The 144,179-nt window shown below is 32.9% G+C and overlaps 3 protein-coding genes and 1 non-coding gene across 6 annotated transcripts; 2 read left to right on the plus strand and 2 right to left on the minus strand.

Moving 5' to 3' along the window:
* Window positions 1–5,357: 5,357 nt before the first annotated feature.
* LOC126773592 (membrane-bound alkaline phosphatase-like) lies at window positions 5,358–42,795 on the minus strand. Of its 2 annotated transcripts, none has more exons than XM_050494563.1 (8): window positions 42,709–42,795; window positions 28,850–29,151; window positions 20,662–20,854; window positions 17,396–17,565; window positions 8,988–9,158; window positions 8,402–8,567; window positions 6,463–6,783; window positions 5,358–5,879 (listed from the first exon to the last, which is right to left on the minus strand). In XM_050494563.1, exons 1-8 carry the CDS (start codon window positions 42,764–42,766, stop codon window positions 5,578–5,580), a joined length of 1,683 nt encoding a protein of 560 aa, XP_050350520.1. In that variant the 5' UTR covers window positions 42,767–42,795; the 3' UTR covers window positions 5,358–5,577. The 2 variants fall into 2 exon arrangements, with proteins under 2 accessions (XP_050350520.1, XP_050350521.1); XM_050494564.1 differs by lacking the exon at window positions 42,709–42,795 and adding an exon at window positions 35,260–35,392.
* An 11,473-nt stretch (window positions 42,796–54,268) lies between these two features.
* On the minus strand, window positions 54,269–115,588 carry LOC126773606 (calmodulin-A-like). 2 transcript variants are annotated; one of them, XM_050494586.1, is made up of 9 exons: window positions 115,468–115,588; window positions 107,863–107,904; window positions 79,934–80,018; window positions 78,081–78,253; window positions 69,882–69,915; window positions 68,433–68,534; window positions 60,121–60,256; window positions 57,379–57,527; window positions 54,269–56,715 (listed from the first exon to the last, which is right to left on the minus strand). In XM_050494586.1, exons 1-9 carry the CDS (start codon window positions 115,555–115,557, stop codon window positions 56,684–56,686), a joined length of 843 nt encoding a protein of 280 aa, XP_050350543.1. In that variant the 5' UTR covers window positions 115,558–115,588; the 3' UTR covers window positions 54,269–56,683. The 2 variants fall into 2 exon arrangements, with proteins under 2 accessions (XP_050350543.1, XP_050350542.1); XM_050494585.1 differs by lacking the exons at window positions 78,081–78,253; window positions 79,934–80,018; window positions 107,863–107,904; window positions 115,468–115,588 and adding an exon at window positions 70,464–70,845 and having other exon boundaries at window positions 54,280–56,715.
* Trnat-agu (transfer RNA threonine (anticodon AGU)) lies at window positions 66,849–66,922 on the plus strand. The gene has a single exon. It is a non-coding gene; the product is annotated as a tRNA-Thr (tRNA).
* On the plus strand, window positions 87,079–105,643 carry LOC126773607 (troponin C-like). Its single transcript, XM_050494587.1, has 6 exons — window positions 87,079–87,146; window positions 87,286–87,316; window positions 90,299–90,442; window positions 96,760–96,876; window positions 100,376–100,507; window positions 105,158–105,643. The coding sequence occupies exons 1-6, from the start codon at window positions 87,144–87,146 to the stop codon at window positions 105,184–105,186; spliced, it is 456 nt and encodes a 151-aa protein (XP_050350544.1). The 5' UTR covers window positions 87,079–87,143; the 3' UTR covers window positions 105,187–105,643.
* Window positions 115,589–144,179: the final 28,591 nt, after the last annotated feature.

Here is a 144,179-nt window from a genome sequence, read left to right on the forward strand (position 1 = left end):
GTCTAGTGATGGCTACTACCGCGTGAGGTATGCTTATGTGGAGCCTTAAGCATCTGGTCTGGACGGTGATGACTTCACCGTGTGTCTGTCCCTGTGACTCGTATATGACGCGTGACCCTTCACTTTTGCCATATCCCTGGTCCATCAGGAATTTCTTTCCTGTGTATGGACTAGGTATAGGGATTTAGTATAATCAACAATCTCTTCGTTGGTGAAGCAGGCGAGGACACCCCGCACACAGACGAGGGGGCTCTGTTTGCTAGTTCCCTAATGTTGAGGTGTTTGTTTTCTTGGACCCGGCTCTTAATGAGGTTCAAATCCTCCTTCGAGGTGCACCTCAGGACCACCTTTAGTTTCCTGGCCTTTGGAGCCTTTGCACTCTCGCTCCGGTGGTTTTTAAGTCCAGGGCACTCCTGATCTTACTGATGACATTATCACTTTTCAGAGACAACAATTCCTGGATATTTAGAAGAGTTGATCAAGGCGTGGTTACGGGGCCGGGGAGATTTTGGTTTCGCCGCTGCTTGTGTAAATGTGAGTGGACCCATTGAGGGCCTCTCACTCTAACTCAGCTCCGTTACGCCCTTTTTTATCGTTTTTAGGGTCTCTTTCACCTCCTGGTCCACCAGTTCTGTCTCTAAGGACGGTCTTGGGGTGAGGTGGCCATAGGCTTCTTATCTCTCAGCGGACTGCGAACGCACTTCAGAGGACGTGATGTCAAGTTTTTGGGACATTGTCTGTATGAATGAAGACGGGTCTTTTAGCTTCGGCTGCGTTTGTGTCCTGAGTTTTTCGTTTTTATTTAGATCAGATAGACTAGACTCTATCCTGGCCAGCACCTCCTTAAAGTCGTCGACGCATACAGGGCATCAGGGGGTCAGTGTCTTGGGAGAGATGTGGTATTTCAGTGACAAGGGTCTTGGTCTTTTCGACCTCTTTTCGCAGGATGTAGCTGGTTGCCTAGGCTGCTTTTGTTTGCCTGCAGCCCTGTTATCCCGCCTTCCAGCCTCTCCCATTTTTGACTGTCCGCTTCTAGATCGGATGTGTTATGAGTTCCGGACTTCCAGCCTATTCTGAACTCTCGAACTTCGTATATGGCTCTGAACGGTTCCCCGGTCTCGTAGCCGAGCCAGCTGCGGACCGCCTGAGCCACTTTCAGGGTCCCGCTGATGTCGTTGCGGGCCAAGTTTATTTGTTCGACCACCGTTTTCCTGGTCTCTTGGAGGTATGTGATGTGGACCCTCTCGACACGCACCAATTCTTGTGCGTGACGGGAGCGCTCTTTCTCCAGGGTAACCCAGTGCCTGTTTCGTGAGTCCGAGAGGGAAAGGACGGTTTCGTATAGCCCCTGCAGGCATTCATGATCTGGTCTGACGCGTGATGTTCAGGTCTTCCCTCAGGATGGTCGTGCGTGATGTTGATAACTGCCACGTTTGGCGGTGGTATGCATGGTGGTAGTTCCACGGTAATTTCTGGTGGTGGGGGTGCGATTGTGTATTGCGCTGTTTTTTTAAGGCATTAGTTTTTTCAATACGCGTTGCCTCAAATATTTAGATTTCGATTCAGCTTCCGGCAACCCGTGCGAAGTTGATTATTTACCGCATGTGGATGACATTGTGGTTTTTGTTTTTGCTTAAATAATTTAAACTTAGGAAATAGCCTAAACTATAATAGGTTTGTGTATATAGATACAATAATGTTTTTTTTTTATTTGGTCAGTACGGGCTCACCTGTCGCTGATGATTTGTTGTGAAGTCCCGCTGCTGAGTACGCCAAAATGTGTTGCGCGAAGACACAGTGCGGCACCACCAGAATTTTGCTGAGGCCAGATGATTCGGCTTCTCGTCCCGGTTCAAATGAACCCAAGCTCGGGGTATCTGTGATGGATCCCCCCTGGGTATCTGTGATAATTCCCCTGGCCAGGAGACTGTGGCTTTTTCTGCACACAGTAGGGGTGGGTTTCTGGGGTAGGGGATGATATGGAGTGGTTTTTGATAGTGGGTTTTTTGGTAGGGTCTTCTTGTGCTGGTTGCAATAAGCCGTCGCAAGGGGATTGGTTGAGGTAAAGGGTGGGTTCTAAGGATCCTCAACTGCCAGCCAACTCTGATTAATGTATCTGCTCTTCCGATGGGGGGGGGTGGAGTCTTCAAGTAGTCTCTGTTTGTGGCGGCGCCCTATGCAGTTTTTAGACAAAAACATGTGTACCGCGTATCTTAGGTTACCGCGTGCAGACCGCGTGGTTTTAAAGTTATTTCTTTATACTTTGTAACCCTAATATCTGCGCCAGTTCTTGTCCAATCTTTTCGAGGAGGGTGTCTACGAATAGGTTTTCTTCCGCTATTTTCAGATATTAATAAATCAGTGAAATTAGACACGCCTCCTGGGAGCAGTTAATCCTGGAGTTTCTCCCTCGGGAACATTTTGTCCTGGAGCGTTACAAACAATAACCCCGGTGAATCACACATTTATATCTCACGCAAACTTGTTTTCGCAAAAATCGGCCTTTAATTCGATTATTAATAATTTTTTTACGGTTAGGTCTTAAGATAAACATTCAACTGACTTCTTTTATTTTAGTATATTTCTTTAGGATAAAGCTTAAAATATAGGTAGTTTATTTAAGTGGGCTTTCACAGGATAAAGGCAAGCACTCTTTATATTTGTCTTGTAAAAGCTTACTTAAATAAACTATGTCTATTTTGATTTTGTGTTTACGCCTTTTTCATTTTCCTTATAAATAAACAATGCTTTTATAAATAAAGTTTATTTAAACAATTAGCTAAATTGGGCATTAAAAATTATTTTTATGTAATATCGGTCGCCACTTACAAGAAATTAGCGCTTTATTAATTCCTTACATTGTCAATGCGTCACTAACCTTGGAAATAAGATTTTATGTTCCTTGTGCCTGTAGTAACTAACATTTTTCACCATTGGCCTACCTACTTAATATTAACTATTATGATTTTATAACTAGAAAAATACATGTAATTCAATAGTTACGTGTTTTATAGATGGAATTTTGTCTTTGTTTAATATGCTATGTAAATATAAGAGATGTTTACATAAGTTTCGACCTTGAATTTTAAATTTCATACCGCTCAAAGAAGTATTCCTTTTAAAAAGGAAACATCGACAAACATCAACAAACATCTTTATTACTCATGTCGACTGCATTCGTTTCTCTGCGATCGAATCACATTATAAGCAGTTGACACAACGCCCGGTAGTGTCCCGTATTATTCCGGGTTAAGCCGATTAGTAACGCTTAAATAACACGTAAGGAACCAAAAACCAAAGTAAGAATCCCTAAATCCTGGTGATAAGAATTTGTCAAACCCGTGTGGTACCACTCACTTATCGATTATTGTATTGGATATAGCAGTAACTATTGGGTTAACTATCACGTTCATTATTATTTGTGTATTTTTATATGGACTTTTTGCTATTTGATTTTTAGCAAGCGGTAGGTACTAACCACGTATTTAACTCCAATGAGTAATACTTGTTGTTTCAATTTGAAAGCTGAGTGAGCCACGTGTAGTTATACTGGCATGACTTACAGGGACATACCATAATATTAGTTGCCAAGGTTGATAGCTCATTGGCGATTTAAGGGATATTTAATATTTCTTAGTGTCAATGTCTATGGGTGATAGAGGACACTTACCAAATAATCCATTCAGCTTGTCAAGGTATTTTAAATTAATAAATACGTATTCTATATGTATGCTATATATATATACTTCACAGCTATGTGTGTTCCGAATCAGAGGGCGAGTAAGCCAGTGTATGTGTGTCCTGCTGCCTGAATTTTAAAGCAATACAACACAAAAAAGATCAAGCGATATACCTTGCAGTTTCAGATTTGAGCTACTTTGATTTGGGCACACTTGCAAAATGAAGTCTGTTTTTTAGTACATCGTCATCATCATCACCCTTTTCGCGTCCACTGCTGGCTCCAGTCCAGACTTTTTAATACATTGAAGATTATTTATTACTTATTAAAATGTATAGATAAACATTAGGCCACATTACTTATATACCTATGATCCTATCCAGGCTCAAACTACCTCTATTCAAATTTCATTAGGATGAATTTAGTTGTTTAGTCGTAAAGTACTAACAAACATAACAAAAATTCACATTTATAATATAAAATTTTGATCCATTAATATTTACATAAATATTCTAATATGCAAAACAATAATGTAATTTTGCGGCTACCATACAAAAAAAAAAAAACATTTGTTCATTTTGGTCTGTGAACTGAGTATTATCAGCATTTCACGAATTGTTTTAAATTTTATCTAACAGCGCCATCTATTTACATATAGTTGAACTATAACCTAAAATATGGATATGTAATTAATTACGTAACTTGATAACAGATAGCGCTATTCAATAGTTTAATAACAATGTATAATGGTAGTGATAAAATGAGAAAGAAAATCCCAAATCGATTTAATATATTTAATATTAAAATTGTATAACAATAATACTATTAACAAAATGGATCACAAAACATCAACCTTGAAGTTACAATTACAAAATTATTAGATATGGCCATTTGAATAAGGACAGTACATTCAGTTCTTATTTACATTAAAGTTCTTTAGGCATTATCGGAATTTTTTAAAAAAGTTGAAAGTCATCAATGATATATACATAAAATTAAATAATAAATACGTAATAATACATAAATAATTAAAATTATTTTATAAACTGTTTATTAAAAGCCTCTAAATCTTTATTTTTTTTTTAAATTATTTAATCAACTACTTAAAATCAACTTTAATAATTATGTAGGTTTATTATTTCTTAAATAAATACAAATTTTGTATAGACTTGAGCTGAACAATGAAATTTCATGTCAGTAGCACAAAAAGCAAAAATTTTGCATTAATTAAAAATTGAATATTTTAACAAGAGATAAAAGGAAAATATATTTTTTATAGGAACGTGTTATTGTGTGAAAGAGATACATACTATGTACATATCTAAGTAGACTACTTATTTTATAATATTATTATATATAATTATAAATAATAAATAAAATATAATAAAGATAAGTATATAGGTCCTAAGTCCAAATATTAAAAAAAAATTACAAATAAATGGAAAAATTGCTATTTATCATAATGAATATGTCACATATTTTTAAAACTCGTGGATAAATCGTATTATGTGAAATATTATTATTTATTTAGTTATTCTTTAAAATGCATTACCTGTTGCACAAAAAATATTATGAAAATAGAAAAAAATAACCAAATTAAAACAGTTTGACTCGGTTTCTATATATCTACTTAAAATTCGTTTCTTCGAACTGTCAACGCACAGTAAAAACTTCTGAGTCTAGAAAGATAAAATTTGGTTCATTGTTTTTTTTTTTATAATATATACATCCGCTTAGCTATATATCTGCTAAAATTTTCACAATTGTGTGAAATGAGTAGAGTGTTTTCACACTTAGTGTAAATTACTCGGGATGGACAGCTGGTAGGTATATAGATTGGTATATAACAGTTCTCTTATTATAATATAAATTAAGTATCATGCCTAAAAACAAAATAACTACAAACATATTTCGCTTACTAATAATATCACAGCACATAAACTTAGTAAATAATACTTATTTGGTTTCATATTGAAGCCGTTGTTGGACCAGAAGGTTCTATGTTGTTTCGGCCTGCAATTTTCGTGTGGATTGTCACTCAGGCACATAGCATATGCCATCATGTGTGGTATGACGGATTGTTCGTAGCTAGACGTGAACAAATGCTGCCACGGTCCGCTCGCGTACACAGCGACGTCCTCACCTCCGTGGGTTTCAGAGTCCAGAGGAACTAAACTTGGATATGAATAATCCAATTCACCTGAAATTAAAATATTTAATTTAAATAATAATAATAGAAAAGGTTAGCCAAATGCGCGTATTATAGTGCTCAATAATCAATCATCAGTTATCAGAAGGCAATCTGATACGACCGGAAAGAGTTTGGGTAGAAGACCAACGGATTTACGTGATTTCCGAGGAATGTACAAGCTTCTAATCTAGATTCCGAACTGCTACTGAGATTCTTCGACAGAAAAACTAAATAACTTTTTATTGGCCCAAACTGGGAATTGAATCCAGGACCAGGGTCTGCAGTCTTATATCTATGCCAATCAGGCAATATATATATATATATATTTTGTGTAAGAATGCAATTATTGCCTCTTTTATATGATGTATTCATTGTTCAATAGAAAGTACGTTGAAGCACGGTTGATTGTAATAGGGTAGTTTTTAAATTAACTGTTACATGTAAACGTGAAAAATGAAATAGGTTCTAAAATATATACGTTGGCGACCAATACCAACCCTCTTAAAAAATCCTTCTGATAATATCATTGGCGTTTGACGTTGGCTTAAAATATTGCGCAATTAAATTGGACTGTTGGTACGAGAATACTTACGATTTGAAAATTCACTATGCAAAGTCACATCAATTCTTCCTGCTTCATTAAACGACGTAGCCTTTCCATTAGCATAACTTATAGTAGTGTATGGTTTCCCATCAGCTCCTTTAGCCGTATCAACTACCCCAAGGATATCGTTACCCCTTGATGGATAACCAGCTACTGTCATTGTGTGCGCGTGATCTGAAGATACGACAATAAGAGTGTCCTCTTCATTTGTTAGTTCTTTAGCTTTCTTAACGGCTTTAGCATATTCAACAGTTTCGTCCAGTGCTAAATGAGCGTAGCTATCGTGATGGGCATGGTCTATTCGGCCGCCTGGAATATAAAAAATATTTTGAAATTTAATTAATTATACAAACTCTTTGGTTGCTTTACATTTACCGGACGAAAACTATAGACGAAAAAGATTACTTTTTGAATAAAGAACAGCTTATAAATAAAATTTGTAAGCTGTTAAGCAAAATCTTTTTGTGAATGGTTTTATAAAGAAGATAATTGATAAAGAATGAAATAGAAGGTCTAATTTAAATAAATTGTAATATAACTATCATACACAATACGAATTATAGTTAAAATTTAATTGAGAATAACTTTACTTGAAAATAATACAAGAATATGATTAATATTAAAAAAAAAAACTTTAAATAAAAAAGATTATCGCTTTGATGCGTGGATTGTTCAAAATGTATTGCTGTATATATTTATTTTGGAACATTAAAAAGTAGTTTGTTAAAATTTATTTTCGATTTTTTAAGACGCTATTGATCTACAACTATTATCTACATAAGTATGTATTTACAAAAGAAAAATAGTATATGTAGTATATAAGTTGTCTGGTTTCCATAGTACAAGCTCTGTACAAGCTTAATTTGGGATCAGATGCCTGTGTGTGAAAAATGTTCCAGGATATTATTATTCTTATTACCAATTTTATTTTTGGAATTCACATAATTTAATACACTTATTATAGAATATATTATATATTATATTCGTATAGAACAGTACTTTTTAAATATTTACCGATATTTATAAAATATGTGATATGACGTATTTAAGCTAAACGCGTTATTGATGATATAAATAAATACGTTAAAATAAATATATTACCGTTTACGATTACAAAAATAATGACTTTTTTCATATAAAAAAGTAACTGATATCAAGGCTGAACAAATTAAACCGTCAGCTTTACCAGTCGACGAACTTAATTAATATCTTAATTATGTACATAGCGTGACAATGATTCAGCTATATACACGCGAACTGCATTTAAAAGGTGGAACACTGGCTTAGGAATAATTTTACCTTCCCAATATTATATTCTCGTTTGACGCCCTTAAAGATATGATTCATTTACAGTCAATGCTGTCTCTTCTTCTTTCGAATATCAAATTAATGATGACAGAAAGAGAGAAAATAGTTTGTTAACTGAACATCCGCTAGACAACGTTTATTAATTAACCATACCATATATTGTAACTGCTTAGCAGTTATTTTAGTTTTATTCAATTTATATTTTCCCATTTATTACCGATCACTTTATCCAAGTAATAAAAATCGTAATGGCAATGGTGGCAAGCTGTCTATGGACTTATATCTAAATTCGAACCTGACTATAGCTTCTAATTTAAAAGTAAATTACATTATTTGCATGAACGCGACAGCGGAATTTGGCCGCTATTTACAATTTAGATCCCAGTACCCTACCCTCTAAAGGTTGGAGCAATTAAATTTCTGCCCGTAATTTTTACAATTTGCCCCTTATGATAGGCCTTTGATATTAACGTCGCTAGGAGGAAAGCTACATCAAAGGAAATTAGCTGTCAAGATGAACTGATGTGTGGAAATAGTCAGATTCATTTCAATACAATTTAGTTTTAAAAAAATACGAGTATCGAGCGTATACATATTTCATGTAGAATGCATATTTTACCTTCCACAAATAGGAAGTAGCCTCTTTCGTTCCTGCTCAGCATTTTTATAGCTACTTCTACCATTTCTTCTAGGGATGGCTGGTTATTGGCCTTCAAATGATAATCCATGTGGTCATTTTGGAACAGCCCTAGAAGATATTCAGGCAAGTCATCTGAATTAAAAACCTGAAAATTATGTTAATATATTAATGTAAGAATTACTAATAACTGTAATAAGTGATATAATTGATTGAATGAATTTAAGAATCGTTTTAAGACACCAAACATTTTACTACATATCCTAGAAGTTCAAAAGAAATTCAATGGTAGATTTTAGGAATTGAAGAAATTTAATTGTAAATTGGTAGTTAAAGAACATTTGTGTCCCAAAAGTTACTAAAAAAGATCCTGGGGTGTTTATTGAATATATTATATAATTGTAAATAAAAAAACCGTGAATTTTATTAGCATCCTCTTTCAAGATCTAATGAATTTATATACGAAGCAATGGTAGAATTTTAACGAATGTTTAATAATTATCAAATTTTGATATAAAAATTAAGAATTTCAACTTTGGCTATGCTGATAAGCTGTTACCAAACCTACCTTCATCAGCTCACTTCTGTCTGTAACGTACTGGTGTGTGGCATTTAAATCGACTTTGTCTTCATGCCAGAGGTCGATCAAATCAATGCCATCGAGACGTTTGCCAGTACTGTTAGTTAAAGGGTTGGTAACATTTGGTGTAAATTCGCGACGCCCACCTCCCATTATTACCTGAAATGGTAAAAAAAATATTGATATTATATGATTTTTATTATTATCGATATAATAGTAAAATCAATTAATCATAAAAAATAAATAATCAAAGCACTAAAACGAATATTATTTAATAAAATAGATTGTATTGTCAAAAGTACAATGATCATAGAGTAACAGTCTGTATATGTCTGTATGTTTCGAGAAGGTTTTGGAGCTTATCACGCTTCCACTACTCTGCTCCAACGCGGGAAACATGTGACGAAATTGCATTCAAGTTTTCAAAATTTCAGTTAAATCGCTTATGTGAAATTGGATTTAAAATTCTAAATAAATATATAAAATAATTGCCGTGGAGTACCGGCTTAGAATAGTACTCCCCCAATCTCATCCCGTGGGTGTCGTAAGAGGCGACTGAGGGACGGGGAAAAGGGGGGATGGGCAGTAGCGTCCGCCCTCCCATAAACATCTTACCCCCCTACTGCGCTCGCCAACACGCCTGCCCAGCGCGGTGAGTATGGGCAAACCTCTCCCTTAATGGCAGATGCGCCCAAAAAAAAGGCCCCCAGTTACCGGCAAGCCCGCTAGGCCCGACCAAGGTAGCGGTCGCGGTATCGGCAGGGCATGGGGTGCTAAGAATCACCGGTTCACGGCAGGCTACCGTATAAAACGACTGCACATGGCAACATATAATGGACGCTCGATGAGGCTGGACCATCACCTCGCCGAATTAGAAGTAGAGTTAAGTCATATAAACTGGCATATACTGGGGTTATCTGAAGTCCGAAGACAGGGGGAGGACACGATAACTCTAGAGTCCGGTAACTTACTCTACTTCCGCGAAGGTGATAACCTCTCCCAGGGTGGTGTCGGTTTTCTAGTCAAAAAGGATCTCATTAGCAGCATTGTGGAAATCAGTAGTGTGTCGAACCGGGTAGCGTACCTTGTCCTAAAACTTTCCGACAGGTACTCCCTGAAGGTCGTACAGTTATATGCGCAAACTTCGACATACTCTGATGATGTGGTCGAAGCGATGTACGAGGACATCGCAAAAGCCCTCAACGACACCTCGAAGGCCCACTACAATGTTGTTATGGGAGACTTTAATGCTAAAGTGGGAGTATAAGATAGCGGTGAATCGAAAGTCGGACCTTACGGCTTGGGCTGCAGAAATCACAGGGGGCAAATGCTGGTAAACTTTCTCGAAGCGCAGGGGCTTTTTTTGATGAATTCTTTCTTTCAAAAGAAGCCCCAGAGGAGGTGGACCTGGCGAAGCCCCGATAACGTGACAAGGAACGAGATAGACTTTATCATTTCGAATAAAAGGCACATATTTAGAGATGTTTCAGTGATCAACAGGTTTAATACCGGAAGTGATCACCGCTTGGTTCGAGGCACTCTAAATATCAATTTAAAAGCCGAAAGATCGAGAATGATGAGGTCTACTCTCCGACCTACCATGCTCCAAGCTGCTCAAGGCTCCGAAAAGTTCCAAATGGAACTTCAAAATCAATTCACCGCGTTGGAAACCATAAGCAGAATTGATGAGAGAACCGACACGCTGGTCAAAATACTGCAAAACACATCCCGCAAGAGTTTTCCGCCACAGAGAAGAGACAACGCACCAAAACTCTCTGCTGAGACACTCGAGCTCATGAGAAAACGACGAGAACTACCATCGTTTTTGTCAGATAAGGCCTTAAATCGAATAATAAAAACGCTGTCGCGACGCGATCTCCGACGCTCCAATACCCGTACCATCAAGGCTGCGATTGAGCAAAATCGGGGATCGAAAGTGTTCGCTTGCAAGTTTGGGAGGCCGCGTCTGACAAAACTTAAAACTGAAAATGGTGGGGTCGTTACCTCTAGGCCTGAGATTGTCGGAGAAGTAGAGAGGTTTTATGGGCAGTTGTTCTCTTCAAGATCGGATAAACCCGTGGGAATCAGTATTGATGACCAGCGCGCCCCTCTTATGCGCCATTACTCCGAGGAGGTCCCGGTCGTTGACCAAGGCGAGATTAGGGCGGCTCTAGAACAGCTTAAAAACAACAAAGCTCCAGGAGATGACGGAATCACAACAGAGTTGCTTAAGGCAGGCGGGACTCCGGTCCTGAAAGAGCTAGCAAGCCTCTTTAATTCCGTCATCTAACATGGCAAGAACCCGGAAACGTGGAGCGGGAGTGAGGTGGTACTGTTTTTCAAGGAAGGTGATAAAACCCTCTTGAAAACTACAGACCAATCTCCCTCCTGAGTCACGTGTATAAGCTGTTCTCAAGAGTCGTCACGTGTATAAGCTGTTCTCAAGAGTCGTCACGAACCGTCTCGCCAGACGACTTGACGAGTTCCAGCCCCCAGAGCAAGCCGGCTTTCGATCAGGCTACAGCACCGTGGACCACATCCATACTGTTCGGCAGATTGTGCAGAAGACCGAAGAGTACAATCAGCCGCTGTGTATGGCATTTGTGGACTACGAGAAAGCCTTCGACTCCATCGAAACCTGGGCAGTGCTCGACTCATTGCAGAGATGTCATATCGATTGGAGATATATCGAGGTACTGAGATGTCTGTACAACGCCGCTACAATGACTGTCCACATCCAGGACTGTAAGACGAAGGCGATCCAACTGCGCAGAGGGGTGAGACAGGGGGATGTAATATCCCCAAAACTGTTCACCAACGCGTTGAAAGACGTTTTCAAAACGCTGGATTGGACATCTCACACCTTCTATTTGCCGACGATATCGTCATCATAGCAGAGTCGCTGGAACAACTCACCGAGATGCTGCGTAGCCTAGGCGAGTCTTCCCGGTGTGTCGGTCTCGGTATAAACTTGGACAAGACCAAGGTCATGTTCAATAGGCATGTCGTGCCGGGACCGATATACGTCGAGGGGAAACCTCTCGAAGTTGTTAGTGAATATACCTACCTAGGACAGCTAATACAAGTCGGTAGGAACAACTTCGAGAAGGAAGCCGATCGAAGAATTCGCTTGGGATGGGCAACATTTGGCAACCTTCGTCAAGTCCTCAAGTCGTCTATACCGCAATGTTTGAAGACGAAAGTCTTCAACCAATGCGTCTTACCTGCCATGACATACGGTGCCGAAACGTGGACACTAACTGCGGGACTAGTCCACAAATTCAAAGTCGCTCAGCGTGCTATGGAGCGAGCTATGCTCGGAGTATCGTTGAAGGATAAGATCAGAAATGAGATTATCCGGAAAAGAACCGGAGTCACCGACATAGCTTGCAAAATTAGCAGGGTGAAGTGGCAGTGGGCTGGTCACGTATGTCGTAGGACCGATGGCCGTTGGAGCAGACGAGTCCTAGAGTGGAGACCGCGAATCGGCAAGCGCAGCGTAGGGCGCCCTCCAGCCAGGTAGATCGACGACCTTAAGAAGGTGGCGGGCACCAACTGGATGCGGAAGGCGGAGGACAGGGAACTTTGGCGCACCTTGGGAGAGGCCTATGTTCAGCAGTGGACAACGATTGGCTGTTGATTGATTGATTGATTGATATAAAATAAAATAATTGTTTAGCGAGTGATTAGTTAAACAATGCTGTGTCTTCTTTCGAATATCAAATCCATAATGAGGGAAAGAGCAAAATCAGTGTTTAACTAAACAACGTAGGTAACGTTAACTAGGACCGTATATTATGTCTCAATAAATGCGCAAGTGTGCTTGTCACATTTTGATATATTTGCATATTCAATGCAAGCAATTAACAGGACTGGTATTTTTTTAAATAACACCCCTTGAAATAATGTTTGTCTTATCATAATGATTAATGCTATGTTATTTTGTATAGTAAATGTTACATATATGTTAATGAATAATTTTAAACGTATATAATAGAGGTACTATTTTCTTTATATAAAAAAACAAACTATGATAAACTGCTTTATATTCGTAAATACAAGAGCTCATCAGGATTACAAAGTCACGCAGCTAATTAATGTATATATTTATTTAGATTCCTACTTTTCATTTGAATGGAAAAAGAAAACATTTCAATTACATTGAAAATAATATGGAAAAGACAGTCTCCGGTCTCATGGTAGTTCAGCTCTGACCTGACATTATATATTGGCACTTCTTTATTTGTCATTGAAAATATAATAATTAGATGTCCGCGAGAATACTGTCACATGATGTCATAAATTGATATACGAAATTGATCTTAATAAGTATTATGGATACACGCATCAAATTAGCGTAGAACCATTATTTCGTTTTCAACATTTAAAGAATAGGTACGATGTGATATTTTATTAGAAAAGCACTGCTGGCTAATTATTAATAATTAAAACTATATTTCTTTCCGAGAGTTTATGTATTTATTTATTTGAAAAACATACATACGTTATAGTGATCATCTCAATGAGTACGTCTTAAGGTTTTCAAGTGGAATATTATCTTTTGACCGCGAGCACTATTTGCTTATTGAGTTATCAGTGATAACAACTTAAATTTTTACTTTTATTATGTATTAGGGAATTAGTTACTTTAATTATCTTAATTCTTGTGTTAATTTAATTTTACAAGTTTGTAAAATCCCATACTATAAGCAAAATAAAACTTATTTATATTCTAATAAGGTCTTATTTTGCCAATATTTGATAAGTGATAGAAAGTGTCGTGAAACAAAAATATGATTTTATGTAATTTTCAGTTTTGTGTTTTTAAGTTGATTACTTATTAGGGTTATTAATAGTACTTAGTACTTACAGTGTATATTATTACATAGAACACTCATCCATTACTTTTATAGTTGTTAAAGTTTTCAAACGTGACAGCTGAAGGTTCATTGAAGTAACAAATCAACTAGGTATGGATTTTATAGAAAAAACAATTAATATTACAAAAAGATCTATATAATTGTGTACAGTATAATATACTTTATGTTAAGTTAGGCAGATTTATAATGAATGTTCAATTTAAAATTGATAGCTTCGTATAATTTCTTTAATATAATCTTGAAGTGATGACTGAAAAAAGCATATTTTTCTAAGACCTTACCCGTAGAATATACTTTTTTAATCGACTACTAGTTGCTCCGTGCGTTTTTACCCATGTTAAGATGGGTAATATAAAGCAAAATTGATTATTTTTATTTAATTTTGTAAGGGTAAATCCAGTTCAAATTTAGAATAAAACATTCGAAGTAAACTACATTACATTTTTAAGGTCACACCAAAAATATTTTCGAAGTCACGGAATCCTCTAATATTTTCATTATTCTGATCTATCGGTTATTGACACTATAACTGGATATTTATTTATATTTACAAATAAAAATTATTCACAAAAATGTTTTTTTTTAAACAATTACGTTTTATTTTTATACCGTTAAGAAAAACTTTTGACGCCATGCATGCCACATATACTTCAAATATATGTATATTTGTTCTTTGAATCAGTCGCTGCAGCGCTTTACAGACGGGATTACGATATGTATTCATCATCGTATAATAGTTAAAATAACTAAACCATATTCTTTAGAATAATTTGCGCAACGCGAAAAATAATAATACTACCGGTTGTTGTAGAGAGAAAAAATGTAGTTGTGTACGCGCGACGAAAGGGTGTGTAAGGGCCGCGTGACATAAGGGTCGACCCTTAAAGTTACTTAACGTAGCGTGTTGTTATATTCCTTACTCAATGAATTTTAATTTCTCAGATAAGCGTAATCTAACAAAGAAATAAAGTCTTTACTTTTAATTCCTAGAAAGAATAATAGATAATATGCATTAGCGTCGCAGAAACATCGCAAGCTCTTAAATAAAACGTTTAAACGGTAAACCACTGATTACAATAAGGCATATTTACTGCCGAACCGAACCGAAACCGAAACAGCCTGTGAATGTCCCACTGCTGGGCTAAAGGCCTCCTCTCCTCATTTTGAGGATCTGGCTACCTGTTTTAAATAAAAAATAAGTAAATAAAGATTCAATACTGCTTGTAAGAGCGTTCTCGGTTAGAATATATTTTTCTTTGTTGCAAAAATACGTCTCGAATGTTTTATCATCGTCAGCACAATTGACAATATATCATCTATGCAAAATAACAGACACTATCTGTCATTACAGTTAATTAGATGTGAGAATCTCGATCGTTCGTGTATTATCCGTCTCACATGATGTTGGAATGACATTATATGTACGTATTGCTTATGTGACCAATTGTCCATTAACGCAGTAAATATAAAAAAAGTCGAGATGGCCCAGTGGTAAGAACGCGTGAATCTTAACCGATGATCGTGGGTTCAAACCCGGGCAAGCACCACTGAATTTTCATGTGCTTAATTTGTAATTATAAATCATCTCGTGCTTTACGGTGAAGAAAAACATCGTGAGGAAACCTGCATGTGTCTGATTTCACTGAAATTCTGCCACGTGTGTATTCTACCAACCGGCATTAGAGCAGCATGGTGGAATAAGATCCAAACCTTCTCCTCAAAGGGGAGAGGAGGCCTTAGTCCAGCAGTTGAACATTAACAAACTGTTACTGTATGAAAACTACCGACCGTAATTAACATTATGCTAAGCTTTATTCATGTAACAAAATCGAAATACTTTTATATAAAAAACTATACCCACATATTTATTAAACTTTTGTTATGTAATTGATAAAATAATAATACATAATATGATGTCTTTGAAGTGATAATGGATCACTCACCCTTCAAACCGAAACACTAAGTAAGTATTGCTGTTTTGCGATAGAATAGATGGGTGGGTGGTATAAATATAGGTGGTCTGGGTAAGCCCACACTGGCTGCGCAAAGCCCTACCACATTAGACTTAAGTTTAATCAGAAATATTGTGTGTCTGTCTGTACATGTGGACTCTAATGAAATAATTAAAATAATATTGTTATTGAAAATAATTATTTAAATTAATTGAATTAAATATTTAACAAATCGTATAATATGTATTTAATCTATACATAACTTGCAAATTTACTTTAATATATACAAAATTAATATGAAACATAACATGTTAGGTTAAGATAATATTTTCAAGCTTAAGTCGTTTTGTTACGGCGCGTCGTTCACGGTAGAGAATAAATTCCGATGTAATGGTAACTTTTTGTTTTTATGTAAATTTTAACGATAGTGTTTAACGGCTGTGTGCTTCATTAAGTGTAATAATATATTTATATGTTTAAATACATTGTATTAGTAGCTATTATATGTTATATATGACTGCCTCGTTGGTCTAGTGGCTTGATGTAAGGCCGCAGACCCGGAGGTCCTAGGTTCAATTCCCAGGTCGGGCCAATAACAAGTTTTTGGGTTTTTCTGTCAGAAAATTCTCAGTAGCAGCCTGGAGTCTGGAAGTTGGAAGATTGTACACTCCCGTGCCTCGGAAAGCACGTAAAGTCGTTGGTCCTGCGCCTGAACTCTTTCCGGTCGTTTCGGATTGCCGTCCCATCGGATGAGAGTGAGGGAAGAGAGGTGCACTTGTGTTTGCGCACACACTCGTGCACTATAATATCTCCTGCGTAGTTGGCTAATCTCTCTAGAGTTTGGGCGCCGTGGCAAAAATCGGTCTGGAGGACGTTATTTTATATGTTATGTACTTGGTAATAAATAAAAAAATTCGATTGTACTGTTGCCATTTGTATCGCGAAACGATTGACATATCGAAATATTCCAATTTAAAATTACATATTTAACTTTTTTTTTAATTAAATGCAGTAACCGGACAGCTGCGCAATATTAGAGTAGCCAAATGGCTAATCTCAACTATCTGCTATTTTAAAACTAAATAGTCTTGATATAGTAAGAGAATTATCTTATGACACTTAAATCTTATCAATACGATTTAATATTATGATGATACACACACACACACAAAGCTACACGAGACAGTTTTTTTAATTAATAATATGTTAATGTTTAAAATTAAATAAGATTTTATATGTATTAACAATTTTGACACGTACCACATACATATCAAAATTAACGTAAAACATTTTATGTATGCTAACGGCTTTATATATAAATGTTGTTTAGCGAGGGATTAGTTAAACAATGCTGACTTCTTCTTTCGAATGTCAAATCAATAATGACAGAAAGAGGAAAATCTGTTTCGCGGTTTATATTTATAATATATATGCAACGATTATAACTAAGGCTGATATATATTTATAAACAAATCATCAATATCACTTTATGTATATTATGTAACTTTCAGGATATTTCCCTGATATAGGGATAGAAGAATAGCGAATAGAAATAAATAAATACCTTAAATTGCCTTCCAGGATTACTTGTGATCAGCTGATACGCTATGTCCTTGCACCCTAAGCTCAGGCACTCCTCAGGAATATCAGCATCCGACTCCCAGTTCCTCTCGGATGTGTGGGCGTACATCCCAGCCGGTGAAGCGTGGGTCACTCGAGTGGTAGTAACAAGACCTTAAGAAGTAAAGGAAATTTATTATTATGGAGGCCAGGTGTCTCGTAGAACAGTTTATCTATTGCAAGCACCAGTCTTCGCATTATTTAGCTGATATTTAAATGTTATATTATTATTCTATTCTATTCTATTATGAGGTTTCGTTATCTATTGTATAAAATTATATATCATATAATGTTTAAGGTGATAAAATAATATGAATACGAATAGATTTTCTACACTTAACTTACTTCTGATACCAAACAAAAACAATCTCTTTGAGTAATGACATTTTAATATCTAATTAAAATCTATTATCATAATATTGATATATGACATGTATTTTAATTTCATTTTTGTATAATGTGTTTTGTAAAATGACAAACAGACGCAAGGCGTCATCCGCGATTGTGTTGTAAAATATTTTGTTTAAGTATATATAATTGTTCTTTTAAATCGAAACGTGATACTGACCATTAAGATAAATTTAACGATCACAAGTCATGTGAATTACACGCTTATTAGAAGTTTTTTTGGTAATAACCCGAAAACGAATGGTAATCTTTCGATTGAAGTTACAATTTTTTGGATTACCATTGTTTAAAACTAAATGCTTCCAACATCGTAGTTTAATGGTACATGTTCAAAGCGTATATAGAAAAAATTTAATTAAACAGGATTAATATGTACAACTGAGTTACAATAATTGTACATTGAAATCATCAAACAATACTTGATACGTCATCGTGGACAATCACATTACAATTTGACAGTCACAATGAGTGCTCGTAACTTTGCCTTTAAAGAAAACTTCAGCTTCGTAATTAATCAGTAATCAAGTGGTTAGATTATGAGGCCGCAGATCTTAAACTCCTGAGTTCAAACTACGTAGGGCCGATAAAGAAGCTATTGGATTTTTATCTCGTAATTTACTAAACAGTATTCTTAATTATTAATTTCATTCAAACATTTTAATGAGAATTTTTATGAAAAACAAGGTATAAACTGTACCTCATATCAATAAGAAATGCACAAAATAGATACCAGTTTCGAATAAAAAAAATGTAGAACCTACATTATTTACGGACGCAAAGTGATAAGGCTTTTTTTATAATCATTGTCAAAGTCGTAAATTACCATGACGAAGAAAAGTTCAATGGCTGTTCACTCAAGTGTAAAAAATAAATCATTGGTTACGCTCAAAATTCTTACAAAATTTTGCTTCTTACCAATATTAGCGTTGTATCTCGAGACCATTTAATTGTATAAATATCGCTTAAAGGCCAATTTTTCTGTTAACTCCAAATGTCAATTAAAGTAACGAGCTGGTTGGCGTGGTTGGTAGATATTTGCCTTTTGCGCCGCAGGTCATGGGGTCGATTCCCACCCAGAACAGGCATTTGTGTGTTGTATTTACAAAAAAATAGTAGTATATGTAATATATCAGTTGTCTGGTTTCCATAGTACGAGCTCTGCTTAGCATGGGATCAGATTTCCTTGTGTGAATAATGGACCAGGATTAGTGTACCAGGATATTAGTGTCCCAGTGAAGACTACAAGCAGTTAATTAAACAGCTTTTTTTGTTTATTTCAATTTGAATAGGTACCAGGATTTACGGTACTTTTAGGTATATAAGTGATGGAAGTTGGCAATGTTTATACTCCCTTGCTTCGAATAGCTCGTAAAGAAATTGGTTCTGCGTCTGAACACTGTGCCGAATTTGCTGTCCCATGGAATTTGAGAGCGAGAGAATAGAGAGTGAAACTGAGTTTGCGCACACCCTTTGAACTATAATATATCAAGCATAGCTTGCTTATGTCCTTTGGGAATAGCTACCGTGTCTAAAATTAGACAGAAGGACATCATCATCATCATCGCAAAGCCAAAATCTTCAACACACAAGTATCTTATCTCTGTTACCGAAGGTCATCTTTCCTAAATTTTATTTGACTGTATTATTTACATAATTTTGTGGAAAAATATAAGGTAGGCATTTTTCAAATGCTGACAACTTGTAACTTTTTGATAAACAATATTATAAGTAAAGCCTTTTTTAAACAAAAATGTCTAGAGTATTTAATTTAGCAAGGTTCAATTTCAATGTTTGCGGATGATAATATTATTAGCGTTAGACAAACATAAAAATATCGTTCAAGTTTTGTTTACTTAAAATTTTATCAGAAACCAAATTTTGAATACTAATAATAATACATTTATATCTTCAATTTTTTTTAAATAACTGTTTTCTAGTTTGTTATAAATCTTAACAATAATATAAATATATATAACAATACTGTGTTAGCCGAGATGGCCTAGTGGCTATAACTCGTGAATCTTAACCGATGATCGTGGGTTCCAGCCCGGGCAAGCACTACTGAATTTTCATGTGCTTCATTTGTATTTATAATTCATCTCGTACTTGACGGGGAAGGAAAACATCGTGAGGAAACCTACATGTGTCTAATTTCATTAAAATTATGCCACATGTGTATTCTACCAACCCACATTGAAGCAGCGTGGTGGAATAAGCTCCAAATCTTCTCCTCAAAAGGGAGATGAGGCCCTACCCCAGCAGTGGGACATTAACAGGCTGTTACTGTTAGTACGTATGTATTCACTAAAATTAATTTAAATATTCTCGAGACTAAAGGTAAATAATATATAAAGTTTGTTATTTTATTGGAAAAGCCATGAAATGTGATGACCTTTTTTAAGCTAATGGAATCGGTATTGGCCACAAACTTGTTACTTAGCAATCATGATTTTCTCGTGACTGGTTTTAGTTGTTCTCAACAGAGTCGACTCAATTTTACAAGATATTATACCTCGCGTATGTATGCAAGCACCGTTGCACCTCTATTCTCTCACTCTATAGTCCGATAGGATGACAATCTGATACGACCAAAGAGAGATCAGGTATAGCCAGCAGGTTAACGTAATTTCCAAGGCTCCAGAAGATAACAATGCCAATTTCTAAACCCAACCCAGTAATAATTTTTCGACAGAGCAACCCAATAAGTTTTATTTCCGAAAAGTTGCTTCATGATCTTTAAACAAATAGTAACTAAAAAACGAAGCCACTTTAAACTAAAATCAAAGATTCTAAACTACATACCAACATCCAATCCATTCGCCAACGCCCACTGTCCAATAGAAGGTGACCAGTTGGCTTTATAAAGTTGGGAGTAGCATGAACCTCTAGTAACATTGCCATCCAGACCAATGACTCCATACTTGGTCTTAACTCCTGTGAGGTATGATGTAGCAGTACAAGCTGAATCCGGTACCTGAGCGTCTATGCAGTAGGTCTAGAAAGAAAAAAAAGGATAAGTAAATACGGTGTAATGTAAGAGCTCCTAAATCTCTCACTTCTTAGTCATAAAAACTAATTTTTAGACTTAAGCTTATTTTAATGTTATTTATGACCAGACCTTCATACGAAGTCGATCGTATTATTTATAAGCCAAGCCAATATATCCTATGTCAAATGTTTGTCAAACATATGTTATTAAAATTGTATACATAGTTTCTAATAACCTTTATCTTTGTTTTTCATGATGAGTATTATGTTTATTCAGAAGTATTTCGATTTTCAGTAAGAATGCCCGTCCATCTTCCTATGTCAAGATCATTGTCTTTTCAACCTTGGGTAACGTCGGACTTACAATTAAGTGTCTAGTAATTTCCTATAGCGTTTCCTTCCTATCATTGTGTCAAGTTGCTCGCCGTCATACTGATTATAAACGTTTCCTGGGTTTTCTTTTGAACTAACAAATAATGTATTCAATAAAAAAAAACTAAAAATTTTTCTTGGTTATAAATCTAATTCAAAATATTTTGCGAAATTTAATTATTTATTTCGAAAAAAAATTGTACAACATTGAATAAAATAAGAAATATTAATAAAACTTAACCAACAATAGTTTCCAATATTAAATTAAAACCTATATTAAAGACAAATATTAAAAGAAAGAACACGCAAGACACAATAAAAAAATCAATTCAATATATATATTAATAATGCCTGTTTGTGCTAAAGAGGAGGTAGACAACTTATATTTATCAAATTCTTCGTGTAATATTCTCTCGACTTATGTTCGATTTTCGTCAATAACAAATCGGGGACGTTGATAAAAAAAAAGTGAATTAAAGTTAATATAAACTAATAGTATAGGCCCATGATTTAGCTATTTTTTATAGAATAGGAAGGCGGACGAGCATATGGGCCACCTGATGGTAAGTGGACACCAACGCCCATAGACATTGGCATTGTAAGAAATGTTAACCATCGCTTACATCACCAATGCGCCACCAACCTTGGGAACTAAGATGTTATGTCCCTTGTGCTTACAAAATTACACTAGCTCACTCACCCTTCTAACCGGAACACAACAATACCAAGTACTGCTGTTTTGCAGTAGAATATCTGATGAGTGGGTGGTACCTACCCAGACGAGCTTGCACAAAGCTCTACCACCAGTAGCTAGGCAATCATTTGCAATTTATCAATGCACATATTATCTAACATAATATGATCTTTGTCTTTATCAAATAACAGATGAGGGTATATATTTCTGATATCGTATCTCGCACGACGAGTGAAATAATAAAAAATAAATTGTAATTTGATATGTTTATTTTTATATTAATGATATAAATCTATACCAAAAATAAAATGTGCTAAATAACCATATAAGGCACAAGGGCATCTTGTAACGAGGTAATCCTCTGTTGAATACCAGTATTTCCCAATTTAGAAGATATTAAATATGTTATTGAAAAAATAATTCAAATATTGCTATCATTATAAGCGTACCAAAGATCGTAAAAAAATCCTATTCATTACATACCCCACCCATTCACTTACACAGACAGAAAGAGAGACGAAACGAAAAGCTTAGATAATTCATTGAGTATATTATTACTTTTGTGTAAGTATATATATTGCAATAAAAATAAAAGTCGTTTAAGATTTGCATATTTTATTCCTTTGCGAAATCTTGTAATAAAGTTTATAATTTCTTAGTATCGCAAAGGTTAACAACATACTAAAAAACAAAACGCTCACTTTGAATATTCGTATGCACATTTGGTATGATATGAATACATTTCGAGCCTTTAAGTAATTAGTGGTAACTGCGGAGATTTTTTTTACATAAAATATGTGGTCACCACCGCCCATAGACATTGGCAAGGTAAGAAGCCAGTCCTTAGATCTCCAATGCGCTGCCAACCTTGAAAAAGTAAGATGTTATGTCCCTTGAGGCTGTATTTACACTGGCTCACTCACCCGTCAAAGTGAAACACAACCTAAGCAGTCAGTCAGTCAGTCCTAAGCTTTGCTGTTTGGTGGAAGAATATTTGATAAGCGGGTGGTGCCTACCCAGACGGACGGACTTACATATAGCCCTACCAACAATTTCATAATAATGCTCAAATATACGCCCAAACACAAATTCACTCTCTATTCCCTCACTCATAGAGCTCTGTGTCATTCTATTTTACAGATTTTGTCAAAGAATAAAGTGAAATAGATGACATTACGTCAGGTAACATATTCGTTAAAAAAAAAATATCCTGAAGCGATTCATTGATATCAAACGTAAGGTAACAAAAAATCAAATGTCATTGTTTGGAATCGTATCAAAATGATAATTTAACAAAAGTACGTGTGACCTCTGTAATTTCCTTAAACGTGATACGCGCTTGTCAACCGTATAACACAATTTTACTGACTTTTCCGGTTGAGATTTTATGATACTATAGACTCGAGAGTTTTTTTTTGGGTTTGGTGTTAGGGTGTTTACTAGGTGGTAGGGCTTCGTGCCCTCGGCAAGCCCGTCTGGGTAGGTACCACCCACTCATCAGATATTCTACCGCTAAACAGCAATACTTAGTATTATTGTGTTCCAGTTTGAAGGGTGAGTGAGCCAATGTTCAGGCACAAGAGACATAAAATTTTTGTTCTCAAGGTTGGTTACGCGTTCGCGGTGTAATGAGTTAATACTTCTTACAGTACTAATGGCGTCGTCAGTCTTTCAGCGATGGTGACTTATCATCAGGTTGATCATTTGCTAGTCTGCCGCCCTTTATAAATAAGATAGTCTAATATAGCCCGTTATATAGAGGGATAAACGTGAAGTTTACATTGGGAAGTTTATCATTAAAACGTAATAAAATATTATATTATAATTTGAAGAAGACCTTGACATTGGTTAATATTTCAAATTTTCTTATAGTCTACAAAGTTAACTTGTATAAGAATAATCAAAGACAATAAATAGAACCTGTTTAAAAAAAAAACTAGAAGCTTATTAACATATATAACTAAATGTATTTTTGTACTGAAGAGCCGAGATGGCCCAACATATTTTATAATTGTATATTATTATTATATGTGGTTTTTATCACTGATATAAACTTGTATACAATAAAATAATTATGTATTTATAGCAATTGCAAGTCCACAAGTTATACAATATACATCATTTTGATTAGCTTGCAAGTAAAAAGAGTGGCGTACAGTAACAGCCTGTTGTTGTTAATGTCCCACTGCTGGGCTAAGACCTTCTCTCCTTTTGAGGAGAAGGTTTGGAGCTTATTCCACCACGCTGCTCCAATGCGGATTGGTAGAATACACATGTGGCAGAATTTCAGTGAAATCAGACACATGCAGGTTTCCTCACGATGTTTTTCTTCACCGTAAAGCACGAGATGAATTATAATTACAAATTAAGCACATGAAAATTCAGTGATGCTTGCCCGGGTTTGAACCCACGATCATCGGTTAAGATTCACGCGTTCTTACCACTGGGCCATCTCGAGTGAGAGTGAGAGCGGCGTTATTATTCTTTAATTTTCTTCGAGGGTAAATTATAATATACTTGTATTTAATTGATATAATTATATCATTTATTTGATGGGAAAGAGTGACTGAGTTATCGGTCGTTTCTTCTCGGTAGAATCTACAATCCAAAACTATGTTAATAGTAAATTTGTATTTTAAAATTATTCCTAAGTTCTTGGAGGACCTTGCTTGAATAAGCTGTATTTTAATTTTTATCTTAACCAGTCCTGATACTACCATAAGTTTTTGGTATTGTTGGAGGTGCTTAGCAGAAAATCTCAAACAAAATCTAATCTCAAAGAAATCCATTCATTGAAATGATATAACTTTATATTTACTTATAGCTGTACTTTACTATGACGAGCCGGTTGGCGTGGTTGGAAGAACACTTGCCTTTCACGCCGAAGGTTGTGGGTTCGATCCCCACCCAGGACAGACATTTGTGTGCATGAACATGTCTGTTTGTCCTGAGTCTGGGTGTAATTATCTATATAAGTATGTATTTACAAAAGAAAAGTAGTATATGTAGTATATCAGTTGTCTGGTTTCCATAGCACAAGCTTTGTACAAGCTTAATTTGGGATCTGTGTGTGTGTGAGTGTGTGAAAAATGTCCCAGGATATTATTATTATTAGTAGTATTATTATTACTTGATGGTCCCTAATTCTACCGCTAAACAGTACCTATTATTACGTTATGGTTTGAATGTGAGTGAGCTAGAATACAGGATTGAAGGACATAATTTATGAGCTTCCAATTTACGGCTTATTGGTAATATAATAAATGGTCATTTCGTACAGCACCAATGTCTATTGGCAGTGTTGACCACTTACCATTACAAATAAAAATAAAACATAGTTACTTAAATAGAAGAAGGCAGACCGACGTAGCTAGTTTTATATTTTATTTACAACATGACGCACTTTTAAATGGATAATCCTACCAAAACTAATTTCCACTCAAAATTCTATACATCTGATTTGAATACCAATATTAGTTCCATTTCCTCAAACGTGAAACACATTTTCCGCTTGAAGATACGTCAGATACTTCAATAATAGTATATGTATATATATGTTCGGTATATAAAGTGTTATGCTGCAGTGCCATCTAGTGGTGATTTGCAATATAATGGATAGTATAAGCATAATAAGATAAGTGAATTAATCTTAAGGCATTGAATTGAATTTAATTAGATTTTCAAACTCAAATCTATTTATAGAGAGTGATTTATAAAATATCACTGTATTTCCTAAATGTTAAGGAAAAAAAAAACAATAAATTACTTTAAAACGCGATGCCTATCACAATTACACGGTTATTATCTTGAACTGGTTGTGGGGGGTTTTATTTGAGGAAAAAGTACACATATTTATAAGAATATTCATAAACAGTAGTAAGTACTTCATGGTCGTTATTTACTTGTAGTGACCTCGGTCATTATTTTGATTGGTAGTCTATAATTATATTTATAAGATAGTCAAGAACTGTCATCATATGTAAAAACCATTGGCTTATATATTTTTTGGTGGTAAGGCTTTGTGCAAGCTCGTTTGGATAGGTACCACCCACTCATTAGATATTCTACCGCAAAACAGCAGTATTTGGTATTGTTGTGTTCCGGTTTGAAGGGTGAGTGAGCCAGTGTAATTACAGGTACAAGGTGCGTAACATCTTGGTGCCCAAGGTTGGTGGCGCATTGGCGATGTAAGTAATGTTCAACATTTCTTACAATGAGAATGTCTATGGGCGTTTGTGACCACTTACCATCAGGTGTCCCACATACTCGTTTGCCTACTAATAAAAAACATTCGATAAAAATATTTCATTTGAAGTAAGTGTTCTATTAGATGACTCAACTCAACAAAAATTAAAACGCGTTCATTTATAAATAAAGAAATTAAGAACCAATATTATTTTGAAATACAATTTAATCAAGTATAAGATTATTGAACGTTTTATTAATTTTACAACTTTGATTGCTTAATAAATGATAATAAGTGTGTATAATTTATGGTCTAAGCAATAAATAATGCAATTGACCGAACTTCTCAACAATATCTATGGTTTTATCTGCTATTATAAAAAATGTTATCGTATTTAAGCTATTGCGTATATACTAAAGTATTGCTAATAAATTCTGCCAAAAGCATACATAATTTTTTTTATGCATTTAACTTCTTATTATGGGAGTGAATGAATAAAGAGTGTGATTTTGAACACACTGTATGTGCACTAGCGGTGCAGCAGACTAGTTGTCATTGAAAATTTGCGTCGTGGCCAAATTGTTCACAATTTTAACTACACAGTAAGTATATCTAGATAGTGAAACCGCTGACTTAATACTTTTTCTGTAATGACGTAACAATCAAAATCACTTTCACAATTCATTATAAAAACGAAATAAATTCTTACGTGACTTTAAATCTAGTTTTTAATCCAGTTTAAAAAAAACAGATGTTTCGTTTGCATACAGATTTCTAGACTGCTTAGTAATTTACTAGGATATGAGATATGATTTCTTAATTTACACGTGATCTGCGCGTGCGCATTTAATTAACGGACACGATCTCGAAGAATGGCATCTTATTTGCCTTTAAACCTAGTTTTTAACTGATTACAAAATAAGGGGGAGGATTGATGCATGTCTCGTACGCTTTTTTTTATCATCATCATCATCATCATATTCAGCCCACATTAATCCACTGCTGGACATAGGCCTCCTCACAGGTGCGCCAGGTCTCCCTGTCCTGTGCTAGTCGCATCCATTCAGCACCCGCCATCTTCCTAAAATCGTCTAACCATCGGGCGGGTGGTCTGCCCACTGGCCTTTTTTTATGTATGTCACAAAATCATTTACATCGATTAAACTTTATCCTGTTAATGGATAACCACCCAATGATGAGTACGGGTATTCTAGTAGACTCGGTGCCTGTTAGTCCCTCATAACCTTATCTTCTCCTAGGTAAAACGCGTAAAGGCGACTTTCAGTCCTAGAAAAGTTGTAATAAGTTACCTCGGGTCCTATATATTTTACTTTGACATATAACAATTATATTTTAACCATATTTGTTAGAATGTCCTCGGTGTATGATTGTAGATCAGTTGTGTTTAAAAAAAAAATATTATGTAACAGAAAACTGTGTGAATTCGATACATATTTGGGCTGAACTGAGATCGGTGAAAGTAAAACAGTGCTTCCGTATTTATCTTCGTGGTAGGGCTTTATGCAAGTCTTGCTTTATGAAGAGTAGATTGACTGCTCAAATATTCTTCCGCCAAACAGTATTGTTGTTTTTGTGTTCCGAGTTGAGCGGTGAATGAGCCAGAGTAACTACAGGCACCAAGGATAACATCTTAGTTCCCAAGGTTGATGGCGCATTGACGATGTGAGAGATGGTTAATTATGGTCTCGACTGTTGTGGTGACATAATTGGTTTGATCGGCAAAGAAAGGTTGTTATTTATTTCCATCCAGTTAGTTTCCATTAGTGTTTTGGTTGAGCTGGTCAAACTTAGCATCGAGTAACAGTTGACTAATAATTTAAATAATTACACCGAACCGAACCGAAACAGCCTATGAATGTCCCGCTGCTGGGCTAAAGGCCACCTCTCCTCATTTTGAGGAGAAGGTTTGGAGCTTATTCCACCACGCTGCTCCAATGCGGGTTGGTGGAATACACATGTGGCAGAATTTCAGTGAAATTAGACACATGCAGGTTTCCTCACGATGTTTTCCTTCACCGTAAAGCACGAGATGAATTATAATCACAAATTAAGCACATGAAAATTCAGCTGTTCAGTTTCAGGGTGCTTGCCCGGGTTTGAACCCACGATCATCGGTTAAGATTCACGCGTTCTTACCACTGGGTCATCTCGGCTTTTTAATAATTACAGCTTAAGCAAAAATCAAAACAATCGAATGACATAATTAATAAGTTGAATGATGTTGCTAATTTTTTGTACCATTTTAGTGTTTTTTTGGTAAGCCGCTTTTATGTAATCTTGAAGTTGGTGTCTATAATATCTGGTTGATATTTAAAGTAGGGTTATGTTAAAATTACAAAAACAGAAAGAGTCTAGCTTCATATTCGTTCTAATAATAATTAATTAACTTACAGTAATTGTAGTAATTTTAAGAAGTATTCTTAATATCGTTGTACACTCGCACGTTTTGATTTTGTTGTTACTTGTAATGTTTATCTCAAATAATGTTTATAATTCACCTCGTGCTCGGTGATAAAGAAAAATATCGTGAGAAAATTGTACCGGATGTCGGATTTTAGACTTACAGGCTAGGCTTTATTACTTTTTAGGCTTTTTTTGATTTAGACAACTTCACATTTGTAAAGTGAGATTTACTGGGTTGGTATTTTTCTTATTTTAATCATGATTTTTTTTATATCTTATTATTGTATTCAAAATTTATAAACTAAATAATAATTAAAATAACTCACCCTCGCCAATCCAGTTACGGGAAACTTTTCAAAATCTAAAACATTATCTTCTCCAAGTTCTCTCTCTCGCTGTCCAGCGAATGTCCTAGCCGCCATGACAGTTGCCAAAGACATTCCATCACCGATGAACATTATACCATTCTTGGCTTTATTGGTGTTGATGGTTTCTTTAAGCTTAGATTTCAATACTTCTGAAGCTGTTTTCCTCCAGTAGGAGCCGTGCTTCTCGTCTGAAGGTATGTAGGAGGGGTTCATGACGGTGTCTAGGACTTTTTTAGGTTTTGGCGTTGATACGGCATCATCTGCAACAAAAATTAGATAATTATTTTTTTTTTAATTTGATGTTTCATTAAAAGAACCTATACACAAACTAATGCCGTAATTTGTAAGATTAAAAGACTACAAGGTTTTTATTTCCTATCGTAATAGTGCAAAACAATCAACACGCGACTCAATTCGCATTTTACTGGTTTTTATCGGTGATTCAAATCCAAATTCCTTTATTTAATATAATAGTATTACACTAATTTATTGATTGTCAAATTAGAAACAATATAGAATCTATATTCCAACCTTTTTTTTCGTTAACTCAAATAGCAAAATGTATTTATTTTTACTTACTTAAAAATGGTCATGTTACAGGATTAAGCCGAATTGAACGCCAACCTTATACTTTTGAATCCTAATTTTACAAGGATAAGTTTAAACTTATCCTTGTAAAATTACATTTCAAAAGTACTTGTACGTGCTTTAATAATATATATTTAGATTTTTGGTCAGTATTTCCAGCAAATTAACACATTAAAATATGTTTTAAAACATAAAAGGATTGAGGTGAAGGAGGTCGCGTCTTATTTACATTAAGGTAAAGTGATCGTTTCACGGCTTACGAGATTTCATTTGAGTAAACATTTATAACTTTTAAAACCACGACTATCATTATGAAATATGAATTTAAATATATTTTTTTATGTTAGTTTTTTTAACGCAGCATATTTTTTGGCTGTATAATAGTAAAGAATTTTGTCGAATTTACTGGGATTAATTAAATTATTCAAATTAACAAATGTAAAAGTCCCACTGCTGGACAATCTTTTTGTTTGAGAAGGTTAATACATTATTTGGTAAAGGCGGAATTTTCAGTGGATTCGAAAAGGTTTCTTCGCAATGGTTTAATTTATCTTGATTTATTATAAGCCCAAATTAAACATATAGATCTCAGTAGTGCATCTTGGATTCGAAACTGCAATCTTCGGCTATCATTCGCCTTTTTTACCACTAAGCCATCTTGGCCTCACTTACTATAAATATTAAGTTATCCGTAGGAAAACACGCTTTTGTTTTAAACTGAACGTACTTTTAAGTCTATCTAAAAACCCAACATCTCTAGTATAGTATCTATAGTACATAATATAGAAACTATATATTACTAGGAAAATGAAAAACAAGCACACATAGTCACATATATTTTATTTATATATTTACATTCAGTTATATATATTTATATCATATCGTAACTATGTGTGCTTGGTTTTCATTTTCCTAGTAAGAAACGTACTTTATCTCGTCATGATTAAAATTATTGGTGATTGTTTTAAAAATACATCAATTTGTCACGATATTTTAAAGTTTTACGCGATATCTCTATGACGTATAGCGTATGAGATCATGTCTGTCATTTTAATACACGTTTAAAACTAATCATATGAAGTTAAGTAATACAAAGGTGATATTAGTTTCATCACAATAGCGTTAAACGTTTTGAAAACACATGCGATAAGCTCATTGAATTTTTATCAATATAGAAATAGGCAAAAATAAAACAGTTCAGCTTTTTCTTCTGTGTTAATTAACCGAATTTTTTTAGTTTTTTTTGTTAGCTATTGACGAACTCTAGTGTTATCAAAAATAAAATGTTTATAATAGTAGAAAAATACGAAATTCGTATGATAAAATTTCAATAATAATGATATTATACTAATTTAGAAAAACAAAATACAAACAATTTTATAAAAATTTAGTATTGGAGAAAATGCGAATGTATGTATATATATATATATATGTTTATTATAATATAAGTATTTAATGATTATGCAGTGTTTTAAACGCGTGATTCTTAATTGAAAAATACTGGTTGCCCGGATACAATTTTTCCTGTACTTAAATTGTGTTTACAATCGGTTTCGTATTCAATAGTAAGAAAAACCTCGTAAAGAAACTTGCAATGAAGTTTTGCCACTTATGTATCCATCAAGCCGCAGGATTCCCCTGAACCGGGAGAGGATGCCTTTGCAATCGATTCGGTTTTTGAAAATGCAATTTTTTATTAAATTTATTATTTGTATTTTTAAAAAAGATTTATGTATCTATACTTAGAAATGAGGAGTTTTTTTGCTAACTAAACCAATATATATCCGACGTCTAATGCAAACCAATATTTATATTTCATACGAATACCATGTCTCTATTAATTTTAATCCTGAAACGTAGAGTGTGATGTGAAGCCGAGATGGCCTAGTGGTAAGAACGCGTGAATCTTAACCGATGATCGTGGGTTCAAACCCGGGCAAGCACCACTGAATTTTCATGTGCTTAATTTGTGTTTATAATTCATCTCGTGCTTAACGGTGAAGGAAAACATCGTGAGGAAACCTGCATGTGTCTAATTTCATTGAAATTCTGCCACATGTGTATTCTACCTACCCGCATTGGAGCAGCGTGGTGGAATAAGCTCCAAACCTTCTCCTCAAAAAAGGGAGAGGAGACCTTAGCCCAGCAGTGGGACATTAACAGGCTGTTACTGTACTGTACTGTAGATTGTGATGCTGGCTGGTAATAAATATTCAGGCACATACACACATATACAAAAAGCACGGACAACACGGGGGTACCATTACAAAAATAAAAATAAAATATATACCTACATAAATCTTACACCAGAAGATGCATCGCGTAACGGAGAAGGTTTTACTATATAATTTTATTATTAATTATTTAATTAAAATAGCAGGCGTGCTTCGCAGTTTCATCCGTTTTAAATGTAGATAATTGATAAGTACGAATTTCACGTTCTTGTTATGCTTTTATGTGTAAAGGTTTTTTTCGCGTCTGTCGTGAGTATTAATGACGACATAATAATGTTTATAAATTTTATCACTTTTAACGTAACATTGTCACGTATTTTTATATGTTATCTAAGTCACGTTTCGAAAATATAATATATGTAATTTTCTCATACTTTAATTGTATTTGAAGTTAACATATAATGCGTTATGTAATTGGTATTGATTTGATTTATGAGAAAAAATAGATAGGTGATTATTGTTTCAAAATTTTAGCTTTAATAGCTGAACGTTATACTAGCCATTTAACGATGTTGAATTCGTAGGTTCGATCCTGTCAGATTGAAACTGCCAAATTGGTCAACTGATGGTATCTGGTCACCATCGTCCATACATATTGACACTAAGAACTACTAGGCGGAAGGGCTTCGTGCAAGTCCGTCTGGATAAGTACCACCCACTCATCAAATATTCTACTGCTAAACAGCAATTCTTAGTAAACGCAGCTAGCGTTCTGGTTAGAAGAAAGCCAGTCTAACTACAGGCATAAGGGTATAACAATTTAGTTTACTAGGTTGGTTATTGGCGATTTAAATAAATATTTCTTACAGTGCCAATGTCTGTGGGTGGTGATGAACATTTACCATCAAATTGTATAGGATTATATATTGCTGTGTGGCGGTAGAATATGAAATAAGTGGGTCGTACCTACACAAACGGGTTAGGCAAAAGAATGTGGTGATTTTGTTAATTAAAATTCGAATCATTCCATAAAAATGGTCAATGGGGACCTTTTTAAAAAGGTATAACTATACGCTTTTAAAGATCATAAGCTTAATTCAAGACGATTAAGTTTATCGAATGATATTTTTTCTTTTAAAATTCGTTCCTTATTCTTTATGCAATGTTTGAATATAATTGGATTAAATTCTATAATTGGACCACTGACAGTATCAAAAGCGACACTACCGTCGGTAAGAACACAAATTACCTGATCTAGCATGATGGTTTTGGATGAAATCTAGATAAATATATGTATATATACCTCGTGTCATCATAACTTAGAAAATATATTTGGAAGAAATACTTATTTCAATTACTTATGTTACGAATTATTTAAAAGTAACAAACTTTAAATGTCCCACTGCTGGGCTAAGGCCTCCTCTCGTTTCTGAGGAGATTTGTAGCTTATTCCCTCACGCTACTCCTATGCGGGATGGCTACACGTACGACAGGATTTATATCGGATAACGCCAAATAACGAGGGTGACACCTTAGGGTTTTAGTAGGTAGAAACCCGAAATAATTTCTTCGCCTTCCAGCGAGGAAGCATCCGTAGAGGAGATCCCAAAGAAAGAAAAACGACTTATATCGGACACTTGCATGCGTATTTATATTCCTCAGGTCTCTTTTTACCGCCACCAAGAAAAATGATGGACTTGAACCCACACTCTGTGGTCACTGCTCACACGTCCTAACCACAGAACTATCTCGGCTATGAATTATACATATAAATATTATAAACGCTCTGTTGTAGTTAGTTCTGAGATGAGCTGAATTCTTCTTGATTCCTTTTTTAAAGTAGCTACACGTCCCGGCTTCGCTAAGGCAGAATAAGAATCTACGTAGAATTTTTGTAACGTAATACATATAACTCTAATTCTTCACACAACACACATCAGTAAAGCTCCCAGTTTGCATGATTTTTTTTTCGCAAGCTTTACAATTGATCATCATATTTTAGCCAACATTCACAAAATGTTAATAAAATATACACCTAAACAATCCCCATGAATCACTTTGCCGGTGAGAACCGTATGAAAAACCGTTCGGTAGTTTTTGAGTTTATCGCGTACAGACAAACAGACATTGTTTTATAAAATCTAGTGATAAAGAACTATAATCAAAACTATTAGAAAAATCATTCCTCTAAAATGTTATGAGTTTGGATTAAAATCGTCATGATATACTAACATTCCAGAGATTGCACTTGACTGGAATTTATTAGACTGATCTGGATTTAATTTCGCTCAGACAGGATATATACATTGTCTAATTAGACTTCATTATGTCATGTTATGTTCTAATATATGTAGACACAAATTATTTCGACAAGATTATTTTATTTTATAAAGTTTATTATATAGAATTAACGTTATATAAATTTATGAATCCTACTAATGTTATAAATAAAAGTTTTGATGTTTGATACCCATAATGTCATCCTAATTAACCATTAAACAATATAACGTCTAGATTTGGATGATTTTTTTTTATAGAATAGGAAGGTGGACGAGCATATGGGTCATCTGATGGTAAGTGGTCACCAAACACTCTTAGACATTGGCATTGTAAGAAATGTCAACCATTGCTTATAGCCAATGCGCCACCAACCTTGGGAACTAAGATTTTATGTCCCTTGCGCCTGTAATTACACTGGCTCACTCACTCTTCAAACCGGAACACAACAATATCAAGTATTGCTGTTTTGCGGTAGAATATCTGATGAGTGGGTGGTACCTACCCAGGCGAGCTTGCACAAAGCCCTACCACCAGTAGAATGGAGATAGCTTATATCTTGACTAAGCACATACCTAACACCGGAGACATAGCTCCCTCATACGCAGACGCGAATAGAATCTTTCGTTTTAATAAAATATATGAATTGGTATGTAATTTTTTCAAGAATTAGTTTGATAGACGGACGGGGCAAATGAATTACCTGATGGTAAGTGGTTACCAATGCCCATCGACGTAGTAATTTAACCAAGTAATTTAATTGTTATTATACATTTATATTTAAATTAATAATTAATTTTCGTAATATAAAAAAAATATATACAATGCGGAGAGTTGATAGATAGAATTATCAAATATTTTATGAAACTTAAGCACATAGTTATATATTCATTAAATATTTTTAAGCTGCGATTGAAATTTTGTTACGACTATATTGAAAAAAGACTTAATCTTAAAACAAATGTACAATATAGTAACAGGACGGTTGATAAAAAAAATCATGAAATTGAATTGATTTTCATATTATTGACACGATCCTTTTAAATTAATTTATACGATTATTATTATATAAAATAAATTATTTAAATAATGGTATTAATTAAAATAAAATTATCATCAAGATTATATATTTCAATAAAAAATGACTACTTGTAATAATTAAAACGATTTAAAAATAACAAAATAATTGTAATCGAACTACTCGTAATTAATGGACGAGTGCAATGACACATTATTAACATTTAAAAAAATTATCAATATAAAGGGGGATATGTAACTACAAATACTATCGAAAGAATAAAATAACATTAAAAAAAAACAATGACTTACCTGCGCCAATATAACATATCGCTAGTAAAACTATCAACACTTGCGCATGCGCCATCGCGTCGTCTGACTCGTGCGCACGAGACAGCACACTTTTATCGACTGCGGATCAGCCGATCTTACTACTTACGACTGATCACGATCCTTAACTTTATACGTGTGTGTATATAATATTGATATGTTTACTATCATATGCTTTAATATGTAGATATATAAAGCCACGCTTTATATTTTAATAAATTATTTTGCTGAGCAAGGGTCTTCCCTCAAATGAATTCCAAATTCAACTCTAGATGCTTTTTTCTAGGTAACTCAACTGCAAACAAATTTATAAATTTGGATAATCATGCTAAAATTAAAACTTTTTAAAAGTCAGACTTCTAAAAAAGATATGTTTATATACTATGCTAAATATATCAAATAGTAAACATTATAACTACTTGACATAATGTATTGTCCATTTCAAATAAAATAATATATAATTTCATTATTGTATAAAACCTATAATTGTAAAAATTGAGAAGAAAAAAAAGTTCCCGCTGAGTTTATTTCGCAATTTCTCTTCCGGTAATAGATTTTTGACAATCAATAAGTAAGTTACTGGTGGTATTACTGGTGGTAGGGCTTTGTGCAAGCTCGTCTGGGTAGGTACCACCCACTCATCAGATATTCTACCGCAAAACAGCAATACTTGATATTGTTGTGTTCCAGTTTGAAGGGCGAGTGAGCCAGTGTAATTACAGGCACAAGGGACATAAAATCTTAGTTCCCAAGGTTGGTGGCGCATTGGCTATAAGCGATGGTTGACATTTCTTACAATGCCAATGTCTAAGGGCGTTTGGTGACCACTTACCATCAGGTGGCCCATATGCTCGTCCACCTTCCTATTCTATAAAAAAAAAAGTAACGCTTCTATATTGAATGTTGATCTTTTACTTTTGGTACTAATATACATAATATGCATAAATTAACAATATTCTGGAGAATGTTTTGTTTATGTTATACTTTGCTTGAAAATAATACTTAATTATACTTTATACGTGCGTGTAAAAAAAAAACATATAAAAAGTAAAAAGAATATATCTGACAAATAATGGGTTAAGTGGAACTAGTTTAAATATTCAAGATTTAGTTTTTTAGGCTACCCAAAATAGATGAAGTTAATTAAAAGCTTGTAATTACAAAATTACAAATTTTCTTGCTTGATTTGAAGCGACCGGTTAACAATCACGTGCTTTTTTATCATTGGTGATTACAATTTTCTAGAATGTACAAAAGTTTTATTATAAAAATACTAAATTTATTAATGAGTTGGTCGATGTGATATTTATGTCTCGTAACAGATTATTCAATATAACGGTACCACCAATTCGAGTAGCCATTGGTGGTGGAGTGCGATTCAAAACAGGTTTCCATACCCAGTTTGCATTCGTGATTCCGCAAAAAATTGCACCGAACTTTAACAATAAGAAAAAAACTAATTTTGTCTTCAATCTTTGAAAGTAAAAGCCCACTTTATTCGCTTGCGTTTTAAGAAGGGAGGCGTTTTAAGGGGGGGGGGGGTATGTGTGTTAAGGTTAAAACTTAGGGTTAAGTGGCTTAGCCGTGAAAGTGTAATGAAGAGAGTTGTTTTCGCTATTGTTATATTAGATTTGGTAATTTTTAAATATATTTTATGAATATAAATGGCAGTTATTAATAAAACCAATCAACCCGTTATAACCAAATTACTATCAAAGTAACAATTGAGGTACATTGTAATGTAAAGAATGGTTAATATATCTTACGTCAGTCAATGTCTATGAGTGGTTTCGACTACTTTACGAAGCTGGCCCTTTTGCCAAAGGTCATTTCCACCAACATACTAATTAAAAATAAAAACGTCATAAGGGTTTCTTTCACTTCTATCATGGTACTAAATTACTTACCGTATGTAACAGGAGTTGTCTAAAGTCTGTAAATATCCCAGTTTTAGTCAAAAGGCTCCTCTTGTCTTGAGGTGGAGGTTTTGAGGACACACATGTAGATTTTCATGCGACTCATGTCAGTTTCTTCACGTTTTCATTCACCGCCCAGCACGAGATAGTATTAGTACAAATAAAGAACATCAAAACTTTTTGCTTGGTAAGGTTTGATTGATATCGGTTGATGTTACATGTCACCTCATAACCACTGATCCTTCTCGAATCTTAAAGGTGAGTATAGACTAGAGTATTAACTTGTAACACAACAATGAGCCGAACTTCGAGCACCACGGTCAACGTTTTGTAAGATCCTGGAGCCGAATTCTACTAATTTATAACGGTTACGATACGTGCCCGATTCAATCCCTCTACAACTTCGACTATTCTATATCTATTCGGGTCTGAAGCAAACCGATATAACGTTACAATACGTCGTAATGTCCAAACCAAACTTAACTGTAAACTTTTATATCAATGGTAAATAATTAAATTAATGATTCGGAAAATGGATAAACAGCAACGATAACACTGTGATTCGATTGCGATAAAGTGACATTTCGTTAGCAATATTGACCCCCTGATCGCATAAATCAACAAAATTATTGGTAACAACGTTTTATCGAGCAAAGACAAGAGCACGGGCGACGACAAACGTGGCATATGCCACTTGGAATTCTGACATTTCAACGAAGAGTAAACGCAAAACAGAACAGAAATGTTACATGTAAACGCTCACTCGCTGTGAGCATTACGTAGCGTCGAGCGTTGCAGGGACGGTACATTACATAAAATATTTAAGAGTTACAGAAGATTTACCAAAAATTAAATTGAATATGTATTTCTACCAACGCCAGCCTGATACAAATCTATTTGATAAAGCAAGCTGTCAAATAAGCATATCCAGATGAGTCTTGTTTTTTGCTTAGGTCGTATCTTAATGGCATTTTATGAAAATAATTAACTACCGATGATTTCATTAGCTACCGGATGTAAGTCATCATTATCTACTATTCCAATAAATAATTCATATAATCACTACCTCTTTGATCTAGTGGCTAGATGATAAAAATCTTAACTTATTTTGGACCAAAATACTCAATTATTGTTCAGGACATAATATACGTAGGTTGTATACGCTAACCATGTGTCCTTAAATTTAGATTGCGATAATATCTGGAAATAGAAACATGGACATCAATAATAATAAATGAAAACAGTAAAATATATACACGAAAGGCACAGACACACACGTCTGTGGCATTTAATTTTATTTGAGAAAATAAGAGCTAAACACTGACGAGGCAATAAAATTTTCTTAAATAGTACCTACAGCGCTAGTTATGAAATACCAAAAAAAAACAGTCTGAAATCTATATTAAAAATGTTATACTCTAACACATTTCGTATACAGTAACAGTAACAGCCTGTTAATGTCCCACTACTAGGCTAAGGCCTCCTCTCCCTTTTGAGGCGAAGGTTTGGAGTTAATTCCACCACGCTGCTCCAATGCGGGTTGGTAGATACATATACACATGTGGCATAATTTCAATTAAATTAGACACATGCGGGTTTTCTCACAATGTTTTCCTTCACTGTCAAGCATAAGCACCGAGATGAATTATAAGCACATTTCTTATATACGATGAAAACTTATGTTTCAGATTGATATAAAATAAAAACAAAATACCTTATTCAAGTAAACTTTCATAAAGCACTTTCGAATCGACACAGAATTATATTAAAGTACCGCGACGAAGATTACGACGGTTCGGAATAAAATTTTATCGAGAAGAACTGACAAAAAACTCAGTAATTACTCATTTCCACCATTTCAATTACAATATTAAATTTTTAAATCTTAATATTGTTAATGCAAAACTGTCTGTCTCTTACGCTTTTACGGCTAAGCCACTGAACCAATTTGATGAAATTCGCGAGCGTAGCCAAGGGCGATAATTAGTATAAAATAATTACCAAAAAACTGAAGAAAAACTTATGCTGTTAAAACTATACGCGTCACTCATTAAATCACTGTTTAAACAATAAATGAATATATTTACATAGCACTACTTCATTGGTATCTGTGACGTCAAATAAAACTGCTCAAGGAAGACCCAACGGCCCAAAAATAATACTTGGAAGCACTTTGAATTTATTTAGCAATTGAATATATTATTATTTTAGTACAGAAATAAAATATCAACTAAATGTAATTAATCACAAAATTATAAATTTAACGACATTTTATCAACACACGAAAGGAACTATTCAAATTAGCTAATTATGATACAAAAATAATTTATTGATCACATTTATACCTTATATTATACTGACAGATAACAATTACCCGCCTAAAAGAGTAATAAAAAAAGAAGCCCGAGACAGTTACGATTTTATGCTGCCAGCGTTCTTGTCAACAGATATTTGTTAACATTAATTTATTTTTAAAATTCGAACTGTAATTGTCATTTGTTGTCTAAAGTCGCCACGACTTTACTTAAATTTTTCCGGTACTACTTTTAAACGTTGTATAGCGGGTATTTAATTAACACTATTTTTTTCTCTTTCTGTCATCACTGATTTGACATTTGAACAACAAAAAATGCAGCCTTACATTTTTAATATGCCTTATTGAACAAAGACTGTTTTCCTTTGTAATATGTTAATTTCATAATGCGTGAAATTGATTTTGATGTATAATTTAATAAATTAAGGTTTTATTAATTTTGAAAAAAAAAAGAATTAGAATTGAAGTGTAACTTATTTGAGCTTGATATAAGTTTAAAAGGTCAGTTTAATTTTAAAGGTCAAGGTCGAATTTTTATGAAACGTTTTTAGCGCAAAAAGAGACCCAGTGTTACGTCACTTTAATAAATAAACTTCGCATACGTTCAACACGCGTTTTATTGCGAAATCATAATCAAAATCATACATACATCATTCAAGATCTCGACCATATATATATATAGATAAAATATATGTTACAAATGTATAGACAATAGGCGTTGCATCCTGATTTGTTCTTGCCAGATTTTGTTTTCGATATTTGAGTATTCGCAATTCTAAGCTTAGTACTTGTAGTTACAAGTAACGGTAACAGTCTGTAGATGTCCCATTGCTGGCTTAAGGCCTCCTCTCCCTTTTTTGAGGAGAAGGTTTGGAGCTTATTCCACCACGCTGCTCTAATGCGGATTGGTGGAATATACATGTGGCAGAATTTCAGTGAAATTAGACAAATGCACATCCTCCTCACGATGTTTTCCTTCGCCGAAAAGCACGAGATGAATTATAATCACAAATTAAGCACATGAAAAACTTCATTGGTGCTTACCCTGGTTCGACCCCCGATCATCGGTTAAGATTCACGCGTTCTTACCACTGTACAAGTTACAAGTAATTACTAGTAATTACACAATATCGTTTCATAAACGTTGATACACAATTAATTTATTACTCTGATCTTAATTTCTTATCAACTTGTATTTAGATAAACAGCTAATAAAGATTAATAAGTTTTATGAATAGTATGTACTATGTAACACTAATCCTGGGACATTATTCACACACGGCCATCTGATCCAAAATTAAGCAGAGCTTGTGCTATGGAAACCAGATCACTGATGTACTACATATACTACTTTTCTTTTGTAAATACATACTTATATAGATAATTACATCCAGACTCACGACAAACAGACATGTTCATGCGCACAAATGTCTGTCCTGGGTGGGGATCGAACCCACAACCTTCGGCGTGAAAGGCAAGTATCTACCAACCACGCCAACCAGCTCGTCGGATAGTGTTTAACAAGGAATATATTATTTTAAAAGACATAATCTCTTCTCCTCTTGAGAAGAAGATTTGGAGCATATACCAAGTGGCAGAATTTGGCAATGCACCAACTACGCCACCAACCATTGGGCCAACTTGTTTCCACTTAAAATGAATGTATATATTTTTATTTAACACAGTCAACTACATACACTTCTTAATACAGTTAATATTTTGCGCTAATTACTCACGCACATATGCATTTATATTTATAAAATTTTAACAAATATTTAATAAAATTGATATAAAATCAGGCTAAGTTATATAATATCCGAATCGCTATACCGCACGTTTCATCTCTAAAATTACTGATCTTGCATCTTGATTATTTGAATTGCAAAGTGCGTTTACACTATTATTTGCATAATATATATATATATAACATAATTCAATTATATATTGTAAAATAATACGACAATTAAAACAATAGTTAAAGAAGGTTTTTAAGAATCATCTATAAAATATAATTGTATATATTTTGTTCTTATTATTAATATATTATAATTATATATATAATATGTATTTGGTGATCGTAATACTCTTATCGCCTATCGCAAACTAATTTTTAGTACGCCACTGCTTGGCATAATCCTTCTTGGCTTAATCCTCTCCACTTAATAATATTTTCGTTTCAAATTATATCTTTAAACGATTTGTTGATCTTTAAATAATGTAATAATAATGAAAAGAATATTGTAATAAGCTTATAAATACAATTCAACGATTTTGCTATTTTTGTATTAAACTATTTTATCGATTTCTATAAAAAAACTTATCAGTTTCGACAAAGTTAGATAATTATTCATAGTGTGAAACCGGTCTTTTATCGATAATTATCATTATTTACTCTCGAGATATGTAAAGCGAGAATTTAACACAAGTACATCTTTATATATATATGTAAATGAATGACTGATTGACATATCAACGTACAGCCTTGGGCTAGCACCATGAATATTTGTATACGGGTTCCTTTTACACGCGTAGTAATAATGAAGCGAGTGAAACTATATATGAGTGTTAAAGCGATAGTATATATATATATACATATACTATCGCTTTTTTTTCTACCACCAACTCATCAGATATTCTACTACTGGTGGTAGGGCTTTGTGCAAGCTCGTCTGGGTAGGTACCACCCACTCATCAGATATACTACCGCAAAACAGTAGTACTTGGTAATGTTGTGTTCCGATTTGAAGGGTGAGTGAGCCAGTTTAATTACAGGCACAAGGGACATAATATATTGTTCACAAGCTTGGTGGCGCATTGGTGATGTAAGCGATGATTAACATTTCTTATTTCTCTCTTTCTCTGGCATTGGTGACCACTTACCAGGTGGCCCAAATGCTCGCCCGTCTACCTATTTTATAAAAAAAAAAATATATACGTGTTCTAAATTCATAATTTCAGTTAAAATTTGCACATAAAAACCAGACTACATACATCTTTAAATAAATAAAAACAAAACATACTTTATTCAAGTATTCTAAGCACCATTTTCACAAACATAGCATACTAATATTATATGTAAATATATATTTATTGAAAAAAAATATTATTTATAAACTTTTATGACAATTAACGAACAATAAACCCAAGCTTTATCATCTATGTTATAAGAAAACGAGACCCGAAAAATACTTAAATTCTTACCATAATATATTCCCTGAACAGCGCCTACTGTGGTCAGAACGCACAGGATAGTAAACATTTCAGTGTAACTGGGGGGGCGTGGTCGGCTAACTGTCACTTATCTCTACAAGTTGCGATTTATAAATGTCGACTGTGTACATATACAGGCTGATTTGATATTCAAGACTTTCCTTATAAGTATATTTTTATACAGATCAAGATGGTTCAACAGCTTATTAATTGGTTGGCAATTTTTTTTTGGCTCTACTTGAACATAGTAGTAGAGGTAGCCTCTTGTTTCACGGTATAAAAAAACCACTTTATGCTTCTAAAGTTATGCTTTAATAGTAACAAGTTGAATGAAATAGTTAAGAGTGCCCTAGACTCCCTTACAAGGCCTTGTTCGCGTCCGACCTCATGTCTTTTTTTTCCGTCATATCAAGGAGCGCCGCGGGATCGCTTGCGCATGCTACCGCGACGCTCTGACGGGCGGCCTGCGTATGCAGGCCTTCATTCTCTAGGGGGATTACCAGGGTACTGAGAACCCCCTAGTCCCAGCGACGCCTATTGCGGCGGAGGGAGAAGGTGCGCATAGCGCCTCATTCTTCTCCCCAGTCTTCTTCGGCGGAGCAGGTTTGCAGCGGCGTCCTCTTCCCGCCTCCGCTCCGCGGCCTCCTTTTGCGACATTACATTTTCACAGAAGGAGACCATTTCCGAACAACACTCAGCGCTTCCGAGCATCGCGTTGATGTTGCTCGGCAAGGAGAGGTGTCCGCCGACAACTGCCGCCAGAAAAAGCCTCTGGGGCCCCCACGCGGCACACTCCGTCAGGGTGTGTTGCGCCGTGATCCGACCTCAATCTCCCATGTCTATGCTTTTGCATAACCGGCAATATTACATTTAATAATTACTTTTACTTTTTTAGATTTACAAGAATATGGTATAGTTATTTTAACTATAACATAATACTTAAAGCAAAGCACTGTATTTTTTTTTTCAGAAGTTAAACGAGATTGTAATGTAATTATAAAATGGTAACAATGAAACAGCTTGCATAAATATAATATAATTAGTAAAGGTTTTTTTTCTATTTCTAATACAATAAGTCAGTCCGTTTTTAATGTTGCCTCCCTTTTTATAAACTTTTTATGAGTGACGTCACAAGATAATTTATAAAAAATTTAAACCATATATCCTAATATAACGTGATGTTGGATTTTAATTCAGTAAATAATAAATATTACAGAAATAATGATTGCCTCTTGCACTTTTTGTTAATACTTTTTCTCTAGTACAAGCAAAAATGTTTTTAAAGTACTATGTGTTACTTACACAGAAGAGCTTACAAATATCCTTTTTATAACGTATTTTTAGTTTAGTAAAAAATCACATTTCATATAAATGTATAAAAAAAACTTTTATCATGACAAATGATTTATATTGTTATGTAACTTAACTTTCAGAACACTCTGTATAAATGTACCACGCTTGACCGCCGTGGGCCTACACTGTCTTGAAGAAGTGTCTGACGCACGACATCTTATCTGACACTAATTTTTTGAATGATCATTTTTTAACAAACAAAATTTCGTATTAATTAACTATCTTAACTTAATTTTTTTTGCTGAAATGTATATTGCCTTATAGTTCATGCAGTTATCACATGTAATTGAGGTACCTCTTCTTTTATTTTTTATATTATGAACTGTGTGTTATCATGTATCTGTGTGTACTTTGTTGGTGATCTAATAAATAATACCATATAAATATTTTTAGTAATATTCCTTTGATTCGCATATTTTTAAGTGTTAATCTATAAACTTGGTAGTAAGGCTTTGTTTCAGAGCGTCTAGATAGCTCCCTACCTCTAATCAGCACAATTTATTGTTGTGGTTTGTAGGATAAGCGAATCGTAAACTGCCTTATTGCAAAATTGGTGTAAAATTTCTCACCACACGGTTCGAAAAGTTTGCTCGATTTCGATAAGGCGTCTATTGTCGGCTTTAAAATGGGTATCTTGTAATAACTTTTAACATGCCAAAATTATAATCTAGCCCCAAAATACGAGAGTATTTTGAGATACAATTTTTTCGACTTTTCAACATTTTCTGTAATGCCATCGATCGTCAAGAGAGTCTTCTATGAATGCTCATCTTAATTTAATTAGACTATACCACTTTTAAATACTTATAATTATCAGGGCAGTGAGTGCCATACACGAATTCTATCTGATTTATTATAGTTCGGCTTCAAAAAAAAATAATCAAAGGAATTATCTTCCGAATCGACTTGTTAGTTGCATGATCAATCTAAATGACGTCATATGGTTAACACTCTATATGTTATACACTGTAATGAATTCCTGTATTCCTTTCCGTATACTTTTGGACCTCCCATCGTATAAGCAAAACAGTAAAGTGACTATGTTGTTTACTTGTCCATATCACACTATTGTGTGGGCGCCATTCATCTTAAGAAGGATGTGAATGATTCGCCAGGCCATTGTGATAGTATTGCATCGTTGACTGACACGGTTCGTCCTTCACGGAGTATTTTAGTACCTCGGGTTATTGTTGCTTCAATTACTCACCTTGATCGTATTTTTTTTTTATAATTTGAATTGATGAAGAACATCGCATGATCATTAATGTCAAAAAAACGAAAATTGTATCCGATTGCAATTTCGATGTTCGTTCCTTTTTCGAATACGTGAGATTTTTTTTTATAGTTAGTTTTGATTGAACTTCATTCTGTAAGATTTGGCTTCCTTACTTACCCGTGAAATGTTGACAACCGACATATTTTGACGCGTGTATTCTTGAAATGTTATAATTATTATGGCCAATGTCGCATATCACTTTTTGACATTTCAAGACCGTTTTGATACCGTGAGTTTCGAGTTTGTTCTTACAAAATAGCCCTATCGAATAAAGAACTTTGATTAGATTAAGTTAATCTAAGTATATAAGGGTACATATTTATAAGAAGTTTGACGAATAAAATAAAATTCAATATGGTTCTAGGGTCACTAAATTAACTTACATCACAAGAAATTTATAAACATATAATATACGTATAATAATTTTGTACAAACATAATTTTCTAAGGCATTTTTATTTTAATATAATATTCTTAACAAATCATATGATTATTAATGATAATTATATTATGTTCTTGTTAATAGTTACATGCATATAAAATAGGAAGTATATACCACAAATCAATTTTATATTTAAAGAACTTGTGTTATTTATACTCATCGTATTGACATCGGTCAAAAGATAAAAGTTCAAATCGATCTTATCGCTATTTTTGGGGCAATGTCTTAGCTTATTTTAAATAATACAAATTAATCATTTAAAAACGTTGTGTTCTTAATAACATTAAACTGATATTTCAAAATTAATACTGGTGGTAGAGCTTTGTGCAAGCTCGTCTGGGTAGGTACCACCCACTCATCAGATATTCTACCGCAAAACAGCAGTATTTGGTATTGTTGTGTTCCGGTTTGAAGGGTGAGTGAGCCAGTGTAATTACAGGCACAAGGGACATAACATCTTAGTTCCCAAGGCTGGTGGCGCATTGGTGATGTAAGCGATGGTGAACATTTCTTACAATGCCAATGTCTAAGGGCGTTTGGTGACCACTTACCATCAGGTGGCCCATATGCTCGTCCGCCTTCCTATTCTATAAAAAAAAATTAAAAACTGTGATTATAATATTTGGTCAAATATATATGTATCGTCATATGATATTGTTGTCAGGGCATCATATCATAATATGATCAACCAAAGCTACTGAGTCAAAACTTTGTATGAGTTCTATATACAAAGTCGGGGCGGAAAGTTACATTTATTAGTTTTTCTTTATAGTATAGGTAGGTGGACAAGCATATGGGCCACCTGAAGGTAAGTGGTCAACAGCGCCCATAGACATTGGCATTGTAAAAAATTTATAAAATAAATATACATATTACAAAACTCATGCAACCTCAGAATTGTTTTATTCAAACGCCACACATTTAAGACGCCCGCAAAATTTTAAAATTTGTCTTTCATCAAAAGATGTATAACGAACAATTAATTATTTAAGAATGCAATTAAACATTTAGAGGTTAAATAATATTAAGGCACGGCCCTTGAGTATTATAGAACATTAAATGATCTGTCTGTGTATTGGAATCGTGCGACCTGATTGTTGTGAAGGTATCGAATGACTTTGACCCCGCTTCGTGAGAGCATTTTCATTTCGGTCACTCATTTATATGTACTTTGTAAATTTTTTTTATTTTAAATTGGCCCAAGGGAATGTGACATAAGTCATTTATTTATAAAAGAAACTATATTTGACAAAATGGTCAAAAATAGTTTACAATTTGTAGATATATCCGACAGCGCTGTCGGATATAGCTGCAAATTTAATAGATCATTTTTATAGTTTATGTTTTTAATTGATTATTCTAATGTAAATTGCGTAAAAGTTGTGTTGTTGAAAGTGTGCGTTCAGCGATTTCATTCTAATTATTTTTAATTTTACAATTATTTGAAAATAGGTGCAACTTCGGCTTGACGTTGTAACGTAAATTGGCTGCCTCGTTAGTCTAGTGGCTAGGTGTAAGGCCGCAGACCCGAAGGGTTCAAATCCCAGGTCGGGCCAATAAAAAGTTATTGAGTTTTCTGTCGAAAATTCTCAATAACAGCCCGAAGTTTGAATGTTGGAAGGGTGTACACTCCCGTGCCTAGGAAAGCAAGTCAAGCCGTTGGTCCTGTTCCTGTGCCTGAACTGTTTCCGGTCGTGTTGGATTGCCGTCCCATTGGATTATGAGATTCAGGGAATAGAGAGTGCACCTGTGTTTGTGCACACACTTGTGTACTATAATATCTCCTGCGCAGTTGGCTAATCTCTCTTGAGATTGGCCGCCGTGGCCGAAATCGGTTTTGATGACTATTATTATAACGAAAGTAATTAACTAATGTCATCAGCTTAGGTAACTTAACTTAGTGCTGTTAGTACTTAGAACTCACTCGTTATTACTTAAGAAAAAGAGCGCGAAGTTAACAAGCGACAATAGTGCAATGGTTTATAGGTCACTTAATGAAATCACAGCTTTAATCCTGCCCTCATGTCGTTCCCACTCTTAGACCAGCTATATGCTCAATTTTAGGGGAAATTGAATGTATTAAATACTTGAGAAATGCTTATTTAATTGCTTTTCTTATTTAAGAAATGTCACCAATGTGCCGATTTTACACCGCCGTGGTGTCTCAAGCTGTAATTTTTGTTTCAAGGTATATACGGAATAATTGTGAGTGAGCATAAAAGTGTATTTTAGTTCTTTTTTAATTGGGGAAACGGGTAGGAGGCTCGCCTGATGGAAAGTGACTACCTCTGCCCGTGGTCACCTGCAACACCGGCTTGCAGGTGCATGGCTAGCCTTTAAGGAATGAGTATATTATTATCATGAAGGGTTCGATGTCTTATTGCTTCAGAATATTCACCGCTGAAAGTTGGTTCCAAAGAATGTTTGTGCAAGGTAGGAAATGCAATGGTTGTGTGAAGTAGGAAACGTTCGCTTGCTTAAAATACTTGACTTATTTAAGGTTATATTAATTATTATTGTACATTTAGCGTACTCTATGTTCGAATTGAATTAATTTAAATAAATATGCAATTATATCTTATATTTATAATCTATTTATAGTTTTCCTTCTCTAGAAGGTTTCTTAGTTCGTTTAGATAAATAGTGAATAATGATATTTCAATACATTAAAAAGGAATACCTAAAAAGGCACAAAATTCTGTGGACAAATAAATTAAAAAATATATAATAGGTATGTATGTTTTATCAAAACATTTTTATTATAAATTTAAACTATTACACGTCGTATTTGCACAAATGGTTTGTTACAATGTTATTGTTCTTAAAATCATTGTCGAATAGTGACAACATGGTTCAAACACAAGTACGAGTTCACATAAATTCAAGGGCACGTAAAAGGTTTTTATATAATATTACGGTATATAGATTTATAGATACAAATCCGAATTCAAATATTTTGCTTTGCAAGTATAGTCTGTTTCAATTTTGCTGCCCTTATATACTCGGACATACGAATATTTCTACAATTGTTTAGGTTTTTTTATTATTATGTTTTTTAAGATACATTTTTTTTCTAGACTCACATCAAGCGATTATTTATATACTTAAATGAATCACTGACTAACTGACATATCGACGCATAGCCCAAACTGAGGCTATTAGCCTGGCTATGCAATGCAAATTTGCATACCGTTTCATTTTACACAGTAAGGAACTCCTTAAATTTAACCCCTAAGGAACTACATAAAGAGGACGAAAGTTTGTATAAAAATCCTTCATTTTTAAGAAAGAGCTATCGAAATTCTTATTTGGTAATGCTGAATTATGAAGCAACCTTAGCCACGGATAAAGCACTAGATTATTATATAAAATCTTTCAATCCATTTAAAACGAAAAATATTTTAAACGAAGATATTTTAAGTAGCACGTAACCGTTGACCGTTTAACGAATCATGAAATTGAAGTATTAGAAATCATCGGAAAGTTTTCTTGAAAATTTCATATAACATAATTTTTATGCTGTCTTACTTGCCACAAAAAAAAACCGTAAACTAATATCCCCATATTAACACTGTTACTGTAATGGTGTTGGTGTGACAACCATCTATGGTGGTATATAATTTTCTATTAAGTACAATAGTTTATATTATAGTACAATTTTACTGGTGGTAGTTAAATTGTACTATATGGTAGGGCTTTGTACAAGCTCGTGTGGGTAGGTAACATCCTACTCATCAGATATTCAACCACAAAACAGCAGTACTTGGTATTGTTGTGTTCCGGTTTGAAGGGTGAGTGAACCAGTGTAATTACAGGCTCAAGGGACATAACATCTTAAGTCCCAAGGTTGGTGGCGCATTGGCGATGTAAGCGATGGTTAACATTTCTTACAATGCCGATGTCTATGGGCGTTGGTGACCACTCACCATCAGGTGGACCATATGCTCGTCCACCTACGTATTATATAAAAAAAACAATGCGTTATTCTGTAATTATTATCATAAGATTTCAATCTCATAGATAATTAGTAAATATAAAAGTTATATACCGAGTCATTTTTTGATATATATTTTTTTATTTTGATATATTTTATATATTTATTACTTGACAAATAAGAGAGGAAAACTCTATTCAGCCTCGAAGTTGTTTGCTTAAAATATTTAAAAGATGCAATGTTGAAATAAAAAAACAATGTTCCTGAAATGAACGGAACGTCAAATATAAAGCATCAGCATGAAGATTAGTAATTAATTAAAAACGAGCATTGATACTACACTTTGAAACAATCATTGGACGTTGTTCTATAAATACACTTATGTAGCAATAGAAGTTAAAAAACAAACTAAATAATACAAAAATACTCTCCCGACCGATTTCGGCCACGGCGACCGCTTCAACTCCCTGCATGGTGTCGTTCATGTGGGCGCATGTGGCTTATGTAGCCAATTTCTTACTGATGATCCTCGCGCATAGCGGGCATGTGAGCACTCCATTGATATAGTTGTAGTTGATTGCCGCGGGTGGTCGGGCTTTCAACTGGTCACGTCTGGCATCAAGCTCAGCGATGCGACTCACTTCAAATTCTTGGATCCTCGCTTTAATAGTGGATCTCCATTGTTCCCTGTTGGCGGCCTGCTGCTCCCATTATAGTAACAGTAACAGCCTGTTAATGTCCCACTGATGGGCTGAAGGCCTCCTCTCCCCTTTTTGAGGAGAAGCTTTGGAGCTTATTCCACCACGGTGCTCCAGTGCGGGTTCGTGGAATACACATGTGGCAGAATTTCAATGAAATTAGACACATGCAGGTTTTCTCACGATGTTTTCCTTCACCGTCAAGCACGAGATGAATTATAAACTCAAATTAAGCACATGAAAATTCAGTGGTGCTTGCCCGGGTTGAAACCCACGATAATCGGTTAAAATTCACGCGTTCTAACCACTTAGCCATCTCGGCTACTAAATACAAAAAATATTAAAATAGATCGAAATATTAAGATTTCAAAAGTTATTTTTGAAATCAGTACTAAGTAAAGCAAGGCACGCCAAATCTCTTTAGATGTGAACATGGTATATAAATAAATCGGTTTATATATTTTTAGATAAAATTAGTTATTAGGTATTAAATGTATATAATATACAACAATATATCTATATTTATACATTAATTTATGCTTGTTATTACAAAAGTCAGATAATACAGATTGAAGATAAGAAAATTAATGAATATTTGAATTAATTTACTTATCTTTGTAGAACGGGACGTGCCTTCTTGAGTTTGAAACGTGTCGATGGTGGACAAACGTGGAGTCGACTTTTAAGTATTTCATAGACTGATTGAAGACTCAGCGCAAACAAGTATGTACAATGTATTTACAGTCATATCCTGCGATGTGGCCACATTGATTTGTTGTATACACGAGACAGTTAAGCATACTGCTTTAGATGATGAAGGTGTATAACGAAAGTAAATACATACTTGGACATTTAGTGAACAAACTAATTACAATGATTGCTTTGCTTTGCTTTATAAATTACACGCATATGTAATTTATAAAAAGTTATTAAATTTAATTTATAAAAAAAAAACATCTCTTTCCATAATTATGTACTCGACACCCCGCGGTCACAGCGCAGGCGCATGACGCGTGACAGGCGTGTGCCGAGCGCGACATACGATTGGTCGAGGCTAGGTGCGCGTGCGCAAGTGATGTCACGTTAATAAGCCGGATAAGCGAATTTGAAATAAAACAAAATATTTGCTTAAATAATAGTCTTGTAAAAAACGTGGTTTTATGATTATTTAAATAATATAGAAAAACCCATTACTTTTATGAGATAAAAGACAATACATACATACATTTAATTTGCAATACTATTTGTATTCTTGTCCCTGTGACAAGATGGACCGACGATTTAAAAAAGGTTGCAGGTTCGGGATGGATGCGGACTGCCCAAGATCGGGATGGTTGGCGTTCTATGGGGAAGGCTTTCGTCCAGCAGTGGACGGCAAAAGGCTGAAAAAAAAACAACAAATATATTAAAATTACGTTCTATTTTATCTGCCCTTAATAATGTCCGTTCTTACACACGATAAATTCGTGCAACATAATAACGTACTCGGACTGTAAGTCGTTTTTCAACATTTTAAAACATTATTTTTCTCGTATTCGTATCTCCACAGACGTGATATCCGTGACTTATGTGTCTTATCTTTGATTTATATAAATGGTAGTTTAATGTGCCTGTATGTTTATTAGCATTAAAATGTACAAAAAATGTAATGTAAATGTAATGTGCAAAAAATCTACGTTTCAGGATTATTAAATTTCGACGTCGTACAGTCCAGGTGACTACTTGACTCGGAACGTGTGCCAGTTGACTTACTTGAAGGGAAAGTTGTTTTTCAAAATTTTAAGATTGGATAGAAAATAAATTCAATTATTAGCAGAAAAAAAAACAATCTAATGTAGGGGGTTAATTCCAGGACCGATTTCAGCGGCCTTATAAGCTATAAACCAACTACACTGGTGGTAGAGCTCTGTGCAAGCTTGTCTGGGTAGGTACCACCCACTCATCAGATATTCTACCGCAAAACAGCAGTACTTGGTATGGTTGTGTTCCGCTTTGAAGGGTGAGTGAACCAGTGTGATTACAGGATCAAGGGACATAACGTCTTAGTTCCCAAGGTTGGTGGCGCGTTGGTGTTGTAAGGGATGGTTAACATTTCTTACATTGCCAATGTCTATGGGCGTTGGTGACCACTCACCATCAGGTGGACTATATGCTCGTCCACCTACGTATTGTATAAAAAAAAACAATGCGTTATTCTGTAATTATTATCATAAGATTTCAATCTCATAGATAATTAGTAAATATACCATATACTCATCCCATATGCTCATACGTCTTCCTATTCTATAAAAAAATATATATATAATCTTAGCTGATGATGATCTTAATTGATGATTGGAGGTTCTAATCCAGGCAAGCACTACTAAATTTTCATGTAAAGTGTAAAGTGTAAAGTTGCGTCTAATTCCACTGTAATTCTGCCTCAAGTGTATACACCAACCTGCATTGGACCTGGTAAAATAAGCACCATACCTACTCCTCAAACGGATAGCCTCAATATCACACTGCTTGGCTAAAGCCTCCTTTAGCCAAGCAGTGTGATATTGAGGCTATCCTATGAGAGCTTCACCGAGTCATGAGTGGAGCATATCACGAGATGTGTTATAACAAAAAAATATCGTGTACCCTCTCTTATTCGTAAAAGATTTAATATATATCCTTATGACCTTACAATCTTATAAATAGGTGGTCTATAAATATTGTAAAAAATACTTAAGTCTCATTTATAATCACAGTTAATCCGTCTAATTAACTGTTTCATTATCAGCAGTATGTTTCTTTATGTTATAATGTAAATAATGTTATATAACGAGATAATCTTCATTGTTATGGTTTAATTATAATCACTGCTAATTTAATGTTTATTTTATAAATACATATAAGCGATAATATGATAGTGTCTTGTTGTTGTATATCTTGTGGCTCGTCTGGGTAGGTACCACCCACTCATCAGATATTCTACCGCAAAACAGCAACACTTGATATTGTTGTGTTCCGGTTTGAAGGGTGAGTGAGCCAGTGTAATTACAGGCACAAGGGACATAAAATCTTAGTTCCCAAGGTTGGTGGCGCATTGGCTGTAAGCGATGGTTGACATTTCTTACAATGCCAATGTCTAAGGGCGTTTGGTGACCACTTATCATCAGGTGGCCCATATGCTCGTCCACCTTCCTATTCTATAAAAAAATAAAATATCTAATACTAAATATACACACAATCGGATATAATGTCTTTGGGGCACTATTATTTTTTTGTATATTTTATTTATCCCCACTAATTATATAAATAGTAAGGACTTTGTTTGTTTTTTGCTAAAATATTTTTAACCGTCCGTACGTGATTTTGTTAAAAATATACAGATAAACTTTTATATAACATTAACAATATATATAAAAAAAAATTAGGGCATTGAAAGTCATCAAAATTCACATATCAATTTTATTAAAATGTCTTTTCTCATACGAAGCTTGTAAATTCATTTAACTAGATACACCAATCTACTTTGCATAATACATAATATGTATATATTATATTATATAGTAATATGATTAAAATTATATATTGTTTCACAATAAATAAATTTGCCAATATTTCTTTCATAATTAAGAATCACACACTCAGTGATGATATTTTTGATTAAAATTACAGTATGATTATCGTTCTCAAACAGTTATATTATATGAATAAATGAAATCAGAATAAATGAAACATGTATTCTTAGATTGTTATTATAATTAACATAATTTTTATTAGTATGGTATGAATTAGTTATTTTATAGAACACTTTTTTATGTATTTACAAACATTTATAGCTATGTGATTAAATATATTCAATAATTATGAGGTTATTTTAAAATTATTATTATAAAAATAAATGTAAAATAATTTAATATTTAAATGTAAATATATTTTTGTATCCATTAATTATAATAAATAAAAATATTATCACTTAATTATTTATATATTTATTGCTCGTGATATGCGATATATTAATTAAATTTTTTTAAATACGGAGATATATTTTTTAATTTTTTTTTGTATCTGTTAAATTGACATGAACGAGAAATGTTTTATTGTCCTTATTGTACATAAAATAAATTATATATTTTAAATTAAATAAATAAATAAATACAATCTTATGTAATTAAGAGGAAGCCCATTTATAGGCTATAATTTATTTATTATAGATTTTAACTCTTGCATATTATATACTACAAAATATAACAGGGCTTTGCTAAACATATATAATGCAATCTAGAACACATTTATTATTAATACAATAGTATGTTATATATTAACAACGATTATGATAAACACTATTAATTAAAATTTTACATTTGATTTTGTAAATTGATTAAATGAAGTTACATATGATAATATAATCTTCATTTAACTTTATTAGAATATTTCGATTATCGTGACATTTATTATTATAGTATTAAAATAAACAATCATACTATTGTTTTAGCTTAATATAGTTCAAAATGTTTTCGTTAATTTCATTTTAAAGTAGAATTTAAATGTAATAATAATAAAACACCGGATGTATAATCGTCATTATTTGCCAGGATGATAAGTCTTATTCATTTGTATTATTTTTAAATAATATTGAAAAAATTAAGGGAGACCAAAAATAATTACGTTTTAAAATATTCATGATATTATACATGTAAAAAAATATTGCTGACACAATAATGATGCGGTATTTACTAATTCGTAAAAGCACATTCAGTATTAATAAATGTTACGTCAAGTCAACCTCCACGATTTGGAAGACTAACGGAGATCACAATCTAATCAATTACACACGACTAATTCTACTGTCATCATTACACTTGTATACAGGATGATTTTACGGTTAAAAAATGGACACAACCGATTCTCTTTTTAAAACTATTCTTTTATTATTATTGTTTTTTTTTTCTAGTACAGACATATTTCTAATTCCAATATCAAAATGCAACGTCTATATTTTTTAAGGGAGTATTTTATAATGATTTTGTGTTGAACGTTATAGACCAAGAGCCTACAGATAATCGTTTCGTTTTCTTCACAAAGGTAATGTATTTCAAATTATATAAGGTATATATGTACTTAGTAACATACTTATATTTAATGAAATGGAGTTTTAGGTTTTAGATAAATTAAGAGCATTGAATAAGTGAAATATACATTTCTTTTTAAATGAAATACCATTGTGAGCCAGAATTATAACACGTTAATATTTCTTGTCAGCTCTTGGACTACAATTTATATTATTATAAAGTCTACTTGTACTTACGATGCTAGCTTATAAAGGGCCAATGACATAGACCAAGGGCCATCATGGTTTAGTGAACACTGACCGTGACCATCGTATTGATCAACCACTAACATTATTCAATCATGTTCAGACATTATTCGTTAAGTGGATATAGGCAATTGTGCCATAATTACACATTTAGAATAAGAATATTTTAAGCGAATTCCAATCAAGGTTTGCCTTTTCCAACATATTCTAGTGATCTAATGCACCGACTGCATCCGAAAAGTGCCTTAAAAATCCGCTTCAAATAGTCTTATCCTCCGTCTTTTAATTGCGAACATTTAAGGATATATTATTTTAATACAATGCCGATAAATATCAATACATGTATTACAATTTAAAACATAAGTCATCAACTTTCAAACATAACGGTCTTAAAGTCCCGTTTACATCTAAAGACATTACACGCATTATTTACATCCCGTTTATACTTCCCGATTAAATTGAGTTAACAATATCAATACAAACATTAAGCGTTATAGCTTTAATTAACAAAGCACATCCAAATCATGCAACAGCCTTATTAGCTAGCGTTCTAATTTTGAATCCAACTTTCTATTTAATAACTTCACTGATGTTAAATGTCATGTAAAGAGACATAACGCAATTTATCACATCCGCTACAAAATTAGCGAGCCAACATTTCAATACGAAAAAAAAACGCACAAATACACGACACGATAATTGAATTAAAATATAGATTATGTCCAGGGCTGATGTAAAAGTTATATCCACAAAGGCCGTTCGTATCTCACGTCATGCAACTTCGTTGGGAGATTAGGCGTTTCGTTTCACAGTAATATTACGTTCACTCCCCGATGCTTAAAGAACAACACTTCCAAACTGAGTTTACACTGACTCATTTAAATGAGAGTTTCTTTCCCGCCAAGCTCAGTTAGTTCCGGATACGGACACTGACGCGGTTGGGAACGATCTCTCTTGGGTTGTTCCTCTGCATACTAGTTTTTCGACGTCAATATTGTCACGAACTCTGAAATAACAAAAAGATATAACAAAGGTCGTAATAATATATATCTCAATCAGAAATTAACTTTTGTAGAAAAAAATAATATGTCTTTTTAAAAGGATTTTGACAAAATGTCGTATAATTTAATGGTTGATACAAGGTTCAGCTAAAGAAGGAAAACAAATTATAAAGTTTAAGTACCTTTTTAAATGAAGTTTTTTTATATAAACTAAATACATAGGCATTTTATAAAATTTTGAAAAGTAATATGTATTGTCACCAGCCTCAATAGGTTTTTTTATTTAATATATAAGATGGCGATGTAAGAAATATTTATCATTCCTTACATCGTCAAAGCGCTATAAAACTCGAAAACTATGGAGTTATATCTCTTGTGGCTGTAGCTACACACGCTCACTCACCCTTCATACTGAACTAACCAACCTTGGGAACCAAGATGTTATGTCCCATGTGCCTGTAATTACAGTGGCTCACTCACCCTTTAGAGAGAACACAACAATACCAAGTACTGCTGTTTTGCGGTAGAATATCTGAAGAGTGGGTGGTACCACTAGTTAATTTAATATGTGATGAGTAGACCTACCACCAAGTAAAAATCTTTCTTTCTTGTAATAATCCTTTTCTTTTATCAATTCCTCCCTAACCGTTTTATTAAAGAATACTGACCATCGTAATTGACCATGCCATCACCATCAAGATCAGCCTCACGGATCATGTCGTCAACTTCTTCTTCGCTGAGCCTCTCACCGAGGTTGGTCATCACATGTCTAAGCTCCACTGAGGATATTAGTCCGTCGTTGTTTTTGTCAAATACCCTGAAATATTTTAGCGTGACATCTTAATTATATTTAATAAATTTTGCATTTTATATAGTCGTAATAAGACTAACCGATATCAATTTTTAAGTAGAATGTGTGATTGAAGGTCATATTCCTATACTAAATACCTATTGGTATTTAGTTAGTCATGATTCATTTCTTAAAGTAATAAATATATTTCTAGATGCTGCTTTTTTTAGTAAATCATGAATCATAGCGACAAAATAAAGAGAAAGAGTTTATTGCCCTCTCAGAACATAATATAATATAGCATTTTAAAAATGCTTATAATATTAGGTCCTTACATATGAAATTAGCGTTTTGTCGTACTGACCAATTTGATCTGAAATATCTACTCTTTGGTTAAGAATTCCAAATTCAAATTAATAAATTCGTTTAGCTGGTACATTTGAGTTTTGAAAACAGTCATTCATTTGTTTTTTCCTCATTATTTTTATCTTTTGTGTCGCTTATTACCGCACAATGGAAAACATGAAATATCGTATATTTACATGTACGAGTTCTACCATGGCACCAGTGCTGCAGAAATAGCTCGAAAGATTAATGATGTGTACGGCGCTGGTGTCGCAAAAGAAAGCACGGTACGTTTTTGGTTTCAACGTTTTCGTTCTGGAAATTTCGACCTTCATAACCAACCCCGTGGACGGCCGGAGACCAAAGTGCAAAATGAAGAATTAAGGCTATTGGGCTATTGTGAAAGCGGATCCATCACAAAGCACTTCAGAGATAGCTGCAAGCTTCGGCAAATCGGGAAAGTAAAAAAACTTGAACGAAGGGTACCTCATGAATTGAGTGAATCGAACTTGCAAACACGCGTCGACTACTGTGTTATTTTGCTCAACCGACACAATAATGAAGGGATTTTAAATCGAATCATTACTTGTGATGAAAAGTGGATACTGTACGATAATTGGAAGCCAAATCCTGCCCTTAACGAAAATTGACTCATAAAAAGTTACTTGTGAGTGTTTGGTGGACTAGCGCCGGTGTCGTTTACTACAGATTTTTAAAATCTGGCCAATCGATTACGGCAGATATCTATTGTCAGCAACTGCAAACCATGAACGAAGAACTAGCTGCTAAAGAACCGAGTTTGTTCAATCACTCTAGGCCACTGCTGCTTGACGACAACGCAAGACCACACACTGCAAAACAAACAACCACTAAGTTAGACGAGCTACAATTGGAATGTCTGCGACATCCCCACAGTACTCCCCGGACCTTGCTCCAATAGATTACCATTTTTTCCGGAATTTGGACAACTTCTTACAAAGAAAAAAATTCAACTCCGATACGGCAGTCCAAACCGCCTTCAAAGAGTTTATTGATTCTCGCCCCCATGGTTTTTTTAATAAAGGGATCAATGAATTACCTATGGAGATGGCAAAAGTGCATAGATAACAACAGTACATACTTTGATTAATTAAATATATTTTACAAATTTAAATTTAAATTAAATTTAAAAAAAAATTGACTTTATATTCCTCCCGTACAAAACGCCAATTTCGTATGTAAGGACCTAATATAATTTATACTCTATGCAAATAAATAAAACTGTAGTGTCTGTCTGTGATTTAAAAATTAATGCCTCATTTAAACTTAATATGACTATTTGCAAGTTACCAAAATATTACATTTTTTTTTTATTTCATCAAAATCGGTTGAGTCTATCAAAATTTATAAAAAAACGTACGTATTTTTGTTGTTATAGCATATGTTACGGCAATTTTAGCCCATAAATGGCGGTTTGGTAAATACGTCAATTTCGTGGTGTCCAGATTTTCCGGAGAAGAGTGACCTTCTGCCATACATATTAACATTCGCGTTTCGTTCCAATTTGCGATGTCGTTGTTCTGTCGTCGCTTCGTCTAATTGTTTTAATTGTTTTCATTAATGTTTTTTACATTAATAATATTAAATACTTTGTGGCTTTAGGTTGCAATTATTAACTCGATTGTAATCGTGTTCTATTTGTATTAACTTCTTGAGTAATATAAATTGTTTTGGATTTTGTAGATTATTTCTTTTTATTTTAAAGATTATCTATTCCCTAATTGTAGGGTTTAATAAAGTATGCATAATTTTTTTTAGTTTTATCCTTATTTATAGTTAATTAGATAAGAAAGGTTGTAATTAATTTCTATTACTTGCTGCTGCTTTACGCTTGGACAACTGCTTGGCATGACTTAGACATGTATATACTATATGTAGCATATCGTTGTCCTAGCAGATGGAAACACTCCACTTATATAGTGTATAAGCCGACATTACAATAATTCAGTATATATATAACCATTCATCTTTAATTACTAGAATAATAATAATCGCCCAAATATCATAGATTCAAAAGGTTGTGTGCGTTGTGAATATTTGTTACTTCTTCACGCTTTATGACAGCTAAAATATGACATATTTCACATACTTTTATCATTTTATCACATATTATTATATATTATTAAGTATTCAGTTGACTTGGATAGACTTTTATTTGATTTTGTAAGAAGGTGTGCGATAGCCCCTTTGAGAGACGATAAATTTCATTAAGGAAACAACATGGCAAAATGTATACCTGAAAGCTTCTCTAAGTTCATCTTCTCCATCCGCTCCGCGCATTTTCTTGGACATCATCTGCAGGAACTCATTAAACTCGATCGTTCCATTACCATCTTGATCAACTTCTTTCACCATATCTCGTAATTCAGTCTCTGGAAAAACGTTTTGATCCATGTTATATAATGAAATATACTGATGAAATGAAATAAAATTAACACATTGATATTATTAAAATATATTATATTATGAATAATATATTGAAATTATTGATATATGTTAATATCAGACTCACTAATTTCTTCAAAGAAAAAACTACGTCTTCTTACGTTATTTAATACAAAATGTCATGCATTTATAAAATATTCGTGTAGTCTGGTTTTTCTTGCATTTTATAAGAGCTCGGTATAATACAGTGACCATAAATAAAGTGGAGATCCGCACAGGTAGACATTTCATTTCGAGGATACATTTTATATGGGACTGCTTACTACGCAATGTTGTTTTGTTGCCTTTATCAACCTTTTGTAAACCGTCCAACATAAGTTGAACTCTTTTGATTTTAGTTATAATTCTTATAATTTTTTATATAATTAATTAAGAAAAAAATATTTAACTATAGTCGTATACGTGACAAGAGAAAAACAAATACGGCCTTGAAATTTTAATCACATCAAATAAGTTTTAATATAAAAATAATTTTTATTAGTAATAAATCTACATCTACAATTTCTTAAAATGATATATTTTATTACATTGAAGAAAATATTCTAAGATTTATAAAGCCGTAACAGTGACTTTAAGTATCGGTACGAATCAGCTACGATTGACATTGCCTTCTTCTATATGATGTCGGCTAAAAATCGTACAAAGATGATAAAATACGCTACTGCTGTTATTTATAAAACTAATTATACAACGCCTATCATATAACATTATTAATTTTAAATAGCATTTACACAATTACAATAATTGCTATTTATTTTACACTGAAAATTTTTAAGGGACCATATTACGCTGGTTAATGCTCGATAAAAATTCATGAAAATCCATTCATCCTGAGCCGCAAATTGAAATGTCTACCGCTGTATTCATTTATTCATTGCTGTTCGTCCAAATATTGCGATTCATGTAGAAAATAGGGAGATGGATGTTCTATTATCATGAATTAGACTTTAAAAAAATATAACCTACGAATAAAATAATTATCGGAATCTGGCCTCGGTTAAGGTAAATTCTACTTGAGTCTCATCTGACTGATTATGTAATATATTAAATGGACAATTTAAACCAGCGTAACAAGTACTGGCTTCCCTAGAGGTAGCTGATCCCAATATTTCCTAATGGTTAGAACGCATGAATCTTAAGCGATGATCGTGGGTTCTAACCCGGGCAAGCACCACTGAATTTTCATGTGCTTGTGCTTGTAATTTGTGTTTATAATTCTTCTCGTGCTTTACGGTGAAGGAAAACATCGTAAGGAATGCATGTGTCTAATTTCATTGAACTTATACCACATGTGTATTCTACCATCCCGCATTGGAGCAGTGTGGTGGAATAAGCTCCAAACCTTCTTAAAAAAGGGAGAGGAGGCCTTAGCCCAGCAGTGGTGTCCCACTTTAACAGTCTGTTACTGTACTTAAAATAGTAAATAATTGCTATTCTGTAAGAGTACTTCACTACTCACCCATGTAATGTTGACAACCGACTTATGGTGATATACTATTTTGATGCGTTTACTCGAAATATTATCATTATTATGGTCAAAGTCACATAACGCTTTCTGACATTTCAAGACTGTTTCGTGTGGTAAATTTAGAGTTTGTTAATACGGAATGGCCCTAATGACAATAATGACTAAGATTTAATAGAAGGTTAAATAAGACTATTTGTGGGCAACTAGTAGGACATCAGGCTTATTTTTCTTACGAAATCGTATACCATTAACAAATATTTCTACCAAGAGCACTTGCGTTCTCTTGTTTACCAAAATGTTGAGGATAGCAAAAATATCATAGTCATAACGAATATATATAGGATAATTACCAGTTTGGTCAGTAAGACAACAAGTGCCTACAACGGGTTGAAGATACACAACCAATTTTTTTTTAACTTTTTGCCGTCCATTGCTGAACGAAAGCCTCCCCTATAAAACGCCAACCATCCCAATTTTGGGCAGTCAGCATCCATCCCATACCTGCCACCTTTTTTAAATCGTCGGTACATCATCATTAATCATCATTAATTAAGGCACATTATTTAATGAAATATTATATAAAGCCGAGATGGCCCTGTGGTAAGAACGCGTGAATCTTAACCGATGATCGTGGGTTCAAACCCGGGCAAGCACCACTGAATTTTCATGTGCTTAATTTGTGATTATAATTCATCTCGTGCTTTACGGTGAAGGAAAACATCGTGAGGAAACCTGCATGTGTCTAATTTCACTGAAGTTCTGCCACATGTGAATTCTACCAACCCGCATTGGAGCAGCGTGGTGGAATAAGCTCCAAACCTTCTCCTCAAAAAGAGGAGAGGAGGCCTTTAGCCCAGCAGTGGGACATTCACAGGCTGTTACGGTTACGGTATATAATTTCATACATGATATTTAAATTTAATTTTAGGTACGAGTAATACTTATTAATCAATAAAATATTATTTTATTTGATACAAGTTAAATTTAAATTTAATTATATGATTATAATATATATATAATTGATGGAAAATAGTAATTGCCGAGTTGCTTACTAGTTCTTCTCATTAGAATCTACATCTGAAGCGGTGGTAACTTACGTTAAGATCTTGTTAAATGCAATTCAAAAGTGCTCTTAAACACCTGCTTTATTAATATTTATTTTGGCCTTGGTTTTAACACATTAAAAATTAGCAATTTTTAAGTGCTTTAAAAGACCTTGACGAATGTAGAATCACATCACAGGGAACATGTTGAACATATTAAAAAATAGGCACCATTCTAAATTAAAAAGGTAAATAGTTAGAGCTACAATGATTATTGTAGACACATATTTGCAAATGGAAGAAATTGTGATACAACAAATTTTCATAAGTATTATTCCTTCAGAGTGGGAATCACGAACACATAACTGTCACATTCAGTGATGTTCATATATCACTAAGGCTAGCGGCCTTTAAATATACACGCAAAAGCCACAGGTGTAAATTCATCGTCAATATTACTTCCAACGCTCATAACACGAACATTTCAGTATCTAAGATAGAATAAGATGCTGAATAAATTATTACTGCAATGTGACATTATTACGATATACTATGTTGAAATATTTAAGCCGAACTGAGTTTTATTTTGAAGATGTATGTTATTTCTAGAGAATTTGCAATACTTGTGAAAATAAGGTGTTGGTATTTCCAGTCAAACTCCAGTCAACAAAACTCACTAGACTATGGTGAAATTAGAGGAGACCCAGCGCTGTGTCAGAAACGGCTGATTTTACTATTTATATTAATTCAATCAAATTTCTTGGTGCATTGTACCCTTTTTTCATAATTATTTAATACGTGAACATCGAAAATTGTCATACAATTGAAGGTAACAAAAATCATCTAATTTTATGCAATATAATATATTGTTGATGTTTTATGTAACTGGATAATCCTAATAGTATGTTACGATTATATTATGAAATAATTGTTTTCGCGTAGAATACATATTAAATATACATATTAAGCTGTTACAAATCTGTGTTTTTGCAAGTAATTTATAAGGCCAGCAAACATTTATAATTATTACTCAAAAACATCAAAAGTAAAACAAAAAACTTAATATTATTGTAGACAATATGACAAAAATAGATATACCAAAATTGAGGCTAACTAAGAAAACTGGTTCATTTCTTATAGTTAAATATCGTTAAAAGTTATACTTAAGAAAGTACAAATTTAATAAATATATATAGAAGTCATAATAATCAAAATTTGACACACTTCTCATTTACATTTGAAATCTTATCAATGTATTTACGTTTTTCGAAAAAACTTCCACTATTTCTGATGTTTTTTAATTTAACGAGGATCAAAAATAAAATGAAGACGGAAAAAGCAACGCCTATTCAATTCCGAGACGCCATTCCAATTACGATGAAATTAGAAAAAATAAGACGGACGTCAAATCTACTTAAGAAGCTTGAAAATTCAAAACCTTCCAAAGCATTTTTATTCCTTCACGTAATTTACAAAATTACTCATTTTGGACTTCTCGTGTATTTATAATTCAGCTTAAAAAACTAATTTTCAAAATTGCGGTATGACAAAAATTACAATTTTTTTTTGTCCAATCTGGCGTGTACGCTATTTGAGCGCAAAATATTCTGCCAATGTCTCGTATAAAAGAGATGACACATACGATATGAGATCATTCGGTTACAAATTTTGAATCGTTTAATGATGATAAGTAGAAACTATGTTATACTACAATAGACACCTGGAACGATATTATAATTAAATGAAATAATCAATTAATAATTGAACACAACATAAAAATAATATAAAAACATAATAATTATTAATATTTTAATGTAATGTCCTAATACTATTCAACGAATTGTTATGAAATTTTTACCATCGAGAACTAGTTGAATAATAGACACGAACAAAACATGAGACCTCAGTGTTACATGAGCGGTGTATGCTTCGATTTGATCTGCATCTTTAGTTACGATCCACATATTCTAAAATTCTAACTAAATACATAACTGTATCTCCACAGACGTGTTGTCGGTGCTTTTGGTGTAGCTTATGTATGAATTCGTATTAACGTTATTTAAATGTAACAGTAACAGCCTGTTAATGTCCCACTGCTGGGCTAAGGCCTTCTTTTCCTTTTGAGGAGAAGGTTTGGAGCTTATTGGAACCCACATTGGTGCGGGTTGGTAGGTTACAGATGTGGCATAATTTCAATGATATTAGACACATGCAGGTTTCCTCACGATGTTTTTCTTTTGATACACAATTTAAAACACAATTTTGTTTGTTATTTAAATGACTCTGTTTTAATAACCAGGCAGCATAACAATCTAAATTCATATACAAATGTGTTCAGATGAGTTCTCGTATAAAAATTGTCTTAACGAATAACGATATGTGGTTAATCAGAATAGTAGATTTGTGCAAAGTCTTCAGTAGGGATCGAGATTGTAAAGAGTAGATTATGGAAGTCGATTGTTAGAGTGTGATCGACGATACCTAATCGGTTCCGCGAATCAGCTTTCATTTTAATATTGTGATAATCCACTATGAGTGGTTTATTCATATACTAAGTTATTTAATTATTATTTAAAAACAGTTTGCTATACGGATGACCATTCGACCCGATTTTAACGACCATCGATAAGAACGGTGTTTCTCCATTCATAATATAATGTTGCCAATGATATTAATGTAATAAATAACATAGCAATTTCAACCATTTCATATGATAGTACACACACTTAATAAATATTATAAATATATTATGTAATATAATTAAATGACAAACAGTGATGATCGCCAACTATTTTATATAACGTCTGGCAGAAACATCCGGATACGAATGTAGTATATGACATGCCACAACAAATATTAATCAAATCAAATTATATTTGTTTGATTATTTATAGAAGAATAAATATAGTTAATTATGCTAATTATAAATTAGTCACGGGCTAATGTGAGGCATTTCGTGGCACAGTTGAATATTTACACAAGTAATTTATCAGCGAATCACAATGATTTAGTAGGTTCTTGTATTCCTGTTACGATATTTCAATAGCCAGAACTATTAAAAGTAAAATAGATTTGAGGTTTTGTCACGTTTTATTAAAATAAATTGAGAAAATATCAAACATTTACATTCATAACAGATGATCGGCAATTGAAATTATAGCCAAACTTAATTATTGCATAGTAACAATTTGTCATTGTAATTTGTAACGTTGATTCTACTGAAAATAATAGGCAAGAAAATAACGGCTTTCCTAATAAACGTCATTTATCGGCTTTTTATTTAAACACTGCTTTAGCTCTTTCTGCCATTATTGATTTGACATTCGAAAGAACTTCTTCTTTTAACACAGCGTTGTTTAACTAATAATTCGATAATTTTAATGGAGGTTTTGTTTTCCTTACAATATCCGATATCATCAAATATTTTGATGGTGTCATTAATCTAGCTTATAATTCATTTCTTACTATACAAAAGCTGCGAGATCCACCTAGTTATAAGACTACAAATTAAACTGCTATTGCTTATATTATTTTATAGTCTATGTACTGAGTAGAAAAGCATTTTTTTTATGTTTAGAGATGTTAGGGTATTAATGGGGCCTTTCTTTATTGCGCTTTTAGTTATTTACCACTATTAGAACTGCGCAAGTAATTTTGTCTGTTATAGGGAGTAAACAACCAAAATGACTGTAATAAAATTTTGCATATAGATAGCTTGAGAGCTTGAAAGAGGCAAAGTTGTATAATTGAAGATATTTATATGAAAATACATTTATTGCGAACGGATTCACGGCAAACCGCTATGATAATATATATTGTTATATTAAATATTTAATCTAAAACATTTTCAAGCAACATTCTGTCTTCTTGGATACATTAAAATTATGTAATATCCAAAGGTTTTGCTCTATATTACACGGAGTGATATGCAAATGTATACATTGATTATTTATTAATATTAATGGCTTTCAATAGGAACGATACAGAAATTTGACGCATCTGTCCAGCGGCGCCGTGGCTTAGTTGGTTAAAGCGCCTGTCTAGTAAACAGGAGATCGTGAGTTCGAATCTCGCCGGGGCCTTGATAGTGATTCCTTTTTATTTTTATATAATATAATAGAAAATAAATTAATTTCATAAAACAATATAACAAAATAAAATTAATACAGTCAACGCTTCTTAGGAATTATTAAACTGATATGACTGATCTAATGAAAAATTTACCGCATAAATAAATTTATAGTCGATAGCTATATAAATACTTTCATACCCATTAGGTTAAATCCTGGGTATATATTGATTGGGTCAATTTTATTAAGCCTAATTTAGAGAAAAAAAATACTTAAAACTTTTAAATACATAGTATCATTTTTTTTTTTCGACACATATCATTTATTCAAGAAATAATTTAATGTTTATATTAAATAAAAGAACCATTTATGATGTGTTAAACAATGCTGTCTTCTTTTTTCAAATGCCAAATCAATAATGACAGAAAGAGAGAAATCAGTGCTCAACTAATCCCGTTAAAGTTTTAAAGTAAGCATTAAACTTTATAGGCATTTGTTTTGGATGAGATTACGCCGATGTACACGATTCGTGTCACCTTCGTGTGTCTGTACAGAAATATACAGAAACAAATGAATAAGACACAATAACAAGTAATTGGTATTTATATTTATACTCTTGTTATTTTTGGCTGACAGTCTAATTACTTCGTAGTAGCTGACATGTATTTGCAGATGAATGAAATTTTGAAAATATAAATGTTTAAATTATTAGGGATTGATATAAATGAATAATATTTGCTGCTTACTGGTGGTAGGGCCTTGTGCAAGCTCGTCTGGGTAGATACCACCCACTCATCAGATATTCTACCGCAAAACAGCAATTTGATGGGTGAGTGAACCAGTGTAATTAAAGGCACAAGGGATACAACATCTTATTATTATTATTGTTTTAAATATAGGCTAGCGCTTGACTGTTATCACACCAGATGGAAAGTAAAGATACAGTCTATGTAAGATTTCTTACAATGCCAATATTAACTTACAATGCAAATAATGGGCGTTGGTAACCACTTATCACCAGGTGGCCCATATGCTCGTCCACCTACCTATTATATAAAAAAAAATCTTCGACAGAAATATGTCACGAAGTAAATAGTAATAGTAATTCCTTTATGTGTCAGAATATGATATAGATAAGAAATGGCAAGATATTATTAATAGTATACTGATATATTCTGCCCATTTATCGCTGTGCAAATATTAAACATTTAGTAATATTGTTATATTCAATTAAATTACGATTAAAGATATAAGAATACAAACAATTAAAAAGATAAAAAATGTACGTAATGTTTACGAAGGAGGTCCAATTGTTTATTGTTCCATTGTTCTTATTAAAATAGCAGAAATTCTTACCGTGTGCTGTAGAATCGAAAGTATTGATGCTTTACGTTGATTTTTGAGTTTATAAACCAATCAGGTATCTTATTAATATCTAATTTTGTAACTCACCAATCAGGTGTTAGCAAATGCTATCACTCAAATTTTATAAATCACTTGTTATTGAAAATAAATGAATTACCTGACGGTCTCTGTCCCAGCGATCTCATCACCACTCCCAGCTCGGCCATCGTGATAGTGCCATCTTCATCTTTATCGAACAGCATGAAAGCTTCCTTGAATTCTGGAACAATATTATTTTATTATTGACCAATAAGTAGTAATGATCGTGAGCGCTGCATATACGCTTGACATGTGTAGTAGTATCAGCAGGTCCTCATAACAATAAAGAAGTACTTGGTATGTGTGTATTCTGGTGTATAAAAAATTCGTATCAACAATTAGAACGAAAGCAATGCAAGTGCGTATTTGTGAGTATCTGAAGATATGACCAGAGATAGGAAGAGAAAAATAAATATATACCAAGTCTAAATAAATAAAATTAAGATAAATTAATGATACAATATCAATGAGCAGAGATGACTTAACTTGGTGGTCGGGCTTTGTGTAAAGCCAACGAGGTATCACAAATTATATTGTTTAGCAACCTAATAAGTGATAAATGTGATGAATGATATTTCTGGATTGAAAAGTAAGTCAGTGTACAAGCACAATACATGACATGATTCCCATGGTTGATTGGTGGCGTTGACGGTGTAAGGAACCGTTTATATTTCTATCAGAAGGTGCTGACCACTTCACACTATTGGAACTTCTGCCTTCTTTTATTGACAAAATAGATATTTAAATGGCATATTTGTTTCCTCGAAACATAAGAAAGGGTTTAAGGATTAATCTAGATTTTTGCCCTTGATATTGTAAAAACTCCTTTGTTGTCATATATATTTTATGTGTTACGGAAAATCATTGCTTGGGATGTATGTGTTTGAAAATTTGAAAACTCGTATTTATTACTCAGAGATCGTGCCAAAGCACTTGATGTTCCTATAAGTTAGTTAGACATTACATTATTTAATTAGAGATGCTGGTGATGGTATTTTGACGTGACAAATTTCAAATTAATATATTTAAGCAATTGCTATTATTATTATTAGTAAATTGGTTTTGTATTCAATTTTGTTTTATTGTTTTAAGCGTCACATGTATCTTCACAAACCAGTTTTTCGTACCACCAGCAATAATACGTATTTGTGTTCTGGTTTAAATTTAAATTCAGCCAGTTTAATTTCAGAAACAACGGACAGAAGATCTCATAACACGAGTTTGGCAGTTCATAGACGGTGTACGAAGTGGTTTATATTTTATTATGTCGGTGACTATGAGCAAAGGATCACTGACTACTTACTATAAAGTGGCTCTTTGATCTTTTGCCTTGGTAAATTAAATAAAAAAAATTATGAGTATCATATTTGTCACGAGTAGGTAATGCGTTGTGCGCATTGAGGTGGTTTTATAATGTATTATGTGTTTGATATTATAATACTGAGACTTGCGGCTTATAAAGATTTCTTTGCCACACGTAAAAATTTATTTATTACATAAAACAAGTATTTAGTTCAAAGTTACATACCTGCAACTTGTTCTTCTGTAAGGCCATATTCTGACTGAAATAAAAAAAAAAACTTATTAAATACTTAACCTTCTTAATGATAATAATGTATAAGTCTATATAATATAATAATATAACTAGTAGGTAACTGAGTCTGTTCGTTATAATATTTTGAAAGCTTGATCGTATTGATCTCTATTAATTAATTGAAGGATTAGTTTTGATGAAATTCCTTGTGATAATAGTTTACCTGATTAAATATTACTTTATCATATTTTTTTATTTGGAAATAAGTTTTCTAGTGTATAGTAGAATCTGTCACATAAACTCATAAACATAACGGAATCGTGGACCATGATAGTTATATGTATATTGTAAATGTACATAGCTTTTTAATTTTAAAATGAACGAAATAATTTATCATGACATTACTATAATTAAACTTTGATAAGCAATTTAGAAAAAATAACAATAAACCAGCCCTATGTATACTTATTAAAAAGTTATGTTACGCATCTAATAACTTGGTAACAATTTAGGTATATAAGCTGACCATTTGTTATTTTAATTATTTATCTTAACTTTTAAATTGTTAAAACTAACAGAAAACTGTCGAGTAGTTAGATCACTGGTGAATCTACGTATTCTTCGGTATTCCTTATTGTAAATATCGTCCATCGCAGTTCCCGCCATTTTTTAAACAAATTAAAACAGCATGTCCTCACGAACAATTTACATCAGCTCAACTTTTATCGTCGAACTTTTCCAATACTGGCACAAAACGCTTCGTCAAATTTCTTGAATAAAAAAAAAATGCACCACACTCAAAAATGGAACGCGAGCTTCGAATTCAATGCCGCTCGGTTCGCGTAAAATTCAACATTTCAATACTTTTTACGTGATACTTTTTTTTTAAATTGCTGTTGACATTTTTATTTTTTAAATCGAATAGCAATAAAGGTCGCTTGACACGCGCGGCGACAATGACAGCTGGGTATATGTAGACTCTATATTTAAATTGAATTTTTGCGCTATAGCAAATGAATATCTATAATGGTGCCAACATTCGACATTTTGTTTTGCGCGAGTTTGTTTAGTTTTCGCGTGAAAAACATCGATTAGTTTAGTTTATTGTTTAGAATTTAAAACCTATTTTACTAAAATTACAGCAAATGTTATACTTATTAGGAAATAATAAAAGTGTATTTAAAATTGAATCTTTAATTGAGAGCATGTCATCGATATTATCATTATATACAAAAAATAATATGTTTTATTTAAATATTATATTAATAAAACAATTACGTAAAAAATGCGGTCATTGTGGATCAAATGAATATTTACGTGATCTTGGCACAGCGAGAATGATTTGGAACGAGTCACTTTTGGCGGGAAAATTATGGATACTTCAATGTCTCGAAACGCATTATTATTCCAAATTAATCGTTTTCATTTTTGATGATCCGATCATTAAAATAACAGCTGTAATTTTTTTTTTAATTTTGAGACAACTCATTATAACGGTAATATTGTAAAAAATATTTATGATCCAAAATAATATTAAGAATTAGGTAGACTCCAATTAAATAAGACTCGTAATGGAATCGTCCACGACTCCGAAAGAGTCTTACGTATAGTTTATTTCGGTGGACTTGTGGGTAAAAACTGTTATGTTCGTATGCCAAAAAACGCACGGCACACATTGATATGTATATTTTTCATTGAAAGAACACAAATGATAAATTATTACGATGAAAATGAACATGAATGAAATATCTTCAACTGTTTCAAAAATTATTGGTGACAGACTCTGAGCATCGCACATCGCTTTTCTCCAATATCCATTGTATCCCTGCAGTCTGTAAATTGTGACTTGGCATTTATTTTTCTTCCAAAAATACATACAAAAAATAGTAACTATTATTATTTAAGGTAGTCTAACCTTCGCCGATAAACTTTAAAAACTTTTGTAGATAGATAAAAAACAAAAGCTATTCAAAAAAAAAAACAATTATGAATTTTTAAATTGAAAAGTTCAGTAACCACAAATAGTCTTAAGTTAAAAGTCATAACTCACAAGTCAAGTCCATATCGAGTCGTATACAAATATTAATTGTTCTCCGGAAAGTTTTTCTTATAAATTTGCACTTTTCTATTGGAAAAACGTACCAAATATTTAAATATAAAAATTAGACATGGGTTTTTCAAATTTTTTGTACGGAGCCTGTGAATGTATTAAAAGAAAAAATAGAATTATAATATTATTAATGTGTATAGTATAAATAAATATATATATATATATATATATTTGAATGAATGTTTGAATTTATATATATATATTATTAATAATATATTTAATTTATTTATTATATTTATAATTTATATATATATATATTCAAACATTAATTATAATTCAAATATTTGAAGCTATATATATTATAGCTAAGGAACGAGCAAATGAGCCATCTGATGGTAAGTGTTCACCAACGTCCATAGACATTGGCATTGTAAGAAATGTTAGCCACCGCTTACATCGCCAATGCGCCACCAATCTTGGGAACTAAGATGTTATTTCCCTTGTGCCTGTAACTACACTGGCTCACTCGCCCTTCTAACCGGAACACAACAATTCCAAGTACTGCTGTTTTGCGGCTTGAACAAAGCCCTACCACCAGTAACTAAGTAACCTATTTACAATAATATTATATGTAAGTATACCTATATATTTTTCTTGACTCATAAAAACATGTTTTAAAGCCACTATGAATTAATATAATTAAATCGTAAATATCTATAATATGTAATAAATAAAATAGCTTTTTACTATAAATATCAATTTCGAAATTTAAATAACGAAAACTTCAACTAAATTCTTAATTATAAGTTATGTGAACTCATAAATGGCATATACTAATACGAACAACCAATGACATCTACTTTAAACAAGACGTACTTACTACTTTAGTTTTCATGTTAAAAAATAGATGGCAGCACATGTTTTTTTTTTTTTAATACTATCAAACAGCAATTAATTATTTTCGAGTTTACTAAATATTAGTGTAATGTTTCAAGTACACTTTTATATTATAAATAAATATATAAAAAGTTAGAGAAACATTGGGCGGTAAGATAGGTTTAAAATAAGTATTAAATTTTATGTTTTCAATCACAGACAGCATCTCACAACTTTGTGCTGTACATGTAGATACAATAATTCAATACTAAGACAAAGTATATTATTGGCTAAGTTCTGACGGAACAGAGATAGTTGGACATCAAAGTAAAATCACTCATTAGTCTGATTAGTTATCTAAATATTATCTTTTTTAAAAAAAAAAACTGAGAACAGCAAATAATTTTAACTTGCACAAGCAAAACCCAATATTATTCCAAACTAATTTTTAATTGAATTATTAATATTGTAGAGGGCAATAAAATATTCAAATTTTAATGGTTAGTCCGTTGTTTTAATTACAGGCACGAAGAAAAAATATCCTATAAATTATTGTTTGGCTGCTTTGACAATTGAGTGATATATCTTGCAGTGCTTAAAACGTACTATCACCGGGTGGTGTGACCATTATCACAACAATATGGCTTTTAAATATAAACAAATACGGCCGTCATGGGACGCCTGGTAAACGTGTAAAATCGAAATTGATTCTTGTTAAAATAATTTATAATTAAAGAAAAATAATAAATAAAATATATGTATATAATTATATATGGTTTCGTTAGTAAAATTAATATATTTTTCTAATCCTACTAACATTAAAAACGCATAATTTTGTGAAGATGGATCTTTGTTACTATTTCACGCAAAATATACTGAAGGAATTTGGATGAAATTTGCAGAGATAGCTCATACCCTCACTTGACACATGGATTGCCAAACACCTACCCCGTCATATGTGAGTGTATAAGTTAATTATGGTATATACGCGCCAAGCACACGCAAGGGAGTCTTACTCTCAAGGCGCACCAAAAAATATTTCACATTAAAAACTTTCGAACAACTTTAAAACAAGGAGGTGATGTTTTGAGACTTATGTTTATTATTAAATTACTGAATAGCATATTATCCAGTGATTATAATTCATCTCGTGCTTTACGGTGAAGGAAAACATCGTGAGGAAACCTGCATGTGTCTAATTTCACTGAAATTCTGCCACATGTGTATTCCACCAACCCGCATTGGAGCAGCGTAGTGGAATAAGCTCCTAACCTTCTCCTCAATAAGAGAAGAGGAGGCCTTTAGTCCAGCAGTGGGACATTCACAGGCTGTTACAGAATAGCGTATTAATTTTTCACCATTGCTATCATGAGTAATTAATACATTTTATTTGCTTTTTTTTTCATTTTAAATTTAATAAAAGTACCATCTTTTCATCCAGTTATGACGTCTTTGTTTTTAATCAACTATATCATCATCATTTTTGAATTTCAAGTGGCCGTGAAATTTCATCGAGAAAAATAATTAAAACAAGGTATGTGATTAATGAAAGCGGTAGACCGGAGTGTGTTTACGCCTTGTCTTTTAACGCTCGTAAAATCATAGTCGCGTTAACGCGGCGCACTATTCTAGTTTAATTGCAAATAAAACTTAATTTTTAATATTGAATTATATTAATCATTTCATATAATATTAATTTCTAAGGACTCATAAGTATTTATACTAGGTTATCATGTTCATTTCTGGCATTCTTATTCTATATATTTTTGATTTAAGCAATTATAAAATCTAATTTTAAATATTTTTTTTTCTATTTATGAGGCAGTCGACCTGATGAATTTCAGCATAAAGAGTAGGAAAAGAAATAAAAAAATTAAACGTTTCTACTGAACTGAACGAATTGCTGTCGATAAATTGGTAAACGTCGTTCATTTCATTCTGAATGATCGGAACTGGAACGAGTGTGTTTGAAAGCGACAGTTTGAAAAACAAATAAATCAAACAATACCCGAAGTACGGCACAAACTTTATAAAGGGAAATGTTGCCACCATTCTTGCGACCAATCCCCGCGACCATAATTTTTACAGCAAAAAAAAAATGAAGAGAAAAAGCAATAGGATTTTTAATGTATCTAAAGAACATCGCACATCAAAAAGTTTCCAGAATAATTCCGCCAATCGTAAATCTATTCCAGGACCTGATGGCCCGTTTTTCAAAGTGGCGTAAGATGAAACGAACGCTTACTTTATGTTAAACGACTTTGTAAATGAAATTAGAAATTTTAAGTATTGTCGCTTTCTGGTGTAGCCCGTTGCGACGTTTATAATTAAAATTTGATCTTTAATTATGTATACAAATTTTGACTTCTTTATAAGAGAGTATCATACCGTTTGCTGTCACGCCGCTCTAGTCAGCCTTTATTTTTATAGAATAGGAAGGCGGACGAGCATATGGGCCACCTGATGGTAAGTGTAAAGTTTTGTCCCTTGTGCCTTACACTGGCTCAATCACCCTTCAAACCGGAACACAACAAGCCAAGTACTGCCGTTTTGCGGTAGAATATCGAACATCTAATGAGTTGGTGGACCCAGACGAGCTTGCACAAAGATCTACTCACGATGTTTTCCTTCACCGTCAAACACGAGATGAATTATAAACACAAATTAAGCACATGAAAATTTAGTCATGCTTGCCCGGGTTTGAACTCACGATCATCGGTTAAGATTCACGCGTTTTAACCACTAATTCTTTTTTTTTTTTTTTTATATGTCCGTGATGGCAAATGACTCTACTCCACCTGATGGTAAGTGGTAGTAGAGTCCAAACGCGACGACGGCCAACAAATATATTATATGATATATTTAAAATTAACTCAAAATTACCACTGATTCGGAATGTTGATTTCACTAAAAATAATCGAAAAGTAATCTAATGAATTATACCTACAATAAATAGATATTAATTGATATATATATATATATATATATATATATATATATATATATATATCAATTAATATTTGGTTATAGTTCGTTAGTTTTGTAATCAAATCACAATAATAATATTAAGAGTGTCTTCAATCTTAAATATCGTTTTACGACAGCATTTAGTATAATCTATGACCTCATGAATTAGGTGATATCTATGTGATTAGATAAACAGATGTAATAAAAATCAAATAGCTTTTTGATGTGTGATCATTAAAATAAAGATATTTATTTATATATTTAACTTAGATACGAAGCGCTTTAACTAATTTCAGCGATTAGATCGCGAACTTGTAGATTTCGGCCATAAAGCCTATTATTTAATATTTCATAGGAGATAAAAACTGCACAGGACATAATAAAGTCCATATATAATGTTGGCGCAGATATGATTGCACACTACTCTCTCACTCTCACAATCCAATAGGACGGCTAATCCAACACGATACTGCAAACGTGCAGGCTCCAGGCTGCTACTGAAGATTTTCGTAATAAAAACCCTAAACCATCATCGTTATTGATGTCGAGCCAGTGGCCAGATATAAGTTCGTATCCACAACTGATCAGGTTGTTTGAACTTGAGCAGTAAAATGATTATAGAAATATATGTATGTTTAATGTACGAAAGAACCATATATATGTATATATTATAAATTACAAATAGTTAGTAAAAGTTTTTTTAACAAAATTAAAATAACCAATTGTATTCAAATTTAAAATGAATTATATTTTTAAAACCGAAAGTACGAATATCAATTAAATCAGTCGGAATCTTAAGATCATTTGTAAACTGTCTAAAACTTATGTCACCTTCCAAAGATGTCAGTCGTAAAATTCGTTATCTTCGCTCTAACTTATTACTTTAGATATTTTCCAAGTTATATTGCGGTGACAGAGAAGGAAGTATAATTTCCTCTAAATAGAAAAGAGACAAACCCAAAACGAAGTCTTCACTAAGTGTGTCTTACGATATTCTTACATCATCCATATATCGTAAATTGGTTCCAGGAACGGTTACAAGGACGATCGTTTGGAAGATATCTGCTCTTGTTGCCGAAAACCGTTTTAGAAAATGTTTCAAGCATTGTACTATAAACTTGCTATTAAAAAGCCGAGATGGCCCGGTGGTAAGAACGCGTGAATCTTAACCGATGATCGTGGGTTCAAACCCGGGCAAGCACCACTGAATTTTCATGTGCTTAATTTGTGATTATAATTCATCTCGTGCTTTACGGTGAAGGAAAACATCGTGAGGAAACCTGCATGTGTCTAATTTCACTGAAATTCTGCCACATGTGAATTCTACCAACCCGCATTGGAGCAGCGTGGTGGAATAAGCTCCAAACCTTCTCCTCAAAAAGAGGAGAGGAGGCCTTTAGCCCAGCAGTGGGACATTCACAGGCTGTTACGGTACTATAAACTTTACTTTTAGCAAATGAATGAAGCTTGTTGTAATATACACTTTTTTAAATTGTTAATACAGATGGCGACCAATACTTATTACGACCGATAATTGTAAAAACATTCAAATAATTAAACCATGACTTAATATGTAATCTTGAAATATTGTTTATCGACCACTGATTTATTTTTTAAAACGATTAACTTTGTATTTTTCTTTCATATATATTAGATTTAGTATAAATTATCGAAGCTTCTTTGTAAATACAAAGAAAACAACATTTTACTTAAAATATTTAAATCAATAAAGAAACTTCATTCGTCTTTTTGGAAACCAATTGTCTTTGTTAAATAATAAAATTAATAAATTTAGTGTCTGATTGTAATTACAAATCAATGGATAGACGTTCTTAATTTAAATTAGTATTATTCATAGAATAATTTTATAAATATATGATATGATATTATTATAATATATCGCGAAGACAGCGTTATGTCGTTAAGTCGTCAAACGATGCTGGTTAAAGAAGCGTCAAGCATTATTTCGTCTTGAGATAACGTTTTGATTTGGTTGTTACTGGCAGTTTGCTGTCATTTTTGTGTCGATATTCGCTGATGACAAGGTAAAACTTGACGGCCGTAAAAGAGAAATAAAAAAAGGATTTATTCGAAAAACAGCACAGAACACACTGCGTTTCTTAATTCATTCGTAATAAATTATGATTCGTGAAGAAATTTTACGCTATTATATCATGGGAATTCTAATCCACATCTTCACTAGATTATATTTGATATCTCCGTTATATATTTTGAAAGTTCATCACATTAAGACATTTTAAATTTATCTTAAGCTATAGACTTATTATGGTTTTACTTACCAAGTTAATTGTGACAATCAGCTCGTATTGTTGATGCTTATGACCCTTTTTCTTCTTTCCTTGTGGCGTCTTAACTCCAGCCGCTGCCGCTTGCTTCGGCGGTGCGGTCTTCGCTGCTCCCTTCTGCGCTGATGGCTTGACTGGAGTCTTTGGACCGCCTTTTGTAGATGCACCTGAACGTCCACATAAGCGTCAGTGTATTTGTTTGACTGAATTGCTAATTATTTCATTGCTTCCACCTACTTCATAATATGTAACCATGTATAATTTCACATGTGGTGTATCCACGTAAAAATTCGCTCCACCCAGTTCCAGTAAGGTTACAAGAGGTTTTTTTTATTATAAAAGTTTGAATTGTATTATAGAATTGGGCTGAGCGAATATGGGTCGAAGTTGAGGGTAGGTATCAAGAAAAGATTGAACGCCATCACAAACCTCATATATGGAGTTCTAAAAAATAATCTGTGATCAAACAGAACCAAGTTTTCATTACATATTACCTGCTTCAAACATATAAATCAGTCAACCAACACGATATTCCAGCATTAAAATTAAAATATAGATTGAAAATTGTAATCATAGTTGAGGCAAAAAATGATTCACGTTCAAACGAGAATCAACTAATGATATATTGTTACCAATTAATTGAAAACGCAATGGAAACCAACGTTAATTACGGAAATTATTATTTATTTTTTTAATTAATATGTTATTTCATTACATTAAATGTACAATTATGCTGTTTGAAGATGAATTACTTGAAGCTTGGAGCAATAAAGTTATCTATATGACTTACATATTATATTAATTTAAGTCTTGAGAACTTTAATAGTTTAATAATTAATAAATATTAAATATACATCCATACCAAAAAAATACTTAATATATTTTAGTTCTGCTGAAAACAATATAAAAAAATAGTTTTTTTATGCTTAAATATCATATTAAAAGTATTTGGTGTAACGAAAATACAAAATTAATAAATATTTTAAAGACAACTCTAGATCATCATATTAAAAATGTCAAGACTGTTATTTTATCTTATAAAGTTCTTCATTTCAAAAACTTCATTATGGTAACTGACACTTCCAGCTCACACGACCGTTTCCTTTGTCTGTAGTGGTGGGAATGATAAGCACGAGATACATTTATTTTGAAGACAAATAAACTATTTCAAGCTGTATTAGCAGATAATGAATTCTATTATTTCAAGTAATGCTACCAAATGATAGATGCGGACAAAAAGCATTAATCTGAACGGGTTATTGAAATTAAATAAAGCCTATTAGTAGGGTAATGACATATATAAGAAATGGCAATTTTTTGATTCGTTGATATATTCATAAAATTAAAACAGTAAATAACACAGTAACAGCCTGTGAATTTCCCACTGATGGGCTAAGGCATCCTCTTCCTTTTTGAGGAAAAGGTTTTGGAGCTTATCCACGCTGCTCCAATGCGGGTTGGTGGAATACACATTTGGCAGAATTTCAATGTTTTAAGAACCGTCAAGTACGAGATGAATTATAACCACAAATTATGCACATGAAAATTCAGTGGTACTTGCCCGGGTTTGAACCCACGATCATTGGTTAAGATTGACGCGTTCTTACCACTGGGCCATCTCGACAAATAAAAACAGTAAATGAAAAAATACTTCTACATTTGACTTAACCTCATTAGCCAGAACATTATCAGTTAAATCATTTCAACTCATAGACTCAAAGTCTAATTTGGCATGACAGTATATTATTTTGACATAGTAAGGGGCTTAATCTATCTACGAAGCGAATGTGTAAAAGCCTGAGGTGACCATCAGGTAGCCTATCTGCCTTTACAAAAAAAGTAATTACCTTTTTGACATGTAGGCGTTGCTTTTTGTCCCGCGGCGTTTTTCTGATTGACATGTCCACCGCCGTCCGCTGGCTTGTTTCTTGCCTGAAACCATCATAAATGGGTCATTACATAACATAAAGCAGAATTTACATCAGAAAATGTGATCGCAGAATGTTTGACGTATAAGCTGATAGAGCCAATGAAAGTACTCGTCAGCAATGATTTGCAATTTTAAATGCAAATGAAACAAATCAAAGGTGGTCTGGCCTAGATTCGCTACTTTATTCATCTAATTGGTTAAGCTGAATTGATCATTGTCGATAGCTTTTTTCCTGAATCAACCTTATTTTAGTTTACACTATAAGCCTATAGATTTAGCTTTTCTATAAAATACATGTAAGCATAATTTATAAAGGCGTTATGGAATGGGTAATATATGATATCGACTAATGGTGTATTTTTAACGCTCATGTAAAAAGAAGGGTGTTACCATATTTTTTATACATTATTTTTGTCGTTTTTTTTTTTAACCGGGAAAGCAAGTGACTCCACTCCACCAGTAAGTGATAGTGGAGTCAAAACGCGACGACGGCTAGCACAGTCAGGAAGAATGTACTGCACTAGCCGCCTCCGCCTTGCTGGCCCGCAAGATGCCTCTTCACATGTTTGAAGAAAAAAGGTTTTTTAATATGATCCAATTATAATTTTGTTTTGCAGAATAGACTGATGCCACCCGATTGTAGCATGTGAATGTTCGTTAAAACCGACTAAGTGAATGCTCATCTATGAATACCATCGAGGTTAGAAACGCCTCAACAAAGTATGGCAGTGGGACTCCAACCCACCATCTATAGTCTTCCCAAAAGTGCCCACGGCGAATTATGGAGGATAAAAAAACTATGGCATAATTATAGTAATTATGTCAAAACTTTACAAATATCTATTTAAGTTACCAGGTATATTTTTACGACATATTCAGTGCATGTGAGCCGTTCCCGTTTTATAACAAGTTGAGTTTAATGCAATTTCGTAGCGCTTTTTAAAATTGCCAGTTTAGTATTACGTGTTATGAACGTGTGGTTTTATTAAAAAAACTTTTTCATATCAACAATATCGTGTGCACTAGGAGTTATATATTAACTCACATACATATATATTTTCTATAAAATGTGAAAATTCAAACATAAACACTGGAGTAGTATTGCGAAATCTATTCTAAAACATAATCTTTCTTTTTGCCTTCACTTTATATATGAAATAAGTTCTCATATTAAATATTAAATACTTATATTCAATAAGTATATACTCTACATACTTACTTTAGTCCATAATATAAATAATTATTTTGGAAAAAAACATTTTATATTCATTTTGTTGATAATAGGTAATTGTTGTATTTCTAAAAACAGATTTTTTAAATGGAATCATTTAAAATAAATAATATGAATTTATTATAGAACTACCAATAATAGTTATAACGCATATACATATAAATAGATTATTATATGTATAATATAGATAAATTATTAATGATAAGGATTCCAAGGAAAAGTCAGTACTTTTAGTATTGACTTTTTCCTTATAGAGTATATACTCATTTAAGTGTTTCTTTATTAAGTATTCACAACAATTTGTAGACAATTAAACTAAACTGGACCATAAAGATTCGATCAATTTTTAGAAAATATCTGTACAACCAAAAACGAATAAATTTTATAAAAATAAAATTCTAAAAATTTTGCAATTTTTTAAGCGTGACAAAATATTTTACGTTTTGAAATAATAAGTAACGCATTACATAAAATAACTATTAGAAACACGTTCGCGTTTCCGAGATGGCTCATTATTTTTTCTTCAATAAAAAAGTAGTTAAGCAGTCGTTAAAACTATTTTTCACTTTGAAATCAGCTGTAAGTCGCTGGAAAATTCGACTACGGAAATAACATTTCATTTATCATAAGCAGTTTTTCTTAACAAACGAATAATGTCTAGTCATATTATAAAATTCATATTGTTTTATTAAAAATAGACACAGTTGAGCATAAATACCATATTACGCATGTAATCAAACTGGCTCGCTGACCCTTTCAACGAACACAACACCATAAGAATTGGCTTGCATAAAGTCCTACTAAGTTTAAAAAAATAGCGAACATGACAGTGTACAAAATAATTTTTAAAACTAACGTTCTCCAATCAAAAATTATTTATCTAATCTCATCTATAGAATCTCATTAGCGTATTTTTTTGCATAATAGTAATCTTGACTAACTAACAGACGACACTTTTTTGGTTGTACATCAACTTATATATTATCAGACCTACAAAATAAAAAAATATACTTTTATTACGAAAAAAAGTTTGTACATAATTATTATAAACTAATAATATTAACTTAATCCCAGTATTAAAGTAAAATGCAACAAAGCCCTAACTCGTTATACTCTACGCGTGATTGTAGCGAAGTTCTAAGTAGCTCAATTTATGCGAGCGTTTTGAAACGTGACATGGATTTAATTTAATAACGTTCGCTTCTATGGTTTAATTTAAAAGATTTTATCCATTGACGTAACTAGCTTATTCCAGTTATCTAGTTTTAACCGGTTACTAATTTTAAGAATGAAATACTTCTGATACTCCCTTCGTCTAGTTTTCGCCCGCCGCTTCACCTTTTTTTTTATAGAATACCACCTGATGGTAACTGGTCACCAACGCCCATAGACATTGACATTATAAGAAATGTTAACCATCGATTACATCAATGCACCACCAACCTTGGGAACTAAGATGTTATGTACCTTGTGCCTGTAATTACACTGGCTCACTCACCCTTCGAACTGGAACACAACACCAATACCAAGTACTGCTGTTTTGCGGTAGAATATCTGATGAGTGGGTGGTACCTACCCAGACGAGCTTGATCAAAGCTCTACTACCAGTAAATCTACGTGTTAAGGAGGCAGGAGTTAGGTAACAAAATTGTCTTTCCTTGGGGCACTAGCTTACTTCATACAAAATTTCATCAAAATTGTTTCAGGGGGTACTGAAGCGTAAAAGATAGACAGACAGACACAGTTACTTTCGCATTTATAATATTAGTATAGATAAATATTGTTTACATTGGTTTACTGAGTTTACATAATAAGCAATTGAATAGATTACATTGATGATTACAATTTGTTTTTAATAAAACTTATTTGCATATTTCTGATCCCTTTTTTCCCATCAGCGCTCCTGCTTTCTTAAATGACGTAATGTCCCCTTGACATTAACATATTGCATTTTGTTTTTTTTGACAACTTTGACAAAAATTATTTAAAAAAGGAAAAATCTGATGTGGCAAATTAAGCCAATTACAATTAATTTATTACTCAATATAATTTTTAAATTACTCGTCCTTTATAACCAAAAAGTTTCAATATGTAAAAATACTATTTTTATTTTGTAGGTTATTAGGTTGTTATTATGCATCGTTCATATGAATTTTCATGAAATGCTTAAACGCAGTAAAATTTATACTAAAATTTGAATATAATTTTCTCAGATATAAAATGAACGAAATATCGAAGTCTTTTGAGACTATCTAGCAATAATGCACTGTGATTTCAAGATTATATTTCATTTCATTCGTTCATTCGATTCCGTTGGGAAATGAAGACGAAAAGGTGTGAAGATTCCTATATTGCAGTGAGAATGTTTTTTGAAGTTTTTTGTTATATAGCATAGCTTATAACTAGATTACCAAAAAGTTTGTTATTCAGCATTTACGATGATTAATTAAAATCAATTTACTATAAGTAAATTATTTTTGTTAAACAAAGTCGTATATGTTTTTTTTTTATTTATATATAAAATTGCTATATTTTTCAAAAAATAGTCGATCTAGAATGTTTTAAAGTCATCTAATAAAGTATTCGAGTTACCATTATTTACAGATTTTGATAAGATTTTTTCTGCCTAAACGATTGCAATGAGATTTAAAATTGGATGTATATGTTATCTCGCTACGATGACGGGAATCGGAACTATATAACAATGAAAGCAAAAATTTCCCAACCAACTCTACCAATATAAGATGAACTCCCATTTCTAGCATAACCACATTAATGGGGGTTAGTTTTAAATAACACTAGCACCAAAGTTCCTTCGCAGATATAATGCGTTCCTGGCATAATCTGTCATGTGTCCGTGGTCGAATGGATGATGTAACTTTGAAATGGTAGAATATATGGTAACGGTGCCCTTCTTCCATAAAAAAAAATTATACGCGTGTTTTTTTTTTTATATTCGCCGGGAGGGCAATTGACTCTACTCCACCTGATGGTAAGTGTTCATTTAAAATAAATATTAAAGTGTTGCGCTTAGTTTAATATGCTTAAATGCAAACCAAACAATTTAAAATTTGTACCCGTATATTTTTGTAGTGTATCACTAGTGTACACTGACTAATACGCCCTTCAAACCGATACTATGTTGTCTAATATATATATATATATATATATATATATATATATATATATATATATATATAAATTAAATTTTCCGCCTGTAATTTCAAAATGCAGTTATTTTAATTAAACTTTTAAATGAATACGAGTTACCAAAAGAAAACATTTTTAATTAGAATATTCATGTATGTATTATTAAAATAGGCATTATGTATAGCAGATTTTGAAAGGTTTTCGTCATTATATGAATTCTACGCTGGCGAGTTCTTAGTAATGTTTTAAGTATTGTATGTTTTTTTTTTTTTTTAACATATGATTATATACTACCTGCTAAATACTTGGCACAATATTATTTTTACTGGCGACTTATAAATTAACAATCGTTAGAAATAGAAAAAAAGCATATTAAAAAAAACAATTCTTTCCGTTTTATCTTTGAAAAGTCGTAAAATAAAAAGAAAACATTGCAAACGTTGATGCGATAAACGTTTTTATTGTTCGAACATAAATACTAAAATTCCTTGAAAAATTATTTTCTTACGTTATACAGATTTATTGTTTTCGAAATAATCGTGTGGTTGGTCGTTTTTACAAATTATAAATCTTGGTTTCCTGTTTTCTATTTCCAAATCATGTTCTCGGCCAATAGAAACATCAGCAGGAACTACCCGTGGAATTTATTGCTTAAAAATTTGAACTGGATGTTTAAATTGCCGACATATTTATTATATTTTATAGAATTACTTATTTGATTATTTACTATTTTTAAATTCATTTTAAACAATATTGATAACCGGGCTATTACCGTGATTTCGTCCTGTGTACTTAGTATAGGGTAAAATAAACAAGACCAGCTAAATATATAGCGATACATAATAATATTTTATATCTTTTAACTCTTTATTTACATATGAATGAAGCATTTCGATTTCTTATACATGACTAGACATATACATAATTGGCATGTAATATTGACTCTGGTTGAATAGTATCCGATTTCATCACATATATGTCGTAAGATTCAATTGGGAGTAAGACCTTCAACCACACTGTATAGTGGTGGGAAACTACGCTAACAAAAGCCCCAAGCTACATGATTGGAAATTCTTTATATCTGTTCATTCAATGTCATGCTGAATAAGGACAAGTGAATGCTGACGTGGGTATAACGCGGGTTTATATCCAAGAAAGATTTACACTTTACGAACCAGAAATAATAAATATAAATGACAAAACTTAGTATAAAAGGCATGCGTATCCCTCGAAGTGATTTCCACACACACGAGACGAAAAAAAAAATACAAACAGATAAAAAAAGAGATAAACACGTATATTCAGATGTATTTAATCATACAAAATTTAAATTACAATATACTCTGTAAATTAGATATATCCTCAGCTACATAGCTAAACAATATATAACAAAAAATAAAACAATTACGTAATACGTACATAGATACATACATATTTTATTTTATGCTGGTTCAGCTTTTAAAAAAAAAATATAATATTTTAAAATATTTTCTGAATTCGAAAGTTAAGAAAGTTCGTATATTGATGTATGATATTAATGGAAATTAATAATCAATGGCGATGACCGTTTTATAATAAGAAAAACGACGATTTGAAATTTCAGAAAATTTCCGCGTTTCCTTTACCGATTCTTTTCTGTGGTTCGTTGTTTTTTGATCGGAAGATATACTTGATTTGTGTACAGAAATTATAAAAAACAGGATTGCCAATACAGCTCTATTGCCAATTGGCAATGTACGAAGATATATACATCGTAAAACTGATTGCCTTTGGGATAGAAAAAATCGAAAACTGCACCTGAATCGGTAGATAAATCGTAGAAATGCTGAGTAACATGTACTATCATATCTCCCATACAAATGGACCGATTTTAGGTGTTTTTTTCTGTTTGAAACGTGATTTGATTGTGGTGATTTTTAGCTATAAATTGTAAAGATCCGTTCAGGCGTGAAGATCATTAGCTCATTTCCTAATCGATCAAAGGGTTTTGCTAACTTTCAGGTCCAATTGATTTTAAATTGCGAACGCGATGACGCTTGTATTAAAATATTAAGTTAAAGAACAAATACATTTGATATTATATTTTGATCTTGTTTGGAATTGAATTCTGCCAACGATCAACAATTATTTATTACCACATTCATGAATTATTATCCCGCCAAATAGCAATTATTTCTACAACATGGTTTGAAGGATGTGTGAACCTTTGTTCACACATCCTTATCCTCATCTTAGCTCTCATGTTTTGCAGTGAATTGGTATAAGGAACAGCCAATATTACTCCTAAGACCACCATTCCATTCTAGCCAATTTGGTCCTTATGTAGCCAATTTGATCATCTGCCTCCTAAATATAAACTAAAAGATACACTAATACTACCGATGTGGCCATAAACTCGTTTGCCTTGTCTTTCGGATTACAACAATGATGATACTGACACAAAGTTGTTATATTCAGAACTTATTGATGTCTATATATATAATCTAATGAAAAAAAAAACTTACATATTAGACATATTAGAATTAACTAACTTTTTTTTCACTTTAAGAGATGAAACTTGTATACATCCATAATAAATACGATTTTTTTATTAAATTTTATAATTCGTATCATTACCCTGTCCAAAAAAAATAATTATGACGCGTGTCGTGTTTCCTTCGTGCACTAAATCCGCCAGTTGGTTCCAGCGCGCGTCGATATTCCCGCGTTATCTCGGCTCCTGGAATTAACTCGAATTAAAAAAAAAATGGTGCGCAGAATATTTGTATTTTTTAAAGTGTGTTTAATTTTTAATTTAACGTAATATAATAATTCTTTTTTTTTGTTTATATTTTTATTTTTTTAATCTGTATTACTATGTCTAATATTCTTATTTTACGTCATTGCAGAACAATCAACTTGACGATGAACAAATAACAAGTAAGTGCTATAATTATTATATTTATCACGAAATTGTCATTATATGGTTAAACAAAAGTACGCATAACTTTTATTATAAAATCTGCCATTAATTTTTTTATGGTAACCTTTTTCTGTTTTTTTTTTTAATTATTTAAATAGAACGTAAATTATAAAGTTTTATAAAGCTGAGGGAGAAATTGTTAAATAACTATTTTTTTTAATCTAGAATTAAAAACAGAAAAATAAAACATAAACTACTTCTTAATAATTGTAATAATAATAATTTATACACAATATTAATATTGCGGGGACTAAACACTGAATTTTAAATAAGATTGGCTGATATACTCCCGCGCTTCGGTACGTATAAATTAGATTAAAAATAAATTTTGACCAATAAAATAAACCTCCCCTTTTGAACCTTTAATGCAACTTTTCAAAGTAATTCTACAATTATTTTTAGCTTTAGTATAATTTATAATAAATATTATAACCGGTTTTTATCATTTCTAAATTTAAAATAAATGTTCTCAACTTTTAATATTAAATAAATGGCATTGTTTTTATTAGCGTAGCCATAATGCGACAGCGCTATATATTAGATATTAGGAAGTTAATCACTTGTTATATATATAACAAGTGATTAACTTCCTAATATCTACATCTTTTATATTACATGGAATGACTCTCAAAAGTAAAGCGTACTTATTTAAATAAAAAAGCATAATTAAAATCAGTTAACTGTATCTGGGTACATCTTCGCGGATACAACGCACGCACGCTCACGTACATACACATACAGGCACACTCTCACAGACAGATAATTAGTTATCTTTTCTTTCTGTATACATACATATACTAACTTATTTTATTCACAGTAAATTATATTTATCGTTAGAAAATACACAGCAGCGGGATTAGACATATACCTTTTTGCAATCACATGAAATATCATTAATGTAATTTGTATACTTTTAATTTGTATTCTGTGGAACGAATTATTTTGAATGTAACCTGGCAAGCTGTTATTATTTTGATAACGTCATTAAAATAAAATGAAATATGTACCATCCCATTACATATATCATGGTGGACATGTAGTCAAATTATGAACGTGCTGGTAACTTGGTGCTATGGTCGCCTTACATTTGAACGTTAAGTGGCAAGCACAGACATCAGTGAAAAGTTTAGTATCTACATTTTCGCGTAATAATTACATTTACTGATCAATAAGATTTTTAGATAAGACATATTCTTACAATAAAATTGATAATTAATTCATTAAAAAGATAATAGTAGAATACGTTTGTTGTTTGCATTTTTATTAATTATTTTAGGTTTTAGTTTAATTGGATATAAATAGCGATTATTTATAGCATCTTTCTAAAAGTTAACACAGTAATGAATAAGATTGAGTCATTATTTTTCATAAATAAAGAAAAAGTGTGTTTATAATGTTCCTGGTATAAAAATATACGGTCTTACTTATAAATGTTGTGTAGCAGGTGATTAGGTAAACAGTACTGTGTCTTCTTCTTTCGCATGTCAAATCACCCATGACAGAAAGAGTGAAAGCACTATTTAAATAGCCTATAAGCAATGTTTATAAGTGAAGATCAACGATTTACTAGACAAAAACTAACATCAAAGTCCATCAAATTGAAAAGAATATTGTTGTTTCGACAATAGAAATCGCATAATAATATATTCAAAGTAGTTTACTCACTCATCAGAATCTCTACTTCTAAATAGCAGTACTTATTGTTGTATTACGATTCGAAAACTGAGTGAACCAGTGTACACAGACACAAGGTACATAACATCTTAGTTACCAAAGTTGATAGCGGATTGCAGTGTAACTACAGGCATCACGAGGTTGGTGGCGCATTGGCGATGTAAGTATTGGTTAATATTTCTTACATCGCCAACGTCAATGGGTGGTAGTGACTTACCATCAGGTTGCCAATTTGTCCGTCCGCATACCTATTTAAAAAATATAGACTGTCTATAAATAAGAATATAGATATTGCAATCATATATATGCGTTCGTGTCTTTAAAAATATAAATGGAATGGAGCAAAATTTGAATTGAACTAAATCTTGAATGGAACGAATATTGAGTCAGAAATTTCGTTTTCACGTAAATTCTGAATAACTTGTCACTTTGTATGGAGCGTAGACTAGATTCCGTTTATCAGACGATATAGAAAAAGTTACTAGTGCGATAAAAGTCAATGCAAACTATTGGAATTTTCGGGACACGGGCTTTATGAAAATCGTAGCAACTTTGAGCTTGCGATTATAGTTTTTCAATTAGAATGGAATATAGAATATTGATAAATTATTACTTTTGTATTTAAATTTATATTGATCTCATTTCTAAAATTTTTAATCCTTCACGTTTAAAGGTCTCCAAAAATTTATATTATGTAGAAATATGTCTTTATCGAGTATGGGTGTGTGTGCGTGTGTGTGTTTTACATATCTCGGATTAAATTATGATATCAAATATTTATAACATTGAACACGTGGTGATGATGTCAGAAGTTCATTTCAATTGTTCTGGTTTGAAAACAGATAATAATATTTAGATGAATTACTAAAAATATTTAATAATTTAATAATCCGTCAATGTCACTGTTAGGTAAATGTCTTCTCTCTCCTATTGGCTTGAGAGAGTGGTTAAATATATGGTAGAATTACCCGACACATGCAAGTTTCCTGATGTTTTCCTTCATCACTAAATACCAGATGAGTTATAAGTTTATTTTTAATTTAATTAAATTATTACAATAAACTCAGTGATGCTTTGGGCTTGAACAATTTTCGATTAAGAATCACGTGTTCAAACCACTCCGGGACCGTCTTGGCTCAATTATTAACAAACAAGAAAATAATTGTATTGAACATTTATGACCACGTTTGCGGTAATCTCGTTAGTTTAAGTTTAAATAGCTTATAGCTATTTGCATATATTTAATTCATATGCTTTTTTGGCAGTGTTGAGACGCGCGTTCAGCATGTTTGATTCGACCAAGCAAGGTCGTATTGAGAAGGAAAAAGTTAGAACAATTTTGAACACGATGGTCCACAGCTTCGATGACAACGATTTGGACCAGATGCTGGACAATGAAGACGTAGATGGTATGTCATGTATTTATTTATTTATATTTATGTACAGACATTTTTATAAAATACAAAATTAAAATTAAAATAACTAAATACACATTATAAATTTAAAGCAAAAACACGTCGTATTAAAGATTGTCCTGTGGCGCTGGCACTATTGCCTCTCCGCACCGCTAGAATCAGCCTTTGAGCTAAATAAGCGCTAGCTCTTGGGTCACCAGAAGTGAGGACCAGTTTCTTAGAAATATCTTTTGTTTTTTTTTGTATCGGACGACCATGGACCCAATGTAAATAAATTTCTTTTATAAGTACTTACTTTTTTTAATTCGATTTATTTTGTATCTAGTGTATTATGTAACCAATCGAAGAAAAAAAAATTATTTAAGTAAGTACTTTTACTGTTTATATAAAACAATCCTTTTTAGTCAACCTAATATTAATAATTTAGTAAGATGTTTGTTTATTCACAATATATGTCTAAAGTCAATTTATTTAGGGCATGGAAACAGAAAACATTTAGTTATTTTACCTTAAAAACTCTTTAGATGCGATATCTCGATACTTTTAAACTTAATACATCTGTTCTGAACAATGTCATAAAATTCGTAACACAGTCAAGAAACGCACCAATATAAAACAGCAACGCTATTCTGTTGGGAAAACTCGATACTCGACGACCAATTCGATTATAAAATGCTTAAAGCTGACTTCGCTACGCTATTTTGAAGCTATATTTAATAATTTATCTAATATTTAATTTTTATCTTAATCTTATTTTATTGACGAGCCGGTTGGCGTGGTTGGTAGATACTTGCCTTTAACACTGAAGGTTGTGGGTTCGATTCCCACCTAGGACAGACATTTGTGTGCATGAACATGTCTGTTTGTCCTGAGTCTGGGTGTAATTATCTATATAAGTATGTATTTACAAAATAAAAGTAGTATATGTAGTATATCAGTTGTCTGGTTTCCATAGCACAAGCTTTATACAATCTTAATTTAGGATCAGATGGCCGCGTGTGAAAAATGTCCCAGGATATTATTATTATTTAATATTTATAGTTATTATTATAATTGTCACATGCCTACATATATCGCTTACTACTTTATTCATAACGACAAAAGGAAGGACGCTGATGGCTTCACTGTCTTGAATGTCTATGGCACAATCTTATTGAAATATGTTATAATAATAACACGAAAAAAGTATTTATCTTACCAAATAAACTTGTATATTTATTTTACTCCCCTTTTTTTCTACTCCATATTGGATTTCTTTCATTACAAATACATTCAATAACCACCTCCACTCCACTGCTCTCACCTTCCAATTTAGACGTTTCATATGAGCCGGGCGTCATGTGACACTAACTTTTATTTTTATTTAAGTGTTTACATCTCTCATCTTCAGTGCAAGCAAACATCGGATTTATATCCCTTGTGATAATATACTCTACAATAACAGCCTGTTAAAGTCCCACTGCTGGGCTAAGGCCTCCTCTATCTTTTGAGGAGAAGGTTTGGTTGGAAGCTTATTCCACCACGCTGCTCCAATGCGGGTTGGAAGAATACATATGTGGCAGAATTTCAATGAAATTAGACACATGTGGGTTTCCTCGAGATGTTTTCCTTCACCGTCAAGCACGAGATGAATTATAAACACAAATTAAGCACATGAAAATTCAGTGATGCCTGCCCGGGTTGAACCCACGGTCATCGGTTAAGATTCACGCGTTCCAAACACTAGGGCGTCTCGGCTTTTTATATTCTCTTTTATTTATTATACTGGATTATTAACTCTTCAGGATAAAACAATAACAGTAAAAATTATTGTTGTTTCGTAATCGAAATCTACATCGAAGTCGAGTTACAGAATAGCTCCAGATCTAAACGTGGAACGCTTTTACGGCTTTCGAGCCGTTGAATAAAAATGTCTCCTGCCTTTAGAGAATCATGATAATGTCAGCAATGAGATATTTATTACCAAGTCATGTAATGTATTCTTGTACATGGCTGTCAAAGGTGTTACGAGAAGAAATGGTTCTGGTTAGTATGTTTTAATATAAATTTGGAGTCTATTGTAATGGGTCGGATTATTTAATGTCTCAGTTTCGACATTATATCTTTCATCTTTATATATATATATATATATATTGTTTTATAAGGTTTTGTATGTGTGTGTATTTGTTAACGTTTGTGTTGCCTTTAAGTACAATATTGGCAGCTTAATCGTTTTAATACATGTCGAAATGTGCAGCTGTAACTCTTCCATCGCCTTTAAAGTGACCAGAAATTTATTATAAAGTTTTTGACTTTGAATTGGATGTGCTTTCTGAGGCACGGAACACACCATTCCAACTTTCAGACTCCGGGCTGCTACTGAGTACTTTTTATTGTCAGGCCTGATGCTTGAATCCAGGACCTTGGGATCTGTGGGCATCTAGCTACTTTTTTTGTGGAACTAGGTTATGTGGGATTCTTAACTACTAAAACCATTGCGATGGCCGTCCTCAGCACGGATCGGAGAGGCTGCGGGATCGTGTTGATATAACGCATCCGCGGCTGCTACCGTGCTGTGCTCCGCTCGTGGTTCGGTGGAGCTCTCCTCATGGGGCAAACGTAATCTTGGTCCCCCGCACTCCTCGCTAGTATGTACGGCAGCGCAAGGCCATGTCGGCTGCCGTCCTCCTCAGGGCCGTCTGAAATAGGACACGCAACGCCCCCACCTCACGCATCCACGGCACCAGGGTTTTGCCTTATCTTTTAAGCCCCGGGCGTCAGGGCTTTGAGAGGGCCGAGATGACGCTGTCGTCATCTCCGCCGAGCAGGATCGGCACTTTCTGTTCCCGCTCCGCCGTCTCCTTCTGGACCATGACGGTCTCACAGAAGAAGGCTATGGCCCTCCACGCCGATTCCCTACGAAGCATCGCCGACACGATTGCTCGTAGGGACAGGTCTTGTCCGACTTCATGGACCAGGATCTCCCTCTCCACACTGCACGTGGGGCATGCATCCAACGTATGCTGAGTGGTGTCCCGGTCCGCGCCACTGTGGTGACACATCGCCGTCGATTCGTCCGATCTTACACAGGTATTCTCCAAAATTATATCTAGCTACTAGACCAACGAGGCAAGTCTTAGGTACAATGATGCTTGTTATAGTAATTTAATCAACAATGCAGAATAAGTGTAACAAAAACAACATCAGTATGTATAGAATACTTCGTTCCCTTAACGACTCTTAAAAGAAGCTTAGGGTTGTGGGTACCCTAAACGCTGATATAACTAAAGGGACTTCACATAACGTCCTGTTGGGAAATTTGTTCGCCACTAAGTTTGTTGTCCAATATGACGAACTGTAAATACTTCGTATTAGTATTTTTTAATGCTATTTTATGTTGACTGTTCGATTACGTTTTAAATTATATGAAGGGTCAAATACTAAACCACGAGAAATTACATTCACCTCGGAGCCTAAAGAACAGTGCCAAGAGCATTGCCTTTATCCAAGGGTGAAATTTATCATAAATATATCGATGTTTGTGTTACTTTTAGGGATTTTGTTTAAACATACTACTTTGTTTGACTTTGTACGTCTTTACACACGGCTCATGACATGAAAAAAACTCTGCCTTCGGCGGTCAACATTCAAAAGTTATTCTACCTCTAAGCAGCAATACTTTTGATCGTTTTGTTCCAATTTAAGCCAACCTGTCAGTGTAATGACAAACATAATTGTCTGAACAATTTCAATACCTTAGGGCTTAGGTAATTGATAATGTAATAAAAATGTTAATTTACTTATAATAACAAGGCTAATCAGAGATGACCATGATAATAAGACATTGGTCGGACATTCTTCTTTAATTCAAAAAATACTTATGGAATTTACTAGAAACACTTAGAAAGATGGTAGTACACGTTCCTGTAAAATTAATTAATAATTGGTAAGGATTTGTGCAAACCTGTCTGGGCAGTTAACACATACTCTTCGCATATTGTATGGCATAATAGCCGGTGTAACTACATGCATAAGAGAGATAAACTCTTAGTTCACAAGGTTAATGGCGCATTGGCAATGTAAAGGGTACTTAATAATTCTGACAGCTCCAATGTCTAAAGGCGGTGGCAACGGGTAAAAAAATCCAAGTAAATTGTAGTGTTCAGGTGTAGGACCAAAGGCTCTGCTTGCTTCTCAACTGCCAAATACCAAACTCCAGGCTCTGATTGAAATTCTTTAACAAGAATACACGAGATTTGAACTCAGAATTTGCATTTTATAATATAAGCTAGCCGCTATGGCTGGCAAAATTGCTAAAAAATAATCCATATAGTTTACAGAAAGCAACACTTTAAGTTCGATTTACGCTTCAATTTTGTATTTGCAATTCAAAACAATGGTATTGATTATGCTAACGGTGCTGGAATACGCTTAAAATCGCCCCGATCTGTTGGTCAGCATATGCATGACCTGTATCTGACCTGAACCTATTGGGATTACATATGTTATATACATTTAACAAACTATTGTAAATTTATGTAAAAAACTACTAGGAATGGAATGAAAAAGTGAAAACAATTTAATCGATTTATTTTTCGAAGGTTTCAGAACAATCAGGCTTTATATTAAATTTTGTTATTATCATAAAAATTGAATAAGTTCCAGCATCTAATTCATTTCAAACAGCACAATTGAAGTCAGATATGAAATCAAAAGGACTGAAGTCAGATGAAATATGCGGTGATTTCAGATTTTCTTTTGGAATTTTAAACCATTTATCGAATATGCTAACGGTTCTTGAATTAATGGGCGCATTTAAAATCGGTCCGATCCGATCGGTCCGGTCCGATGCCGGCTTCAACGTTTGCGTATTGCATACTAAGGGTCTTTAATGTCCTCCTATCTATTCTTTTTAAATACGTTTGTGGTAATATATTTGATTGCAGGTATTTTATTATTATAAGAAATTAAGATAAGAGAGTACTAAAGGTAATTGAAGTGTCTGTCACGAAGAATAATAGAGCTATAGTTATATTTGTAAGAACGAGACGGCCCATTGGGGTTCAAATCTGATCCTTTAGTTTTTCATGTTATATATTTCTGTTTATAATTCATCTCGAGCTCGGCAATAAAGAATATAAGAAAAACATGATTAAAATGTATATAAGAGAAGAGCAGGAATCATCCAGGAGTGAGGTATTTACGGAATATTATTTATTTTGCATTTAATCGAAAATTACAACACGTTATTTTGTAAAAGTATATAATACATAATTATCCATTAACGAAGCCCATACATATTATGTCCATTATAATGTTTTATATTTCCGTTCAAAGTATAATGTTTTTTAAGTTTTGAAAAAACATTTCATGTTTGACTTTCATCATATTTGAATTCAGAACAAATCGACCACTGAGAAAGTTAAAGCGATGTCAATATAAAAAAGAATACAAAACAGCCAACAAAAAAGCCTAATATCAAATTAAAACATCATTATGAATTATAACGTGGATTAGTGATGAAACCAAAATGTCATCCAGCTCAGCACTTAAACGACATAACAACAAACTACTCAACAACAAATATAATCCCGTATTAAACTTTCCTAATGTTAACATTCAAGTTTTAGTCGAGTCACTAAATTTAACTTTTACTTAGTGTTTAACTGTCAACTAAAAGCTTCAATTTCTGTTACTTTTGACACAATGGGGCGGATTAATTATGTATATTATCTTTTTAATTATATAATATATTATTATAATTGAAGTATTAAAGTGTATTTGTTTTACGATTGCGTTTTTTTCTTTTGTTAGTGTTTTCTTTGTATATACACTTGTACACTATTTTATATACGTGTGAATGGTAAGGGTAGGTGTTAGGTAGGCTATGTCCTTTTCTGTACTCTTACAACCTACCTTCCCTTAACAACGTGTACGCAAAATTTAATTATAATCGGTTGAGTAGTTAAGTCGCATAAGCGTAACAAACAAACAAACTCACTTTCACAGTTCATATTACTAAGAAGCAAGTACAGAGAGGCAATAATGCCAGCGTCTTGGATACAATGCCACAGAACAATCTTTTAGGCGGCGTATTTTTTCTATAAATTTGTAATGCGTATTTTGTTTTTTTTTTAGTTATATAATATATGAATAAAAATAACAATTCATAAGTTACTACTTAGGAATTATATAAAAAAAAGATGTTATTTATTTTCTGTTTATAAATGAAGTCGAGGTTCTATAGAAGATCATATATGTATTTATATTAAAATTGTTTATATATAATACGTACATCGTTTATATATAATAAAAAATTGTATTATTTTCAGGTTCAGGGAAACTGAACTTTGACTCGTTTGTTCGAGTCGCAACGCACTTCCTTGATGAAGACGACGAGGCTTTGCAGAAGGAACTTAAAGAAGCTTTCAGACTCTATGACAAAGAAGGTATATTATAGTACTTTTTTAAATATAAGCAAACGATTTATAATAATATTGGCGATTATAAAGTTAAAGAACTTTTATATTAGCCTATTATCTGAGAAACTAACTCTATTAGTCAAACTCGATTAACCACACCACACACTCCAACTTAATTTGATGAGTTAACTTGTCCCTAAATACAATTTATAAATAAAGAATTTTTTTAGTAACCACTTACCACCAGGTGGCCCATTTGCCCGTCCTTGGAAAACAGTAACTACAGATTTTAGTTCTTTTGGCAAATCTATATTTCAAAACGATGGTATTTTTATATTTCAAGTAATATTATAACGTGACGATTCAAAAGTACTTATAAGAGTTTACTTTCCACAAACACAACACCAATTGAAGACAGCATTACACCAAACTAATACAACCCCCTTTTTTAAATGCTAAACTGTTTACGATTCACCTCACGCTCCTCGAGGGAAAATTCGTGAGAAAACCCAAATGTGTCGGAAGAAATTCTTAAACATGTACATTGTATACTCAATTCTCAAGGGATCACAAAGCGTGGCGAAATAAGTTTGGATTTCTTTATACCCGCTTTGCTGAAAGAAAATGAATGGTTTTCATTTTAGAAATTTTAAATGCAATATGTAGGATACGACGTACACTTTTCCTTCACACGAGGCGTGAAGAGACATCTTGCGGGCCGGCAAGGCGGGGGCGGCTAGTGCCGAACATTCTTCCTGACTGTACTGGCCGTCGTCGCGTTTGGACTCTACTGCCACTTACCATCAGGTGGAGTAGTCATTTGCCTTGTCAGCAAATATAAAAAAGCTACAGATTTTTAAAATGTTAAATATATATAATAATATATTGTATATAATAAGATATAGGCTTAACCCAGCTATAACCTTTACGGGATGTCAATAAAAGTGCACATTTGAATCGTTCAGATAATAATTGACAGAAAATAACAATATCCAAAGCTTAATTCAATTTAAATTTCTAATCTTCAATAAAATATCTGCAAAAAGCGAATCTATCATAATTGTCCGTGATTCAGCTCAATCGATGCTTTGGACGGGAGCCAACTTTATCTACACCGATGAAATTTCAAAAACAATTGGATTATCGAAACTATTGAGAAACAATGTGACTTCTGTTGGTGACACTGAAGCAATTCGATATTAAATTAACCCTGTAAAGTGCTTTTTGCTATTTGTATATATATAATATATTTTATGTAAATATAAAAACATGATAATTTCTGAACGCATCTGAAATGTGACTACAAACACAAAGAAATATCATGAAGATGTTATATTGTTTTAATTTAGTCGAATTTACGCAAAACTATTATTTTGATCGTAATGAAACTTTCATATAAAAATGGCGTTTATATTCATCATTATAAATGCATATCAAAATAATTTATGTATTAACTTTATAGTTTGCTGTATATCAAATCGGACCAATCATTGCGGAGATATTTCAGAGTATGCATGAGAAAAAATCCGTGCAGTGAGACGTATTAGTACAATACGGCTTTATATTATAATATTAGTTTATGTGTTCTTATTGAAGTAACATACATTTATGAGGCAAAATCTTTTATCCGTACGAATTCTGGGCAGGTTAATTTATATTTCCGGATATATTTCTGAATGGTTCCCATGCATGCAAAGATATTTATGTAAATAAAATTATACTCAATTCAAATAATTTTGTAAGTACATCAGTTTTTGGAATATCAAATTATCGTTAATCTCCTAGGAGTATAATTAGTCTATGGACATAAAATTAAGCAGCATGCAACATTTAATGTTACCCATTTACAAAATTTAATAGACAGTTAAATGTATTTATATCCCAGAAAATACACTACAAATAACTTCCTATGTAAAATATAGTTCAATAAATTCAGACCAAACTTTCACATAAATGCATATTATCTTAGTATTATGTTCTTCTTCTTCATATGCTTCATTACTGAAGGTTTTGCTTGTCCTGAAATACTTTCACCGATGTGTCGACTAGCTTTCTCCACACTACTCTGTCCTCTGCTTGTCTCAGGCCAGTCGGGATATTGCGTCCCGTTATATTTTGGATCTGGTCGAACCAGCGGGTAGATAATCGACCGCGTGATCTTTTGCCTTCGACCTTCCCTTCTACAACCAGTTTATCCAGATTGTCTGGTTGTCTCTAGGCAATATAGCGAAAGTAACTTAAGACTCGGTGGTAGCATTTATTAGATAGTCTGGTAGTAATCTTCAGTTGGTCCAGAATAGACTTGTTGGTTTTAGTATTATGATTACAATAAATATTTAATTCAACAAAATTTAAGCAATTTAATAAGCGTCGTTTTTACTCAAATATTATAATGTCTCTATGATAAAAAGTTTATGTAAAAAACAAAGACAAAACCTTAATTTTTAATCAATACGTAAGAGATATATTTTATATTTAACATAAAATATTTTACGTATTTTATATTGAATTGAAAATTTATTATATTTTCATTTATCGGTTAATTGTGAAGTAAGTATTTTAAATTACCGATTGCGCTAGTGATTTAATGGGTCGACTCAATTTCGAACGAATTCAATTAGTCTACACTTTATTACAATAAATTTATACAATAACTGATTGCCAGTTTATGTATTATTCGAAACATTATACATTGAACTTCAATATTGCATGGTGATATAATGTAATATACTGACCTTGTATTAAATCTACCAACTATAAGGGCTATTTAATTTGGTAGAGCTATAATTTCACTTTATACAGTTTTCTTTAGTTATACGTTAGTGGCAGCAAACACGATAATATTTAGTATGATATACATTCCTGTGTATTAATATCAAATATTTTACTTGGTTTGTATGGTAACAAAATATCAATTTCTTTTTAATTCGTTGATCAAAATATTTCAAATAATGATATGAAATTTCGCACGATTGCAAAACGTTTCATGTCTGCTGATTGGATAAGCTTTAATTTAGTGCTAGCCTTATACCTGACGGTTAGAATTGTTCGCGAGAACTCAAATTATTATATTGCTGAAACATTTATTGCTTGAAAATTTATGTTGTGCACAGCACTTAATGCTTTAAGCGCTTCAATCGATTAGGCAGTAAGACAAGTACTTTATGCTTTTAGACGTTTTGTCGATGGAAATGTTGAATCTATTTACGTATTAATATACGAAATGTAATCAGAAAAAATGAAACCACTGTTAGAAACCTCTACAAAGCAACGGTTGATGAAAAAATGAAAACTAATAATAAATAATTAGCTACTAATAGAAAGTTCTCGAATTAATATTTTTAAATTTGTAATGTATACATGTACATATGTCTTAATAAGGATATAAGGTATAAACTACTGAATTTATTATTATTAGAATGTACGTTTCAAGCTGGTGATAATTTTATATTTGTGTATTATATTAAAATGCCCATTAAAGCTTCTATTTTACTTTCTTGTAAAGTGTAATTTATTTCAATTCCAGGCAACGGCTACATACCGACTTCAAGTCTTAGAGAGATCCTCGCTGCATTAGACGACCAGCTGACTCCGGACCAACTCAACGAAATGATTGCGGAAATAGATACCGACGCTTCGGGAACTGTTGACTTTGATGGTACGGGTTTTATTAGTTTAAATATAATTTATTAGCTAAAAATGGACATAATTTAGAATGTATCAAATATTTGTAGCCTTTTTTTTTATATGTCCGGGATGGCAAATGACTCTACTCCACCTGATGGTAAGTGGTAGTAGAGTCCAAACGCGACGACGGCCAGTACAGTCGGGAAGAATGTTCTGTACTACCCGTCACCGCCTTGCCGGCCCGCAAGATGCCTCTTCACGCCTCGTTTGAAGGAACCCGGGTTGTAAGAGGAGGGGAACACGTGAGATGGTAAGGAATTCCATTTTTTGGTAGTGCGACAAAGAAAGGAGTTGCCAAATTTCTTTGTGCGCGATGGAATTGATGTCACAGTTAGGCGGTGACATCGAGAACCAGCTCGCGTGGACTTAAGAAGGAAGGGGGAAGCAGGAATTAGAGAGAATAATTCCTTAGAGCACTCGCCGTGATACAGTCGATAGAAAGCGCTCAGTGCTGCTATCTCGCGACGCAATTGTAAGGGTTCAAGGGTGTTTGTGACCTTTACGTCGCCAATAATGCGTACTGCACGTCGCTGCAACCGGTCCAAGGCCTCCAGTAGGTACTTAGCGGAGCCATCCCAAAGGTGCGAGCAATATTCAACGCAAGACCGTACCTGTGTTTTGTATAACAGGCACAGTTGTTGTGGCGTGAAAAAACGCCGCACCTTGTTCAGAACTCCGAGTTTCCGTGAAGCTGTTTTTATAATAGCCTCGATGTAATCCCTTGGACTAAGGTCGCAGCGAACGTCCATCCCCAGCATGGCGATTTTGCTTTGTATCATCAGCGGTGTGCCACAGAGGGAGGGATGAGGGTAAAATGGTGACTTTTTCGCTGTGAGAGCGCATACCTGTGTTTTCTTGGCATTAAACTCAACAAGATTATCAGAACCCCATTTGGCGATGAGCTCTAACGTCCTATCGAGTTCAATGACAAGATTCTCCCGCCTCTCCTCAGTTTCCGCCCACCCAGCCACTGCACGTCCGTGGTATCCACCATGCACTGTACTATCATCTGCATAGCAATGTATGTTCCCAAGGGAGAGCATATCATTGATATGCAAAAGAAAGAGTGTGGGAGATAGCACAGATCCCTGGGGGACCCCAGCATTCACTACATAGAATTGTGAAGCGCAACCATCTACTAACGAAGGCTACGCTTGTGTAGGAAGCTGGCAATCCAGGTGCATAGCTGAGCAGGCAGACCATATGCCGGTAGCTTGGAGAGAAGACTTCTGTGCCAGACCCTGTCGAAAGCCTTGGAGATATTGAGGCTGACAGCCAACGATTCTCCATGCTTGTCGATAGCTTCACCCCAGAGGTGTGTTACGTACGCTAGAAGATCACCTGTGGACCGTTTTGGTCGAAACCCGTACTGACGATCATTATTTAGACAGTGATCTTCTAGGTAATGGATCAGTTGGTTGTTTAGAATCCGTTCCATCACCTTACAAAGTACTGAGGTGATAGCTATTGGTCGATAATTTGCCGGGTCAGACCGATCCCCTTTTTTAGGAACCGCTTGCACATTAGCTCTTCTCCAAGCCTCCGGCACACATCCCGAAGAGAGAGAAAGTTGGAACAGGTGCGTTAACACAGGAGACAGCTCCGCCGCGCACTTCTTCAGCACAATGGCTGGTATTCCATCGGGACCGCTTGCTTTCCATATATCAAGTGATTGCAGCTCCACACGCATATCACGTTGCCTGATTTTGATGTCAGGCAGCGTGTGGCCACATGAAGGTATTGTTGGTGGCTGCGCACTACAATCATCAATCACAGAGTTGTCGGCAAAGAGTTTAGCCAGGAGGTCGGCTTTCTCCTGCGAACTGTGAGCTAGCGATCCGTCCGGATTTCTGAGCGGTGGCAGCGAAGGTTGGCAGAAATTGTTTTGCACAGACTTGGTCAGACGCCAGAAGCTACGGGAGCCCCTAGGATGCGAAATAAGGTCATGACCAATCTGTACAATGCGCTGTGCATCCGCTCTCGTGTATGCCTTCCTACAGGACTTGGAATTTTTATTGTAGTTTGCTGTCAGTGAGTCAATGTTAGATGCCCCGCTAATGCAGCCGTTGATCCACGCGCGATATGCCGTCTGCTTAGATGACACAGCGTCGGCACATTCACGAGTGAACCAACGGTTACGCGTACCCCTATTGATGAGATCTGAGCAAGGAATGTAGTATTCCATTCCTAACATGATCTCATCAGCAACAGCAGCGGCACTAGCTGTCGGGTCATTCCCACTGAAGCAACGTTCCTTCCAAGGGACTGACGCATAGTAATCGCGCATACCGTCCCAATCTGCCGACTTATAGTGCCAAACGCGACGTTTGCATACCGCTGATGGCGGCAGCTTGGCCTGTGGCACTTTGGTAGATATAAGGCCGTGATCCGAAGAACCAAATGGAGCTTGAACCACAACCTGATATTCCACCGGGTGAGAAGTCAGCAGAAGATCCAGTAGAGAAGGCGCTTGCCCATCAATGTCTGGGATCCTAGTGGGCTGATCAACCAGTTGGGTCAAGTCGTGTGTGAGAGCAAAAGCATGAGCAGTTCTTCCAGCATGGTCAGTTTTGAGGGATTTCAACCATGATTCATGGTGAGCATTAAAATCCCCCAAAAACACCAATTCCGCGTTAGGAAACTGCTCTTGCGCAGCATCTGCCACCTGGCATTAAATTCACCATTATTTTATTTTTCCTTTAAACGCCCGGACTTAGGTCAAGGCCCCTAGACAAACATAGATTAAGCATTTGAGGCCGCATTTTCCTGAAGCGGTTAGAGTAAAATTATATTATTTTTTGCTGGACCATCGGCTGGCCGTGCTAAATCAGGGACTGATCCGTCTGAACGGAGAGTGAGGAAATAGAGAGTGCATATATACAGCTGGATTTACTATGTTTAGTACTTTATTACCATTTAAGATTTCTACAAAGAATATTTTCATTGTCATATTAGTTATACCTAAGTATGATTCTACTTTTAAAAAAGCAATTTTTTTTGTATATCTACCAAAATATTTTTCAAATAATTTTTATTTTAAAATATCTTTATAAAAACATCGAATCAAAATTGCATGAACGAATTAATTAAATTTGTTCATTGCTATTTTGTTAGTTAACGAAAGCTTAAATTAAAATGTCAGTCTGCTAGAAGTAGGTCGTGACCCGCAAAACATGTTCTTTCACTTCTGTCAAATAATCTTTGTGGATATAATGTCTATGTATACTTATCGTAACGGCTACTACATACGTGTGGACATTAGATGAAAGATAAACAGTTACATTTACAAAGCCTAAAACTGTATTTGTGTCCATGAAGTATTTACAGTGTGATCAGAACTTTATTTAAAGTAGGTATTACTTATAAAGCGATATTTCTATAACATATTGTAATTACAGATTGAGTAGTTTTTAAATTTCGTGCAGGTATGCTGCGTGACTTTTAAAAACAATTCACTGCTTATTTCAATGCCATAAATTGTTTGTGTTCTTTTGGTCGGTTATTCATGTGAATGAGCAAGTTTATAAGCTTACATACATTGCGATAGTTTACGGATGATTTACTTACCATCTCGTAAACCACTTGCGCTGGTCTTCGAAAAAGAAAATAAAATAAATTTATTAATTAGTAAAATACTGTTTCATATTTGAGATAACTGTATACCCCTTAGGTATTTATTCATAATATAGTAATATTCATTTAACGCAAACGTGTCAGTTTGCGTTTATAACTCTTCATATAAATATTTCAAAGACACGTTCCGATGATTGAAATTTATTTAAAAACAGTTAAAGATTGAATCGACTTAATGTTAAGTATGTAATGCAAACAAATACTATAGTTTTTTTACTATTTTGGTTAGGTCAGGTGTGTTCTCCTGTAACTGATTGTACATAGTTTTAAGTTAATGTGAAGCATGTTTTAGATGTTTGTTATGTACTACTTTTAGAGATGTAAATAAATAATAGCAATGCCAGTTTTTAAAGAGTTACTAATATTCTTATTAATCGTACAGTTTGAATAAGGAGTGGAGATAAGAAAAGCCCAAGGGGTCAGGATCGATTCAGCACCTTTTACATCGCTAGGCGGACCGTAAGCCATTGCGCTATTGACGCTTCAATAGTAAGAGTTAGAATAGTTAAAAAAGTGGATTATATTTTTGTCTGATTTGACCAAATCGAGATCTATATCAAATATTACGTACAGAGTGTTGAGGCGTAATTAACTAGCAAATAAACAAACAAACATACTTCGATTTATAATAGTAGCATGATAATATTATCTTCCATAAAAGTAAGTAAAGTAATGTGAATGTCCCACTGCTGGGCTAAGACTCTCCCTTTAAGAAGGTGGTTTAGGACTTATTCCACTACGCAAATCTAGTGCGGATATCTGACAGAATTTCAGTGAAATTAAAGATGTGCCAGTTTTCTCATGATGTTTTCCCTCATCACGAATGAGTGGCGCATGCATGGGTTTGACCCGCGACTATCGGATAATATTCACGCGTTCTAACCCCTAGGCCGTATCGGCTCATTTTCAAGCAAATAAATTTATTTTAAGATTGTTTTGTTAAATGAATTATATATACTATTCTATAATGGTAAAACTTTTGTTTCAGAATTCATGGAGATGATGACTGGCGACTAAAATGTATCTCTTGTAACAATTGTAATACAATTTTCTTCAATTCAATTTTTTTTCTAGTCATTCTAAATAACCTATGAAATTACAATACCATCAATCATTTCAAGAATGGGTTTTTTTATTTCTAGCTTATTCACAAATACACAAACTCACTTTTGCATTTACATTAATAAATCAAATCATATTATTAAGCTGCCAAAAAATAAAATAATAACTCACGTTATCTTAACCGCATTGATATTCCTTAGCAAATCACCTTATATATCACTTGAGAAATATTAAAAATCGACTTAAATACCTTACTGTGATACGCTATTTTGACACGTATGTCATTTAATTGTTATAATTATTATAGTCAATATGGCTTATCACTGATAAAATTTTTCGTAAAGACTAGTATTACTGAATAATGTTTTGAAATTTAATTACTTGATTAGAAGTTTTCATTTCAATTATTAAATGAAGCATCGTTTACTTGTAACTTTGCACTATTAACGATATTTATTTTTATTTAAGCTTTATGTTTTCATATTATTCTTGTATCAATAAAAGACTTTAAAACTTACAATGACTATTACTTTGAAGAACGAATATATATTGAATGGAGAATACATATTTCATCGTATATTTACTTTATAATATATATCCCATACTGTATTTAAAGCCTCTCATGTGTATTTCTTGTTGGAGATCCTTTTTTAAAAAAAAAACATAATAAGATATTAACCTACATTTTAATGACAATTTTGATATGTATATATTACTGTAATATATTTTTAATTCTGATACATAATTTTTTTTTTTTTTTATAGAATAGGAAGGTGGACGAGCATATGGGCCACCTGATGGTAAGTGGTCACCAATCGCCCTTAGACATTGGCATTGTAAGAAATGTCAACCATCGCTTATAGCCAATGCGCCACCAACCTTAGGAACTAAGATTTTATGTCCCTTGTGCCTGTAATTACACTAGCTCACTCACCCTTCAAACCGGAACACAACAATATCAAGTATTGCTGTTTTGCGGTAGAATATCTGATGAGTGGGTGGTACCTACCCAGACGAGCTTGCACAAAGCCCTACCACCAGTAAACACAATGGGAATATCCAAACATTGATCGAGATACTTTAATTATATGAAATCTTATTTAAAAATAAGTCTTGTCTTGTATCGGTCTTTTATCAAAAAACATTATAATAATAAAAAACTTTTAAATACTAATACTAACTATTGAATAATTCAATCAAAACCAAACCCTTTATAAATAAACATGTCACGGATAAATAGCAAGTAATTTCGAAGTCGACCGTCTGCGCAGACATTGAAAGATGGAAGTTCGTACTTTGAGGCTTGAGGGGAAGATATAGGTTTGTAGGTCAAAGGACTTTGTTTACACTATTCAGATTCAACTGTGTTATAAAATTAATATATAACATAACATAAATACAAACACATTATATAATTGTAATATTATATAATATAGCTTTGCTGCGCGCTTTTCCTCGTTTGAATAAAACAATAAAATTTCATAATAATCAAGGAAGCAAAATACCGCTTTTTATTATATTAAGGAGAAAACAATTCGTAGTAATTATAATTACTGAATGTGTATGAATTAACGGTAACTGGTGCTAGTTTGGCTGGCTTTGTTCAAGCTCGTCTGGATAGGTACCACCCACTCATCAGATATTTAACCGCAAAACAGCAGTACTTGATATTGTTGTGTTCCGATTTGAAGGGAGAAGTGAGCCAGTGTAATTACAGGCACAAGGGACATAAAATCTTAGTTCTCAAGGTTGGTGACGCATTGGCTATGTAAGCGAAGGTTGACATTTCTTACAAGGCCAATGTCTAAGGGCGTTGGTGACCACTTACCATCAGGTGGCCCATATGCTCGTCCGCCTTCCTATAAAAAAACGCTAAACAAATGTGTATGTAAGCCTTAGGTTAGCTCTTCTTTAAAACAGACGGATAATTCTATTTTATTTTTTGCACATATACTGACAATATAAACACCATACAAAAATTAGTAAAAAATACTTAAACATTTTGCGAAGATGAGACAAATCAAGACTATTTTCAAGAGTTCAACTTATTCACGAAGCTTTTGAAATATTTATACGATTTTAAAAGATAAAACACACGTAAAACGATTTAAAAAAAAGTTAAATCGTTAAAACCATTGATATACTTTAAATTATATACTTTGTCAATTTTTAAATGATAAATCAATAGTCACAAAGCTCTTGACAATTATTATTTTTATTATATTAAGAAGTTATATATAGTTATACAATGTATAATTGAATGTATGTATTGAGTGTATGTTGTATGTATTGTACTTGTAGCTTACCTTCGTAATGTTGGTTTGTCTACAGCAGATGAATATGATGCGTCTACTGCTACTCAAACTACTGAAAAATAAGCCAATGACTCGTGACAGAACATTTGGCAATGATTCATGATCTATCTTTATTAAAAAATATCTTTCAAAACGAGCAAATGTTTCAAAAATACAAAATAAAATTTTTGTCATGTTCTAAAACTAGATGTTGATTAAAATGGTGAAATCAATGAGTCTATTAAAGATTAAAATCATTGCCGACCAAAACAACCGACATAATTAAAATCATCAATGTAAATGGCCAGGCGTGATCAAGCATATTTACTGTCATTACCTGACTTACACTCCTAAAGCTACTGGTGCTAGCGCTCCGGGCCTGCAAGAAGAAAGATCGGTCCTATACACCAAGCACACTTAGCAGTTTACATGACCAGAAGATTGACATGCTGTACTAATTTACGGTTGCACAATAATACGGTCACAAATATTCATCCTAAAATTAATATGTCCTTGAAAATCACCTTTAGATAAAGTAACCTTCCGAAGTCTTAGATCGCAAGATTCTAAAACTCATTACGTATTGAATAAGTTTTTAGCTATTCAGGTATTTTCCTCGACATCGATTTAATTTCGAGCCATCGTATAAAATTTTAAACGACGTTCGATAACAGGATTTACTGTAAGATGAAATATGAGGTTGAACGTTTACGATAGTTTGATATCTAGCGTCATTCAGTTTCACAGCTTGACAAATTTCGCAAAGATTTTAAATTAAAAGCCTAATTTTCTCAAAACTTAATATTTTTTATAAATTTACATATTTTAAAAATAATTTTTTGAAGAATTATATAGCACCGCAGCTTTTAAACGATTTTTGTCGATTGATTAATTATAACCATCTGCTTGAACGCGAATATATTTTTCAACTGCGATGCGCTGCAACTTTAAATAGCTGTTTTACAGAAATAACAAATAAAAAATGTTAACTGAATTTTTATGCTATTCGTTTGTACATTTTATTATAAACAAACTAGGTCTCATCTGCTTTGTTGTTCAATTTTTTTTGTTCTCATCTTATTACTTACGCGTTTTTAAGTCTTCTGTATCTAATCTTTAATACATTTGTCCGATAATTTATAACATATCCATTTTTTCCACTACTGAAATAAGCTGAGGTATCAAAATATTAGTGCATGTCATTTTTCCTCGAATAAACTTCCACGGCTGTAAATTTAATGATTTTTAAAGTATTTGAGCATTCAAATTTGATTCTTTAATATTTTTGATAGATATCACAAGCTATATTCAAAGACCGAGCTTTCTATTAATTGCTATTTATAATTCTAAGAGCTGGATTGGTCTCCATTGATATTGAACTAGTTTATTACCTAATAACTCAGTGTGATAAACATTGCAGTCAAGCATTAGACCGGACAGTTAAAAATGTATAATTAGAAATTCGTGCTACATTTACAAATTTGTGACCATTTTACCGTGATAGTGTTGAATGTGCAATAAGGTGCTGAGATCGAAAAGAAGAAATAATTGTGCAGCATATCAGCCTCATTGGTCTGGTACACATAGAACAGTTATCAAATGCTTATATGCAAATATATTTGAAGCTATATTTGAAAACGAAATAATTATTAAACATAATAAGTTAGTTGATTCAAATACAACTTCAAAATACAACAAATATTTATAAATGCAAGCATTAATATCTCGTGTAAGTATACAAATAGATTTCAAAGTGAGTAAATATTCAGTTAAGTCGCTAGAAGCGAAGTGGATACTTTCAAATACAAGTAACTCTTTACAATAACATGTACTAATAAATTAAATTTAAATAACTACGAATGAAATGTAAAGAGTACTTGAATTGCTTTTGAAGAAGCTATAAAATAATTCATCGATGAAGATTCACCTACACACTTACATAAACCAGTATCAAAAGGCATTGAGAGTAAAATATCGTCCGATATATTCGTGTTTGGAGCTGAAGCTTTCTGGGATGCTATAAAGACAGTCACACTTACATAAGCAGTTATAACATACAAAGCATTTGCCAAGACTAACAACATCGATTATTTACAACAAATAAGTGCCCGCAATTTTGTATTGTGAATGTTACGGCTGATAACACCGCAGATGTAACCTTAATTATTGTCATCGAGTTTTAAGAGTTTAGCAGCAACCTGAAAAATACTTGAAAAATTCTAATATTAAAAAAGAATACAGAAATGTTGAGAATTAACACTTTATTGAAAACATATAGTTCAAGGATTTACACTCCAATGCTATGTGCATTAGAATATTTTAGCAACAAAATGTAAACATAATTTAAATTATGTGACTTCGATATATTTCGCAGATATTTTCATAAAAATATAACATTATTTTCGATAAGGCACGAATAAATCTGAATCGGATTTCGAAAGCTTAAGTCACACAAAACTCCAACCTTCGAGATTTCCTTCACCGACCCCGGAAGCCTCTTTTATAAGATTCTTATTTATTTCCTTCATATATTATCGACATATATTATTTTCTTTAGGGAAAGTTAGTGAAGTATGCCTTGATCTATATATTATATATCGAAATATACAAATATTACAAATTTTAATATCAATTGACTTAAAGCTAGTTTTGTTATTGTATTTTCTAGAAAACCGAAAGCGCGATTTAATGGAAATGGAAGATGCTGCTGGCATTCTTGATAGCATTCCACTCCGTCAACTCAAGTAATTAAATTAATGATTTTCATATTTTGTACATAAACCGCAAAAAATAAAGTGTGTTATACATTAAAATGGCAATCTTATCGCTAGAAAAACGATCTCTTGCGAACAGTTTTCAGTAGAGCTATTCTGCAAGAGCAACTTCGAAACTCACTACAGAACACGATCATGAAATGTCAAAATGTGATATACAATACTGACTACAATATCATACAGAATATTCAAAAGATATAATAGCGTATGGTTTAAGTCGTCTTCATATATGTATTTCACGAGTGACATACAAAGTGACAAAAAGCCGAGATGGCACAGTGGTAGGAGCGCGTGAATCTTAACCGATGATCAGGGTTCAAGCCCGGGCAAGCACCACTGAATTTTCATGTGCTTAATTTGTGATTCACGCGATCTTACCACTGGGACATCTCGGCTTAATAATATAAAAGTATAATTTACTTATTAGTTACTTAGTTAATATAATTAATTACTAGAACGATATTATAATAATAATATATTTATATTTATGTCTTATGTTCAGTTCAGTTCGTTCGAAATTCGTTCGGAAACTTTCAAGTCAATGAGGCATTCAAACGTGAACAAATTCTCTTGTGGTTTAATATTACATTAAAAGATTAATAAATTATAAAATATTTTATACTTTCGTACATTAAAATAAAATACATACAAATATAACACAATATAATTTTTTTATATATAAGACTGCTTATCAACTTGAAATTCGGTTAATGTCACACACATAGAAAGGCTATTACGAATTTTTATTTTATAGTGATTCTTAAGTCATCATAGTTCAGTTTAAATTGTTCTTCATTTTAGCTCAAGGACACAAAAAAATGCAATCACATTTATGATATTTGACAAATGCGTACCGCTGATTTTTCAATAGGCGAATCGAGTGAGGCTAGTGATTATGATTAAATTTTAAATTAATCATATGTACTTATCAATTAACAATATGTTATTATATTTATTTTCTCAAAAATCATACAAATTGTATGAAAAATTGCCATTATTATTAATACCAATAATTTAATCACATCCTAAACAGCAATACTTAGTATTGTTGTGCTCTAGTTTGAAGGGTCAACGAGCAAGTGTAACACGCACAAGAGAGATACAATCTTAGTCGCAATTTTAGTGACGCATTGACGACGTAAGGAATGATTAATATTTTTTACAGTGCCAACGTCCATTTACTATCAGGTGGCCCATTTGCCCGTCCGCCTATCTATTTTACAAATAATTTTGTCCCAATTAATTTCTATATTCGGTTTCATCAATGTGATACCAAACTCATTCACTCTGAAGGACGTTCACTCGAGTGAATATTCATTTCCATTCCGAATGCCATACCATTACATTGTTCTCATTGTTCACTATTTTTTTTTTTTGACATTTACGTTTCATTATATTATTAAGTTCCGTCTGAGTGAGAGAGCAATAGTGAGCACTTTCTAACCCTTTCATAAATGAATTAATCACTTGTGCCACTTCTAACTTGTTAGTACTTATAACTGATTTGTGTTCAATAGAAATGCTTCGAACCAGCGAGTCATAGTGCCTCTAATTGCCACCTTATCACAATTGATTATAAGCCAATACGCTGCCAACATACTTACTATTCAACTACTATCCTTTAAATCTATTGGAGTGTAACGCTGCCACTGCCAACTTCCTAACTCCGAACTGATACTAAGTATATCTTAATATAAAACCTCATTAAGTAGTGACCACCTAAGATTCGAATCCACGATGGTTTCCTGATGATGAGCAGCAGAATATAATAAATCAAGTACAACATTTTCATTCCAACGATCATATTTCTATTTCGTATATATTTAAAACAATAAGTAGGTTAGTAGATATTTATAAGTATTAAATATTTTGTTCTATTTTAAAACTACATAAATCAATAAGAGAATTCATTCCAAACTTTCATACATAGCTCATTCATCACAATCCCGCGAGACGACGGTCATCATGCTCAGTTATTGTTCCGTCTATACAACACGAAGTTAAATAGAAAGACCGGATAGTCTAAAGACGTGCTCTGACTTCAGTTTAAAAAATATCTCAATAATCTATGTCACATTACGAGTAAATATAAAAAAGTTAAGGTATCTATCGGAAAAAAAACATTATTCTGTGTTCTTGATCAAACAGAATCCTATCTTTAGATAATGTACTATACGAAAATAAATATAGTATATGAATATATTTACGATATTTTATTTAGTTTTCCCTTTTTATGTAACAAACTATATTAAAATCCGAATGACAAATAACATATTTAATATAGGCCAAGATGTAATTATAATTTTTTACCATCAAAGATGTTTACGCACGTAGCAGGAAGTTATTTCATGATAAATACTTATATTTTATACGGCCACCGTGTACACAGACAGTGTTGCGACGTGTAAACCAATTTCCGATGGCCGTGGCCCGCACTTCCGGCAGTTACCATGACGCAGGAAATATGCACAGATTAAAAATAGTTCGTCCTGATATGATGTCGGTTGTATAATATAATTGAAATTTAGTATGAAGAAGCTATTTTTAGATTTAAAAAAAAAATAATTAATTTTAACGTGGGTTACGTGTAATGTAATTTTTAACTTTATTTTTTAATACTAAATTTATATTGTTTTAGATAAATAAAAAGGGTGTTTTGACATCGTTATTATAATATGATATAAAATATTACTTACGTATAATATCTTTCATTCTACGTAGATCCTTATTCTACACGTACGAAGTAATTTTGGGTAGCTAGTTTATTTTAAAAATGAAAACGGCTTTCATTATGAATATTTAATTAAATGAAAACTTAATTACGATATTTTAATTCATCACACGTCAATTTAACTTCTTTGAGGATAACAAATTTCCATAAACATTCAAAACTTCATTGCCGAGACATTATAATCGCTAGCTCCATATTCCGTAAGTAACATGTGAACTAGTAACTCATTAAATGTACCTCGTTAGTCTCATAACGATCTTCGTGTTACCCAGATCGGCGGAAAATCATTGGATGCTATCACACTTATATAAATTGGTAACGATAGCAAAGTTCGAGGAGCTGTTTATTTGTATATAGCATTTTCATTCATCGATAGGATGTTGAAAACACATGTTATATTTATATGCAAATTATACACCATTTTCATTGGTCGGAACAAAAGTTTTTTCTTTTATTAGTGGTTATGAATCACTCTTGATTGACTAAAAACTAGGTTTAAAAAAGATTGCTTGCATAAAAAAACTGATTGGTACCTTGGACTGTCACCTATCAGCAATAGTATAACAACTTCTGACAGCAAATGTATTTTCTGCTGCTCCTTACTTATATAAAATTAATATCCATATTAAAACTTTTATAATGAAATTACATATATCGACTTTTCCAAAGAATTATTTTGCTTCGTTTTCAAAAATGTACATTAATTTTAAGCTATCAAAGAAATTGAGACTCAATTCTTATATAATCGGTTTAAAATAAAAATAAAATGCGTTACAAATTACTTCGCGGTGTGAAAAATTCCCGCTAACTTTGACTTGACGTGCCCTAATGAGAAATTTCCGAACGAACTGAACTAATGAACTACTCTAAATTATGCTTTATTTCAATTACAATAGAATTTATTTTAGCATTGATTCTACTGAAACTTTTTCGTGTATTGATTGTACAAAACAGCTTAATTTATGAGGCGATTTATTTCATTTGGACGAGAAATAAAAATAGCTACAAAGTGGAAACACATGTGCTATTTATAAGTATATAAGCAACATTTCTAGTTAATATAAGAAAAATTGCAGACCAAAGACGAGTTTCTTAATAATTTAATAAATTCAATCTTTTTTTATGAGGAACTTGTTTGAGCGTTGAGTGTATATAAATATTTTACGAGCTTTTTTAATTTCCTCTAATGACACACAGTTTTCTTCCATTATTTAATTATGAGTAAAAATTTAAAGGTTACGTCCATCAGTCAGTAATTATATTAAAACTTTTAGGTGGTGTTTATAAAATTACGGACTAGTGGATCCGACATTATTCTACGATAACAATCATTAATAATAAATTATTAAAATTTAATTAAATAATGATTTATTAATCTTCCTCGATAAGCAACTATATCGATTTATAAATATTATTAATAGAAGAAAATAAGTAATTGTTCTGGTTCTGAAATCTATAATTTTCGCCATACACGTAACAGTATACCGATTTATTATAAATAATTGGTAAATATTTTTTTTATAAACTAATATTTGTCACAATTACGAAGAAATATTATTATAAAAACATTTAAAAGGAAATATTTTTTTCAAATTAGACAAACATTTATCCTCTAATTTTTAATTGACATTCGTAACTTTGTGATCTGTGATCACAGTAGGCAGTATTACACAATACCTTTGTCTCTTCCAAAGGAAAAGAATTAAACAATAAAAATGTATCTGCCATTCTGTCAAAATAGAAATTTAGTAAATGACGGAAACATATACAATCTATTTAATAAAAAATAATCACTTCCAATATATTTTTTAATGTATAATAAACATGAAAACTCAATAAAACATTATCTGGATCTATAAAAGTATACCGTTGCGTGTATATTTGAAAATATTAATTACATAAAACAGTTTATTTAGGCTTAGGTAACAATTCTTACCAAAAATTATAATTAATATAAATATTCGTAGAATTTTATTCGTTAATTGCTTTCGTTTTGGTATTTATTAAATCACATCAACGAAACAAAATAAAATACATATTTTGTACCTATTGATAAGCATTGTTCGTTTATGTACAAAAAATACAGCTTACTTCAATCTACATATTAAGGCGATAAATATACAAATAAATTCTTAATACTTACATGTATGTTAAATATATTACAACTAAAATGTTATTTTTATCTCCGTCTAATTAATAAGTTCTTGGCTAGCTATAGAGGGACAAAGCATTCCGGTTTCAGTAAAAATAAGTCAATATAAATAAAATTACATCAAAATCTTAATTCACACAAATGAGTGCGATATTAAGCTTATAAGTAGTATATTTATCTCTGTCTATGTGTTCGGTCTGGGTAACATAGACAGAGAGAAATCACATGTATATATTTAAACATTGTTGTAAGTGCATATCAGTGGTAAAAATGTAAGAATAATACCTTGCTCCTATTTCTTGGATCTCTAAAATCTTCTTTTGATGCCTTCCTTCTCTTATCCTTTAGGATCATACGCGCCGCTGCAAAAGCCATCTTGAAACCTTTTTAATTCACTCGAAGACACTAATCACGAACACTTTGACGGTAAACTTATTTTGATAACAGTCAAGATTTTTTAAATTGACTTACAATAATATTTTTCAATTTAATTTATCACTTAATATTTATTAAAAATTATTGCCTTCGTTCGTTGTTTCTTTTTTTGTAAAAAATGATAATCGTTTTTTTATTTAATTTATCTGTAATAATGTATTTTTGAATTAATAAATAAAGGTGATTCGACGTTATTAGACAAAAAAAAATCTTTTAAGCCCATTTTACTACTTGAAGTCTTTACATTGGATTTTGAAGTATTGTTACAAGCTTTTATTTAACTTGAATTTTTATTTAGTTGTAGTTTAAGTATATTATGCGTGTAAATATTAATTATTTTTTGGAATGTAGAATATGCAGTGTTGAGATGTGCAGCTTTATAAGCCTTATTAGCTAACCAAGCACACAACCAAATATACTTTAGTTTGCTAATTTATTTTAAGCCTTATTCACTCATGACATTAAGACGAAAATCATAAGCTGATAATAAATATCGAAATATTTACATAAATGTTACATTTAATCCTTCATTTACATATCACCAAGACACCATTTAAAAAGTAATCCGACATCGCAATTACAAAGTAAATGTTATCTTAGGTATCCAAACAGATGCAAAATATGAATCGCACAAGAAATGATATACCTTGAATGTAAATAAAATAAATAAGGAATAAAATTGTTTACTTTAAAGTTTACGATGAAATGATCTCGACGAAAGCAGAGTGGTGTTCTTTATAATAATTATTTATTTTCAACCTTATAATAAAAACAAATAAAAAACACACGATTATTTATTTTGAGTAGAATTACATTTCTTAAAGTAAAAATAAAGTAACAGACTATAAATGCCACATTGTTGAGCTAAGGTCTCTTCTCCCTTGGGGAGAAGATTAGGAGTTTATTCCACGACGCTAGTCCGGTGTAGATTGGTGTCTGAAAGTAGCTATCCGCTAACTAGCCACAAGAAATGGAATCTTCAATTATTTGTTTTTTGAAAACACGAATTTATGAGACTATATTATATATAATAAATAATATGATGATAAATAAATAGAATTTACTCTGAACAACTTTTTTTACGACAAATTTTTTGAAGACTTATTTGAAGAATGAATTTATGAGATTTCTATGATAATTTCCGCCCGCAGCTTCGCCAGCGAATGTGTGTAAGGGGATGGCAGGTGTTAAAAACCCTATGTATTTTTTATAATCCTGACATATATGCAAAATGTCATGATGATCGGTTGAGTAACTAAGACGTAAAATATAACAAACAAATAAACGAACTCACGTTCACATTAATAATATTACTTCAGATACATGACAGTATATATATTTCAACGTCAAGATTAAAAAAACAAAGACACCAATTATAGTTGTCGAACGAGACGTTTTGTCTTTGGGTGCTAATGCCGTAATTAAAAAAAAGTGAAATAAAACTTAAGATGGTAATAGCATTGGTCCTTGGATTAGCAACCGTACATATTCTGTAATTAACGGAGGAATGCAGATGAACAAATAGACAAACTGACAACTGAACAACCAAATAAACCATTCTATACGCTAACGATTCATTAACAAGGCATTTTAGATGTTATGTCCTTTGTACACTGGCTTAATAAACTATTAAACCGGAACAGTACAAAGTATTGATTCTGCAGGCGTACAATAACCGCTGAAATGGCGGTATTTACACGGATGAACCTTCACAAAGCCCTGCCACCAGTGACTCATATGATTATTATTTTTTAATACGTATTCTACATATTTGAAGCATACAAATGAAAAATGGGTTACACAATTTTAAGTGGACAGAACAGTAAAAAGGGTCGATTTTTGGCAACAATTGTTCAGTGGTTAGTATTCAACCAAACTGCACTGATAATGAAAGAAAAAACTAAATGACTAAACACAAAGAACAAAGTTGTTATATAAACACGAACAGATCTTGAAAGTACGAACAAAAACAAAAGGTTTAACTACTTTTGTTAAAGTCACATAATTAGAAGAATCGTCAATTTACTGTTGCTTTTGGTTTTGATTTCATACAGGCACTCAAAACCTCAATTAAGAGAGTAAACACTCTGAAACTTGGATGTTTAGAGGACACAAGTGAGACTGACAGTTTTCTCTTTTCAATTACCTTCAAACTTCACTAATGGACGCTACGAAAGGCTCTGTGACAGCTTACAAGACCGCGAGCGTTAATAAGGTTCTACTTTGACAGACATCTGTAACAACATTTGATGGTTGTACGAAATAGACAAACATTTTACATGATTTTGAGAAACCGAAGAGATAATAAACAAAGACAAAATGCGAATCCTACCCTATATATAGCGAGTGTATATTGCTCAAAGCCTCATCTTTCAAATGTCGAATTACAGATGACAGAAAGAGAGAAATCGGTGAGTATTAAATATTCGCCTTTATAAAATTTTTATTTATAATATGAATGTGAAAGTCAGCATGTTTGTTTGTTATGTTTTCACGTCTTGACTACTCAGCCGATTATCATGGAAAATTGTATACACGTTATCAGGTACAGAAAAAGTCATAGGCTCCTCCTCCCCATGTGACATAATAAAACTATAATTCACTCACGGCTATAAAGGAACTATTTTAAAATAATTAATATCGATAAAAACAATATAGGTAGTTTTCAAAAATATATATATAAAGCAGACAGTCATAGGGAACTGCCGAAGTCAAAACTTGAAACTGTTAAATATATTGTCTAATTTCCACATCTATTGGCACTCCAAGTAATAATTATATCCCTTTTTATTATATAGCTCTTCCCCATTTGGGCCAACAGCAACAAGACAATTCGAAAAAAACTACATTTTTTCATTCATCAAATTAAACAGTATGTCGCAAACTCGGTACAAAATATGAATACAGTTTAATTTCAATAAATAATATTTAAAACACACTTATGTTATTTGTATATACTGTTAGCATTTACACAAGTTTAATCATCATTATTATTATCATTGATTTCCACAATACCGTTGAAATTACAAATAATTTAATTTGTAATTTCAACGATTTCATTATATTAATATTAGTATGTCAATGACGCGAAGCCATTAGTCTATCCACTTCACCAAAACATCACACGAACCTGCGCAACGCGCCTATATAAGTTTTCACTTCAAAAAATGAATTTGGATGAAATATAAAATAACTAATTACACTACTGACTGTATTAAGCGAACTCAAATTGTACCGGTCGATGGTACTTCGAGCAGGCTCATTCAGTGTCCAGCTATTTTATTGCTTCGCTTTGTTCTAATTAAAATGGTAAGTCATTGTAATTACAAGTATAAGGGACATTACATCATACCCAGATCCCAAATATCCCGTGTTTGTTGGTGCGTCGCTAGTTTAAGAATTTATTTATATATTTTTTGGGGGTAAAATGTCTATAATGGATGTCAATGGCTGTTAGTAGTAAAGACGCAACAAATACTTTTTAGTTTTACTTGGTGGTAGCAATTTGTTCAGGTAGCCACCCACTCATCACATATTCTACCTCCAAACAGCAGTTCTTAGTATTGTTGTGTTTCGGTTTAAAGGGAAAGTTAGCCAATTTAACTACAGGCATTGGGGACATTACATTTTAGTTCCAAAGGTTGGTGGCACATTGGCGATGTAAGGCGATGTAACTGTTAATATATCTTACAGCACTTATAGCAATGTCTATTAGCAGTGACGACTTACCATCAGATGACTTATTTGCCCGTCCTATGTTATATAAAAGAATAGACTTACTCAAACTGGGAATTTCTCAAACATTAGTAAAAATTATATCTCTAAAGCTGAAAAATGAGTGTTAAAATTATAGTCTTTCAACCTTTTAAAGCCGAAAAATAAAACAAATTGACACCCTCAAGCGCCCTCACGTCGAGTTCCTCCTACTTTACGAGAGGAAGCATACAAAGTCGGGAGTCGAGAGCTCTCAGTCACATCAACCTGGGGCTATAATTACATTGCCAAGGGATAATGAACTGTACACAATGGTCTCAAGATTAAATTTCGTTTGCGTTAAAATTCAGAAGTAGTTAGGCAAAATTAGAGGCTGAACGTTAATATTTTTTTCATTCTTTTTGTTTGTGGATTCTTGTAGTATTCTCCTCTTTATATCCGTGGTGTTTGAATAAAAGGCTTAGTCTTGAAACTGAATTTTTAAATTGAATTTCTTGTTCACATTAACTAAGTTTTTTTATTATTTTTGAGTGATTTGTCGTATTATAAATAAACATTTCTTCAAAAAATAATATGAATAGTATTTAGATTTGCGTTCCTTGTTCTATGATCTTTAAACTTTTACTGGTGGTAGGGCTTTGTGCAAGCAAATTTCATCAGATATTCTACCGCAAAACAGCAGTACTTGATATTGTTGTGTTCCGGTTTGAAGGGTGAGTGAGTCAGTGTAATTACAGGCACAAGGGACATAAAATCTTAGTTCCCAAGGTTGATGGCGCATTGGATATGTAAGCGATGGTTGACATTACTTACAATGCCAATGTCTAAGAGCGTTGGTGACCACTTACCATCAGGCGGCCCATATGCTCGTCCGCCTTCCTATACTATAAAAAAAAAATTAATAGTAAGGATTACGAAAACCCAAGCATATAGATATACAAATTGCCTAAGTATAGTGACTGTTTTCATAGTTCTTTTCATATAAATATTCTACAAAAACATAGTAAACAACGTAATTCGTGGGATATTAAAAAACAACTTTTGGTGATAAATTGTTTTGATGGATGTATTCTTTAATTTATATCATTCTTATAAGCATTACCACATTATTGTAGTACTAAAGAGTATTATGGTCGAACAAACGAAAATCACTACAGAAAACCTCTTCAAATGTCAGTAAATATAATGCGGGATTAACGATAAAATTATTATAGTAATAACAAGTCGATTTTTAACACTTCACAAGTCTAGCGCTGCTGCCTATAATTTAAATTATCTTAAGTTTAATTCCAATAGTTAATATCGTTTTTGAAATAAAGTTATTATTAGATGAATATTAATGTGTCCCATACATGGAGGAAATATTTTATCATCAGTTCAATGATATAATATTAAAGCTACAGCAATTCTTGAATATTTTAGCTACGTTATAATGTGTATTTATATTATTTTGTAGCAGTATAGAAGGTACGTAACGTAACAATAAGTGATAATCATTACAGGTAGCAGAAGTGTTACGTGGTTGTTGTGTTTTGAGCAAGCCTGTGTGGGTGGGTACCACCCACTCACCATACTAATATGATAATACTTCTTATAGCGCTAATCTCTGTGGGCGATTTAGATTTACCATCAAATGGCCCATTTGCCCGACCACCTTCCTATTTTATATAAAAATAAGCTTTCTTGCTTCTAAAACGTTTTAATATGTTATAAAGATAATAATCGTTGCATTAAAATTATACCTCTAAATTTAATTTAAACGAAATCTATTAATGATTTAATTGTAATGTAAGTTTTATTTAATTATATATTGTATGTAGTTATTATCTTAGAACAACATATTTAAAATTTTAATAATCAATAATATTAAATGATATTTACAAGCAAAACAACAGTATTGGTCTAAGCTGTAAGCATACGAACAGTGCACTCATAATTGAACAGTATATTACAGGTTGGGTCGATTTTAATGACAATTGATTGGAGGTTATCATGCAATACATTACAATTACGGTTTGACGACAGATTGACGAGCCAGGTGGCGTGGTTGGTAGATACTTGCCTTTCACGCCGAAGGTTGTGGGTTCAATTCTCACCCAGGACAGACATTTATGTGCATGTACATGTTTGTTTGTCCTGAGTCTGGATGTAATTAGCTATGTAAGTATGTTTAAAAAATAAAAGTTGTATATGTACTGTATCAGTTGCCTGGTTTCCACAATACAAGCTCTGCTTAGTTTGGGATCAGATGGCCGTGTGTGAATAATGTCCCAAGATAATATAATAATAATTACGTATTTATAATATTATACTTCAATTGAAGCCTAAAATAAATACAAATAAAGTTAAAAATAGTTACTGTACAAATCATGACCGCATGGAATGATGGCAAGAATGCTAGCAGCATTTCCACTTTGATTTTCAATACTCTGGGCGAAAAATGAACCAGCCTCCTGTCAACATTGCAGGTAATAAGACGGGGTATAATTTTTTTGATATTTTTAAATAAATACCTATTGTCATGGCTCAGACTCGAACTAGAGTGGGTGGCACAAATGTTTGCGCCAGCACTGGTTCTTTCATAACCTTATCTATACGACGAAACTAATATTGATCGTACGTTTATAATTAAACAATAGTAAACAATGAATAAAGTTAAAAAAATATGGTAATATTTTATTTTAAAGGCTAAATGAATTTATTTTAAAGATATTCTTAACCAACTTCATTATAAGAAGGATCGATATTTTTTACTTAATTTCAATGATTATTTTACTGTGCATTTCTAAGAATATATTTTGTCCTTTTAGAAGAACTATATTTCTAACTAGTATGTAGCGTTGTATTTAAATATTTATTTTACTATGTTACACAGCTACTTGGGTAGTAGTACTTTATGTACACGGAACTTCTTTACATTAAAACAAACTTTATTGCAGCAATTAAAAAGTTTAAATTGTTGCATTCCGTATAATGCTATAATGTATAATGCTATCCGCAGAAATTCAGAACCAACCAAAGTTTGTTATTGCCTTTGTTTCATCGATTTCTTGGACGTTTGACTCTATTACAAAATCTAAACACTTTAATTTTACAAAAATACGAACTATTTCTAAAAACACGTGGTTGTTTTAGTAACTAGTCCCGTATGCCTAATTTATATGAATTAAAAAATATACAAAAGGCTTTAAATTACACAATACAATAATTATTATATAGATAATAAAAAAGCGTGGAATTACTTTTTCTATTCAGGGCATACAAAAGAAATTGTTAATAGTTTAATTTATATTTCATTCAAGAAAAGAGAAATCTTTCAGATTCTATAACATCTGTCGGTAACATCACGATTCAAAAGTGAACATATACTTAACTTAAACTTATACTTTTTTGATCTTGAGTAAAAGTTACGATTCAATATGATTGTAATTAAATAAACAGTTTAATATTACAATCTCTATAATTATTATATTAAAAATATTATTAAAATAAGTTTTTTATCTCTATCTGAAATTTCACAATCGTATTCTGCGGTGTGTTTCAAATTTGTCCTAACAGAAAAGCTCTTTGCTGTAATGCCACTAATGAAATTATATTATCACGGCTTTGAAAATAGCCCTGTGATATAAACAATGGCCAAACATACGAGTAGATATCCTAGCCAAATACAAGTACGAGTTTTGTTCGCGTTCCATTTATTAAATTACTGATCTAATAAATAAACGTAATATTATATAATAAAGTAAAAGCAGACCTTTCGCTATGGAGCTGCTTATCGTGTTATTTTAATTCAATTTAATCATTACCTAGGTATTATTATATTATATATATTTAACTGTATATAAGAGAAAACGAAAAGAGTTCAAAGTACACTGATATCGAGTAAACAATTTTTAAGAAAATTCATCGTTATTAAAGTACATTTTTTTATTTTATCACGTTCTATTTTCAAAAATCATGGAGTTTATTGTTTCTTTTTAATATTCGCATATGTATTGTTATATTAAAAAGGAAAAAATATACATATCATCTATATTTTTTTTTTACGTTTTTCTATGCTTTTTATTGTTTTATAAGAGAAAGTAATAAAGTAACTCTACAAGGTAATCAGAAATCTACATTTACTGTAGATACTATAATGGACATTGGTACATATGAGGTATAATTATTTATTTACATATAGTTGAACAATTCACTACCATTTTCTTCTCTTATTGCCAACCGATTTTATTTTTGGTAGCAATTGACAAGCTTTAAGGAGACCAATAAAACAAATTAAAAATAAGAGTAAATAAAAAACGTTTCGAATATGCAAAATCATATTGATGTGCCTTAAATTTTTTGTTTTTTTCATTAAGTTATCGATTTTCATTTGAAATATTTTTATCTTTAAATATTAATTTCAATTCTATATAAAACTTATTATTAAATTATAATGAGAAAACTAGCCATCGATATATAATTTATATACATAACACGGTTGACATGCTTTCTGAAATGATGATGATTTTAGAAACGACTAGAAAGACTCGTATTCTTTTGATCATTAATAAAAAGCGCATCACAATAACCATTTCAGATTCTTTGAGTAAGCTTAAGATGCATCAAAGTGCTGAAACGTGTTCGAGAGAAAAGTAAGAGCAGTTGTTGATGTGATCGTTAAGATACAATAGGCTTGTCTATAAAGGAGGTCGACTTTAAAAAGGTACATCGATTGTTTTGAATTTTTGCTGTCAACTTAAATCGAAACCAAAGATTTCCGGTTCAAAATCGGTAAAGTAAATCGGTAAACTTTTTACGTACGTACGTACGTTTTAACTTTATTCATTTTATTTACTATTGTTTAATTATAAACGTATGATCAGTATTAGTTTCATCGTTTAGATAAGGTTATGAAAGTACCAGTGCCGGCGCAAACATTTCTGCCACCCACTCTAGTTCGAGTCTGAGCCATGAAAATAGGTATTTATTTAAAAATATCAAAAAAACTATACCCCATCTTATTGCCTGCAATGTTGACAGGAGGCTGGTTCATTTTTCGCCCAGAGTATTAAAAATCAAAGGGGAAATGCTGCTAGCATTCTTGCCACCATTCCATACGTCTTAAATAATTATTTTTAATTGAATTCAAACTTTGACTAGCAAAAGTCATTCTTGTTAGGAGGTCGACTATAAGTCAAAATCTTATTCTAAGATATCACACAGACATTTATATGCTTACTCAGACACCTGTTTAATCTCGTTAGTTATATATATAACTTATTCAATTATTAAATGAATATTTTTTATAGAATAGGAAGGCGGACGAGCATATGGGCCAACTGATGGTAAGTGGTCACCAACGCCCATAGCCTTTGGCAATGTAAGAAATGTAAACCATCGCTAACATCACCAATGCGCCACCAACCTTGGGAACTAAAATGTTATGTCCCTTGTCCCTGTAATTACACTGGCTCACTCACCCTTCAAACCGGAACACAAAAATAACAAGTACTGCTGTTTTGAGGTAGAATATCTGATGAGTTTAATAACCTTACTGAAAATTCTCTGAAGATCTTATTACGATTCTAAGTTTTTATAAAGAAAATTCCAAAAACTTATCCAATTAGGCGCACATGTGACGCCTTGTCAAACTGAAGGCGAAATTTATTATTATTCCCGCGTAACAAATGAGATTCGAGCTGTGAAGTAATATTATATTTTATATAAAAAACATACTACTGAAAAACTAAATTATATAAAAAAATGAAATAGTTATTAATTTGCACCATTGATATATAGACAAATTCACGTTCACAAACATTTAGATCTCTAGGATAAAAACTCTTGTTTAATTTTTTTAAATGGCCTGATTAAAAAAAAAATGTTGTTTTTCTTTTGTGTCACAAATTTTTAAGTTTGAATCGCAAATACAACTGTACAAACAAGGCTTTCCGTGCTCCTGTTTATCCCCTTTTATACTCTAATATATCTAAAATTGAGGGTATTTTGGAAATTCTTATGCTAATTTTATATTTGAACGTACAAGTACATTTTCATTAATAACTAAAACACCCGGTTTTAATCGTTATGATTTAATTTTTTCAGTATATTTGTCAATATATTTTTTCAGAAATGGTAGCTAAAATCGATAACTGATATTCTGTGAAGTTATTATGATTGACAAATTCTGTTCAGCTCTACTATTTTATAAAAACTTACACGCTCTCATTCTTGATATGTTGATAACCGACTTACGCTGATACACTACGATGCGTGAATCCTTAATATATAATTTTTTTATTTCCTTAAGAACTATTGACAGTAAAATACATATATAAATAAAAATAAAAAATATATATCGCGCAAATCATGCTAGCAGTATTCCACTTTAAATCGCAAAATTTGTTTTAATCATCACAGACAACGTTGTTTATCTCTATCTGAAATTTCACAATCGTATTCTGCGGTGTGTTTCAAATTTGTCCTAACAGAAAAGCTCTTTGCTGTAATGCCACTAATGAAATTATATTATCACGGCTTTGAAAATAGCCCTGTGATATAAACAATGGCCAAACATACGAGTAGATATCCTAGCCAAATACAAGTACGAGTTTTGTTCGCGTTCCATTTATTAAATTACTGATCTAATAAATAAACGTAATATTATATAATAAAGTAAAAGCAGACCTTTCGCTATGGAGCTGCTTATCGTGTTATTTTAATTCAATTTAATCATTACCTAGGTATTATTATATTATATATATTTAACTGTATATAAGAGAAAACGAAAAGAGTTCAAAGTACACTGATATCGAGTAAACAATTTTTAAGAAAATTCATCGTTATTAAAGTACATTTTTTTATTTTATCACGTTCTATTTTCAAAAATCATGGAGTTTATTGTTTCTTTTTAATATTCGCATATGTATTGTTATATTAAAAAGGAAAAAATATACATATCATCTATATTTTTTTTTTACGTTTTTCTATGCTTTTTATTGTTTTATAAGAGAAAGTAATAAAGTAACTCTACAAGGTAATCAGAAATCTACATTTACTGTAGATACTATAATGGACATTGGTACATATGAGGTATAATTATTTATTTACATATAGTTGAACAATTCACTACCATTTTCTTCTCTTATTGCCAACCGATTTTATTTTTGGTAGCAATTGACAAGCTTTAAGGAGACCAATAAAACAAATTAAAAATAAGAGTAAATAAAAAACGTTTCGAATATGCAAAATCATATTGATGTGCCTTAAATTTTTTGTATTATTTGTATTAACATACGCCGATTAGCCAATTTATAATCGCATATATTTTAAAGTCTACTTTTTTACCGAATGTCAAAATTATATTCCAAAAAAATACCTACACATTATTAAATTCTATAATTTTTATAACGATCATAATAAAATACTTTTAATTGTTTATAAACAATAATAAATTGACGTCTTAAAAATATGCAGACACGGCAATATCCATAAATAAGAGAAAAAAAAAAATATTTTTCCGTAGCTCATTGGCACAATAAAGAGCGGCGCCGGCGAGTCTGCGACAGATGTTACAAAACCGCGCGGTATCAACACTGGAGTTTTGCCAGTAGCTTCATTCGTTAAATGCAACTGTTTTTAGTCAATGTTGCCAGGTAAAATACCAGAGACGTCGAGATTTTTATAGAACTATCCAAATTTATTTCGGTATGTATGAAAATAACTTAAAACAGTCGTATGATTTTAAATAAATGAAACATTTTTCTCTTGAGGAGAACGCTTGTAGATTGTCAGAATGCCCGAGAAGTGCACTCGCATTAAACATAGTAGTTACTACTTCATTGCGGATTGGACTCATGCGGCAGTATTAAATCCAACATATGCAGATTTTCTCACGGTGTTTTCCTTCACCGCCGACCAAGAGATGATTTGTAAACACGAACAAGGTACGTGAAAATTCCGTGTTGCTTGAACGAATTTGCACCCGCAATCTTCGGTTAAGATGCAATTATTAAAATAACTGCACCATTTTTTCTTAACCTTAATTTATGTTATTTTTAATGTTACAAATCAAATAATAATGAATTTGAAGCAAGTTAGTTCGTACTTTTGAGCGGAGCTGATAACAGAACAGACATTTATAACCGACATCATCAATTGAATCAACAACAACATTCTTGTACATATATACATTGCACGCGCACATCCAAAAACAACCAGCAATGGACTAGTAAACTTAAATATATAGCGTACCTATTAAACCTTTGTGGTATAACTTTAATCCTATCGTTTTTTTAAGTGATGTGTGGTCAATACCTTTGCCTAGACATAATAATACCATGATTAAAAGCATTCGTCCCGATATACTTGACTCAATTCCCACTTTTCTCTTGGCACCCCTATCCATAAGTTATCTTTATAATACGATAACTTCTATGTGTTACCTTTAATTTCTACGATTCAACATTCGATATTATCGAGCAAGTCGTAGGTGGTTATAACACAGATGCCAAGAAAGTTGATATGACTTTATTAAGCACCTGCTATGTGTGAAGTGATATGATTCAGATATTTGTGTTAAATATTAATATAGACATTTCTAAATGCCAAATCAGCTGAGATCAGTGTCTAACACATCTCAACCAAAAATTGCGAGTCCAAGCCCGGGTAAGTGCGACTGGGTTTCGTATGCTAAAATTTTGTTTATAATTCTTTTTCTAAAGACAAATATTGTGTGTTAGATGAACAACTACCACATATGTATATGTAACATGGACCCGCTTTGGAATACCGTTATAGAATAACATTTCGAAAAGCAAGAAACACTTCGGGCAGCAATGGGACTTGCAGGCTGTTACTTCAAATGACAAATATATTTGATTGGTGAATTAGTGACCTGAGCAAATTAGTCACCTGATATGATGATAATTATGGAATTTTTCTATTTTGAATAAAGTATTTTGAGTTGAGTTGAACGATTGAACCACCTAATGCTCACTTTTCTCCTTAGACTTTAAGAAAGATTAAAATACTTTTTATACCTTCAATGCGTCGCCTACCACGTAATCTAAGGTATATCAAAACAAAAAATAAAAATAAAAATACTTATTCAATCAAAATAAAATATTATTTAATTCTATATTGAAAAAATATTACACTTAAGGATTACATATATTTATTGATAGTCAAATTAGAAACTATCATATAACCTTGTGAGTCAGTAATTTATATTTATTGGTAGAATATCTCATTCATCATTACAAAAACAATTAAGACAATACCGCTGTTTCAAGTTACAAGGACGCAGAAGTTATTAAAAACTCAAAGCAATGTACCCGCTCATGTAGAAATCTAATACCAACGTTCACACTGAATACCTTTACTATTTTTTTTTACTACGACTCAGATGAATCTCTAAAAACCCATAACTCTTGTTACCAGGACATAAGTGCTACATTCAAATGAATCCCCTATCCAGATCCTGCTACGTCATATACATCTAATTTCGAGTGAAATAAGAGTTATATTTCAACTTAATCTTCCATCCATTCAAAGGACATGTACACATAGCTCTTATTGCTCTAAACATAAGATTGATATTCCCGTTTAACTTAAAACGTTACAGATCGCGCCGTCAGTGTTTGTAATCCCGTGTTGTTCATAGACCTTATATAAAAGGCGATAAAGTTGGTTTTAGAAATGAAATTTCAATGAAAAGTTAGCTCTGGCATGCCAATTAGAGAAATGGAGGTATCGTTTAACTTTAACGTTGACTGTTAGGAATACAAATGTTTAACCTCACTATTGTCGGTAATTAGTTCAGATTTTGAACAGTGGTTAAATAACACTGCCTTTTAGATTGTGATATACATTTTAATTATTTATTTGTAATGCTTATCACGCATTTTAATTAGATTCCCGCCCTTTCAAAATATATTGGATAATAAAATTGCATAAACGATATCTCATTCTTTTTAGCTATAATAAAGCAATAATCACATAGTTAACAGACAAATATACTAAGTGTATATATTTAATTAATATTATAAAAATATAAATATTTAATATTTAATTAACTCTTAATAACAAGTTTATGTCTGTAATGCAGCCGTGAATTCCACCGACGCTAAGTAAGATGGATTAAAAGTCGCAACCCTCGCTTCAGCTCCACGAACAGCGTGTATTCTTTTTTTATTTTGCTACCCAAGCTATCGACCAGGCTACAAGCGGGTACTATTAATGCTTCATCCAAAGCCATTTCCTTAAATGTGTTACCAATCGTTCTAATATTATTATTATAATATAACAATTATATTTTATTTGTTTTTAAGTCGGATATAAATAAATAGTATATTTATAAGTTATGTATTTTTTTTAATATAGGTTATTATTATGTCAACGTAGTCGTAGTGATTACGATCAACTTTTTTTATTCATATTATATGTTCCCATTTCATTCAGATAAGGCAGATAAGCAGCTTTAAATATATTACTGTAACAGCTTGTTAATGTTCCACTGCTGGGCTGAAGGCCTCCTCTCCCTTTTTGAGGAGAAGGTTTGCAGCTTATTCCACCACGCTGCTCCAGTGCGGGTTGATGGAATACACATGTTGCAGAATTTCAGTGAAATTAGACACATGCAGATTTCCTCACGATGTTTTCCTTCACCGAGATGAATTATAATAACAAATTAAGCACATGAAAATTCAGTGACGCTTGCCCGGGTTTGAACAAACGATCATCGGTTAAGATTCACGCGTTCTTACCACTAGGCCATCTTGGCTTTTTTTAAATATATTACAGGATAACATATTTATAAACGTTCAACAAAATTAAGTACGTCGCTTGGCTCGACACTGGCTATTTTGTAATATTATTCGCTTAAATATAACGTATGTAAAAATGAGAAGACACACTTCTTAGATATTTGTTATTAAATCACGTCGACACTTTTGAATGGATTAGAATGAAACTAGATAAGTAAGTCGGGTATGCTCTGAAATAGGACACATTATACATTTTATGTAGTACACTAACAGCCTGTAAATATCTCAATACTAGGCTAAAGTCTCTCATCACGAGAAGGCTTGGAAACTTACTCCGCAAAGTTGCTTCAATGTGAGTCGATGAAATACATTATTTATTAAAAAATATATTAAATTAGATTTTTTTTATAAAATAGGAAGGTGGACGAGCATATGAGCCACCTGATGGCTCTGGCTTATTCACCCTTCAAACCGGAACACAAAAATACCAAGTACTGCTGTTTTGCGGTAGAATATCTGATGAGTGGGTGGTACCCAGACGAGCTTGCACAAAGCTCTACCACCATTAAATAAATTGACGTGTAACTGTACTAATAAAGTAAAAATAAAGTTATATAAACAAATACAACTATGTAAAATTTACGGTCATCACAGTCAGTGCCACTTTACCTCACAGCTTTTTATTCTGATGCATCTGTAAATTTAAATAATAACGGCATTTTTTTATAAAAGTAATACACTTAAAATGTTTGAAATAATTTAATTTGTAATTTTCGTTAATATGACAAATAAATTTTATTTGCAATGGATATATGGCTACGTTTTGATAGCTTATCAACATTTCACGAGTGAGTAATGAAGTGAGTTCTTAGAGAATAGCACCGCAGAATAAAGTAGTGAAAGGAGCATATTTATGCACGAAAAAGGATTCGCTCAAAATTTTTTTTGGCGGAAATGTAGATGGACCACCTAAAGTAAACAGTCAGCATCGCCCGTAAACATAGACCGACAGAGGGGTATTTACAAACTGTTTATTTACACTGGTGGTAGGGCTTTGTGCAAGCTCGTCTGGGTAGGTACCACCCACTCATCAGATATTCTACCGCAAAACAGCAATACTTGGTATTGTTGTGTTCCGGTTTGAAGGGTGAGTGAGCCAGTGTAATTACAGGCACAAGGGACATAAAATCTTAGTTCCCAAGGTTGGTGGCGCATTGGATATGTAAGCGATGGTTGACATTTCTTACAATGCTAATGTCTAAGAGCGTTGGTAACCACTTACCATCAGGTGGCCCATATGCTCGTCCGCCTTCCTATTCTATAAAAAAAAAAAAAATTATTTTACTTATACACAATTTGAAATTCCTCACTTAACTAAGTATCGTAGAACTACTCTTAGTTCATCCAACTTTGCTAGCAGGAAGCAGGGCTGTCAACTGCATTATTGGATTTACACTTTGCGTGTTTTGTGTATTTTTATGTTTTATGTTATAGGCGGACGGACAAATTTGCCACCTGATGGTAAGTGGTCACCACAGACCAAACACATTATCGATATTAGATATATCGACCATTCCCCACATCGCCAATTTGCCACCAACCAAATAAGATGTTGTCTCACATGAGTCTGTAGTTAGACTAACACGCACCAATTAAACCGGAACACAACGATACTAAGTATAACTGTTTGGCGGTAGAATATCTGATGAGTGTTAAATATTTAGACGGGCGTGCAGAAAGCCCTACCAAATGCATAAATAGTTATACTTTTATCTTACGAACATTTTCCATATTTGATTGACGGGTTGAAGGAATATCGAAATTCAATTCAAAGATTTATTCAAATAGGTTCCACGAGCTTCTACATCGCGTAACACACACATAGGCAATGTTGTAATATGTCTATGTGTAAGCGTATATTTTAGTAAATATGTTTTCAGCCATGCATCCGAATATGTTAAGACTTTGTACAGTGGTTGTTGACACATAGGTTATGTAGGAAATAAGGTTCCCGACAGTATTATCACCAGAACGACACGCGAGTCGCATCCGATAGTCATTGAAAAATATTTAGGAGACTTAAGAAATTGCAAAATATAACAAATATTAATTAGTTTTGAATAAAGAATATGTTGAGGAGTCGCAAAACTTGAACAGTAAAGTCAAGTCTAATGACTTGACTTTACTGTTCAACTGATAACCCTGAAACTAAGTTAGCTCGCATCTGATAAGTAAGTTTTGTAGTGCTAAGTAGTACTAACTTCAGATTAGTTCGTTATTTGACAGTTATGTGTGATTCGAAGTTTCCTAAGTAACATGAATGATAAGAATTAATCATAATCTGAGTTACAATATAGACTGGAGTTCCTAAAGGTTAGATAATTTAAATATTGAAGTTATACTAAGCAAGCAAGTTTCACCTTATATGCTACCGTTAGCTACAGCTGGTTTCTCTACCTTAACTTATATAAAAGTAGACAAAGCCGGAATGATTTCATATTTTTTAATGTTAATGTAGGTAGTTGGACATGCAAATGATGGTAAGTGGTCACCACCTCATATAGACATTGTCGAGGTAAGAAATAATTAACATTTCTTACATCGTCAATGCGCCACCGACCCTGGGAACTGATATGTGTTAAACTCAACGCTACGACCAACGCGTATATAATTTAGAATAACCTAATATTTATTGAAGTTAATTTGATTATAAATTTTGTTTTAATGTTATTTAACTTCGTGATATGGTTTTTACAACTACCGACATTATAATTATTTAACTTTTGTATAAAAAGCGATGTATTTACAATGAACGAAAATTATTGTTGAACTTGAACAGGGTGGTCCTCTTTAATGAATATTGTTTATAACAACACAACACTTCTTTCGCTATCCTGGCTCACCTTCTGTTTCAGATGTTATGTCCCTTGTTAAACTTATTAATTTAACTTAAAAATATAGTTAAACTGGCTCGCTCACCCTTCAAACCGAAACGCAACAATACTAAGTATTGCTGCTTAGCGGTAGAATATCTGGTGGTACCCACCCAGACGGGTCTGCAAAAAGTCCTACCACCAGGTATATAGTATTATATCTCATATAATATATAATACCTGATGGTATCTAGTATTATATGAGAACGTTAGTTACTTTGTGAGTTCCAAATATTCACCGGATCGAAAACGTCGTCGAAACTAAAGATCGAAATGTCAAATGTGTCAAGAGTTGCTGTCATAGACTAGACGCTTTTTTTGACACTTAATCAAAAGCACATGTCGTGTCTACATCAAGAGAAACATAATGACTTAAATTTTTTGATTGTTTTGTAGACCTATGAACATAAAAAAAACATAAAAACTACTACAGAAATACATTTTCAAAAGTAATATGTCCTTATAATTCATTATATTATTGATAAAAACATAATGTGACCCACACTTGACCAGCATGATAACTTTTCTTCTTAAAAGAGAAGGTAACGTCCTTTGTATAATATTTGTGTATTTAAGTACCATTACTGTATAATGTATGAATATAAATAATTAATGTATAGTGAAGTAATCATTATGAATGTCTATCCGAAATGTAAATATGTGACGAAAAAAAATCACCATAAAATTAGTAAACATTGATTAATAAAATTCGTTTTTTTTTCCTTTCTTTTGGAATTTATGATGGATTAAATTTACTATTTTTTTATTTGCATGTCCACTGCAGGAATACATCATGAAATAACTAAAAAAACCGTCACTTCTAACAGGAAATATAATTTTATAAATTTCATCGAAACCAGCTTAATTCATCATGTATATGACAATGAAGGATTAACGATGTGAACTGAATCGTGTTTGACCGAACCCTGAATCCCTTTCCATGAATGATTCCAGGTTATCCTCATTGATTCGGATGAAAAGGAAAATTATTTGAATCTATTTTATTTTCAACAGAGATCATTTGTTTTATGTTATTAGATATCGGAACTGCCTTGTCATAATAATTAATCAAATTATTTGTCAGAATAAAATATCATAAAGTTACAAGCATTTTCAGTAAATACGGATTTTCAATGCCTACAAAACTAATAACAGAATATATTTAATTAAGGCATATAATATATATACAAGTATTATTAAATAGATTCAGATAAATTCCACAGAAACTATGTATTAAATTATATAAGCAATAAAACAATGGTGGAATTAATCTCACTTAGAAAATTTTGCTGCGTAACCAGATATAATAGCCTTTCAGAACATTTAATATTGAAGTGCAGTATTGTATTAAATATCACCGAAATATATAGTTTGTCTGAATGAGATAAGCTCAAAAATATACCGAACGGATTTTCATACGGCTTTCACCAATGGACGGTGTGGTTTGGGAGGTTCATGAGGAAAGGTTTAAGTGTATTATTAATTAACGGTGGGTAAAATTATAGCGTAGGACGCCCTCTAGCTAGGTGGAGTGACGATATACGCAAGGTACGAGCTGAAAATCGAGCTCAGTGGCGTGCCATTAGAGAGACCTATGTCCAGCAGTGGACGAGAAAAGGGTGATGATGATGATGATGAAAATTATACTGGTGATAGAGCTTTGTGCAAACTCCTCTAGGTAGTTACCTCCTACTCATCAGATATTCTACTACAAAACAGCAGTATTTGGTAATGTTGTGTTCCCGTTTGAAGGTTGGGTGAGCCAGTGTATTTACAGGCAAGGGACATAACATCTTAGATCCCGAGGTTGGTGGCGCATTGGCGATGTAAGCGATTGTTCACATTTCTTACAATGCCAATGTGTATAAGCGTTGCTGACCACTTACCATCAGGCAGCGCTGCCATATGCTCGTCACTTTCCATAAAAAAAAATTGTGTAAATTAGCTGAAATATGACAATAATTGTTAAAGATGTCGAAAAAAATATGCTGCTCTGGGAGCTTTACTGGTAAGCCGCCCTTTAAGCCGCTTAAAACTCCGCTTAAACCAATAAATTATAATACGTGTTACGATATAAACTATTTATGGGAAGCTAGTAGTTAGTATAAATATTTGTATTTGAAAAATAGTAGGTCTGTATACCGTAGCTTTACATTCAATTTAATAATAATGAAACATGAATCATCATTCATGTTTTCATCAATCATGTTTCATTATTATTAAATTGAATATTCTTTATTCAACTACTTGAATAAATAAAATAGAATTTTATATATCTTATATAACACACAGAATTGAACGATCAAAATTACGATTTTATTTATACGTTTATATTTATAACATTACGAAATCTAACAAAATAATATTTTTTTAAAACGTGAATGATTTTCTTAAATATTTCACAAAACATATTTAAATAGAACATATTTTCCACCTAGACTTAAAACGTAAGTATGTTAAGTATGTGCATTTTATATTCTTACGTTAAACTTTACATACATTATCATACCGCCGCCAAATGCAGTGGAAATGCAGAGAAATCCACAGAAGTTAACCGAAGTTGCATTGTAGAAGATTCGCGAAAATATGCAAAGACTTATGCATACGTACAAGTGTTCCGTCTTTTTTTATAAATGAAATAAGATAGAACGTTTATTTGTTTGGGCATATAAAAACTATGGTATCGACTTATAACTCAACTTGTAACTCGAGCTCTATCGAAAACTCGATTTAATAAGTATTTGCTTTTTTTAACAAAAGTGATGGAACATTTAAATTGTATTTACCATTTCTGTGTACCAGTTCAAAAGTTGTCAGTATGTCACACGCGACATAACATCAAAGATTTCGTAGTTGGTAGCATATTTGCAATATAAAGAATAGCTTCTTATGTTCAACACCAGTGATCCAACACTCAAGTTTGGTGCCCTATATATATTAGACCCAAACATTAGTAGAGCCATAATTTAACGCGCTGTTTTTGTTAGGGCGCTCCTAATGTTGCTAAGCGTGTAATAGCTCGGGTGACGGTCTTTTTGGCACATAAAAGAGATTTAGTGACAGCTAATTACTAATACTTACTTAGTAATCACAACAGATTGTTACAATGTCCCTCCTAGCTAAATTTCGGTGACAGTGGCTTATCTAAGAAAATAGGAGTATGTGTAGGTGATATACTTCTCATCTCACTCTCACAGATAGAACTACAATTCTTTAGGACTAAAGCAATCCAGTGCAGGATACCCAGGTTTACGTGGTTTCTAAAGTACGAGAGTTTAGTTTTTAGTTTTTACCGTCAATCGAAACGGCGCAACACACCCTGTTGCGCCGTGTCGATTGACGCACCACACTCGTGGCAGGAAGGTGACATTTCCGCCGTGCTATCTTGTGCAGGTTCTTACCGAAGCAGCCGTGTCCGGTAAGTACCTGCGTCAACCTAAACGAGAGCGTGCCTCGTTTTCTTTTGACCCAACGACTCAAGTGGGGACGTACCGCCTCCACTGTCGCCAGGCCTTCTGTGGGGGACCCCAGATCTTCCTCCCATCGGGCTATCAGGGCTTGCTGGGCTAGAGCCCTGATCCGCCCGACATCCGCCGACCCTGGACGGTCGCTGCGGTCTCTCGCCTCGGCCCGGAAGCGGTACACCTCTGCGAGCACCTCCGCCTGGAGTACCCAGGGCGGATCGCCCGCGAGGAGCGTCGCCGCTGTCCAAGATACCGTACGATACCCTCTTATCGCTCTTACCGCTATGACCCTCTGCGGCCTCCGCAGGAGGGCCTGGTTGTGAGCAGTGAGCGCATCGATCCATATCGGGGCACCGTACAGAGCCATCGACCTTACTACGCCGGCATAGAGGCGCCGACATAGCGATCCCGGTCCTCCCACGTTAGGTAGGAGGCGACCCAAGGCGGCAGCTGTGTTGATGAACTTCGGGCTGAGTTGCACGAAGTGCTGTCTGAAGCTCCATCGCCCGTCCAGGATCAGGCCCAGATACTTCATCTGGGCCTACACCTTGATCACCGTCCCGTGGACGGTGATACTCGCCCCGCGAGGGAGGCCTCTCCGTGGACCGTGGAAGAGGAGAGCCTCCGTTTTGGATATGGAGACAATCAGGCCCAGCATTTCCATTCGGTCCACGGTCAAAGTTGTTCCAACTTCGGCCAGGCGGGCCGCCTCTCCAAAGTCCCGCCCCGTCGCGGTAATGAAGGTGTCGTCTGCGTAACACAAGACCCCCATACCAGGTAGGACCCCCATACCGGGTGCCTTCAGAAGCCAATCAACTTTTTTCACATAACGGAAACCTTAAGAAAGGTACCATTACCCTTTTATGTGAAATACTTATCCATTTTTTATTCCAAAATTAGTTGAACGCTAAACAGCATTACTTTGTTTTTGTGTTCCGGTTTGAAGCATACATGGCGATGTAGAAGATGGTTAATATTTCTAACAGTGTCAATGTCTACAGATAGTGATGAACGACATAGCATCAGCAGGCCCGTTTGCCAAGCTGGCTGACTATTTAAATTTAAAGAACATTTGCTCAGATATGTATCACTTTTACGCTTTGTAATAAATCACAGCGCGATAAATAAGTATTTTAAATATCTTTGAATACGAACCTGACCCGAATTCAGGCTCCATCAAAAGGCTTTTCACGTCCCAACCTAGATACGTCAAACTATCCTTCTAATCCAATTGAAATTCAAATAAGTGAATATAATGACTATATGATTGCTACATAGTACTGTACAGTACTAATAATACAAAGCAATCATATTTGGAAGCTATGAAAATGAATTTTTGGAATTTTTTGAACCCGTTCTAAAGCAAACGCCAACACTTTCAAATCTATATATAACTGAATATTATTTATTTTTAGTAAATTTACATATATCTGTATATAGTATATCTGTATATGTACATTGGTTTTGGGAATGAAACGATCGTCTCCAAGCCATTTCTGATAAAAAAATAGAATTCTATTATTGTATATTACCCATAATTGTAAAATACGAGATAAAATAAAATTCCCGCTGAATTTCTTTTCTCGATTCTTCTCAGTCAGTAGCTTTTTGACAATCAATAAGCAAGTGTATAGCTTCTATATTAAATAAAAAAAGAGAAAGATAATATGTCATACCGCATTAACTTAGTTAATGTAGTTGGGATTTTTAAATTTATTATTCAGTTAAGCAATAAAATAAATAATTGAAAAGTTGCATTTGACTCGTACGAAGTAACAATCGTATGCGTAAAAACCGTTGACGGCGTATTAGCAATATACGGAACGATTAACATTTCTTACAACACTAATCTGTATGGTATATATATGTATATATATACACCATACAGATATTATAGACACTAAAGTAACGTTCAATTATAATTCAATATATTTTATGCAAGATATACAATATTGGTTATTTACACCATCAAAGCCTAAATATATAAATGTGTGGGTGGGTACGCGTGTATGTGTTTTTCCGAGTATCGATAGCGACATGTAATCAATCCTATTACAGTGAAAAACATAGGCCGATTTGTACGAGAAAATCGATTTTCATTAGAGGGTTTTTCAGAGGGTGCAGCAAACAACAGACAGAATTATAGGACAATAAATTAAATGTTTTTACTTTTAATTGAAATGATAATTATATATATATATAAAATGGTTGGAAGTTTACTGTAAATAATGGTGTACAATTCTTGCATAGTACACAATTTCCTAGCCATCTACTAAATCTAATAGCCTAAGGTGAAGTTCTTCTCTAAAACTGTTTTTAATTTAAATTAATGGTAACTGGCCAACTACAGATTAAGGCATTGTGAGAAATAAAAACTGATCCTTACAATCTATCATCAGAAGCCATGGAATCTAAATGTAATATCCCTCGTATAAATGCAATGGCTAAAAGGTTAAAATATTTTGAATGTATTAAATGATTGAATTATTGATTGAGAGAGAGAGAGAGTGGATTTGTTATAATGAATGAAACGAAACAAATTTAAAAATAAACTCTTCTATGAATGCATGACCAAATTAATTCGAATGAATTAAATCCTTTATATAAACACTAGCGCGTCTCGTAAATAATGGGAATATATGTGGTATTATTTGTTTTAAAGTACTAAATACAAAATTATATAACACATTCGTGTTTATATTTTGCAATTATTATTAGTTAAGATATTTACTTATATTATAAATGCGAAAATAACTCTGTCTGTCTTTTACACTTTCAAGGCTAAGCTACTAAGCCGATTTTGATAAAATTTGGTATGTACATTAAACCCTAAAAACGGATATAGGCTTCTTTTTTTACCCACCCCTCTCCCTCTAAAATACTAGTAATTAATAAATGAATATAAAACAAGAGTGTTCTGAATTTCGTAATGTTATTGTGATGGTAACAACAGAGCACTGACAACACGTTTTGTGGGCATGTACGAAGAAAAAAAATACAATTATTATACAATATACGTGCAACTACGTTGGTCAATCTATCTTAAAAATTCCACGTCCACTAAGCTCATTGAGTAGGCTTTGTCAATCGGAAATATATTAACCTATTATTAAATTAAATATATAAATTATAAATAATCTTATAATTATAAATATTCGACTTGAATAAATGAATGAAATAATAATAATAATATGGTCAGGAGAGTTGAAGGGTAACCGAGTAATGGCCTTGACGGCAAATCTTTAAAACTAGCAAACTACAAAATACATTTTATATCGACGTCCCCATAAAACAATCCGGTATTGTGAATACCGAATTCAAATTTAAAAATTATTATTATATACAGTAACAGTAACAGCCTGTTAATGTTCCACTGCTGGGCTAAGGCCTCCTCTCCCTTTTGAGGAGTAGGTTTGGAGCTTATTCCACCACGCTGCTCCAAAATGGTTTGGTAGAATACACATATGGCAGAATTTCAATGAAATCAGATACATGCAGGGTTCCTTACGATGTTTTCCTTCACCGTCAAGCACGAGATTAATTATAAATACAAATTAAGCACATGAACACGCGTTTTAACTAATGGACCATCTCGGCTTATTATTATATAAAGGTAGTTAAAGAAGTGTGATACAAACAAAGATGTTCGATTTCATTTAGAACTCAAACATCAGTGAATATTAAAGTAAGTGTGCTTCAAGCCAATTCCAGGCAAATTCTATTACAGTTCCATGTTCGTAGGCTTTGTAATAACAAATTGATTTCCAAACGTCTTGTTCATGTACTGATAGCATAACAAATAATATCCACTTTAAATTTTATATGACCGTATACGACTTTCTTTATTCAAATAGAATATAAATACTAGTATGATTCACGCATCATAAATTATGTTTGGTATGACAAAATAACGTCTTGGGCTAGAAAACATATTTTATGAAAAAAAGCTTTAAAGCATTTTTTTTTTTTTTTTTTTTTTTTTTTTTTTTTTTTTTTTTTTTTTTTTTTTTTTTTTTTTTTTTTTTTAATAGAAAAGGAAGGCGGACGAGCATATGGGCCACCTGATGGTAAGTGGTCACCAACGCTCTTAGACATTGGCATTGTAAGAAATGTCAACCATCGCTTACATATCCAATGCGCCACCAACCTTGGGAACTAAGATTTTATGTCCCTTGTGCCTGTAATTACACTGGCTCACTCACCCTTCAAACCGGAACACAACAATATCAAGTATTGCTGTTTTGCGGTAGAATATCTGATGAGTGGGTGGTACCTACCCAGACGAGCTTGCACAAAGCCCTACCACCAGTGTACAGTATACACTTTAAATAAGCTTTATTATATTATAAATGCGTAGTAGGAACTTTGTCTGCCTTCTACGATTTCAAGACTAAACCATTAAACCGATATTGATAAAATTTGGTATGAAACAAGCTTGTAACTTACGGATGGACATAAGCTACTTTTTCTACCTAATAAATAACTTCTTAGTTTCCTATAAAATATATACAGCTTCCATATAAACTCACAAATCCTTCAAATTTCCTGTTATCTTTAAATATATGTATTTCACATTATATAGCAACGAATAGTTCGTTAGAATATGCGTCAATCACAGGGCGCGTAGAGAGCAATGGCGTAGAGTCGACACAACGGCATAAGTAAGCGTCATTCCATACATACATATATATATATATATAACATTAACAATGGTTTATTAAAACATTAAATTAATATAAACGATAACATCCTCCCCAAAAATACTTATTCAATGTAATGTGTTTATATTTAATTTCAAAAAGTATTTCACCAACGGCTGGTGAAAGCACTCAGGGTAAAATCCGTTAAAAGCAACGACGTTTGAAACTGAAAAAACATTTCCCCGCATCGCTTGTTGCTAAAAAGACGAAAATATTTAGCGAATCACATTTCGGCCGGTCTTTCCACACGACTAAAGAGAATGGGTAGTTTTTTTTACTCACTCTCAAAGCAAATAAGAGGAATTTTTGCTTCATAAAATAATTCAAACACCGTTATATTTTACTTAATTTAAACGCTAGAATTTGTCATATATTTTTTTAAATATATATTTGAAATATTATTTATTATTTTATAAAAACGACATAAATAAATTGATGTGTCGATGGTCACGCCATTGTACATACGCAGTGTTTTTTTTTATTGCGTACATTGCTTTATTTTTAAGATAAATGGACAAATGGGTTACCTGATAGTAAGCACGGTAATGGTAGCCCCATTACTCTTAAATTTATACTCTTTAATTTATATTTGACGTCAGTAGATTGTATCTACCCAGAGGAACTTGTATAAAGCCGTTCATTTTATAATTAATAATTATTTTTTCTTTAAATAAAATCAAGAGTGCAAGTGCTTCGAATATTTAAATGACGATTAACTAGGAGAGTGCAATCATAAGCCTTCGTATATTGTGTTCAGGCACCGTAAGTGCGCTTTCGCTGCGTTGCGGTTTGCTGAATAATTGGCAATTAAACTACATAAATTGGTGCCAACAGTTCCCTGCGTCTGACTTCACGACGTTGAAGCATTAATAATCCAATTCACTTTTGAGTTTCCTTGTTTTTTAATATAAATTATTTTTTATAAAAAAAAATGTTTTACCTTTTTTATACAAACTTAAATCATAACTTTCATTCTTATTTTCACGTCAAAAAGACAAAGATTAGCATCGAAACAATATAATTTTGTCTGTACACGAAGTTAAGAAATAAGCACTTTGAAGCAAGTAATTATTTCATCTACAGATGAAAATTCCTTTCTATATAATATCAGAATATTCTCATCGAGTTCTTTCATTAAATAATTACTTATTTGTAAGATTATTTCTAATATGTCGGCTCGTTCCATCAAACAAGTTTTGTAATAAACAAACATCATTATCATCATCAACAGCCAATCATTGTCCACTGTTGAACATAGGCCTCTCCTAAGGTGCGCCAAAGCTCCCTGTCCTCCGCCTTCCGCATCCAGTTGGTGCCCGCCACCTTCTTAAGGTCGTAGGTCCACCTGGCTGGAGGGCGCCCTACGCTGCGCTTGCCAATTCGCGGTCTCCACTCTAGGACTCGTCTGCTCCAACGGTGATCGGTCCTACGACATACGTGACCAGCCCACTGCCACTTCAGCCTGCTAATTTTGCAAGCTATGTCGGTGACTCCGGTTCTTTTCCGGATAATCTCATTTCTGATCTTATCCTTCAAAGATACTCCGAGCATAGCTCGCTCCATAGCACGCTGAGCATAGCATAAACAAACATTTACGAGCTAAAAATTCAGATCTATGCCAGGTTCGTCCCTCGTGCTTATAGTTACACTGGCGGGAGAATATCTGATGACTTGGTGTCCAAACAAAACGTATAACATAATCATTAAGTAGACAATAAACGAAAAAAACAAAATTATTATATTGTATGTAACGATAAAATAATATGTTACATAACCAAAATATGTAATTAACAAAATGATACAAACATTTTAATTTTAAAGTTATAATTACACCCGCCCACCAATGTCCTGACCTTTGTAACAAATTCGACAAACATTTTCTCAGTGACCTTGGTTTAATGAGGTTGTTGTAAGGTGTCATGTTATGATAGCTTAATTAAATTTCTACAACGTAATATGAGGCATATATATTATATTATACATATAATTTTAACTTTTAAAATCAGCAACGCTTTTCTGTAAGAACTAACTTTATATATTACTCGTGAAATATTAATTACTTACACATACCGCTTTACGCTATTTTGATTATAAGCTTTTAGTTAAACAGTGATTTCACTCTTTCTGTCATTATTGATTTGAGATAAGAAAGAAAAAGACACAACATTGTTTAATGCAGTAATCTCCCGCAACGCGTACGCGCATTATTTTACTAAGAATCATAGACATGTGGTAAATACTCATGTAGTAAGCATAAAGTTTACTAACTGCCCCCTTACCCACCCTCTTGTAGTTGAAATTTTCAAAAAATCTTACTTATTTTTCTAGACTTAGTAGTTTTGGTTGTGCGTGGATAGTCCTTGTCACCGATTTCAGCCACAGCAACCAGTCTCAAGAAAAACTAGAAATCTGTGCAGGATATATTACAGTTGTGTGTGCTAACTCAGGTGCACTATCTATTCCCTCACTTATAATCCAATGAGACGGCAATTCGACACGACCGGAATTAGTTTAGCCGCAGGACTCACACATAACGGTATATACACACTTCAAACTTCCAGACGAATGTTACTGATCAGTACCTTTACTGAACAGTCACGGATCACTGTCACCGTCAGCCAACTAGGCAGACAAACGATACAAGTAGCCAGTAATAAGCAAAAGAGTAAATTTGTAATATTATATAGAGGTCAATATTATTTGGACATGGCAACAGATGAGTCAGCGTGCTCATGATGTATGATATTGAGTCGTAAGCCCCTACGTGATGGATTGTCTATTATTTTGTTTCTATTTTGTAAGGATATGATGGAACAAATTATTTGAGATTTAAGTGTGTAACGTGATCTTAGAAATATATTTTCAGAGTGTAAAGAAAGGCTATATACATTATCAATACAAATACAAACGGTAGTCGCATATCACGTATTAAACACACAGTGCATACTAGTACTCCTATTGCCTTATATTATATTTTTATATGTATGTAAGAAATTTTCACCT

This window comes from Nymphalis io, chromosome 15 (genome assembly GCF_905147045.1).
Source record: "Nymphalis io chromosome 15, ilAglIoxx1.1, whole genome shotgun sequence".
NCBI lineage: Eukaryota > Metazoa > Arthropoda > Insecta > Lepidoptera > Nymphalidae > Nymphalis > Nymphalis io.

What these genes read in the sequence shown, in the direction of transcription:
- LOC126773592 (XM_050494563.1), bottom strand. Translation starts at nt 42,766, where the DNA reads ATGTTTACTATCCTGTGCGTTCTGACCACAGTAGGCGCTGTTCAGGGA. An exon ending in ATCCTGGAAGGCAATTTAAG is followed by an intron (nt 9,159 to 17,395) that starts GTATTTATTTAT and finishes TTACCATTTCAG; the next exon opens with GTAATAATGGGAGGTGGGCG. An exon ending in GCATAGTGAATTTTCAAATC is followed by an intron (nt 5,880 to 6,462) that starts GTAAGTATTCTC and finishes TTTTAATTTCAG; the next exon opens with GTGAATTGGATTATTCATAT.
- LOC126773607 (XM_050494587.1), top strand. An exon ending in TGACGATGAACAAATAACAA is followed by an intron (nt 87,317 to 90,298) that starts GTAAGTGCTATA and finishes CTTTTTTGGCAG; the next exon opens with TGTTGAGACGCGCGTTCAGC. An exon ending in GGGAACTGTTGACTTTGATG is followed by an intron (nt 100,508 to 105,157) that starts GTACGGGTTTTA and finishes CTTTTGTTTCAG; the next exon opens with AATTCATGGAGATGATGACT.
- LOC126773606 (XM_050494586.1), bottom strand. Translation starts at nt 115,557, where the DNA reads ATGGCTTTTGCAGCGGCGCGTATGATCCTAAAGGATAAGAGAAGGAAG. An exon ending in GCTTTAGGAGTGTAAGTCAG is followed by an intron (nt 80,019 to 107,862) that starts GTAATGACAGTA and finishes TGATGGTTTCAG; the next exon opens with GCAAGAAACAAGCCAGCGGA. An exon ending in GCTGGGACAGAGACCGTCAG is followed by an intron (nt 60,257 to 68,432) that starts GTAATTCATTTA and finishes ACGTTTTTCCAG; the next exon opens with AGACTGAATTACGAGATATG.